The sequence below is a fragment of the Cololabis saira genome, chromosome 5 (genome assembly GCF_033807715.1).
Source record: "Cololabis saira isolate AMF1-May2022 chromosome 5, fColSai1.1, whole genome shotgun sequence".
NCBI classification, from domain to species: Eukaryota; Metazoa; Chordata; class Actinopteri; order Beloniformes; family Belonidae; genus Cololabis; species Cololabis saira.
The window spans coordinates 27880212-28024390 of record NC_084591.1 but is presented as its reverse complement, the minus strand read 5'-3'; the positions used below and the strand labels follow the sequence as shown (position 1 = coordinate 28024390).

Sequence of the window (144179 nt, the reverse complement as noted above, 5' to 3'; positions counted from 1 at the left end):
TCTTTCTAAATATCATTCTCCAAGAAGCTTTGTGGCATTTTGATCAATTCCAGTCTGGATTTTTATGATTGGATTTCATCCAGAGTCCTACTCCTACTTGATCTTTTCCATTGAGTCCACATTGGCTTGGACACTGACAAAAGGTGTGCTCTGACTCCCATATCTCTACCCTGGAGTTTACTGTGACTCTCATAGGAAGTTGTTTTGGGCTCTATGATTAACATTCATATTATCTATCCCTTACATTTAGCACAAATTGTCCTCTTGCAGCCACATCCCCGAGGTTGACCCTAAACTTCTGAATGTAGTCACAGGGACTGATTGAAGATGGTCTAATACCTCTTACTTTTATCATGCTTGTCTATTATTTTCTTTCTAATCTCCTCAGAAAATGTTGTCCTTTTTCCTTCTCTAGTACATGCTGAATTTGGTGAACACCATGATACCAAACAGCAGAGTGACTTTTCACTAAGAAAACTGACTGACTGTAAGACTGAAGACATTTGTGATGTTAATTACAGGAAACACTTGAAATTAATGTCACTATGGTCAGATTACTTTTTGAATCTTTTCCTGAGTGTAAAGTCATTAATGCAGGCTAGTTTCATTGTCCCTTTTTTATCTGTTGAACCACAATTCAAAAGGAATATCTGATTTCTATTTAATTTGTCAATTTCAACTTATTCCAGGGACCATTGTACATATTTCTTCCTTTAATGGAACTTTACCAATATTACACAGACATTAATCATTTATGCATGAATCATATAATACATATCATAGCTCACGTGGAAGCCGTTTTTTTTCTTTTTTTAATAATTGATTGCAAACACATACACTTAAAACTAGAAGAGCAAACCTTAAGTATGTTATTTATGAATGTCCCACATGTACACATATATTGTAAAATGAATGTAAAACACAGATGCATTAATTTAAACTAAATGTTATCTACACACTGTTTTGTTCCCCGTCTGAATGCAAGTATAGGGATATAATAATTGAGGCCCATGTAACAATAATCCTAACAGAACATAAGATTTGATTGCATTTTATTGTATTGCATTTCACTGTATAATTGCATTTATTGTAGTTTTTGTATTATATGACAGTAGTACACTTAGAAATTTACAGGTACATTTTGAGGTGAAGCTAATTTCAAATCTTTCATACACTCCATTAGTTTTTTGACTAATTAATGCCAGTGTGATAAATACTAGTTTTAATATCTGTCATTTTTCTGTGCTTTTTATTGAAATTCATAGTGAAAAGAGAAAAGAACAATTCCTATGCTATTTATTTTCAAATCTAACTAGTGGACATGAGACATGAAACAAGGCAGATGTGTAGGGGAGAGATTGAAAGACATATTGTACACAGACCTAAGTGTAGACGTCTTAAGGTACGCTCCATTTTTTAAAGTCCCTGTGTGAACAGCTTTGCCATCAGTGCAAACGTTGTGGGGGGAGTTGTCTCAGCTGTCAGTGTGCAAGAGGCAGAGTTCACCCTCAACAGGTCACCAGACCATCACCGGGCCACACCGAAATAGATGAGGTGAACATCCAGCATGCATACATGCACTCCTACAGACAATTTTAGAAGCACGTGTTTGGACTGTGGGAAAGTCAGAGTATCTGTAGAAAACGTATGGCCGTATCATGCAAACTCCACACAAAGAGGTTTCCGTCGGGATTTGAACCGATACTTTCTAGCAGTAAAGTAACCCTAACCACCCCAAGAGACAAAATGCATTATTTATTCATTTGTTCAGGTTACAGTTATAACAACCTGCAACGTCAAAGTTAAATGATGCAGATGTGCTGAAGCTCACAGAGGAGAAAAGTAATGGAGAGATGTTTCTATGCTTCATTACTTGGGATTTCTTTCCATTTGACTGAAACAATTTGGAATCTGTCAACATTATGAAATTACCAGCAGTGCAGCAGCTGGTGATGCTGAAATCTACTGTATAATAGCCTGAGTAATAATGTGATGAAATAAATGTACAGACAGCATGACGTAGAGAGAATAAAGCTTTAATTAATCATTCTAAAGCTGGCAGGGTCTATTAAAGAGGAGACTGACAACACAGTGTAGTAACATCTCTAATCCCGTTTGATTTGATATACTGGAAGATAAACATATACATTCTTAGCTCATTTTATATAATTGCATTGAACCAGCAAGCATCACATAAAGCATTTAAAAAATAAAAACCATGACCATTTTCTATTCTTACTTGCCATTAAAAATAAGTGCATCCAATAATTACACAATGATATAATGAAAGTAGAACATGAGCTTATAGGAGCATCTGCAAAAACGTACCTGCATCATGGAAAAATCTGTTCTCTAGACTCTAGAGGTATTCACCAGGAAAACTTGTGTTTTTCTGGTGTTTTGAACCTCAAAGGAAATGACTAAAGATGGATCAGATGTTTAAGAGGCAGTCCCACAGCATTACGCTTTGTTTGGGGAATGTTCAGTGTAGAAAAAACAGAGATCAACAAAACAAAAAATGGAAAAGACTTCTGACAGTGCACACTGCTGCAGCATGGGTATATAGATATTTGTTTTTGTAACACCATAATTTACAGTAAAGTGTTCATCTTGCATTCAGTTCCTGAGCTGCAACAATCAAATGAGGGGTGACAGGTATTCATTCAAATATTCGTTTTCACTGGCCAAAATGTAACAAACACTACTGATATAAAAAAAAACAAAAAAAACATCTCAATTGTTTAAAATGGACAGTGTAGAAGATAAATGCATCCAGTGCATTATTTACCTTGCAGTGTATATAAATTAACAACAAAATTCCTTCATGTAAAACACATTGCACAGTTCATATTGCCTTAACTGTTTGGAAAAAGGAAATAACCGCATAACTTAAGATTCCTTAAACAATAACATCATATAGTCCCTATTTGCCTTTGAAAAACCGAAATGAAAAGAAAAAACACAACAAAAGAGTGCCACCTATTGGTGTTGAAGCATACAGTATGTTAAAAGGCACAGAGTATTTACCAGCATTCGTTTTGTACAAGTCTATTCCAAGTTTATCTTCATCAAAAGTGTCTGTAAAAAGACCTATACAGCATCCAACACGCTACCTGAGCAAAAAAAAAAAAGAATGATCCAAGTCATTTACAGTAGCCAGCGATCAGTAAATATAAAACAACTGTGCAATACAAAAATATGCTGTCATGAGAAAGAATTCAAGACAAAGTTTACAAATAGTCCACAAAGTTCTGGTCTGTGATTATGTTCACTATTTCATTTTTTTTTTTTTGCATTCTTCCCGCCATTTTGAACATTCCAACATTTGTTGGACAAAAATAAATACAACAAACGGATTCAAATCCTGACTGCTGTAAGATTCTGAGCAATAATATGATTAATAGAAAAATAAATACAGTAAAATCTAAAAGCATTCATTCCCTTTACTCGTGTCTGCTGGGTTTGTTTCTTGTGAGACACTGAGAGAGATGGGAGAGCTGAATAAATCTACGCAACCCTTTTTTTGGGTAGGACATTCTCATAAATCGAGAGTGCAGCTGTGTTTTGGTAGATTAGATCCACGTTGTTCCCCGTTCTGGACCGGATGACGTCCAAAGCACACTGGTTTAAGAACACATACTGGTCCTGCAGTCACATCAAACACAACAGATCATTGAAATAACATGTAAACACTGCCATCACCGTCAGATCATACGTGTATGTTAATGTCTCATCGGCCTCTTACCTCTGTCTGCACCATGAGCGGCCGGTGCATTCGCAGATCGTAAACAATCCCATAAACATCCACGATGTTTTCCCTTTCGATCTGGAAGATCAGACGATCGATGGCTATGAAAGTGCCCGTGCGCCCAACCCCAGCACTGAATACAAGCAATGGAGAAAGAGAGAATAAAGTGAGATGGGTTTCTTATGTCATTTCTGAAAGTCATTTTGAGCTGAATTCCAAAACATTTGTGAGTTTCTACTGACCTGCAGTGGACCAGAGTAGGAGAGTTCCTGGAGTACTGGTTCATGTGCTCTCTGACTAAATGTCTGAAGCTGATGAGGAGCTCTGTGGTTTCTGGGACTCCATGGTCTGGCCATGCTGTGAAGTGAAAGTGACGAACTGAACGCACCTCTGCTGTTCTCACCTGTAGGAAGAAAGACATCATACCAAATGTGCTGTAAACACTGTATGAGCAGTCAAGAGAAGACAGACTACAGTTCGTTGGCTGAAAGTAAGTAAGGATTTATGGTTTATTGCTATATCATAATCACTCCCTAATATATAATCATATAAATCTGGAGAGAAAAGTTAAAACCTAAACTACCAGGACACCAGGTGCTGCCAGATGAGTTTAGTTTTGCTTAAATCCCTTCGACCCTCTGTATGGATGCAGATATAGATACATTACCCATGACAATACCCCTCCAGGAAATGTTTCACAGCATAAAGGTGATAACTCAGAACAACTTTAATATTTTCAAATGATTATTCATTGCCTGTAATTCAGTTCAATTCAATCTTATTTATATAGCATGTATTACAATACAAGTTGTCTCTAGGCGCTTTCCAGAGACCCAGAACATGACCCCCGAGCATTTATTACATAAACAATGCCAGGTAAAACTCCCCTAGTGGGAGAAAAACCTCCCCTTTAGGAGGGAACAAAACCTTGAGCAGGACGTGACCCTCCTGCCGAAGGCCAGCGTGGTAGAGCAGGAAAAGAGAGGAGAGGCACAGATATATTGTCATGGTGCATAAGAGCAAATATATTAGTATTAATGATCCGTTAGCTGTGACTGTAACCAGCAATGATTCTATGCTATGCTGTATTTTGAAACCTGACTGAAACACTTCAAATGAATAATTTCTATCGAAATTGTCATATAACTGGCTTGCAGCTAGAATTTTAGATATAAATGGAAGGTTAGAAAATTGGTTTATAATTTGCTTAAATGTCTGGGTCAAGAAAGGGGTTTTGTTGTGTAAAGGTTTAATTACTGCGGCTTTAAAAACCTGCGGCACATATCTTGTTCATCTGATCCAATATTATCATACCAATAAGAGAGAGAACATTTTTGAGGAGTTTTTACAGTGGTATGTATTACCAATGAACACCAAACCAGAGGAGTTTGTTAAGTTTGAACCTCAGAAAGCAACATATAACGCCTTTGAGTGTTTTTTTTCTTGGATATTGCACTAAAGCATGTGTCATATCCCACTGTAGAAAATGGAGCTCTTTCAAGGCATCATGCATATCAGAAAGTCTTAATTTACAGCATGACCTGACATGTGATGAGTTGTTGTAATTATCATGTAACTATTATCATGAACTGAATCTTTTCTTTTCGCCAAGTGATACCAAATTAGAATCACTTGGGTCCACTAACATTCATGCCTCAGTGTATACATCAGTTGAACTCTCTAGTCGATCTACATGAGTGGGTCTAAATCTGTTGTTTCTCAACAGATGTATAATTTTTCAGTGTTCAGCATTAGCAGCATAAAAAGTGCCGGACACAATGAAGGTGTTAAATAGGTCTCATAACTTAATCAATTTTGTGATTAGTCCAAGATTCATGGCAAAAACAAACAAAAAAAAAAGATTCAAGCAATTATGTGACTTCAAACTCGAAAGTAACATTAAAGGCTCAGGTGGTAGAGCAAGAAAACTGGTGTCTGTACATTGAAGCAGGATTAGTGGCTTAGTGAGGTAACTTCAGGTTCATCTCTGGGTGTCCAATGTCACAAAGCTTGTCCTCTTCTTACCAGGTCATATCACCATGGTAACTTATGCAGATTAAGCATCGATAAATGAGATCAACATATGTAAAAGCCCAGCCTCACAACAGATTCTCTTATAAACTGAAGGAGACTGGCACACTGGACAGTGAGAGAGGCTTCTCTCCCTGCAGCTTTGACCAGAGTCAGACTCCGTCTACACTGTCGGACTTCACAGAAAGACACCTGAGATATACTGCAGAGATCATTTATGTGGAGTTCTTATGCATTTCTTACAATCCCCAGAAGCATGCTACACATTGATCTAAAAAGACACGAAATCACTAATCATCTGCCTGAATGATTAAATTAAAGATGCTAATTTAATGGATTATTTTCAGTTTTGGCTGGAGCAGTTGTGTTGGTTTCAACCTGCAATAACATTTTCTTGTTTGGGCAGGTTGTTTGTGCTTTTCCTGTTCATTTTTTCAGCGTGTAACGTCATCAGCTCGTTTGTCATCACACCACAAACACAACACCCCAATACATTGATGGTGATCTCTGGAGATTTCAACTATATCTCCTCTTTGCTACGATATCATTTATTAATCGCTTGTAAGTTAATATATACTCCAGCAATATGATTTTTAGTTTGAGGCGTGATGACAAACATCAACCACTCTATATTAATGCGCACATGTCCCAGGGTGGAAAACTGGGAATATCAAGTTTTAAAAAAAAAAAAAGAAACAAATGGATAAATTAATGATTGAATGACCTTTAGCATATTTTTCTTTTCTGCAGTGACGGGTAACACCTTTGTACTTACATTTTTAATGTCAAAGTCCCTGATGGTCCAGTCATCAAGTGGTATTTCAGAGGTTGTTGTCACAGTAATTTCATCAAAGTGCTTCGTGCCAGGATCCCAGTACTGCTCGCATTTAACCTGAAAAAGGTACATGATTCACCTGTGACAAAATGCAGGTTTGGCTTTCTGAAAATTTTTATAACTGGCTACTATGGACTAAAATGGTTGTGCTCAATGCTTAATGTAATATTCAAATAAGGAAATCTTGGTGGAAAGTGGTGCTTTTTCATTATGGCGTGTTTTATTAAAAGTAGGTCAATATCAATTTCATTAAGTTTGCACAATGCATGGTTTCAAAATGAACTTGCATTCAAAATAATATTTCTTTATCTGAATATTATATTTAACATTCACAATTACTAAATCTGGAGACAATTAATACATAATTCATATGTAAACTAGATATATTCAAATGTATAATACAAATGTATTATATTTACATAAGTCTTCGTCTTTGAGTACAAAATACATTTTGAAAACCCCCACATTTTCAAATTGTGCGGCCCTCTCCATACAGTCCTTTTGCAGATGTGGCCCCCGGCCGAATCTAGTTGAATACCCCTGACCTACAGTATAGGACGAGTGTGTGTGTGTTGTTGCTGCTAGTCGTGCTGTTTGCGTCCATACTCACTCGTCCCTGTTCATTACAGCGTGTCAGCATGACCAGCGTCTGCACGTTCTTTTCCCAGATCATCCTCCAGAACTCGTTCACTGTTGTCGGCAGAGGGCCTTGAGCTGCGACAAACTCTTTCCTGGAGAGGTAACCCTGCCAAAGACAACATCCACCCATCCACAGAAAACATCATGGTGAGTTTCCATGAAGATCCTCAAATGCTGGATGTGCATAAAGGTGGAACAGTTGAAATGGGATGATGTTAAGCAAAGCGATGATTAGCTATGTTTACTGGTAGTGGAACAGTAAGTGAGCGCTGTGTTGAACAGGAGTCAGTACGCACCGGCATGTAGTTAGCATTGATGTAATCATCATATGGACTTCCATGGACAATAGAGAGTTTCACCCTTGAGGAGTCATCTAGGGGTCGAACAAGATCGTACATGAAACGGAAATGAATGAATTATGGAAAAAATGATCACACTGTGTTATATGTTGCACTAGGTATAAAAACTCGGGTTTAATGAACAGTGAGGGTTAATGTGAGAAGCAGCAGAGGTGGATTTCTAAAGATGACTCACAAGGAAGCACGTTGTTGTAGCGGTTTTTGGGCTTGTTCTCCACAGTCAGGGCATGGATTTTTGACTGACCTGTACCGACAAGCTTCAGATCCTTTAACAGAATAGAAAAATAAACCTTTTTCACTCTTTGTTGAGAAACAAAAGCAGCAACATATTGTTTTTTGTTTAATTTCCTTTTAAATTGAACTTTTATTGTTATAAGTGTTTACGAAGAGGTCTAAACAGTACGGTAAAATTGTACCATCCCTCATTTGTTTCAACATGATAAAGTGTTTCATGAAATGTCAGTGTGGAAGATGAGCACAAAAAAAGCTGGATGCAGCACAAGTTTTCCTGTGGAAAGCTGGTTAAACTGAAACATATACTGTACAGGTATTTGCTTCATTTATATAATGTTAAGTGCTATTTGAAAATGTGGATATAGAGAGAGTGACTTTCCTCACGTGAAACCTTCTCTAATAACTTTTGCATTGGATTAAGGTCAGAAGTTTGGACTTGGCCACTCTAAAGCATTCTTAAGACGGTCTTTGGCAGAACAACTCAAGCGCTTGGCCTCGAGTTGCCAATAAACATCCCACTTTCTCTTGGGATTCAGCTCAAGCACAGAAATCCTGTCACATACTTCTAGAATCCTCTAATAACATTCACAATACACTGTATACATGATGGCGAGACGACCTGGCCTAGACCAAATAATGCTACCACCATGTTTATAGGGGATTGTATTGCTGGATTTTAGCATTTCCATTTCTCTGGGCATGATGCTTCCTATTTACACCACAACTTTCCATTGTAATCACCTTGTTTTCTATTATGTGCCTTAATAAGATAATATGTACTGTACATTCAGTTCATATCATAGGTGTGTCGTGTTTAGGATGGTGCTACCATAAAAATGTTGCTGGGATTATCAAACAGGATTTATCATGCAGTGTTAAAAAATCTGCTGCAAAGTGTTGAATCTGTAAAATAAACATTGAGGAGATGATGGCGGGTTCCAACTTCAATCGTATTTTGGTGGGAGAAGTAATTGCTACAATTATGTTTTTTCTCAGTTTAGAGCAGGGGCAGAGCAGCAGAGAAAAAACGTTATCTCTGGTAGTGAGTGTTGACTGATAAATCTGACTGATAAACTACAATATAAATTCACTTTTGTAATCTTTCATAGTCTGCTTGCCTGCTGCTTCCATGCAGAGCTGCAGATGTAGCCTGCTAATCCTAAAACGGTGCTAACTCCCCCAGATGCTTTTGAAATGTACATTTGCATTACAGTAAAACACAGGGTTGTTGTAGTTATGTTTTTCAAATGTACGATAATCATGTACTGTATGTTTGGAAATGCTTCAAATCTGTTTTTAAAGAGCCATTTGGACTGGACTCAACATGACTCGATCAACAAACTTGGATTTTTCTGTAGTGACTTGGACTTGACTGACTTCTTTTACTTTTCCAATAAAAAAAAAACATAGCTGTACTCAATTGATTACATTTATTTTATCCACTTTTTATAACTTTGAGATCCCATGATGCTTCGGGCCTACAGGGTTCACAAATTATTTCTAACTCAAACAAGAGCTAATGAATATTAGGTTCATGTTTCACCTCAAATTCTTCAGCAAACCCACAGTTGGAGTCTGCTTTCTGCTTTCTGTAGTAAGCATCGTAGTCCTCCACCCTCACAGCCGCACTTCTGCTCAAATGTAAGACAAAGTTCAGTTTTACTCAAAAAACAGCTCAATATTTGAAAAATCAGCTAATAATTCATGATTTAAAGGACTTTTACTTACACTCTGGCTCTGAAAAAAAGAATTAAAGATGAAAAAGCAACAATTAGAGAGACAATTGTTGTACATCAAACAAGTGACTGGAATGATTTAATAAAACATTTAAAAAATGTACCTCATAGAATGAATTTGAATGTCTGATACTTCCTTCTTGTATATTCTGCAGGACAGTATGTAAACCGTGAGTTTTGAGTTAGCAGTTAAGCACTTTAACAGCTTTTCTATCAGTAATGACAGTGGCAAACCTTTTCCAGTAGATAATGAATCCCAAGAGGATGATGAACAGTATTGCAAAAATTCCCAATGGTACTCCAATAGCCATTGCAGAGCTGACTAAAAAGGTTCACAGAGATAATGACAGAAAGACATGTTAATATATATGGCCACTTTGGGAATGCTGACATTCCCAAAGTAAATAAGTAAATAAGACAGAAGGATAATGGAATAAAATCAGGTTTTCCTTCTAAAAATGGTACCTGGTTGTTGTGGAAGTATTATGATAGTATTATGAAATTCTGTCACTGTGACCAGTGTTGTGCTGGTATCCACAAGATTATTCTGGTTCAGCTCCATAGTGGTGAAAATTGCAAAGGCATATCTGCAGGATGAAACAAAAGCACCCGATTTAGCGATTTCACATTCATATGCCAAATCCACTACACTTGTGCTCTTACGGTAGGTTCATGATCTCTTTTACTGATCTTACTAAAGTGAGCACTGCTGCATCATTAGGTAAAACAGTCAAAAATACAGTTTCATTCCAAAATGTCAAAGAAATGTAAAGAAAAAAAAATCATTCACAAACACAGGAAGCCAATTACATGTTCACATTTGTCTTTTACCGTACAAAATGTGGTTGGCGTCGTTACCTGTAGGAAGAGGATGTAAGACGACCGTTGGTGTAGCCATTCCATGTGGATTCATCTCCTAATACAAATGTTAGCGTTTCCTCACTGCTGCGTGAGTTAAAAGAGTTGCTTTTCACTGTTGCCAGGTATGCTATGTTGGGCGAATGTACAAACTCATCATAGGTGTTCCCCAAGTACTTCCTCAAACTAGGACCGTCAGCTGGAGGGAAATACAATATTGCAGATGTTAAGAGAGTTTTAACAGGAAAGTGCATCCTCATTCATTATTTATATCAAACAGATAATGTAAATAATACTGACAAATGGTCAGCAGAGCACACATGGACTACAACAGCAGACAATACACTCCTTGATGTGAAGAAAATAAACTTACTGTCGTTAATGGTGGACTTGCTTCCAATCAGCACTCCAATATGTGTGATTGGTCCTCTGGAGTAGTCTAGATAACTCAAGTTAATCTGAATGGTGAACTGGTCGTGCTGGCGTCCAATCTCTTCTGAAAATGCTGAGAGGTTTTTTGGAGGCAGAGCATCTTCCAAAATTGAAAGAGAAATGAGAATTTAACATTGAACCACACAACTGGTGTCAGCTAAATGGTACAAGTGAATAAGATGAAACTCGTGTTTTCAATTAATGCAGGCTTTGATCGGCTTCGTACAGCAATGTTTTTGACCAAAATCTATAGTATATTCATGCATCTATAAAGTTTACAAGAGATAATAACATACATGTGATGCCTGTGCGGCAGCTTTTAGATACAGGAGTACTGGGCCGTCCACAGCTTTGAGTTGTCACTCTCAAATTATATTCAGTGTTGTATTTAAGGCCAGAAACATTGTGTTTACAGCACTGAGCACTCTCGTTCAACTCCGCCCCAGCTTCAGCGATTATCTGGAAGCCAGAGCTCTGGCCAGCGGGTTCAGTCCAGGACAGTATGAGTTCAGCGTCTGTTAAGTTTGGTCCATAACACTTGACATCTGTCACAGGGCTTGCATCTGCAGCAAAAAAGATTTCAAGGAAAAACAGAATTATATCACATTTGTGCATAGATAATTTTGTCATAATAGATATGATATCAAAATCAGAAAGTCTAAACAGCTGCAAATAAATGAAAACGTTCTAGACCAGGAACAATAACTATGAAAAGATAGTTGTAGATTTTTTATCTCAATTCAGGTGAAAAGCAGAATCCATAATACAACTGCAATGATGATAAATAACGTTAAATAAAGTTGCTGGGCTGACTTGTAGAGCAATTACACAAACAAAAGTGCAACTGACAGTCATTAAAATACACATAGGAACATGTTTTTCTCTGTGATGCTGAGGGATGGAAGGCTTTCATGCTGAGGTCTTGGTACACTTTTTTATCGTGAGAATGGATAAAAGCCTTTTTCATGTTGCATTTTCAGAGTAGCTCTTTCATGCAAGTAAAATGAGATTAAGCATGCTTATAGTTACTTTTCCTTAGTACGGATCAGCTTTAATCCATTTTAACATAAATCTTCTGGTTGATAATGTTTTATCTTGCATTTTTACAAGCGGTCAGAAAAAACAAAAACAAATGTATGTGAAAATATTTGTCAAAAACAGTGGGTGGGAAGCTGTTGTGATCGTACTTGTGCAGTTGTTAATCCATTTGGTGACACTCTGTGTTCCGTCAGAGGTCTCTGTGTTGACGCTGATGGCATAGGCGCTACCAGGTTTCAGGTTATTGATGACATGCACAGGGTCCTGAAGAGTGATGCTGTTGCTTTTATCTAAGCCTTGCCACGTCAAATTGTAACGATAGTTTTCCTTGTAATCCTGAGGTTTGGTCCACGTAACTTTGATGCTTGTCTCCTTTGTAGTGGAGTTGAGAGACCTCACGCTCAGTGGTCCTGATATTTTAGAAGATATTTGGAAGATTTAATGTTTAATCCAAGCGGTAAATGTGAGAGAGGAAAAATCATATGCTTGTGTAGGTACAGAAATAAAAGCCTTACTTGTGGTGACATTGTTCCCGCCAACACTGTTGCTCTCAAAGTTCATCGGTCCCACGGTTTTAAGAGTGATGGAGTAAGGAGTCCCAGAATCCAGGCGGGACAGAGTGACACTGGTGTTGGCAGAGGGGATGATGATGTCCTGTTGTTGACTAGCATTCTCCGACAGGGTGTAGTTCAATACGTAGTGAAACGATGCACCAGTCATTAGAGGAGCCTCTTCCCACTTAAGTCCAATGGAGCTATTTGTTGTTTTCGTGATCTCAATTGGTCCAGGAGGGTTAGGGACTGCAGGGACAGGTTATAGCACAATCACTACATTTTTCAAAAAATGATTCCTTCCCAAAGCTTTAGAATGTTCAAGCCTATTTTTTCTAAAAACACAAAAATATAGGAATACAAATGGCCACAGATCTTTCTGTAAAAAATATCCATGTTTACGAGAGAAATATGATGAAAATGAGTCATATAGAACTGTAACTTGTCAAAGTAACTTATATGAGAGCAATGACAACCAAAAAAAGCATATACTCACAAGTTGCAGTTGTAACAAATTCAGATGATGCATTGAACGGTCCGCTTTGTGTAGCCAGCAAGACGCTGTAAAGGGTTCCAGCTGACAGACTGTTGAACGTGAAGGAGGTGCTGCTACTATCCAGCTGTTTGGTGTACCCTTCGGATGTGCTGTTTAAGTGAAGGACATAGTTCTCTACATTTCCAGGAGGTTTATTCCATGACACCATGACTGAACTGTTGGAGAGCTCATTGGAGATGCTGGGCTGTTCCCTCTCGGGCTCTGTTAGCAGAGCAGAAAACATTTCATCAAGGCAACCCTCGATAACTTAAAAAACTAAAGAATCTAGAGGTAAGAGCCTTACTTGTGTACTGAGAGATGCAGCGTTGCTCCCCTTCTGCGTCTTTTGCCGCAAGGACAGTAACACAGAAGGTGTAATTGGTTCCAGGGATGAGCTTTGAGATCGTACTTTCCTCATCCAAGGTTGGGAATTTGGTGTCATTGTCACCTATCTGTACCAAATATTTATAATAATCCTTGTACCCAAATGGTTTTGTCCATTTAAGGCGAATAGTAGTTGTGTTTAAAGTAATGGCCTTCAACTCCGTAATATGATATGGACCTGGAAAAAAATCAAATTTACATAATGAAAAAACACACCAGTGAAAGCCCATAGTGCATATCTTAATAGCCTGTCAATCAATCAGTGTCTGACAGGATGTACAGCACATACGTGTGAAATAGGAAACTGGCACCGGTTCTGCTTGTGTGCCATCTGCTGTCAGTGTAGTGACGGTGAAGCTGACGTTGCGTCCAGATTCAAGCCCATGGACTGTTGTATTCATTTCCTTCACAATAGCCGGTGCGGCAGGGGTGGGGTCAATGACCTTCACCTCATAAGAGTAGCTTGGTTTGCTCTCTAGCTGCTCCCACACCAAGGTCACTGAACCCGTGCTAATATCCGTCTGGTGTAAGTTGTTTACAGAATACGGCCCTGTGAAATAAGAAAGGAGATACAGTGCAACAACAGAGGAGTGAGGTTAGGAATTCATACGATTCTGTCGACATCATTGGCATTATTGATTATGCTTATCAATCTAATTTTTTGTTGACTGCCTTTATCAATTACAGAGCGATCAAATCAGCGAAGCATGCCTACACAGGTTTTTAGTCTTAACACAACTGCTTTACGTTCTCACATTTCAAGACCAGCATTGCAGATAAGGAGTGACAATTCAAATCAGCTAAAATGAGGCTACAAACAAGTGAGTCTGTCAGTGCATCATTTCCTAAGTAATGTCTTATCTTGTGTCTTGCTGTTTCTTATGTACACCTTCAGCACCTACCAACTTTGATAATGAAATTGATGAGTTTTGGGGTATATATCGTCCCGATTCTTTGTGAAATTCGAACTGCTTCCGAGGTGGAACTAGTTTTTGAGGAGGAAGTTTTCAAATGTCCCAAGACTTGGGAAACAAAAAAGGTGTAGCATTTTGTTCAGTTTATAGATAATTAGGTAAAAATGTACGAGTGTAAGAGGAGGGAGATATGAGCTCTGCTCATTTTTCATCTATTGACAGGATTTGTAGTCTTTGAAGTTACAATAAGGTGGTAGTGACTACAAGTAAAAACCTTGCTAATATTACATTTTATACACTGTCTGAGCATTTACAACATCCAAATGACTTGATTTTGTCTGTAAAGACCCTATCCACACTATCATTTACTAGTGAGTGGATAGATGTTTTTGAGTCTTGTCAGACAGTAGTTTAACTTGACAGAGGCTGGTTGCCCCAAATGCTAACATTAATTTACTAATTTTGCCTGTAAATGTATACTCATTCAAAACTGCCTCATTTCGTGTTGTTTTGGTTCCTACTAGGGCTGTTCGATTTTGCCCAAAAATAAAATCTCGATTTTTTTCTCTCAAAATCCGATTTTCGATTACGATTATTTTGTGAATTGACAAAAGGCAAAGAAATGATTTCAAATATGCTGTTTTTTTATTGAACATTTGCCCCATTGGGCTTTAAGTGCAAACTTTGCTCTTATTAAACCAAAAATGAATGAATAAAGTGCAAAACTCTGTAAAATAAGTTGAAAAAAAGTTTTAAAAAATACAATAAAATATAAAGTTTTATCTCTGAAAAAAGAAAATCAGCAAATCAGCACTTGCAAACATACAGTAAGTTATATTTCCAATTAAATAAAACAAGACATTTTCTAATTAAACTAAACTGGGTCTTTGCATGCTAAATAATAATGCAACCCATGAAGGAGGTAGAGGTGTGTAATGTCAGTCATTACATTTGCTATTCACATTTGCAAGTTTTTTGCAAGGAACACGAGCCGGTCTACCGCATCTGGCTTGAGGGATGCCCGGTGGCATGTTACAACGCCCCCTCCTACACTAAAGAGCCTCTCCCATGGGGCACTTGTCGCAGGTATTGAGAGGTATTTCCATCTATCATTAATATGGTATCAATCATTAATATTTGTGCAGACAAGGTAAAAAAAAAAAAAAAAAAGTGAAAAATCTATTTTACGAGTTTCACGTTTTAACATCGTTCTAATTAAATAATCGCGATTATTACGATTTAAAATCGATTAATCGAACAGCCCTAGTTCCTACCATAAGCTTACACACCAAGACTACAGCTGGATGAGTCAGATTGAACCAAACTTCCCAATAACAACATACAGGATATCCAAGTTTGGCCAATTTTCATCTACAGTAACAAGCTTTGATATTAATGGATGCATGTGTGTACTTACTGGTATAATTTTCCGTCGTCACGGTTGTGCTCTCATACCCCCAAACACCAACAGTGACAACAGAGATTTGATAGGGGCTTCCAGACTCAAGATGTTTCAACAGAAACCAGGTGTCTTTAGTAACGTAAGATCCAGAAGAGTTTGACACACTGAAGTTGTACTGACTATGATTCATGCCGTCTGGAAGGGACCATGTAAAGTTGATGGAACTGACAGTCTGGTAGTCCACTGTTATGGGACCAGGGGGGGTGGGAACTAAAAACAAGGAGGGATACAGCAATCACTTAAGACATTACAGGCATTTGGAAAATAAATTATTGTCAAAATACAGCCCACAAAGAGTTAATCACAAGCTAGAATATCAATGCTACTCACGAGTGGCATTGCAAGTTTCACTCGTACTCTCAACTGGTCCACTTATGGTGACCAGCTTCACGCAGTAAAGTACTCCTGGAATCTTGTGAGAAAACTGCGTGTGTTCTGTGCCATTTTTCAGATCTGTGTTACTTTCCACCAAAAGGTTGCCCATGTACACCTGGACAGTGTATGAGGACACCGGGCCAACCGCCTTTGTCCAGGACACGTTCAGGGTAGTTGTGCCTCCTATGACTGTAAGGTCCAAAACGTTTTCAGGTACTAAAAGAAAGAAATTTTACATTTCACGTCAAATCCTCGGTTTCCATTTTCCAAAACTATCAATTAATTTGAGAAAAAGGGATGACTTCTGCAACATATTTTTTTCATTTTTTGAGGGGGTGACAGCGCATTATCCCAAGTGTGTGAAAACAGCTGAATAATATCTCATGTGCTAATGGAGAAGGTGTCAAAAACTTGTTTTAAGTCATGATGGGAGACCTCGTGTTCAAAGGTTGCATCTGTGGAGGCGAGTGTAAAAACTCTGGGAATTTTAACTTCCACGAGAATCTTATTGTGGACGGTGTAGTCTCTGTTTTATAGAGACTGAGACTGAGACTTTGAAGCTGTTATCATCCCCAGCTTTATGAAAGGGCAATATTCAATTCACTATTGATCATTTCAAAACCATCACAAGCAAGAAATGTACAAAAAATTCCTTTAAAACACGACATACATGTGTATTTCTCTATACGTTCTCTTTTGGATGAGACTCCTTCCACAACTGCAGACACATGAAACGTATACTGGGTTCCAGGAATCAGAAGGGGGATGATTAACGTTTCAGTCGTTGTGGTACGGTTCTGGGCCCCAGTGTTGTGGCGTTCTTCCACCAGATAGGAGTAGGTTGCCTTATAATCACTTTGTCTGTCCCATGTCAGCAAGATGGTTGTTGAGTTCACAACTACTGCGGTGAGGTTGGTCACTGCTTTGGGCTCTGTTACAAAAGACCAACGATTACAATACAGACCAGTATTTTCCATCAGAATGACAGTATTGAAACAGTAATCGTGTTTATAAACTTACGTGTGTAAGTGAAAATGTGGACCGTAGCGGATTTAAATTCTCCCGCAACTACTGTAGTGACACTGATATCGTATCTTGATCCTGGCTGCAGGTCAGATGCATTATAGCTGGTGATGTTGACTGTTTTGGTGTGAACGAGTCCTCCCGTGGAATTGTGCACTTCAACTAAGTATTCGTAATACTGCTTGACGTCCAGCGGGTCTGACCATGTCACTTCTATTGAAGTGGTTGAGCTTGAGCTGGCAACAACATTCAACACCGGGTTTGGCACTTAAAGAGAGAAAATTAAATAATAATTTAATAAATAAAGGATTAAACACAAATGTGCAATCACAGTCTAAGATGTTAGCTAGGAAAACTCACAGGTGTATGTTGAATCATGGAGAGGGGTGCTTCTTAAATTTTGGGGTCCGACCGTTTCTATAGTTATGTTGTAGAGGGTTCCAGACTTAAGGTCAGATAGATGCGTGCTATTAACTGTGGACTGATTAGTTAGTGTATCACCATCCCTGGACTCATATTTGATAGAGTAGCTGATGTTAGGGGCACCATCCATCATATGCGGCGTTGTCCAGTCCACCTGGAGCGAAGAATTGGTCCTGTGACTGAAGCTGATGGAGCCAGGGGATGTGGGAACTAAAACACACGACAACAGGTACAATAACACTTTATGTTGTTTATTTTGCAGTTAAAGGTTATACATTTTATAATATTTTATAATATTTATAATATTGCTTCTGAAATTTTGATAAGCAAACCTTTGATAGTCTTTAAACCATGCTTTTTTATCAAATACATTTGCATTTTTGAGTTATTCAATAAAATGGAAGCTAGAAAATAAATATTACGTTGAGTTTTTACTCAACAACACAAACAAAAACTTTAAAATATATAAATAGGTCTTAATGAAAGTTAATTTTTGTTCACAAGCAATACAATACATACATTAAGATGAAATAAAACTACCAGAAATTATTACTTTTAATGATATGTGATGAATTTAAGGGGCTGAAGACTAATTTCTTATATTTTACTTAATTTATTCCTCTGAATACTGCTTGCTATAGTGTTTTTAGGATCAAAAAGGTAATGAGAAGCATTTTGAACTTACCAGTGGCAAGCGAGGTACTAGAACTGTTTTCAAAGCCCCCTGCTACAGAAATCACTGTGATGACAAACAGCCTCCCGGCGTGTAAACCGGTGATGCTGGCCATGTTGACTGAAGATTTTTGGGATATCAGGTACATCGGGTCATCATTTGAGACGTTCAAGACGTAATGATCAACCATTCCCCGAGTCAAAGTCCAGGTGATGTTTAATTCGTCCGTTCCTCTTCCTGTAACTGTAATATTCTCAGGCTTTTCAGGTCCTGTTTGGTAAAAAAGGAAAAAAGTGATTTTTATTCATTATTTGACATGGCAGGGCAGCTTATAAATGCAAATTATTTTAATATAAATGTCCAATCAGCATGTTTCCTTTGAGAGAATGGATATCAGACTAAGTATAATGTCTCAGCGCTGGTTATTTGATCACATATTACCCGTCAAGTTTCATAAGTGACCAGACTGCTGTGTTACGTGAGCAGCTGTTTTATTGTGCAATTAGTTCAGAAACATAACAGTCCAAACTGAGATGGGACAAAAACATTAAAATATGCCACTGCCTATTCTGGGAATCAGCCCCAAACCCGCTGGGGCCTTAGGGATCTGGTCTCATTTTCAAGAATTCAAACATATTTAAAATATTCTAGACACAGCAACATCTGGCAGCAGATGTTATAATTCATCACCACTAGCCTGGTCTATTAAGTCATCGCTTCTGCCTTAAATATAATTTTAGACATTATGTTGGCAGTATTTGGTAATGTTTTGTTGAGTAAATGTACACATTTTATGTGTATAATGTAATTATATACATGTTTTTAACGGATATTGCTCTTAGCTGCTGCTTATCTTGGCTAGTGAAAGATTTTGAATACCAATAGTATTTTACCCCGGTTAAATAAAGGTACATGTCAAAGATTATTGCTGTTTGCCGGGATTGAGGTGGAAATGCAGATTCTTGCAGATGACAGCAAAATGATTTCCATAGAGAAGCAAAACCCTTAACGATTACAAAAATCCATATGCGCTCTCCAGAAAGCTGATTTCAATGATGACCTGGTGAGGTGTCCACAGGTTTTTGTTAGTCAAAGACTAAAGGGAGTCATCCACTACAGGTAAATTTACTGAAAGATGTTAAACCTGATTTTGTTTTAACAGTCTATCTGTCTGTGTGCAGTGCTTCTAAAGGGTTGTCTCAGAGTTTGGGTAATAAGCCTGAATTAATTAAAAGCGAGGCTTGGGAAATCCATGAGCGCCTGAGGTAAAATGATGAAGTTGGCAACAATTTGATAAAGTAAAAAGCAATGAAATAATAGAAAATGTAAAGAAAACCCTCCCCAAATAAATGTTCTTCCTGAATTTGATCACTTTAAATTCTTAAAGCACCAAAAAAAAAATGGAATACATTTTTAAAAAATCTCAAAGTATGGACCTACTTGTATAGGTGTTTATGAAATCCGCGGCCCCTTCTTTTGTTGCAACAGCTGTCACTGTGATGTTATACAGGACTCCAGGAACTAACTGTTCAATGGTGTGGTGGGTTGTGTTAGTGGTGATAGTGGTGTGGCTACTTTCTTCAGAATTCCACTGAATCTTGTACGAATCAGCTTTGCCTGCTTTTTTGGTCCATTTTAGCACCACAGATGATGTTGTGACAGAATCCACTGTGAGATTTCCAACCACTGCAGGTTCTGCAAAAACAGAAGCAAAGTGATGGCAAGACAAAAAAAAGGAGTCTGATTTTTATTTAGCATCTACAAGGATCACCCTGAAGAAGATGTATTCAATAATTATGTTCAGTTAAAGACATTTGAAGAAGAAAGTGTGGCTTACCTGTAGCATCATTGACTGTGCAGGGCTCTCCTTCTGTTTGGTTGTCTCCAGCTACGGCAGTAATCGTGATGGTGTAGGAAGTGCCGGGGATCAAGTTTGATAGTACAGAAGAGTTTTTGTTCGTAAATACAGATAAAGGTTGTGAACCTCCAGCTTCATCCCACACCACCTTGTACATGAACACTTGACCAGTAGGTGAAGCCCAGTTCAAGGAGATGGAAGTCGTGTTTGTGGACAGACTGGGAGAACCAATTTTACCTGGTCCTACAGAGTGCATAAGGAGAAGAGAGCAGAGCAGCAAAACATCAGAAACTAATAAACACTGAATTGCGTTGAGACAAAAAAGATGTTCACAAGTTAAGAGGAAAAGCCATAGTAAAGCACATCATTTATATCCACAGTGGTGTCAAACCAGAACCTCGATCAGAAACCACCAGGCCCTCGACACATGTAAACACTGTATTGCATATAACAGACAAAGAAAATTATAATTGAAAAAGTGATAGTGAAAAATTGCTCTCTCAGTGTGACGTTTTGGTGGTTTTGTCAGTTTTTGTATTTAGGTTCCTGTTTTACTTTGAAAACCTGTGTCCTTGTGTTTTAGTTTTGTCTTGACTTCCCTTGTTCCCATCTGATTGTTTGCACCTGTGTCTCGTCAAGTCCGGTGTGCATGTCTTGTCTTTCCCTTGATCCCTGCCGGTTCGTACTGTTTTCAACATCGTGTTTCATGTCATGGTTAGTTCTGTTTTTGTTTTTTGTTTTTCAAATTTGAGACTCTTTTTTTGTTTTGAATCCTGCTCAGCAACACTTTTTTATGAAATAAACCACGTTTTGTTTGTAACTCCTTCCGCCTCTGTCTACTGCAACTGGGTGCTGTACACACTCAGGTCCTGACACTCCTCCGGAGAGTGAGGTAGATGCATAACTAAAAACATAACAAGAACTGCATTGTGAAAACCAGAATTAGATATTTCTTTGTGTTTTGAAGAAGGAAGAAGTAGTGAGATAGTGATATCAAGTCTTCCACACAGTATTGCATGAAGATATTTGGCTCCCTCTAGTGTCATTTATTCAAAGGTCATTGAGACTTCAGTGACAGTAAAACTGTTGTTACTTCGGACTACATACAATCATTTCATTAACCAATAATCATTGTAAAATTAAGTTTCCTGGGTACTTACTTGTGTACTGAGACACAGAGACACTTGCTCCTTCAGTATAACCATCACCTGCTGCTGCAGTGATACTTATCACATACTGGACACCAGCAGTCAGGTCAGTGATGTTCTTAGATGTGTCAGACACATTTACAGACTCAGTCATGTGTCCACCTGTCCACTGAAGTCTATAGAAGGAGCTGTTTCCCTCTGGTTTAGTCCAGGTCACAAACACGGACCATGTCGTGAAATTATACACAGAAACATTTTTGACTACTTCAGGCTCTGTTAGTGGAGGACAAATACATGAAGATGAGGATGAAACCAACAATGACTCACACAAGCAGAAATATGTGAGAAAAATCAGTAGTAAAGAAATATAACACAGGAAAACAAACAAGCAGACATGAAGACAAGATGAATAATGAATATTCAGTAGGAAAATAAGCCAGCGGTCAGTAAAGATCCAGCACATCATCTTACTTGTGTAGTGACACGTGGTGTCAGCATCACTTGTTGTTACATTATCTCCAGCCACTGTAGTGACAGTAAAACAGTAGTGGCCTCCAGGAGTCAGCTCAGTCACATTGTGATTGGTCTCAGTGACATTGGTACTTTGGATATTTGCTCCATCTGTCCACTGTACTTTATAGAAAGAGCTGTTTCCCAAAGGTTCGGTCCAGTTCAGATGTACAGAGGAAGTTGTGGTTTCAGTGACTGAGAGATACCTGACTACATCTGGCTCTGTGAGAGGAAAGGTGCCAATGGATCAGAATTTGAAAACCCATTAAAGTTCTCTTGAGAATAAAGTCCTTATAAAAACCTGGTACTAGACTGGTTCCAGTCCCTGAGTCAACAATACCAAAGTAGCCTGATGAATAACTTCAGAACAGGTAGTTTATAAACACGGCCATGTTTGTCCTGGACATCTGTGTTCATGGACCATTATTGTTTATGACTGCAGCACATTTCCAGATGAACATTTTGAGGTCTTCAAACGGAGACGGAAGCTAAAATAATGGTATCAATTCATACAGACAGACAACTGCAAAGTACAGTGATTTACACAGTCTGTTTTAATCTGAAGTCAGAACACTGAACAAGTGAAAACACAGCGACCTAAAACTGGATGATCTATTGTTTCTGAATTTAGCCAAATATGTTTAAAAGAACATGGAGAGCAGGATATAAATCATTTGTGATGTCAACTGGTTTTGACCAAATATAGAGACTATACAAGCTCAAAAAAGGAAAAAACAGGAATGAGATATCTTAGTAAGATTATATTATGTCACTATCTTTCTTTGCTACTTCTACCATCAGATATCAGTCTGGTCTCTGGATTATCGTCATATATTTATAGCCAAACTGTACAGTTAACTTACTTGTGTACTGAGACACAGAGACACTCGCTCCTTCAGTATAACCATCACCTGCTGCTGCAGTGATACTTATCACATACTGGACACCAGCAGTCAGGTCAGTGATGTTCTTAGATGTGTCAGACACATTTACAGACTCAGTCATGTGTCCACCTGTCCACTGAAGTCTATAGAAGGAGCTGTTTCCCTCTGGTTTAGTCCAGGTCACAAACACGGACGATGCCGTGAAATTATACACAGAAACATTTCTGACTACTTCAGGCTCTGTTAGTGGAGGACAAATACATGAAGATGAGGATGAAACCAACGATGACTCACACAAGCAGGAAATAGGAGAATATGTGATAAAATCAGGAGTAAAGCAATATAACAGAGAAAAACAAACAAGCAGACATGAAGAGAAGATGAATAATGAATATTCAGTAGGAAAATAAGGCAGCGGTCAGTAAAATTCCAGCACATCATCTTACTTGTGTAGTGACACGTGGTGTCAGCATCACTTGTTGTTACATTATCTCCAACCACTGTAGTGACAGTAAAACAGTAGTGGCCTCCAGGAGTCAGCTCAGTCACATTGTGATTGGTCTCAGTGACATTGGTACTTTGGATATTTGCTCCATCTGTCCACTGTACTTTATAGAAAGAGCTGTTTCCCAAAGGTTCGGTCCAGTTCAGATGTACAGAGGAAGTTGTGGTTTCAGTGACTGAGAGATACCTGACTACATCTGGCTCTGTGAGAGGAAAGGTGTCAGATGGATCAGAATTTGAAAACCCATTAAAGTCTCCTTTAGAATAAAGTCCCTGTAAAAACCTGTGTGGCAGGGTGGAGTATTGGGCGTGGTCTGCGGGGGAGCAGCACACAGGTGGTACGGGCCTGGTTTGACTGATTGGGCACACCTGTGCCCAATCAATCTCTCCACCCTGCCTAGCTATTTAAGGAGTGGCTGCACACCAGCAAAGGGGTCTGCTCGAGGAATGACAGAGAGCGGCTGAGTGCGGATACATGTCTGGGTGATTAGAAATAAAGATTCAGAATTTCTTTACGAAACCCCGTGTCCTCTTTCCCTGCCGGTTGACCCCCAGTAGCACAAGCGTGCTACAACCTGTTACTAGACTGGTTCCAGTCCCTGAGTCAACAATACCAAAGTCGCCTGATGAATAACTTCAGAACAGGTAGTTAATATATAAACACGGCCATGTTTGTCCTGGACATCTGTATTCATGGACCATTATTGTTTATGACTGCAGCACATTTCCAGATAAACATTTTGAGGTCTTCAAACGGAGACAGAGGCTAAAATAATGGTATCAATTCATACGGACAGACAACTGCAAAGTACAGTGATTTACACAGTCTGTATTAATGTGAAGTCAGAACACTGAACAAGTGAAAACACAGTGACCTAAAACTGGATGATCTATTGCTTCTGAATTAAGGCAAATATGTTTAAAAGTACATGGACAGCAGGATGTGCATCAGTTGTGATGTCAACTGGTTTTTGCCCAAATATAGAGACTATACGAGTGCAATGAAGGAAAAAAAAAGGAATGAGATATCTTAGTAATATTATATTATGTCACTATCTTCTTTTACTACTTTACTTCTACCATCACATATCAGTCTGGTCTCTGGATACTCACCATATATTTATAACCAAACTGTACAGTTAACTTACTTGTGTACTGAGATACAGAAACACTCGCTCCTTCAGTATAACCATCACCTGCTGCTGCAGTGATACTTATCACATACTGGACACCAGCAGTCAGGTCAGTGATGTTTTTAGATGTGTTAGATACATTTACAGACTCAGGCATGTGTCCACCTGTCCACTGAAGTCTATAGAAGGAGCTGTTTCCCTCTGGTTTAGTCCAGGTCACAAACACGGACCATGTCGTGAAATTATACACAGAAACATTTCTGACTACTTCAGGCTCTGTTAGTGGAGGACAAATACATGAAGATGAGGATGAAACCAACGATGACTCACACAAGCAGGAAATAGGAGAATATGTGATAAAATCAGGAGTAAAGCAATATAACAGAGAAAAACAAACAAGCAGACATGAAGACAAGATGAATAATGAATATTCAGTAGGAAAATAAGCCAGCGGTCAGTAAAGATCCAGCCCATCATCTTACTTGTGTAGTGACACGTGGTGTCAGCATCACTTGTTGTTACATTATCTCCAACCACTGTAGTGACAGTAAAACAGTAGTGGCCTCCAGGAGTCAGCTCAGTCACATTGTGATTGGTCTCAGTGACATTGGTACTTTGGATATTTGCTCCATCTGTCCACTGTACTTTATAGAAAGAGCTGTTTCCCAAAGGTTCGGTCCAGTTCAGATGTACAGAGGAAGTTGTGGTTTCAGTGACTGAGAGATACCTGACTACATCTGGCTCTGTGAGAGGAAAGGTGTCAGATGGATCAGAATTTGAAAACCCATTAAAGTCTCCTTTAGAATAAAGTCCCTGTAAAAACCTGTGTGGCAGGGTGGAGTATTGGGCGTGATCTGCGGGGGAGCAGCACACAGGTGGTACGGGCCTGGTTTGACTGATTGGGCACACCTGTGCCCAATCAATCTCTCCACCCTGCCTAGCTATTTAAGGAGTGGCTGCACACCAGCAAAGGGGTCTGCTCGAGGAATGACAGAGAGCGGCTGAGTGCTGATACATGTCTGGGTGATTAGAAATAAAGATTCAGAATTTCTTTACGAAACCCCGTGTCCTCTTTCCCTGCCGGTTGACCCCCAGTAGCACAAGCGTGCTACAACCTGTTACTAGACTGGTTCCAGTCCCTGGGTCAACAATACCAAAGTCGCCTGATGAATAACTTCAGAACAGGTAGTTAATATATAAACACGGCCATGTTTGTCCTGGACATCTGTATTCATGGACCATTATTGTTTATGACTGCAGCACATTTCCAGATAAACATTTTGAGGTCTTCAAACGGAGACAGAGGCTAAAATAATGGTATCAATTCATACGGACAGACAACTGCAAAGTACAGTGATTTACACAGTCTGTATTAATGTGAAGTCAGAACACTGAACAAGTGAAAACACAGTGACCTAAAACTGGATGATCTATTGCTTCTGAATTAAAGGCAAATATGTTTAAAAGTACATGGACAGCAGAATGTGCATCAGTTGTGATGTCAACTGGTTTTTGCCCAAATATAGAGACTATACGAGTGCAATGAAGGAAAGAAAAAGGAATGAGATATCTTAGTAATATTATATTATGTCACTATCTTCTTTTACTACTTTACTTCTACCATCACATATCAGTCTGGTCTCTGGATACTCACCATATATTTATAACCAAACTGTACAGTTAACTTACTTGTGTACTGAGATACAGAGACACTCGCTCCTTCAGTATAAACATCACCTGCTGCTGCAGTGATACTTATCACATACTGGACACCAGCAGTCAGGTCAGTGATGTTTTTAGATGTGTCAGACACATTTACAGACTCAGTCATGTGTCCACCTGTCCACTGAAGTCTATAGAAGGAGCTGTTTCCCTCTGGTTTAGTCCAGGTCACAAACATGGACGATGTCGTTAAATTATACACAGAAACATTTCTGACTACTTCAGGCTCTGTTAGTGGAGGACAAATACATGAAGATGAGGATGAAACCAACGATGACTCACACAAGCAGAAATATGTGAGAAAAATCCATAGTGAAGAAATATAACACAGGAAAACAAACAAGCAGACATGAAGACAAGATGAATAATGAATATTCAGTAGGAAAATAAGCCAGCAGTCACTAAAAATCCAGCACATCATCTTACTTGTGTAGTGACACGTGGTGTCAGCATCACTTGTTGTTACATTATCTCCAGCCACTGTAGTGACAGTAAAACAGTAGTGGCCTCCAGGAGTCAGCTCAGTCACATTGTGATTGGTCTCAGTGACATTAGTACTTTGGATATTTGCTCCATCTGTCCACTGTACTTTATAGAAAGAGCTGTTTCCCAAAGGTTCGGTCCAGTTCAGATGTACAGAGGAAGTTGTGGTTTCAGTGACTGAGAGATACCTGACTACATCTGGCTCTGTGAGAGGAAAGGTGTCAGATGGATCAGAATTTGAAAACCATTAAAGTTGTCTTTAAATTAAAGTCCCTGTAAAAACCTGTGTGGCAGGGTGGAGTAATGTGCGTGGTCTGCGGGGGAGCAGCACACAGGTGGCACGGGCCTGGTTTGGCTGATTGGGCACACCTGTGCCCAATCAATCTCTCCACCCTGCCTGGCCATTTAAGGAGTGGCTGCACACCAGCAAAGCGGTCTGCTCGAGGAATGACAGAGAGCGGCTGACTGCTGATACACGTCTGGGTGATTAGAAATAAAGATTCAGAATTTCTTCACGAAACCCTGTGTCCACTTTCCCTGTCGGTTGACCCCCAGTAGCATGAGATAGCTACAGTGGCGCGCAACGTGGGGCCCGACAGGATGACAGAGGAACGCAGGGATCGGACCCTCGAGGCGGTGGCGCAGGTGCTGGCGGACATGGCAGCCCTGATCCAGAGCCAGGCAGACCGCAGGCAGGGTGGGCTCGCCCGCCTATTCTGTTCGCGGAGGACCGGCCGTTCACCTTTACCTATCCGGACGAGAGGAGAATGGTGCTGGACCGTCCGGGGTGGTCCTCGGAGGACTTCACCATCACCTCCCCGGGCGTGAGGCGAGACGACCTGGACGTGCCAGCTCTCGAGGCGGTCCTGGACGCGCCTGCTCCTGGTGCGGAGGCGGTCCTGGACGCACCGGCTCCTGAGGTGGACGCACCAGCTCTCGAGGCGGTCCTGGACGCGCCGGTTCCTGAGGCGGTCCTGGACAATGCCGGTTCCTGAGGCGGTCCTGGACGCGCCGGTTCCTGAGACGGTCCTGGACGCGCCGGTTCGGTTCCGGAGGCGGCCCTGGAGCTTGAGCAGTGCTGCGTCGGGGAGGGGGTGGTCCTGGGCGCACCTCGGCCAGAGCCGCGGATTCCGTCTGCCCCAAGGCCACCCTCGGCCCAGTCCCGAGAACGGCCCTCTCGCCGATCGGCCCAACCCAGAGGGCGACCCCCCGAACAGTCTCGCCGGTGGATCTGGTCCAGAGGGCGGTCTCCAGAGCTGTCTCGCCGGTCGGCTCGACCTGGAGGACCCTGGAACCTGGGAGACCCGGTGGCCTCAGGCCAGGGGGCTCAGACGGTGGTCCCTGGCTTCCTCTCCCGCTCCGAGGGGGGGGGGGGGGGGGTTGGCTAGGCCGTATGGTCCCCAGCCTGAGTCGGGCGATGGGGGTTTGTGGAGGGGTGGAGGATTGGGCGTGGTCTGCGGGGGAGCAGCACACAGGTAGCACGGGCCTGGTTTGGCTGATTGGGCACACCTGTGCCCAATCAATCTCTCCACCCTGCCTGGCTATTTAAGGAGTGGCTGCACACCAGCAAAGGGGTCTGCTCAAGGAATGACAGAGAGCGGCTGAGTGCTGATAAACGTTTGGGTGATTAGAAATAAAGATTCAGAATTTCTTTACGAAACCCCGTGTCCTCTTTTCCTGCTGGTTGACCCCCAGTAGCACAAGCGTGCTACAACCTGTTACTAGACTGGTTCCAGTCCCTGAGTCAACAATACCAAAGTAGCCTGATGAATAACTTCAGAACAGGTAGTTCATATATAAACATGGCCATGTTTGTCCAGGACATCTGTATTCATGGACCATTATTGTTTATGACTGTAGTACATGGCCAGATGAACATTTCGAGATCTTCAAACGGCGACAGAAGCTAAAATAATGCTATCAATTCATACGGACAGACAACTGCAAAGTACAGTGATTTACACAGTCTGTATTAATCTGAAGTCAGAACACTGAACAAGTGAAAACACAGTGACCTAAAACTGGATGATCTACTGTTTCTGAATTTAGGCAAATATGTTTAAAGGTACATGGACAGCAGGTTATACATCGGTTGTGATGTCCAGTGGTTTTTGCCCAAATATAGACACCATGCGAGTGCAAAAAAAGGAAAAAAATTGAATTATAAATCTTAGTTTTACATTATGTCGATATCTTCCTTTACTACTTCTACCATCACACATCAGCCTGGTTTCTGGATTATCATCATATATTTATAATCAAACTGTACAGTTAACTTACTTGTGTACTGAGACACAGAGACACTCGTTCCTTCAGTATAACCATCACCTGCTGCTGCAGTGATACTTATCACATACTGGACACCAGCAGTCAGGTCAGTGATGTTCTTAGATGTGTCAGACACATTTACAGACTCAGTCATGTGTCCACCTGTCCACTGAAGTCTATAGAAGGAGCTGTTTCCCTCTGGTTTAGTCCAGGTCACAAACACGGACGATGCCGTGAAATTATACACAGAAACATTTCTGACTACTTCAGGCTCTGTTAGTGGAGGACAAATACATGGAGATGAGGATGAAACCAACGATGACCCACACAAGCAGGAAATAAGAGAAAATGTGAGAAAAATTAGTGGTAAAGTAATATAACACAGAAAAGCCAAAAAGCAGATATGAAAGGACAAGATGAATAATGAATATTCAGCAGGAAAATAAGCCAGCGGTCACTAAAATTCCAGCACATCATCTTACTTGTGTAGTGACACGTGGTGTCAGCATCACTTGTTGTTACATTATCTCCAGCTACTGTAGTGACAGTAAAACAGTAGTGGCCTCCAGGAGTCAGCTCAGTCACATTGTGATTGGTCTCAGTGACATTGGTACTTAGGATATTTGCTCCATCTGTCCATTGTACTTTATAGAAAGAGCCGTTTCCCAAAGGTTCAGTCCAGTTCAGATGTACAGAGGAAGTTGTGGTTTCAGTGACTGAGAGATACCTGACTACATCTGGCTCTGTGAGAGGAAAGGTGTCAGATGGATCAGAATTTGAAAACCCATTAAAGTCGCCTTTAGAATAAAGTCCTTGTAAAAACCTGGTACTAGACTGGTTCCAGTCCCTGAGTTAACAATACCAAAGTCGCCTGATGAATAACTTCAGAACAGGTAGTTTATATATAAACACGGCCATGTTTGTCCTGGACATCCGTGTTCATGGACCATTATTGTTTATGACTGCAGTACATGGCCAGATAAACATTTTGAGGTCTTCAAACGGAGACGGAAGCTAAAATAATGGTATCAATTCATACGGACAGACAACTGCAAAGTACAGTGGTTTACAGAATCTGTATTAATGTGAAGTCAGAACGCTGAACAAGTGAAAACACAGTGACCTAAAACTGCATGATCTATTGTTTCTGAATTTAGCCAAATATGTTTAAGAGAACATGGAGAGCAGGATATAAATCATTTGTGATGTCAACTGGTTTTGACCAAATATAGAGACTATACAAGCTCAAAAAAGGAAAAAACAGGAATGAGATATCTTAGTAAGATTATATTATGTCACTATCTTTCTTTGCTACTTCTACCATCACACATCAGCCTGGTTTCTGGATTATCATCATATATTTATAATCAAACTGTACAGTTAACTTACTTGTGTACTGAGACACAGAGACACTCGCTCCTTCAGTATAACCATCACCTGCTGCTGCAGTGATACTTATCACATACTGGACACCAGCAGTCAGGTCAGTGATGTTCTTAGATGTGTCAGACACATTTACAGACTCAGTCATGTGTCCACCTGTCCACTGAAGTCTATAGAAGGAGCTGTTTCCCTCTGGTTTAGTCCAGGTCACAAACACGGACCATGTCGTGAAATTATACACAGAAACATTTCTGACTACTTCAGGCTCTGTTAGTGGAGGACAAATACATGGAGATGAGGATGAAACCAACGATGACCCACACAAGCAGGAAATAAGAGAAAATGTGAGAAAAATTGTTAATAAAGAATGTAACAAAATGAAGAAGAAAGAAGTGGAGATGACAAAAAAGAAATGACAAATATCTGCACCGGACTGAAGTAGAGGATACAACATGCTCAATGAGGAAAGATCCAGCACATCATCTTACTTGTGTAGTGACACGTGGTGTCAGCATCACTTGTTGTTACATTATCTCCAGCTACTGTAGTGACAGTAAAACAGTAGTGGCCTCCAGGAGTCAGCTCAGTCACATTGTGATTGGTCTCAGTGACATTGGTACTTTGGATATTTGCTCCATCTGTCCACTGTACTTTATAGAAAGAGCTGTTTCCCAAAGGTTCGGTCCAGTTCAGATGTACAGAGGAAGTTGTGGTTTCAGTGACTGAGAGATACCTGACTACATCTGGCTCTGTGAGAGGAAAGGTGTCAGGTGGATCAGAATTTGAAAACCCATTAAAGTTATCCTTTAGAATAAAGTCCCTGTAAAAACCTGTGTGGCAGGGTGGAGTATTGGGCGTGGTCTGCGGGGGAGCAGCACACAGGTGGTGAGGGCCTGGTTTGGCTGATTGGGCACACCTGTGCCCAATCAATCTCTCCACCCTGCCTAGCTATTTAAGGAGTGGCTGCACACCAGCAAAGGGGTCTGCTCGAGGAATGACAGAGAGCGGCTGAGTGCTGATACATGTCTGGGTGATTAGAAATAAAGATTCAGAATTTCTTTACAAAACCCCGTGTCCTCTTTCCCTGTCGGTTGACCCCCAGTAGCACAAGCGTGCTACAACCTGTTACTAGACTGGTTCCAGTCCCTGAGTCAACAATACCAAAGTCGCCTGATGAATAACTTCAGAACAGGTAGTTTATATATAAACACGGCCATGTTTGTCTTGGACATCTGTATTCATGGACCATTATTGTTTATGACTGCAGTACATGGCCAGATGAACATTTTGAGGTCTTCAAACGGAGACAGAAGCTAAAATAATGCTATCAATTCATACGGACAGACAACTGCAAAGTACAGTGATTTACACACGTCTGTATTAATGTGAAGTCAGAACACTGAACAAGTGAAAACACAGTGACCTAAAACTGGATGATCTATAGCTTCTGAATTAAAGGAAAATATGTTTAAAAGTACATGGACAGCAGAATGTGCATCAGTTGTGATGTCAACTGGTTTTTGCCCAAATATAGAGACTATACGAGTGCAATGAAGGAAAAAAAAGGAATGAGATATCTTAGTAATATTATATTAAGTCACTATCTTCTTTTACTACTTTACTTCTACCATCACGTATCAGCCTGGTCTCTGGATATTCACCATATATTTATAACCAAACTGTACAGTTAACTTACTTGTGTACTGAGACACAGAGACACTCGCTCCTTCAGTATAACCATCACCTGATGCTGCAGTGATACTTATCACATACTGGACACCAGCAGTCAGGTCAGTGATGTTCTTAGATGTGTCAGACACATTTACAGACTCAGTCATGTGTCCACCTGTCCACTGAAGTCTATAGAAGGAGCTGTTTCCCTCTGGTTTAGTCCAGGTCACAAACACGGACCATGTCGTGAAATTATACACAGAAACATTTCTGACTACTTCAGGCTCTGTTAGTGGAGGACAAATACATGAAGATGAGGATGAAACCAACGATGACTCACACAAGCAGGACATAAGAGAATGTGTGAGAAAATCAGGAGTAAAGTAATATCACACAGAAAAAGCAACAAGAAGATATGAAAGGACAAGATGAATACAAATAATTAGTAGGAAAAATAAGCCAGCCGTCAATAAAGATCCAGCACATCATCTTACGTGTGTAGTGACACGTGGTGTCAGCATCACTTGTTGTTACATTATCTCCAGCCACTGTAGTGACAGTAAAACAGTAGTGGCCTCCAGGAGTCAGCTCAGTCACATTGTGATTGGTCTCAGTGACATTGGTACTTTGGATATTTGCTCCATCTCTCCACTGTACTTTATAGAAAGAGCTGTTTCCCAAAGGTTCGGTCCAGTTCAGATGTACAGAGGAAGTTGTGGTTTCAGTGACTGAGAGATACCTGACTACATCTGGCTCTGTGAGAGGAAAGATGTCAGATGGATCAGAATTTGAAAACCCATTAAAGTTCTCCTTTAGAATAAAGTCTCTGTAAAAACCTGTGTGGCAGGGTGGAGTATTGGGCGTGGTCTGCGGGGGAGCAGCACACAGGTGGCACGGGCCTGGTTTGGCTGATTGGGCACACCTGTGCCCAATCAATCTCTCCACCCTGCCTAGCTATTTAAGGAGTGGCTGCACACCAGCAAAGGGGTCTGCTCGAGGAATGACAGAGAGCGGCTGAGTGCTGATACATGTCTGGGTGATTAGAAATAAAGATTCAGAATTTCTTTACGAAACCCCATGTCCTCTTTCCCTGCCGGTTGACCCCCAGTAGCACAAGCGTGCTACAACCTGTTACTAGACTGGTTCCAGTCCCTGAGTCAACAATACCAAAGTCGCCTGATGAATAACTTCAGAACAGGTAGTTTATATATAAACACGGCCATGTTTGTCCTGGACATCTGTGTTCATGGACCATTATTGTTTATGACTGCAGCACATTTCCAGATAAACATTTTGAGGTCTTCAAACGGAGACAGAAGCTAAAATAATGGTATCAATTCATACGGACAGACAACTGCAAAGTACAGTGATTTACAGAATCTGTATTAATCTGAAGTCAGAACACTGAACAAGTGAAAACACAGTGTCCTAAAACTGGATGATCTACTGTTTCTGAATTTAGCCAAATATGTTTAAAAGTACATGGACAGCAGGATGTGCATCAGTTGTGATGTCAACTGGTTTTTGCCCAAATATAGAGACTATACGAGTGCAATGAAAGAAAAAAAAGGAATGAGATATCTTAGTAATATTATATTATGTCACTATCTTCTTTTACTACTGTACTTCTACCATCAAATATCAGTCTGGTCTCTGGATATTCACCATATATTTATAGCCAAACTGTACAGTTAACTTACTTGTGTACTGAGACACAGAGACACTCGCTCCTTCAGTATAACCATCACCTGCTGCTGCAGTGATACTTATCACATACTGGACACCAGCAGTCAGGTCAGTGATGTTCTTAGATGTGTCAGACACATTTACAGACTCAGTCATGTGTCCACCTGTCCACTGAAGTCTATAGAAGGAGCTGTTTCCCTCTGGTTTAGTCCAGGTCACAAACACGGACCATGTCGTGAAATTATACACAGAAACATTTCTGACTACTTCAGGCTCTGTTAGTGGAGGACAAATACATGAAGATGAGGATGAAACCAACGATGACTCACACAAGCAGGAAATAGGAGAATATGTGATAAAATCAGGAGTAAAGCAATATAACAGAGAAAAACAAACAAGCAGACATGTAGACAAGATGAATAATGAATATTCAGTAGGAAATAAGGCAGCGGTCAGTAAAGATCCAGCACATCATCTTACTTGTGTAGTGACACGTGGTGTCATTATCACTTGTCGTTACATTATCTCCAGCCACTGTAGTGACAGTAAAACAGTAGTGGCCTCCAGGAGTCAGCTCAGTCACATTGTGATTGGTCTCAGTGACATTGGTACTTTGGATATTTGCTCCATCTGTCCACTGTACTTTATAGATGAAGTTGTTTTCCGAAGCTTCATTCCAGGTCAGATGTATAGAAGTTGTTGTGATGTTAGTAAAAATGAGATTTGTGGGTTTGTTGGGCTCTATGAGTAGAGGACAATCACCAGAAAATAAGGACAAAACAGGACAGGAGAAAAAAATTTAGTGAAACTTTTAGTAGGCAGTAAATGCATCAGCTTAAAGGGTTAAAACACAGAAATCCAGATGTTTTTCCAGTCATTAAGCATATCATATTGGGCAACTATTTCACCACAAGTATAAAATAGCAAAGAAAGCAATTTGCACAGCCTGTCAGGTAAAAATAACTCATGGAGGAATAACAATGGAATGTTTGTGACAACAAATTTAATACAGCAGTTAAAACAGCACCGTCCTACTGAACGTGGTTAACGTTATGACTCTAGCAAAGGCAAAAAGGCCTAAAATCACAGGCAGTAAAGCACACATCCTGCAGCTGCTCATCTGTCATTTTTGATCAAGTTATTGAATTGGTGAAAAAAAAAATCAGATATTTAAGAAAATTGGGGATTGGAATGGTCAAAATAAAGAAGCATAATTGGTGCATTTTGAAAGTAAAACGATAGCTCACTACAGGAGTCAGTTCAGTGATTGTTTTACTACTGTTTAATCTTCACTGCAAATAAGAGTCGCTGTCCTCTGGGTCAGTCCTTTCAGAGACACTAAGGTTGTTGTAAAACGGGTGACAGTGAGATTCTCCACTACATCATGGTCTCTGAGTGACGGTGAAGCAAAGATCGAGTAAAATCAAGTAAACAAAACCACAGAGGAAAACTGCATTTCCCTCACCCTCTACCATCCTCACACATCAAGACTGAAACAGGTACTTACTCGTGTACTGAGACAAAGTGGCCGTTGTTCCTTCAGTCAGATTATCTTCTGCTACAGCAGAAACAATTATTTTATACTGGACACCAGCAGACAGGTCAGTAATGTTTTTACTTTCTTGGTCCACTGTTGCATTCCTGTTGTTTCCATCCGTCCACAGTACTTTGTAGGAGGAGCTTTTTCCAGGAGGTTTGTCCCACCTCACAAGAATGGAGGATGTTGTGACAACAGAGGCCTTAAGATTGGTGACCGCCTCTGGATCTACAAATCAGAGAGATGACACAGAGATAACAATTCATATTCTACAATTACGTCATAACATGATGTACTTGTGAAGTTTTTTCAAAATTTCTCTCGGCATTACACTCAATAAAATCCTTGTCACTAGGGCTGGGGATCGATTCAAATGTCAAGAATTTATTCAATTCTGATTCAGAAGATTCAGAATCGATTATCCTGATTTGATTCGATCGGATTTGATCCAATATCGACTTGGGTTAGTGTTATTAAAAATGTTTTTTGAGCTGTTGCATGAATTATATGACTGTGTAGTTATGCAACATATTAATACTAGTATTATATTGAGATTCAACAGCAAATATTGGCAGCTTATGAAGGCTGTAAGGACCGGTTGCCCTCCCAGAATGCTGATATAATTGCTTTCAGAAACATTGTGTGGGGCAGAATTATCAAACAGATCCAGGGCAGCAAACAGAGGTAGGGTCCTATGAAATCACTTTTAGTTTTTCCCACATTCTGTTTTTATTTTTTTCCATTTTCTGTGTTTTTCGGTTTTTAATTCTTGAGAATTTGGTTTTTAGCATTTTATGCAAATTTAACCCAAAGACAGTATATAAAGTAATTAAATATAGACAATTTATGCCATTATAACTGAAAAAGTTATTCTCATGTCCAACAAAACATTCCTTTTTTGGGCATAAACAACAAAATTCCAAAAGTTATTTGTATGAAATGAATAACTAAGAAATAAATAACTCAAATAGGCCTTTAAATATGACAAGTTATCACATACTGTACCTGGTTAATAAATGGGCGTAACAAAGTAAACAGACTTACCGGTTGTGATGTTGTTGGAGCAGTTAGAGCACTGAAAGAAAATCTGATAGACGGTTCCAGGAGTCAGAGATGTTAGAGAGCCAATTCCAGTGATGTTATTGGTGATTAAGCTGCAGTTTGATGATGCAGTTTGAGGTTTCAAAGTGACATTTGTTGTCGTTTTACTTAATCCTTCTTTGATTTCTTCATTGTATGTGTCTAAAAGATGAACAAGGAAAAACAGCGGACAAAAGATGCACAAATTAATGAAATAATAGATAATCATTCCTTTAAAGTTACTTTATGTAACTGACCTGTTGACAGCCTCATTGTTAGAGCCAATATGGATGTTTTTGGTTTCTTTTGGTTGGAAGACTAGTTAATTTTTGGTGTTACTTATATACCAAGCCACAAGGGGGCAGCAATCACCTTAGTAATGGGTCACGTCACACAATTAAAGGGGACCTATTATGGCATGTAATATCTATTTTAAACAGGCCTTGAATGTCTTAAAAACAAGCTTTTGGTTGTTTTTTCTAAATAAATTAGAAATTCAGCCTCTGACGAATGTCTTTATCATCCCATTCCCTAACCTCATTATCTATGCGGGATTCTGAGTGGGAGGGGAGGCTATGATAATGAGGCTCTGTGCTGATTGGCTGCCTGAATGACATGTAGCAGGGGAGGGCACAAAGCCTCGCTTTGGGCAGAAGAGCAGCCGCCTGCGTACATTATTAAACCGTGTCCTAACTGCATGCGATGCAAGCGAGCGTCAGCGACAAAATCAATTCCATTGCTTTATTTTCTATTGGACTGTCCTAACTGGACGCAGGGACGCGGCGCGCCGTTTTTAGCTGAACATTTGTCGGATGCCCTGCTTCTATTTTCTTCCTGTCGCTCGCGTTGAAACCCGGTTGAAAGCGCTGTAGGAAACGGTGATGGATGAGGAACGGCTGATCCAGTTAGTTGAAATGAGAAGTTATCTCTATGATACTTCCTCATTTCACTACAGAAACCTCAATAAAGTGGCAGCTGCTGGAGGGAGATGGACAGAGAGCGTCCGATGTCACGCAGTGCTACGCGATAGTCGGACGCTCGCATGCAGTTAGGACATGGAGTTTAGTTGTGGGCGTGGTTTGCATTTTGGTAACGTAACAACGGGAGCAGAAGCTGAACGGCTCGTAGAAGTCACATCACACTGGATGGCTCATCCGGGCGGCTGTACAGACACTGCAGAATTTGGTTGCTTTCCTCCTTCTCTGAGTTGGCAGGCTGAGGGGAGACCACTTTATATATGTTAAAGCAAGAGAAAACGTGTTTTTCATAATAGGTCCCCTTTAAGTATTAAATAGACACAGGTGTGTGGGCTCAGTGTGTTTGGGAACACAGGGAGAATAACGTTTCTTACCGCACGTTAAACCGCACTTTAATTAAATGTTATATAAACCACGGGAAAACAACATGCCACAACAAACAACAATAACGAGAGAGAGAGAGAGAGAGAAGACCGGTGAAGCAGACAACAAACAAAACTAAGGTGCGTGTAAAGAAAGTTATCAATCGGTCCATTCACCACCGTGGCTAATTAGTCACAACAGTCATAATGAACAAATAATTCCATATTGGTAAAGTGTGAAAACTAATTTCATCTCACTTCTAATTGTTTATTTTTATTTATCTCATTTCATTTTCATTTCCATTTATTTAAAATTCTCTGAAAAACAAAGTGAGAATAAAGAAGATGTTTACTTACTGTTGCAGTCTGCTCTGATGCCCTGCAGAGACCAAGACAGAAAAAAGCAGTAAATCGATTTGAACCAGCAGATGGCAGTATGTGGTTTTTAAAAAGAAGGACCAACTCCAAACCAAAGTTTCACTGAGAGCTGGTGCAGCGGCGGGCCGCCGCCCATCTCACTTTAGATTTTTACCTGTTTCAACACAAAAACTTTTCTCGATTTGTCATGAAGTCACTATTTTGCACTGAATGCCTACCAATTAGGCTAAATTCTCACATGACACTGGCCGAGTGACCAAAGATTTTACACTTGAAAGAAAGAAACAAACAAACACATGGCTTTAGGTTGATTGGTGATTTTAAGTTGCCAGTGTGGGTGCGTGTCCCCCCCTTCTGCCCAATAAGAGCTGGAAGATGCTCGAGCAGATCCTGCATCGGACTAAGCATTTATGGAAAATGGATGGATGAGTGGAAGTTTCTTTGAGCTATTGTATCAGCACAGTTATTGATAACAAGTCTTTAATATTAAACTTTTCAGATTGAGGCCCAACTGAATCAAAGCTACTTGTGAAATAAAATTTACACTATTCTATTTTGAAATATTAGTACATTTTTGAAAACAAACACACCACTTCACATAGCTTTCAAAGGGGGAAACATATCTGAGCACGCTTCCCTTTTGCATTATTCAGATGAATACACAAGTATGTGTATTATGTTTCATGGAAAACAGTCCTATTGTAAGTGAAAAATGACGCATGTGTGCCAGTAACTACAAACACGGAAGCACACGCTGCCATATGTAATCTTCCTGTGGCCCCATGGGTAAAACAGGGAGTCTGCAGTTATGGCTAGCCTTCTGCTTCCTTGTAGCACTTAATGTGTAATTTATCAAACTATAGAATAAGAAATTCTGATCAGAGTGAACTGCTGAAACTCACACACCCTCATGACCACCTCAGCTCTATGTGGCTCTGTTTTGGTATCAGGACAAATAAACCACATTTCTTATTCCACATTACTTATTGTCTAAAATGCAAACAGCCCTTTCAGACTATTTGCATCTGAGCTAAACATTAAACGCACTTCATCATCGCTAAAACTCGCATCTCTCTTTCCCTCACAAAGCTTGCAGAAAGGGTGATTATTAACTTCCAACAAGTTAATGTAATGTGTCAAAGTTATGGTCAGCTTTTATCGCAACTGGAATAAGTGTTCATGTTTTTAACATTTTATCATAAAATAAAGATTGGAAAGATTTCAGTAGACTGGAACAAGAGAATGGTTGGCCTTTTTCCCAAAAAATAAGCAGGTATCATCCTAAAAAGAGCTCTTCTCTTCTTAATAAACTGCTCATGTGCCATGCAAGGTTTCTGGAGCATTGTATTGTCTATTTTCAACTTTTTAGCAACGCTGAACTCAAACAAAATAGATTTTTAAAAATAGCTTTGATAAAGGAAATGATAAGCCAAATATATAAATTAGATATCTAAATTTGCTACTAGACCAGGGAACCAAGACAGAAGAAATCTTTTTTGTATTACATCTTAACTCTTCCACCGACCCGCAGGATCAGATCTGTCTCATCCCATAACGTCCCCTTTTTGTGGTGCCTGTATTCTGACACAGTAGAGCTAAAAAATATTATTTTTTTTCCATATGAGGAACAGCCTGCATGAGGAAGTACATGTGTGTGACTATGCTGCCGTCTGTGTATGGTATCTCACAAGGCTGATACCCTGAGATGAAGGGTGTTAATGGCTGCAAGAGAAGTGCAAATGTATCAATGTGCTTTTCTTTGTCAACACAGATCATCTCTGTGAAAGAGAACTTCTCACAGCGGTGGTGACTCAAAGCAGAGGTTTAGGAAAAACAGCTCATATTAATTTTATAGGTGTGGCTGCATTTACTGTAACCTGCTCCTTGCTTCTATTTTAGCCTTTAGATTTACAATGTCGTCGTTCGGCAACACGTAAGAGAAGCTTCCTGAAGCTCAAATATGCAATTTATTGAAAACAGCCACGAAAGAATTTGATACTCTGCGTTCAGTGAACTCACAAGTGGATCAAACACTATGTCCAGCTTAGTTTTAAAAAGAAAAAAAAAAAAAAGGTGTTTAAAATGGATAAAAGAGGTAAAGGTTCAGCATTACAGCCAAGTTAACCTTTTTTCATAATTCTGAGTTACACTTATAACTTTTTAGACTTATTTGACTTTCTGCAAACCCCTATATATATATATATATATATATATATATCTGACCACAAAATAAAGTAAATGGATAAAGATATTGAGTTAATGAACTCAGTTCATTAACTCTTTTAAAAATGTACTTTTTACATGTATTTAGTTACTCATATTCAAATGTACTGGCAAACAAGACTGGTGATAACTTTTTTTCATACTTATAATAATTAAATATATTAAATTATGATCAAACATCTTAGTTTTGCGAATAAATATGTGTGTTAGACATCCAAAGTCAGGTTCACAAGATGTATAATTGCAAACTTGCCAATGAGTCCAACCGTCTCAGAAGATGAACAGAAAATATTCGAAGAAGCAGCAACACTGAATTCTCTAAAAGGTTTGTACGGGAGAGATTGAGCCAAAGTTCTTACAAATGTATTTATTAATATATGAGATAGATGCAATATCTCTTCTTTGGCAAAGTCGTGGCACAGTATCTCCGTCCGTGTGGAAAGGAGTGTAGCCCAGTGTGAAATACTGTGGCCGTCGTTGTTATCGGTTTGCTGAGCTAACCTGGGCGGTGAGAAATTTTGTTGATTTTCGGACTCATCTGGGACAAAGTCAGTGATGTCAGATCATTCTTAACTCCGACATCTAAAATACATTAAATGCACCAACATTAAAACCACAGGCGCAACAAAACTGAAATTTAATGGGTTTTTTTGTTCCTTTTTGTGTTGTTTTTTGCTTAAACAAAATTGAGTCCTAAGTCAAAAAGCCAAGTTTGCTTTGAAAGATCAAAGCATTGTTGATAAATGATATCTGCTCCTCTTCCTGCAAATCTCCTGCCAGTTTTACCGTCAACATGAAGCAACATCAAAAAGAAACAGACATTTGTGCACATATTGATGCAAACTTTAGCCAGTAAAATGTGTAAACCTTAAATTCAATAACACAGAAATGGATATATTATGGTGCTTTGGACTGTTCTGGTAAAGTCAGGTACAGACATGGGTAAATGCAACTTTGATGGACAAAAATACCCAGCATTCCCTTCTTTTCCCTTTGCTCCAAAAGAGCAATAATCTTATTACACTTAAATTAAAAAAGTTTGGTCACATCACTGCATTTACAACTATATGTTGAGAGTTTGATGGTTCCATTTTTTTAATGAACTAAATCCGTTTGTACTGGGAAGCTGGAATTTCTGTACTCCACGCCTGGTCCCAGAGGAGCTCCGCTCGTCCTCATCTCAGCTCCGGCAGAAGTAGTTTCAGATGTCGTTTCGATAGTAACAATAGAAATGAGCATGTTTATGGATATCTAATAAAAGTAAATGTAAAGTAATGTTAATGAGCTTTAGAGGTTAGCCACAAGCTAAGTCATCCAAACTAAAATGGCTAAATGTGACTGACAAAAGGCGGGCGTGTTCATTTCACCTATTAACAACACGAGGCTGGGAGGCGGGGCAGCTATGGAGTTAATGCAATTTACATAAAAACTGTTTTATTTTAGCTTATATTTCACTGATTTTTGGACTGTATGGACTGAGACGGGGGTGAATTAATAATACTTTGGGGGTCAGTTACATGACTAATGTTAAGAAAATGAATGAAACTGGTATCAGGTTTAAGCAAGCACACAGAAAAAGAGAAAATTATTGGTTGATGTGTTCAATATTTTTTAGGAAATATCAATTGAAATGCTGAGGAGACATCATTGCAGTTGGCTTTTTAGAGCTTTTCATCCTGTCAGATGTTTTTTTTTTTTCATTTTGTTTTGTTTTATCTTCATCACAGACAAATTAGACAACGGGCACTTTTAGAACTGACTCTCATCTCTTCAGCAAGCATGAATCAGAAATTCTTAATCTTCTAATCTAAATGATCCCATGAAAACAGGTACAGTAATGTACAATAGAAGAGCAAGCAATGAGCCAACCTACTAAACTGAATTTTAATCTAACGTCCACCTCATTATTCTCCAAAGGAAAAATATATTGCTGCTGCACATATCAACGAAAAGAAAAATTAACATTACATTATATTACAAATAGTTATGCAATGTCATTGTAAATCATTGTATTATAGTCGGCAGAAACGTCCCATATCTGCCTCCACATGTAGACAACTGTTTAATCAGTGATGAATCACGTCGTCAGTATAAACTGTGCTTTTGTGTAAAAAGCAGTTTGTGCTGTAAATTGCGTTTTAAATGTAGTGACATAATTAATAAATTTGGATATAAATACTTTCAGCTTCACAAGAATATATCAAAGGTCACATACCAGTGTGTACAAGCTGCATCCCAACACCATGAAAATCCATGTTTTCAGACAAACAGTCGTGTTAAAGTGATATCTGGGATGGGACTTCTCTAAACTATGACTCCCAGAAGTTTTGTTTCTCTTGGCCCTCTGCCTGAGAATCATTTATTTTTCCTCTCTAAATAAACAAAACAACCACACTTTGGTACTGAGTCAGGCAGCAGGAATAACCCTCAGTCCCCTTTGGGAAAATACTTCCCTAGAAATGATTAAAGTCAAAGGAAGGGCTTCGTTTCTCTTATGAACACGCTGTGACTCTCGTCCATCCATCTCAGGCGCCACATGATCATTTCAGGCAAGCTCAGTCCATTATGCTTCTTTTCATTTTGCCTTTTTGACACGAATATTCTGCTTACAGCTTCTTACGCTGCTGTTATTAAGTTATTTTGATGCTTTTGCTGCGAGACACAAGATATTTCTTACAGACTGTGTCCACTACTTGCATAGGGGAACACGCTCTCCTGGGACTCAGCCACTCTCAGTCTGTACACTATCTGCACCCCTTGTCAGGGCCAGTCTGAAGGAGGAGACGGAAATGGCTGTACAGAGCACTATGTAAACATTACATCACCCCTAAAGGCAGCCTGCCACTCTGATTCCTTCAGATTCCTAACAGTCAGCCTCCTGATAACACCCAAGTTCCTTCCTGAATAATAACACTCCGACCCAAAAACAATCAAGAAATCACCTTAAAAGCTGTTTGTTCAGGGATCGGGCATTTAACATTAAGTCCTCAAATCTGATAACGCAGAACAAAAGCATAATGAAATATGCACAATACTTTGTTTCTGCTCCTTGAATTTCACAAAGTCAAAAAAATATGGCTGAGGTCTCGCCGGTGCCTTCGTGGCTTGCTGAGTGGAGAAAGGGGACACTGTATATTCTGCAAAATGATGTTATCTGGCTCTACATGAGGTGCTGGCTTCTGTGTATCTGTGTGTGCGTTGATGACTGTCACTAAATATACAGGGGGCCTAAAGCAGAAATATAGCAGTCATCTCTCCTTCGTGGATTTTCATCTTCCTTCTCAGTTGGACCGTTTCATCTTTTGTTAGTTTACTCGCAGAAATCCTTTGTCCTGTTTAAGTATGTGTTGACGTCTCCTGTCCTCAACAGATGTTTGTTCTTTATTGCCGCTGGTATTTTGCAGCCCTGTTACCAACCTTTCAGTGGGTTACTTTATCGAGAAACGAAAACACGACTGGGAAAAGAAAAAAAAAGAACAGGGTTTAAAATTAACCAGGTCTAACTAAAATGTATCGATATCTTTTAAGGCCGTTTCTGACAATCAGTTCAATCAAGTCCGACATTACCAGTTTTAAGTACCTACCGGTGTTTGCAGGACCACAATACAGGTGGGAAGCAAATGTGTATGTATATTGCACATTATTTAGCATATTTCATTAAACCATATTCTGTAGGAAACGTGATAATGAATCTATTTCGACTTAAAATTGCTCTAACTCTCTAGCCGTTCAGCCCAGTTTTCACTTAAACTGCCTGATTATTGCTTGTTCAAGCAGAATGATGACTAAGTTTAACTGACAGCTTATCAGCTCCTGTCAGCTTCGCTGCGACTACAGCAGCAAGACAACGTCAACGTTTATTATGTTTTTGGTTCCCTGAGTTGTTCTTCATTAGGTCATGTTTAGCATAGATCCACTTACACTTCATGTGATTACATGTCTAATTATACTGCATTGTTTAAAACACTTGAAGGCCTGCACAAAATTGACATTTTTTTGAGACAAATATTAATAAAACAAAATCTATATGTTTGACTGCATGTCATGAAACTATATTTGAACTAGAGATCCTAACTGCTAGCTGTAATCCTCAGAAACTTGTCTGAAAATGCAATCATCAATACATAAACTATATGTTACAGGGCCAGTCTTTTTATGGGGTTTTCTTCCTCAAGTGGCAGCTGGTGTTCTATCTAAAGTTCATTGCCTCTGTACTTACTCATTGTGTCTGTTCCAAGATAACTTCCTGGCACTTCCTGTGCCCACCCAGAGACCGCTGATAACACATTTGGACGACATTAAGGATGTTTTATTTAAGCACTATGTGCTACTTCATAACTCCACCTCATTAAGGTCAAACAAAGGAAGACAAGACCCATGAAACAATAGTTTATAATTCAACAATGTCGCACTTTAAACGGCTAACAACTGAACATGCCTGCTGTTGTGAAAACTACTTGACGGACTGTTACACTCGCTTCTTGCTGTTGTGTGGCAACAGTTAAAGATCTTTTGTTTTTTACTTGACTCCCATACAGCGCTAATAGACTAAGACAGAGACTGAGGTCTGCTTTTAATTTTTATTCAGTAAAAGTACTCATATCATAAAGTACTTTGTCATGAGAAAACTTCTGCCTTCTGCCAAGAGAAAGTGTGAATTATTGGAAAAAAATGTATTTAATGGATTAAAGGTTTCAATGGATTCAAGGGCTCAGTGCAGGAAAATATTCAGGGATTATATTAGAGATCCTCCTGCTTTTTTTTAGTTGAATTAAAGCTTTTATCACAATCACATTGCAATAAAAGCTCCAAGTTAGAGGGCAATAGCCGTGAAGGCAAGAGAGTTGAAGTGGGAGAAATTGCAGCGAATGTGTAATTTAAATATTCAACGACTATCACCTCGTAAGTTACAAGCGGTGGAATGTAGGTGTGTTATACCTGAGATTTGACTTTTCATGCAGGTAAAATCCCGGTGGTGGAAAAGAAAAAACAGTTGTATAAAAGTACATTGCTCCGACAGGTAACTTGTAGATAACAGCCTCAGTTGTCACTCACTTTGATAACATGTGACCGGAGCAATGAAAACATCATTCAAGGACCTTCAGTGGGAATAACAGTGCCATCAATATATCCTATCATAGTGAAAAAATCCTCAAAGACAATTCCTTTACTAACTGAGGCCAGAGCAGATTAAAACGGTTGGTGCGAATCATATCAATTTCTCAATTATGTAGGCTACTCAAAGTCCTTTGAAATTCTTTGACGGCTCTTACGGGTTAGAGGCCAGGAAATATGCAGCTGCTCGGCTCCTACTGCTTGAGATCCAGCTCTGCACGCCAGTTACTCTCTTACAGGGTATGTTTATCACCCCCGTCATTATGAAAATAACTCTCATTAGCAAATACATTTAAAGTTAAATAAATAAATAGCAACCGAAAATAATTAATGTGAAGTAAGAGCATAGGATGGGGGATATTTGTGAGACATGGACGATTAAGATTGTGTATATAGGTCATGTCAGTGATTTTCAACCACTGTGCCGTGATACAATAGTTTGCCATATGAGATTGTCAGGTGTCCCGTGGGAAATTATCCAGTTTCACTTAATTTGTGCAAAAAAAAAAAAAAAACAATGTCCCTGCAAATGACTTTCCCTTGTTAAGGGCGTGTTTCTGCAGTTAAGTGACTACCAGAGTAAATAAATACTCCATATCAGTGGTTGGTAGACGGTAGCTCCCTCATGACCTTATTAATTTAAGAGAATAGTGATGCATGTAAGACTTGGCAGTGACAAATTGTGCATTTTTTGGTGGTGATGTTCCACCATATTTGTATTTATTTTACATTGATCCATTATCTATACCTACTTCATCCAATACAGGGTCACAGGGGTCTGCTGGAGCCTATTCCAGCTTATCAGCGGTGAGAGGCAGGAGTTCACCCTGGGCAGGTAGCCTATCAGTCAATGTACGCAGGAAACCCACGCAACCAGGACAAGAACATGTAAACTCCACACAGCAAGATTCCTGCTGGGTCTCGGGTCAAACTAGGACCTTTTGGTTGTGAGGCAACGGCGTTAACCACTAAGTCGCCGTGCTGCCCGGGTGTAAGGATGTAAGGATTTCTTTTATTTCTAAATTTAAAAAAAAAAGGCCTAACAAAAAGTGCAGCATCTTCATTCAATGTAACGGGATTTCATAGTCCAAACAATGAAAATCAAAATGCACATTGTAAGATCTATTCTCTGTTGAAATTAACCTGCTTCAGCTTGATGAAGGGGAGGAGGCAGAGAGGAACTCCAAGACTGAAGCAACAGAATCTGATTATAAGTAACCCCAGTTTCTGAAACAGGCTTGAGTAAACCGTTTTCCTCTTGGTAGAGTAACAGATCGGTGCGTCATCAGATGATTACAAAGAATCTCGATTTCATTTTTGTTGACTACTCAGGAACAGTGAAAGGAGACATTTGTAGCTTCAAGGACACCGCAGAGGTGATGTAAGCAGTAAACGATGGGTAGTTGTTATGTAGAGATTTGTGGTAATCACTTCTTTTCAGAACATCACCTGGAAATTCAATAACATTATCAATATTCATATTACATACAACCTAAAAATAAATCAAATTATTGAGACTTAGTCACTTTATAGTGACTATTCACATTGGCCGTCACAATTCAGATTCTGATAAATGACAAATTAAGATGCTTTAAGTTTTTATTAGTTTCATTTTAATGACAGCTATGAAAACAGGTAGCTAAGTCTACCTCTCATACAGATATTAGAGGTACACTTAGCCACACGGTTGGTTGTAAACTGCTATTTTTGAAGCTTCGAGTTCAGCATTTGGCTATCGCTGTCCTGATCTTCTTTGGACTTAAAAAATTACCGTATTTGGACAAAAGAGTGACGTTGGAGAGGTGAAAGACAGAATCTGATTGGACAAAAATAGTCTTTTTGAAGACTTAATATATACTTACTCAGAATTTATAACTCTAATGGATGACAACTGTAATACGGCAAGATTTAATTTAAGATATGTATTTTAAAACATATGACCACCAACACGCAGATGAGACACTTCTTTTTTAATAAACCATAACGGAGGAAGCACTATTTAGCGCCAGCAGCAACAGTCACAGTTATTACTTAAATTGCACTATGAGGCCATAATATGACCAGTGTTGTTAGCAGCAAAACAAGTAACACCGAATTCATATTTGTCTGTCCGGTCAATTGAATCACATCAACTCCACAACTGATCGTATCACTCTCCACACTCCAAAGGTGCATCAGGCATATTTATGTCCTTGCAAATTTGACAGAATTAAAGCCAAACAGACTTCCTGTGAAATTCCGTATGAGCATTGTTCTGACAAACACTATAGGAACGTGAATCATAAAGCAAAGCAGCGCCTAAAAATATCCACTGCCAAAAATTTCCAGAGCATGATCGCATGAGCTATGTGTGTACTTTTTTCTACAGGTATCAACTTCCCACAGTCCCGCTGCTGCTATCAAGCGCCACATCAGAGGCAATGGAAATGAGTAACACGGTATTTACTGTCTCTGACGCTGTGCTCTGCAGACTGCTCAGCTGCTGGCTGCAGATACCCATCAGAGTGCAATATACTTGCCATTAGAACTTCCTCCAGATGGTGGCCTGCAGCAAGCAAATGTTGTGATTAAATGCATGTATCTCCCTACACCCATAGATTCTGGCCACAGAGGGTTGTGCTGCTAAACTGATCACTTAAGCGTGACTAGTGTGAAAATTATGAGAACCTGATCAGAGGGGTGTGGAGTGTGAAAGGGCAGAACTTCTAATATAAGTGAATACTTCCCTGTTAATATACTGGACAGTCTAATTACTGTATTTGCATGAAAAGAGGAAGAACAGCTATTAATGATTTTTTATTTGAAGCTAGATTATGAAGCAAATGATACTGATACAGTTCCTGTCACCCTAGGTGACCTTCTCCTTGACTGTAGTCACGGCATAATCTTTGTTGCCTCTCTCATACATAAATGGTAAAAGCCATTTATATTTGCCTGAAACGCATTGCATAATTAGTCTTTTGTAAAACCATAATTTTCCGTAATAATATTAGACACAGTTCCACTGTAGACCAATGACAACTGCAGATTAGTATAAATGTTAGCCATTACTACTACTACTATCATTTAGCAGAGGCTTTTATCCAAACGCGCCTTACATCTGAAAGAACAACACAAGCAAAAAATCACATAGAAGGGTACAGCTGGATACTGTAAGTGCTGTCACACTGCTGTGAGTCCAGTTGGACACAGGTGCTGTCATGCCGGTGCTAGAATTTTTTATTTTTTTGTTCCGTCCCCCGCCAACACAATAGTCCCTTTATACAAGAAAGCTACGACTAAAAAGACATAATCATGCGATCATCTTGTCATAGGTGCATGCAGCTTACTCAGTGCTGAGTCATGCAAAGAGCTGGACAAATCTAACTAATTCTCATAAGCAAAGAAGTTAACTAGATGCAGAAGTGCTCCTTAAAGAGCTGAGTCTTTAGCTTGCTCTTAACAGACTCTGCAGATCAGACAGAGTTTCACTGGCATTACAGAAGTAAGGTGTCAGTGCGACGCCCAGCTGCTCAGGCGCTTCCCTTAGTTGGTTGACATTTCTTGTGGGAAGCCGTGTTAAGTCTCGGAGCCACAGGTCTGATCCCAGAGGCAAAATTGGCCACAAGGGCAGGTAAAATCTCTCCAGGTGGTGCTATACCGTCACTAAACGCAATTTAGTGGTGTCGAAAAAAATTTAAAGTAACAGCCTCACTTCGATGAAAAGCACTTACCTAGTCATTTGTCAAATAACTACAGCTGAGGACTTTAACTGTTTCTTTCCTTGGTCTGGACTTACTGGCTCTAAAATATATTAACATTGTCTAAAAATGAAGTTGCCGTATAAAATCAGAATCATGTTTATTTGGCCAGGTCAGGTCAGACGAGACATGGAATTTGACTTGGTTATTTTCGCTCACAGTAACTAGGTAATATACAAATGACAGCTCTTATTAACATATATACCATTTTTAAAAAGTGAAAGGTGCAGCTGAATGAGGTTGCATTGTCACAGCATATGATTGTGTTATTATTATTATTGTTATTATTATTATTATTGCACGGTGATTGATTAGTCTGAGACTATGAGTGATGAGAGAGAAACTAAAGATATAAAGAATGAAAACTGTTTCATTTTGAATAATAGTGAGAATTTCTCAGGATCCTTTTGATGGTTCTCAAGTGTCATTGAAAATTGGATTTATCCTTCAAAACAGAGTTCAGTCTGGGCCCTACCGATCAACTGCCATGTCTGTACTTTGGACTTTTACTCCTCAAAAAAAAAAAAGATACTGCAGTTCATCACCTGGTTGTTGGCTCAACCTGATGTAGTTACCTCATAATAAGGGAGCGCTACAAATCCTGTATGAGGAACCACACGTCTGAATCTGGAGAAAGAGAGACTTAAAGACCACTAGGCATATAAAATAGGAGAAAAATAATAATTTCTTTATCACCACTAGAGCCTTGTCCGGCCACTGATAAAATGATAGCTATGTCCTGACAATGAGGCCATTCAGGCTGCGAAAGAAGCCTCTGTCTCATTTACATGAACTGGGGAACTGTGACTCTTTGTAATTCATCTTGTACTTTACATGTTGAGCTTCCAGTCGCATTCCTGGTTAAAGGCAGCACGTCTGAGGACGTTCATTTGAAACTGAACTGTCTTGACCGTACGCGAAGGGGGCGGAAAGTGGGCGGAGCTTCTGACAAAGGAGGACTTGAATTGACACGGTATGGCTTGTGCTTTCTAACTCAAAAAGTAAGAAGGATGCATTTAGACAGAGAAATGTATAGTCGACATTATTGAGTGATTGTTCGTCATCACACGTCATCCACATTTCGAGTTGAAGCAGAGCACACAGATTAAACATAAGTGCCAGTCTTTGTAAATGTCAGGAAACATCACGTTTCTTCATAAAGTTGCCCGCTGACAACAACACCACAATTATTTCATTTCTACCCGCTGAACGGAGGGAGGGAACGAGAGGCAAACTGACACTCTGGATGAGGACAGTGAAAAGCTCCATACCATGATAAACTCATGCAAAGCGTTGAACTTTTCCTGCTCAGGTAATTAATAGCTCACTGTTAAACTGTGCCATCACACGCACTTGTCTTGTCTGGACTGGGCTGTCAACCAGTCTGCTTTATATTATCAGAGTACAGATGCAAATGGCATAAACAACATGCCAAAAATCATCTTCAATTCATTTAGAATGGGGGGGTTTGAAATTCAGAATAAGTGAGACAGAGAACCTGACGAGAAAGACTCTCTTTAAGGGTGATTTGTTATTTTGAGAGTGGAAATACTTCATGGAAAATATCAGAACGCAAAACAACTTTCTTTTGGGGAACCTGCAGTGAAAATTTCCCCTTTTCAACTGAACATTCTGTTGTACCTTTAGAGAAGCAGGGACCAAATTTGCATTTCATTCAATCTGATTTTTAGGAACTAAATTCAACATCTCATGCATCCTCGGTCAAGCCCATAAATACCACGGCCCAAATGTATTTGAACAAAATCACTTTGTTTCCCTTTCTATGACCAAAAATCCTCCCGTGAGCGTCTCACCAACCCTCTAAGCCATCGTGTTGAAACGAGATGTCTAGATGTCAAATGCAGCGAGAGATAAATCATAGGAGAGCTGATCTGTCCCAGAAAGGGAGGAGTGAGGAAAAGTAAAAAGTGACAGCAGAAAGAAATCTCAAAGTAAGAAAAAAGGCGAATAAGAAATGAGACACGTAAGAACAACGATTGTTTCTCACTAGACCGCATCACAAAGAACATGCAGATTAACTCCCTAAACCCGAAAGCTGAAGTGAAGAGCCGATTTTCAGGTAGTCAAAAGTTGAAAACATGGCCTCTAATCTCTGATTTCATCAAGTAAACAGGTGGTTTAAGCTCAACATGTTTTGAACAAGAAGGTCCTGATGGTCTTGACTCTCATTTTTGGGTGAAGTTGCATCTGAGGGCTCAACAAACCAAATCAGGTTTTTTTTTTTTTTTAACAAGAATTCTGAAAAGAAAAAATATCATGAAAATCTTGTTTCACATTAAGGGATGTCAGTATAGAAGCCTGAAGCCTTTTTCACTCTCTTTACAGCTGTGAAACCAGCTGCGTTGGCGTCCGACTCACATTTGCATGTGTAGCTACCGTGTGTCCTGTGTGCCTCCGTGCTCAGCATGTATGACCTTCATAGAAATTAATGGCTCAGCACACCTTCATTTCCCTATCAAAGCGACTCCGTTATGAAATCCAGTCACATTTGTTTTGTCACCATAAGACAATTAACATCCAAGTTTAAGAAATCACTTAACAAATCTTCCTAACTAAGATAAAGGCCTCTACAGCGTTTGCCTCTATCATGTTAAAGATGTCCACAAGTTAAAAACAGCATCTTCAGAGAGATGATCATGTTTAATCAAGAATCTACTGCTCAGTTTATAAGTAATGGAAGTAAGAGACAAATTAAATTATTGAATAACTGTGTTGTTGTTATTGTTGTTTTTGTTGTGAATTAATAATTGTTTCCAGGATTTAGCTGGAAATAATATGATATCAGATTAGCAACTCTACAGTGTACTCATTCAAATAAGGTCCAGAACAACCAAATAAAGGATTAGGCTGATTTGATTGATGCCCAGAAATTAAAATATGAACCCTGTCCTCATAACTTAATGGAAACACGGGTCAGTGGTGAGGCGTTTCTTAGTTACATGTTTCCACATTGAAGTTCTGCTTAAAGTGTAGCAAATAATATCATTTCACCAAGACAGTGATGACAGTTGGCAGGAGAAGTTACATGAGCTTTGGGGTTCAAAGTCACACCTTTAACATAGGTGTGACAAACATCTTCACACTTTCAGCGTAGCGGTTAGTGGTGCTCTCACACCACCTCTGCCCTAAAATGCTGCCTAAATTTGGCTGTAAATTGACTGGTTCGTTCATTTATATCAGTTTCCACCCCCCAGTGGTAAATCTATCTCAGTCAGATCTTATTTGATGTCTTCGTGTCAAGTCAGTTCCACATCCGTCCGTGTTTCCTAACAGTCAGAGGTTCCATACACGCAGGTGTTAAATGTGGATCAAAGGAGAGCGCAGGTACAGTTTGGTACCGTGCCATTGAAAGGCTTGTCTAACCTCACCTGTAAATGAGACTCGTTTCTAAAAGTGGGAAATGTATTTGCATATGGAAAAGTCTCATATTATTATTATTTTTGACTCGTTTTTGTAACTTTTAATTGTACTTTTCAATGAAGTTAGATCATATGACTCAACTTTTAAAGTATGCATTATGCTTTTAAATTAAAGTTGATTCTTTGTTGCACTTGCTTTAATAAACTAACCATTAATTCACTTGTTTGTCTCTTGAGTGCAATTGGATCAATCGCATGCCCCTTTCCAAATAACGTCAGCCGAGCATAAGTTGGAGTTGGTTCAAGCTGAAAACTTTTTAAGAACCAGCTTGTTTCTCCACAGGCCAACATAATGGCTCACACTACAATAAACACACAATAAACTTTCAAAATGTAGTCTGCAGAGTGTTATTTCTTTTTTCTAAGGCCGCCCCATCACCTGATGCTAGTAACTCTTGGTTTCATACCAACAAAGAGTCGTCCACCCTCTAGGAGAGGTTTTCCCGGGTGTTCTTTGGCCGTCCAAACACAAAAAGATTTGGTTAGAGGTTATCCGAACCAGCACCAGAGCTGCCTCGGTTGAAAGGGGGTATGAGCTGCACCTCATTCCATTCCTGACCCCGTTTTTGTTGGCTGCACACTTCCCAACATGCCTTTCTCCACCTCTCTCACCCTTTTCTCCATCTCTCACCAGATAGACCAGTGGGGCGAGGACAGGTGGGTTTGCTGCTGGATGCCTCAGTCTCTTCCTTATGTAACTTCTTCTCAGACTGAACACACTCAATTCTGAAAGTCTGGTCAGTTTTTGCAAATTTTGAAGTGATGATAGTTCAAAAGTCTAAGTTAGTATAAAGCCTCTCATTTGACTCACTTATTTTAACTATTACCAAAACTGTGTTCCTGTAAATATGTCAAAGCATTTTTTCCCCCTCAAAACAGTCAACCACTGTTAAATCTCTCAAGTTGAAAGGTGAGTGTAAAACACCTGAGGTGTTAAATGTGAATCTATTTAAACACTCGCTTCTTTATTAGGTATAGCAGGTGTACCTAATAAAGAAGCGAGTGTTTCCTACCAGACTGTTTCTCACAGCATCTACCTGCGCGGTGCGCAACAGGTGCAGTATCACCAAAGTGAGGAAAAAACATACAAACAAACAAAACAAAACAAAACAAAAATCACGTTTAAAACAAACAGAAAACAAACAAGTGTGCGGCAAATATAAACGGGTGAGAGGTTTCTTACTTCGAGGAGAGCGCTGCAGAGCAGGACGGTCCAGAGAGAGCAGCTGGAGCGCAGCAGCGGCGTCATGATGCCGCTCGCCCGAGCACAACAAAGACGCGTCTTTTCTACCCGTTGAAGGCTCTCATGTCCGGACTTCCCTCTCCGCTTGAAACACAGCCTAACCAACTCAACTTCTCGCCCCGTAAAGCCGTCGCTGCACCAAGCGGAGTTAAAAGTGAGAGTGGGGAAACTTTTAGTTCGCGCTTGCTGGGAGGAGCGGCGGCCGCGCGTCACTCCGGGAAGTTGAGTGGAGCTGCCACTCCTCTCATCATCATCATCAGCCCTGCTGCTTCAGTATCACCCACAGGGACACAACACTCTAGGGTCGCCACCCGTCCCGTAAAATACGGAATTGTCCTTTATTTGAGAAAATAATGTTGCGTCCCTTATTGAACTAATAGGGACGCGATTTGTACCGTATTTTCATTAACTTTTACACCATATTCTAGTTGAATTATTGAAATAAGTTAACTTTTACACCATATTCTAGTTGAATTATTGAAATAAATTAACTTTTACACCATATTCTAGTTGAATTATTGAAATAAATTAACCTTTACACCATATTCTAGTTGAATTATTGAAATAAATTAACCTTTACACCATATTCTAGTTGAATTATTGAAATAAATTAACTTTTACACCATAGTCTAGTTGAATTATTGAAATAAATTAACTTTTACACCATATTATAGTTGAATTATTGAAATAAATTAACTTTTACACCATATTCTAGTTGAATTATTGAAATAAATTAACTTTTACACCATATTCTTCACCTGTAGGCTATATTACATCTGGGCTGATGTGGACATACAGAGCATAGGAGGCTATTTCAGCTGCTATATGGTTGGCTGTCTGTACAGTCATGCAAGTTCAATGCTATTAAAGCACTTTAAACTTTAAATCAAAGCATTTTGTTTTTTCATATAAAATAAACACATTTTTATTCAGTTTAGAAGTTTTGGGGCTTTTTTTTTTTTGCTCCTGCGCTGCTGAAATCGGGGCGTCCCTTATTTCTATTTCTGAAAGGTGGCAACCCTAGTATCACCCACAGGGACACAACACTCTGTTCTGGGGATTTCGACGAAAAAAAGGGCCTGAACCAGCTCCAATCTTTAAAAGAAAACGAGTCATCCCACATACTCGCCATAACTTGGGTAGGAAGGAATGCAACCTGTGGTCCCTTTAGCCTACTAAAGAAAAACAAATGGTTTGGGGCAATTGTCCTGCTGACACCGCGAACATCGAGTGATGCTGCAGGCTGCTTTCACATGAGCACAAAGTGCGTGACGAAGAAATGATGGGCTCTTTAGCGCGCAAGAGAGCTACTGACAGTAATGAATGGATGTCACGGGGCTCCTCATGTGATACCAACAGAGACTTCTGCACTGAACAGAGGCATGTTTAATATCCTGGAGATCCCAAACCAGTTTCATGTTGATTCTGCCATACTTGATCAATCCACCTATAACTTTTTCAAACTATTGATTGAAAAAGGGTTGTGGCATGATCTCACAAACTCATTTATAGGCTGATAAATGAGTTTGTGAGATCATGCCACAACCCTTTTTATTTATTTATTTTTTGTACTTGCAATCTACAAAAGGCTTGCTTGAAATGTTGATTTGGTTGCATTAAAAAGAGCCATGGACTAAACTGATATTCAGTTTTCAGTTATATAAATTACTCTCAAGTGAAGGTTCAGGCAAATATTTTGTAAAAAACGGATTACTACATTGTCCTAGTTGAAGCTACATTACTATACATGTCACATGCTTGGAGTTTAAAAGAGACATGATATACTTTCACAGGAGTTATTCATGAAGTTTATATTATTATATTTAGATCAAAATACCACACAGATACAGTACAAAGGCTCCCTATTCAACCATCTTTTCACACTTTTCCTCATAAAAGCTTCTGTCATGGGGTGCCGTGGCGTGACTGATAATAGTACATATTTATTCCAAAATAGTGTTTTAAAATGAAACTATCTTGATTCAATTCTTTGTCAGAAAAACTTTTCCATCCACATTACACCACTTTAAATGCGTATAAGGTGAAAACTGGCTGTAATTTCCTCTGCAGATTATAATAATGTCCACCCTATGCACTGTTATTATATATGGGTTAGCAGTTAAGGTATGTTAGGGAAGGTTATATATAGCACAGAACAACAAATCAGAAAGCAAATTTGTACAAGTTTTTTGTTGTTTCCGACTGTTTATGGTTTTACCCATCCACATTAGACAGCAACAGTTGAGTTTTCAAACTAAAATGGGGTGAGTAGCTGTTAAAAATGTTTCTTTTTTTTTACAGTCATATGTAAGTGTAGCAAAAGCTTTACATTTCTAAATGAACATGGGAGACTGCACTCCATCCATTCCTCTGGAGGGTGTGCCTTTTTTAAATGTGTCTTACAGCTTTGTGCTACCATTTACAAGGCACAGCATATGCAGCATGATGTGAAGTGGAAATAAAGACGTGGAGACAGGATAATTCCTACCCTGACAGGGATCAGTGTGTTGTAGCAGAACCCTGCAAATCACATATGACATATGAATTAAATATGTCAAAACAAGGTGCCCCCAAAAGTCTGACAGGGTTTCGTGATCTCAGAATTCTTGGCTGGGTTGTCGTTTCAGTCACCAAAATGTATGCTCTCAGAAAAAAATGATATTCTTTTCATAATATCTCCTCTTTAATGTAAACATTTCATGTAGGTTGGAGGTATTTTCTGACTACGAAACAGAAATCTAACTCATAATAAAGCTGCATTGGCTACAGTTTGCGCATCATTACCAGCAGCAGTTCCTAACCACAGGTGATTTCTTAAAGTAGAATTACCACCAAACCCTGAGCTAGACAGAGCATAGTAATTCTCCTCCTCTGATTGCCGGTTAAGGCCAGCTGTTACTCCACTCCCATGAACTAAGCCAAGAGGAACCATGAACCCTGAGACGCCGGTCAGTTTCACTGAGAAATAACTGGCTTTTGCATTGAAACAATAAGAAAATTATGAACTGATTACTTCTTAAATTATTATGCTGTAGGCCTATATGTAATGTAAAAAGCAGTGATTCACTCTTTGAAATTAGACAAGCACAGTTTATAATTGTGTAGCTGTTAGAGATGTCTAATCAGCAACATTAAATGAAACAACTAATACAGAAAGTAAAAAGTGGATTCTAACAAAACAATTATAGACTTGTCCTACAAATACTTCACACTATACAAATACTACACTACAAATACTTTACTGTACACTTTATTTTCCGAACCTGTCCAAATTGCTTTTTAAAATAACTACAATAATCTATTGTAGAAGGGTGTAGATTTATGGGAAGCCAAAATTCAAATTTGTGTGTTTAACATCAAAAAGAAGAGATAACATTATAATGGATTAATGTCCAAAACATGAGCAATCTCCACTTGAAAAGAAAATTACCATGCAACAACACAGCTATAATGCATTTCTCTACTCGCTTTGGCAAAATAGCCACATCGAGAAAATAAAGTCTAGGTTTCTTTATGTTGCTTTTCTCATTGTTTATATGTCACAATCAAGATCTGAAGTTGCAGGGGGCACCACTGTGACTAGCTGTGAATTACACCTTAAGTCAAAGTAGTAGTACTCTTTGTAGTAGGAAAACAAAACGTCTGTAACCAAGTCATACTGAGCTGCATCGTGTAAAATACAATTTCAGTTGTCTCCTTTAAGAGACACCCCAAAATGGTTGACGTAAAAAAAAACAGAGCATGAAGAAGTCGGATGTCAGACTGGAAAATGCTCCGAAGCCTTTTATATTGAGTCTTCATGTTTGAACTGTTTCCCTTTTATCAATTACTGCTCAATATCTTAAAGGAATTTGTAATACAGTTGCTGGACCTTTGCTCTGTTCATCAGAGAGTGAAGATAAAACAGAACATGGCATGATCGGGGCAGTTTATTGTGTATGGCTTGTTTATGCCATATTTTATCATCTTTGTGACAAAGCGTTGTAGGGGAAACAAACAAGTCTTTTGGATCATCAGCCCCTGAACAAATAAACTGCCCAACTTACATATTTTGCAAGATAATACAATAAACAGTCTTTGCCAATATTTCACTTGTACTGGGTTAGAATAACACAACCACATTTCGGTTTGGAGGCTGCATAAATTGTAAATGTAAACAGAAGTTAAATATTTAAATGATTCATATTTAACTGAAAACAAAAAGGATCAACAGCAGGGATTGGAACTTTTGCTCATTTTAACATTTCTTTAGTCAAAAGACATTCCCTTGCAATGAAGACGTAAAAAGCTTTGTTAATGATAAAACACTTGAGTTTTGGCATCTAGGCCTGATAGTGTCATCACTAGAATTGTAACAACACACAGAGGGAAGAAGAAGAAAAACAGCTGTTACAGGATGTATTTAAAGCGCAGAGGCCGATTCTTTCAGAAGTATGGAGAGGGGTTAAAATAGTCCCCAAATGTAAACTTGTGAGGACTAACAAATCTCAACAGACATGGGAATGATTGTCATCCTTGGCCTCTCATGCAACACTGTCCAAAAAAGAGGCAAAAAAGGCAAAAAATGTCTCTGAACCCCTCCGCCCTCCACCAGTAGAAGACCTTGCTTATTTCAGCAAGACACTGCCAAAAGATATAGCATCTATTGCAACAGCTTCAAGTCGATAAACTAGCCTGCTTCTAGTTCAGACATGGCAAGCATTGAATGATGCATTGAAGCATCATTCTTTAATAGAAATATAATGTGACTGTATGTCTTTGTGTTTGTTTTTTTATTATAATTGTGAAACATTCTATTTAAAAAAAAAAGATTACTTGAAATGTTAACCTTTTCAATGTCACATCAGCATTTTTGTGTCAAGCATTGTCTTTTCTATACCCGCTTTATCCTCTGCAGGGTCACGGGGGTCTGCTGGAGCCTATCCCAGCTAATTTCAGATGAGAGGCACCCACACAAGCACGGGGAGAACATGCAAACTCCACACAGAAACACCCTGCCGGGCCAGGGAATCGAACAGGGAACCTTCTTGCTGTGAGGCAACTGTGCTAACCACCAAGCCACCGTGCCGCCCTTGTCTTAGTTCTTTATACAATATTGAGGGAAGTCAGTGTTACAGTAATCTTGCCTGTTGAGTTCCTTCCTGTGAAGCAACACAAAACATTTATTTACTGTCAACCAGCTTTGATGATTTTGGTCTAGAGAAATGCTTGTTGGTTGTCTCTAAACATCTGCTTTGGTGTGTAACTGCAGACCAAAGCTATGTCTATAGCTATTTACCTTAAGACAGAGAACATGCTCACATCAGATATGAAAATTAATTGATCCAATGCCGCTGCAATCAGAAGTCATAGGGCAGTGACTTAAGTCATTGTCCAGCAAACACTGGCTATGTTGATCATTACAACAATATTTTAACAAAATTTGGGCACAAAAAGTAAGGACATTTGTGTTTTGTAGATTATTTCTTTGTTGTAACAATTCTTCCTGGTTATAACTCTTATACCGAAAGCTTGTTCATTTCCCTTTTAAATGGTGCCACATTTGTGAGGAACATGCATTTGTACGATACGCAGAAGAGCTGAGGATGTGAGTTCTGCCCTCTCATCAGGCCAAACAATCCAAGATTGAGAGCAGGAAGAAAAGTTGCAGTCTTAAGAGGTTTCTCTGCAGGCCCTCACCAGCTGCCACACTCCTCACACCCCCTAATAACTGTCTTAAATGTGGTTTATATAATATCAGGTCTCACCTATCTAAAGCTCTGTTAGTAAATGACTTGACTGGTGATCATATAGATTTATTCTGTCTCACAGAAAATTGACTGGAGCAAGATCATGATGTCAACAATGAGTCAATGTCTCCTGGCTATTTGAATTTTCACATTCCACAGGCTGAAGAGATGTGTCACAACAATCCATTAGTTGTGCTTATTAATCACCCATAAACTCAGCTAACCCTCACTTTCTCTAAGTGAAAAATCCTCCAAACTATAACTCTAATTTTTAACCCAAGTAGTTTTTAAAGCCTGTCCTGAACAAAGTAATTTGTCAACACAAAATTAGAAGGCACAAAAAACATCAAGTCCAACCAAAAAGTTAATATTTCAAAGTAAAAAGTAAACTTACCATAAAACACAGTTGGTAGGAATATAAGTTAGACTTTATTCTTCTGTTTAACAGTTGGTGATGCCATCCTCCAACTTCTCCAACCTCTAAATATGCAGTTGATTGCCTGATAATGTCATACAACAGTCCAGAGAGTACTTAAAGGAGCTTGAGGCAGGATTTAGGAAAAAAATGTGTATACGTTTTAAGTTTTCTAGTAATAATGTCAGATGAAGCGTTCCAAACTAAAAAGAATGAGCCCTCTAGCGTATCTCTCCGTTGCCTTGAACAGGCTGTGTGCTGCAAAATGTGCTGCAATTCGGCCGCCGATTTTCCCGCGCTGTCCTGCGGATGTGACGTCACATGACGCTACATGCGCGTTCTCCCCGTTCTCCCGTGCCGGTGTTGTGCCAAAAAGTGATTGCCTGCCAGAATCTGATTTCTTCTGATTTCTGGCCGCGGGAGCGCGCACAGCAGCCCGTTGAGCGATAGCGCTAAAACATCAGATTTTCAGATTATGAAGCTCAAGAATGAGATCAAATCATATTTAGGTAGAAACAACCTTTCATTAATTGTATTTGGCCTTCAATCAATCTTTTGCAGGTAAAAAGACCCATTTTCAGGGGAGAAATCAGATTCTGGCAGGCAATCACTTTTTGGCACGACACCTGCTTCGCTGTTGGCTGCAGTACCCCCGACGGCCGTTGTGGCGAAGGGTGGCGCTATAGAGTCTCATTTCTTAAAAGGAGCCTCATGCTCCTTTAATGAAATGCTTTGATGACACTATACCTCCGTGGAGTTATTTTTGTGTCTTTTCACACAGAAAAAAGAACAGCAAAAGGTTTTATTGTTAATACAAGTCAACAAAGTTGACAAACTTAAAAAGAGTCAATGCCCTATCATCCAAAAAACCTGCACTTCATAATCTGATTATGAAAGCACACTGGAAGTTAAAGATTTCTGACGGATGCATGATATGAGTTGCTAGATATTCTTCAGTCAGCCACAAACATTTTACGTCATACTTTTATATCATACTTTAAAGCTGGGCTGAAAACTAAAAACCTCCTTACTTAAGACTCTTCTACCACAGCTCCCATGCCATGCATTTTGTCCTCATGTGTCAATTAAGTCCATATTACATCATCTTAGTCAGCGTATTAGGTCAGCTTTTGCCTCTGCATATTGTATTTACAGATTTATGAATTAATTGTGGATGGATAGACTGACATGTTTTCATATTGACCTTGTATAAAATGTTGTACCGTGTTGTTCTGTAGAAAGGGTGAGTGGGTGTAGAAAGGGAGTCTAACCCCTATTTTGAAATCACTGGTACCCAGTAATTTATTATATTAGAACCATGCTTTGATAATAGGATTGCATGCATGTGGATTACTTGGTTGTTTTCACTGGTAGGGTCATTTTGTGGTTGGTGGATGATACGTTGGTGAATTTTTAGAGGATACTTGGAGAGCAACAATTACCTCCAGCACTGTTTTGCGCAGCCTTTGTTACTTGCAAGCACCATTTTCAAGTCAATAGACATCCTTTGGAAGGATGTTGCACAAAATATGAAAATATAACAGCAATTACAAATACTTGAAAATAGCCGAACTGCTTGTCTGATTGTAAATTGCACAGAGGTGATAACACCTCTTGATACTTGTTTGCAACAGAAGTGCTGTGTTAAGTGGGGGATTTTCTGACCTTTAAATAGTACACTGGAGACCGACGCTTTGTGACAGATAGTTTCATAATGGCTGTTAAAAGAGGCCTGCTAATGGTGGCTAATGGACATAGAGCTGATATGAACTGGTCACCATGACCCGCCATTCCCAAAAACATGTTATGTAATCCTCAGGGGATTTTTGCAACTTTAGCTTTTTTTTCCTTTTTTTTTTCATTACTGCTGGCCTGACTTTCTATTTGTGCCTCTGATCCATTTACAGTATCAAGTACGTGTAGTTCTCTCTCTCTCTCTCTCTCTCTCTCTTGTGAGAACAACCTATTTGATTTGTGATGCCATCATCGTTCTCTATAGTATTCACTGATACAATATCACTCCTTGAAATGCACGAGATCATTATTTATTTTCATGACTATTATCCAAAGATATACAACCATGTGTGCAAAACAACAAACATCTCATTAGGGAGTAACACTGCTTTATAAATCATGAAGAAAGCTTTCATGCAGCCTTAAAGCCATTGCAAGGTTCTTAAAATCAATAGTAGTTACCTAGATATAAAAAATCAGTCACAACTTTAATAACCCCAAATAGAAAAAAAAATAGTGAATCAAAAAGAGGTTCCAAACATTTCAGATTTTTTGATAGCTGTTTATTTCTTGACAGTTGGGTGATTTAATTCATATTTTGAATCTTTTCCACAAGAACATCATAGTATATCGACAAACCCTTATTAAACTTACAATCAGTGTTTATTTGACTGCCTTCAACTGCCTTCTCTGTAACTACTAAGATCCTGTTTTATTTTGAAACCCGTGTCTTCAGTTACGTTTTGACTTCCCTGGTTCCCATCTACCCTGATCATGTGCACCTGTGTCTCATCAACCCTTCTGTGTATGTTGTCTTTCCCTGGTACTTGCTGGTCCTTACTGTTCCTTCCTTCCATGTTTCAGGTCAGATTTTTGTACTATTGCCACATTTATGCTCATGCAGGTTTTTTTTTTACTCCTGCTCAGCAGCGCTTTTGGTTTTTGTAAAATAAATCACTGTTTTTGGAACTCCTGCCTCCTGTCTCCTGCATCTGGGTCCTATCCCCCACCTTCATGACAGAGATGAGACCAAAGCAAATCAAACCTGAACTTAACATGCAAGGAAACAAAAACTTTAAAAGTAAAACTATATTAACTATACTATACTGTATAAAACAATAGAAGAATCATTAGGTCATGTGACCCGTTTTACCTTCTTTTATATGTGTGGGGCGCAGCCATGTTGCTTTGGAAGTAAACAGAAAATATGCCCATGTTATGTCAGTCAAAGTTAGCTGTGCTCCCAGTTCCAGCTAAAATGCTGTCAGACATTTAACATGCAAAATCAAAAATGACAGTTGGGTTTCTGGGTTTATACAAATTACTGGTTGCTCTGCTAAGAGTGGTAGCATGACGATTATGGATGAGGAAGTTATAACAGCTAGCCATTGGCTGAGCTGATTGTCAATTAATTATATTAGAAATACATGTGATGATTTATATAAATTCTCTTGGCATGGTACGAAAGAATTCACCCCCCTCAGATTTGTCATGGGTGTGAAATCAAAGGATTGGGACCAAAATGTTTTTTTGAGCCAGACTGTAAATATGTGTATTTCTGCTTTATGGTTGGACTCTTTTGCAGCCAGCAGCCAGGAACTGCAACAAATCTTAGTTCGGCATGAGACTCAACCCAAAGGTTGCATGGTTGGTACTTGAGAACAAGAAGTCTGGCAAAACAAAAAAAAAAAAGAGTCCAATATCAAAGAGCAGCAGTCAACCAAAACATAACAGCCCAGTCAGCATGTCCACGTGGGACCCATCTGGATTAAAAGTGGACTATTTGGGTACAATTTTGCATGTCATATTTTAACTATTGATTTCATTTGATTTTCATCTATTCTTTTTTGTTTAAATTTTAAAAAGTGTGCTTTTTATTTATTTTTTACGTCTTTAGATTGATTGCTCTCATTTCTTTTCTTTTTTTGTTTAAATTTTAAATCATGCATGCATCTTTTAATTTCTGTAAAGCCACTTGAATCACCTTGTTGTTGAATTGTGATATACAAATACACTTGCCTTGCCTTGCCTTGCCTACACAAAGGGCTTGGACTTGAAAAGGACCAGTGGCATGAGTCCCATATGGTTTCAGTATTATATGTTCAAAATGGGACCGAGTGGGCTTGGTCTTGGGCTTCATATAAAGCCATATCAGGCCCCACTTAAAAACTGGGTATATTCAATTTACGGTAGTTTTCATATGGGCAACCACAGGCAGGGTCAGCAAACCCAGTTGAGACCCATAATTCCAACCACTTATAACATACATAGGGCTCACATGCAAATGCAGCGTTGGTGACAAACACAAAGAATAAAGTTAACCTAAAATCAAATCTTCAGGACAATGACATTATTTTATTATAGTTTATGAAGACAAGATGAAGTTGACATTTATTTTCAATTTGTTCATTCTTTTTGTCGGACAAGAAATTTTTAGGTGTTTTAAAACATTAATTTCATGGCTTTTGTATCCATGTGCACACAACAAAAAAATGAAAATTATTTAAATGGATGTATCGTCATATCTCACTTATGTTACAGCAAACATCTTAAGAGTTTCGGGCAAGATGGATTTAAAAAAGCACTCGCTGCTCGCCACAAAGTTTTCATTCACCCCTTTAAATGAGTAAATTAACTCATTTCTCAGGTCTAATGTTCAATATATTTCTAGTGGTATCTTACTGGTTACATGCACCCATCTCAGTACCTCGTAGGAGCACTGCAGGTTAGGCTTTCTGTGGTAGATATCTCACTACTAAGATACCAGTGTGGTGTGGTATCTCTATTATGCAGAGATTGTGGAAAGGTTGTAAAGACGAATGAAAAAATGAGGAAAGACTTTGATTATTTGTTGCTTTGACCTAAAGGACAAAAACAGCAGGCAATCCAGAGTCTGAACGAACATACATGTCCAGTAATTTGGAACAGCTATCAAGCCAAAAAGTTACATTACTGTTGTTACTTTGAATAGATGTAAATATTTGTCACAGTTCTCGTGTCTGTATTTTACACTCCCACAACCCCACATTGCCAAGTGCCAACACAGGCACAATAGTGGTGTCATAAACTCCCATAATGCAAACTCAATGCAAATTAGTGATGCTGCTGATGTTCTCCCACTTCTCATGACATATCCGAGTATTCATAGCTAGCCACAAATAAAAACAAATACACGGACGGTGGATTTTGTTAGATTTCCAGGAAGAGTCACTTTCAGGTGACACTCATTTTAAAGCCAAATTCAGGATTTAGATCAGGTCTAGAAACACTGTATTGAATTGTTTAGACAGACTCATACCTGTTAATGCCTAATTTAGCAGTTTGTATTGTCAAACACTTGTAATTACTGTATTTTATTGATCCCAGGACTGGGAAATTAATTAAAGTGAAAACAAAAGAAAAAAAAACATATATTTTGCTCTGGTTGCATAAGATGGTGTCCATGTGATTGGTCTGATTATCAGAGTAACTGGGAAGTGCTTCAAAGGAACAAGACAATCAGGCACAACGTGACTCAGTGCAGGTTCACACATTTGCCTGAAAAAGGTGATCCTTTGAATGTTTGCATTACTTAAAAGAAGATTTTAGCAGGAAACAAGTTCCAGGACAAATAATGAAGACAATGGAGGAACTTCCTAATTGGGTCAAAGTGGTGGTACACACTGGCTGTCGACCAAAAACCCACACTGGAGATATTAATCAGAGATGACAGAAGCATCTGTTTGAATTGTTGCAGTAATTCATGGTTACTGTATGTGATTTATAAGGTCTGTATGCTGAAAAAGCCACCTCTCATTCTCTCTCGCTCACGCTCTTTCTTGTTTTTTGTTTCGTTTACAGTTTGGAATAACAGCCTAGATGTCTTCATACACTTCGAGTGGACCCCACCTTTTCCTCAGCTCTCTGAAGGATAAAATGTTTATTCTGTGATATGAATTATCACTTCCTCTGTAAAGGGCCTTAAACTTTCCAGAAAAAAAAAAACCCTGTTTCAAGTTTTCTCATAAATTCTGCCCGTAGCTCAGATTCTGTTCCTCTTTGAGAAACACCCAAGGAAATGTTTGTTGAAAATGCTTTGTGTTGCTGCGTAATAACAAATGAAAGGTACAGATGATGGAGAAAGGGGAGTGTTCACCAGCTGATTGGATACAGCCGGGTCACTGGTCAGTGGAATGTGTAGTGAAACATACTGTACAAGATTGTACTTCCTCATAAGCTTTAGCTTTTTGTCACTAAATCATTTTACCTTAAAACTAAAAGGGAGTATTTGCATTTTTTTGGGCCTGACTTGAACACATCTCATAGACCAGAATGATCCAATCTGATGAACATGCCTGGATTTGTACCCATTAAATACTTGTATATGTATATATATACTGTATATATGTATAGGCTACCTCGGAAACGTATTTCACACTCTAAGCTTAACTGCTTAGTCTTGTTGCTCTTTAGTCTTGTTGCTCTTCTTTTCTAATATACATGAATTCATATACATGTATATACATGTACTGTATGTTATTTTCTTTCTTTGGGAGGAACATAACTGCTGCTAATCCAATACGTTTCTTCACAGCATTGCAACTTTCCACCTCTGGATGGCTTGAAGTAAGCATGGAGAAAAGGAGGTGCTGCACTCTGATTGTATTTTGTTCAATAGGTCATCACTCAGTCAGACAGGTCCCACACTGTGAAGTTTATGTGGAGTTATGAGGGAGTTTCCATGGTGCTGCGAGCAAAAGCCTCTTGATGGCTGAAATACCAGGCAATATTTATTTTGCAGTCCCTGTGTGCAGACAATCAAACATCGCATCTCAGACTGAGAATATTTTACAAAACATGGGATACAGAACTATGAAGTTAACAAGTTAACAAACTGTTTAACGCCAAAAGACACGTGTACTTAAATTGATGGAACTAATTTGACACAACTGTTGTAAATATTGAAAATAGCTTATCCTACATTTTTTATATAAATGATGATTTCAAAGAAAGAAAGGAAGAGATAAAATAAAGCGAGGAACTGTCCTTCAGTGAGGATTTGAACAGATTCAAAGGAAACTGTCAAAGGAGGTGAGGGAAATATTTCACCGTTATCAAAGGTACAGGAAACACACAAAAAATGTTTTATCTTTTAAAAAAATACAGCTGTTCTTTTAAGATCTACTTTTTACAGTAATGTTTAAACTTCAGCATTTCTTTTCATAATTTCCTGTTACATGATTTTCTCTTAATTTTTATTTACACCACCCTAAAATCATATTAAAAATATGTCCCCGATATTTACTGCATGTCTATGAGTTGCTACGGCTATGTATTTATCTGCGGGATCTGACTTTATTCTCTTCAGCTTTGTAAATATCAGACTTTTTTAATAAAATGAGCTATGATGAAAAACATTTGTTAACATGTGTTTACTCTAGCATGGGGTTTGGGGTTGTGCAGCAGAGTTTGTGTTTGTCTGCAGCGGTTGTGGTCGAACATTTAAAAGAAAAAAAAAAGAAAAAGGTATCGTGCTTGACCCGTAAAATCTCTTCTGGCATATTTCTTCACTTTTATCTGCATTCCCTGTCTCAGTTTTCTTCCTTCTCATTTTAAATGAACTCTCTAACTCAACAAACTTCCTCCAATTCAGCAGAAATACAGAGGAAGGGATCAAAGCTTGACTCTTTCCCTGTAAACAGTAATGTCTATCATATTCAAAGCATGAAGCTGCAGTCCATATCTGCATCTGCGTGACTTTCATTTGTTTGTTTACGTTGTCTAAGTGGTCATAATTGCTGCTTTGACCCATACACATGCGCTAACATCTCTAACTGCAAGGGCTCATTGTTTACATTTGAACATGGAAAATAATCTCAGGGATTTCTAATCTACCATTTAAAAGCTGCACTGCAGGCAATGTCTGCGATCCTGCTACTTTAAGATAAGTGGTTCATTTGAAAATGTCCAATGCAGTATTTTTCCGCAGCAATTCTAACAACTCCAGCAAAGATGTGTCAAAATATTTTTAATAATGGAAAAGGAACTGAAAAGAGATGTTTGTGATGCTTTATTGTTATTTCGGCTATGAGGTCAAACCACAAAAATTGTTCTTCCTCATTCAACGTTATTTACCTGTGATGGTGACATTTTAACTAAAAATTCAAAAGCCAAAGTTACTGAATAACTTTGAATCAGTGACCTGATACAGTAAACGATCAATTACAGTTGAGTTTTGAAACCTAGATTGATGGTAAAGTTATTTTCCACTTGCACCAGGACATAACTAGAATAGTGCTGCTCATGGTGGAAAAAAATAATCCAGTGATTTCAATTTTGATACAAGGAAATTAAAAACTACGCTTTTTGAATTGATGTGAACGAGAGACTGATATTTTGTCCAACTGGATATTCTGCCCCATATGTAGCAACGGAGAATGATTTTTCTGATTGGTCAGTCAGGGACCAATGAGAAGGCTGACAGAGGGTCTTTTTTTTTAGTTTTTCAACAAAGTCTTTAATATAATTGTTTGTGTTTCTTTTTTGTTGTTGTTGTGATTTCTCCAGTGCATTGAACACCACTAAGCCTGCATTACTAAGTGAGAAACTCCAGAAGACACAGGTGGATGCCTCCACAATCACCTGGATTACTGACTACCTGACAAACAGAGCACAGTTTGGGAGACTGAATAGTTGTGAGCGTGAACAAGGTGGCCAGCAGCACAGGAGCACCACAGGAGTCTGTACTCTCACCACTCCTATTTGCACTGTAAACATCACATATCCAGTAAAAGTTGGAGTTCTGCCATAAAAATACTTGAGTCTCCAGTTGTGGGGTGTATCAGTGGTGCACACAAGACTGAATACAGGGAACTGTTGGACCATTTTGTAGCATGGTGTGGGAACAGTCGTCTCATCTTGAATGGAAACGAGACCAAGCATGATTATGGATTTTAGGAGAGCCAGGGTTGGGTCAAATCATTTTTCCATCATTGGAGAAAAAGTGGTGGAGTATAAATAGTCCTCCATAGTGTTCCCCTGGACAGCAGACTGGACTGGAGCTCCAACATTGATGAGTTTTATAAGAAAGGACAGAACAGACTTTATTTTTTTAATGAAGCTGAGGTCCTCCGACATTTGTGGCAAGATGTTGAGAATCTTCTCTGTTGTGGAGAGTGCAATCATCCATTGGGGAGCAGCATCAGAGCCAGTGACTTAAGGAAACTGAACAAACTGATAAAAAAAAGGGTGGCTCTGTTCTGGAGCCCCTGGAGCTGATTGTGTGAAGGAGGATAATCTATAAATTGAAGAAGATTATGGACAACCCTGAACATCCTCTTCACAACACAGTGATTCAGCAATGGAGAGTCTCCAGTCAGAGGCTTCTTCATAGACGCTTCAACACAGAACGCAACAGGAGATCCTTCCTGCCTACAGCTCTAACCCTTAACAATGACTCTTTGAAGAAACTTAAATAACTACTGCAAAAATTAATTACTCTCCAGGGATAAATGAAGTATTTTCAAATGTGAATTTAAGACATTCTGTCTGTAAGTTATGAACAGTCAATAATAAAGGTCAGCCCTGGTGCGGTCCAGTGAGTTACTCCGGAAAATGTAGCTCACGCTCTCAAGCTCTCAGTCCAATTGTACAAGGCCTAAAATGCTAACAACGTCATGGGCTCAGTGTAATAAATTGCTTTTTGAGATTTTAAATGCTTGGTCAAGCATTTAAATTCTCTAAGTGCTCACTATTATCTGTTTATTGAGCTAAATCTTGCAGAATTGTGTAAAATACTGAGAAGAGGCAGAACAAGACACGGGGACCCAGCAACTATGAGGAAGGCTGGTGATGGGAAGATGTTCCTGCTCACTGCCCTGCCATCAAAAGATATTCCAGGAAAAGAGGAAAAACATCAGAGAACGGCGGTTCCCACTGATGACAATGGAACCAGCCGAGAGGGCACTGGTGGAGGTGTGGGAGGCAGAGAGTCGAGCAGGTACTGAAGTACCACCTGCCTGTTCTCATTCATTGATGCGCAGTCATTTACACATTTATCTTGCTTTAATCATATTTTGCTTAATCAATTTAGTGCCAAGAGTGAGTGAAAGCTGTTTACACTGCCATTAGGTATCAAGAAGTGAGGCATCCAAAGCTCCAGCTGTGTGATTAGTAGAAAGTGTTTCAGTGACTGAGTCACAGCCCACAAGATCTGAACATTGTTACTAATGAATCATCTCATGATGAGTTAAATACTGCTCAAAAGCTGAAAATGTGTTTTTCATGAACCACAAATAGTTTTTTTCAATTAACTATATTATTTTATAACTTATAGTTCAATGTGTAGAATCTCGTGACATTTGATGGCAAAAATGACATTATCGCAAAGCACTGAAGCCACAGCTATTGTGAAAACTGTTTCTTCTGGGAGCAGTTCTTATTTTTACACGTGTCTTTAGGTGATCATGTGATTCATTAGCAAAACAATTGCTGGAAAGATTTAGATTTGTGCTTTTCTGGTGTTTTTCTGTTTTCCCGGTTAATGTTTCCACCTGTAGAAATGATAGAGCCATAATGTGTAACTGGTTCACAATTTGCCCTGAGATGGAGTTAGTTTGTTAGATGCTGGCTGTCTGGTGAAATTCAATATTTTTCTAACTCAGTTTGCTGTCCAGTAAAAATCCATCTCGTTGCAATTTTAACATTTCTTAGATTGTAGTTTGAAAGCATTCTTGGACTGTGTAAATGTTTCACACTTATTCACACTGAACATGCAGTATTAAAGACAAGGAATAGAATTGGTCCTTTTCTTTTGATGCCTGGTTTTATTTGATTTTTTCAGCCTATTATTGTTTCATTTGCTATCCTCATAAATTGTGTGACCTCACAGACCTCTGTGCAGGACGGGATAACTTCCCTCCAATGCAAATGTGCAGTGAGATTAGCCTGCCTGCCCATGTGAGACTGTGTTTGATGGCTCCAGACCGGCCGGAGGCTGCTACCTTCATCTTGATGTTACGTGATGAGTCACAGTCAAATCTGAGAATTGAGTCAGTTTGGTAATCAACAGGAAGGCCTTCAGTCCAGTTAACTTGTTTTCCCAACATAAGATATCAATTGGCCCAAAGTTTCAGAGGTGCATCAGTTTTACAGACACAGGTACTGTATATATATTTGAGAAGATGCCAGCAGTAATTCACTAAGACCACTAGATGCCTCTATTTGTTGCCACAGGAATGCAGCTCTGTTGTCTGTTAGTCACACACTGAAATGGTTTGTCAAAACTACAATAACTATATTATTACATTTGGATAAACTATTGTAAAATTGAACTACACAGATTTTTAAATTGATAATAATAATTTGCAAAAAGGTATTGAAATAAATGTGAACATTTCAGTGAATTTATCGTGAAATACAGCGGAAGAATGAGGAAGTCGTGTAACAGTTTGACAGAGGACCTGACAGTTCAGGGTCACTGCAGATCAGTGTCTTTACTGTATCGTTAATTAGTCTAGAGGATATTTTCATGGACGGAGGAGGGGGAAAGGAATGTGGATGAGAAAATGAGAGCAGAAAAGTTCGTCCTGCAGCTGAGAGTCAAGGATGTGTGGGACACAGGAGGAGAGGGCTCTGAATAGGTCATAGTGTTAAGTTGCATAATGCTTTTTTTTTATTAGAAAAAGACGTAACTACTTGGCAATAAGTAATGATCAAATTAAAGCAAACATGCAATTCTGAAAGCATTTAGCAGTTGCATGCAGTTGAATTCAGGTTTTTCCCCTCTCATCAAAAACATTAAAAAATGCTGCTTATTTCATAGAAATAATGAAAAGATGGACAGTTTGAGTTTTAATTTGCTTTTTTTCTGAGAATCAGAGGAGAATACCTTTACTTATTGCTACTGCCCTTGCATTAAGTACACAATGTGAGGATATATAACACCATAACTGCTATTATAATTAATGTAATGGCACTGCACATATAGTCAGGATAGAGGAGGCCTGGAATTGTGACATTAAAAAAAATTGGCAAAAGAAAGTTTATTTGTAGTTCTAAAGGTATTCCGGGTGTTTTTTATTTTATATTCTCCATGTCATTATTCCTCTTTGGTACAGCATCCAAATAGCAGATTATGCAAATTAGGTGATGATGTCATGGAGCATTGTGGAATCAATATGTAGAAGATGATCGTGCACTTCAGCAACCGATAAAAAGGGAAAAAGCTGTAAAAAAAAGAAATAAAGAAAATTTAACTGTTTCATTGCTGAATAAAATATAGATTTTGTCATATTTATTTATAGCTAGATCTTCTTATTTCATCTTACAATTAACAAAATTGTCTCACCTCAAGGGTCCCAAACACATGTGTATTCACCCTCTGACTGTAACAAATTCCTTCACTATTATGTGAATAAGATTCGTGACCTGAGGACAAACATCCGTCCATCTGATTTTATCCAGCCCATACCTGGTCAACCTATTTGCCGGTTACTATAGAAGATCAGGATGGAAAAGATCAAACATTCTTCCTCTTGTCTTGATGTAGTTCCAAAATCATTATTTGTGTTTGATCATATTGGCCCCTACCTAGTCAAGATAATAAATCTCTCTGCAGTCTGGCTCATTTCCCAGTCCTTTTAAGCAGGCAATTGTGACTCCAATGTTAAAAAAAAAAAAAAACAATTTTCATCAAAACTTTAGGCACATTTCTTAACTTCAAAACGGTTTAGGTCCAAAATTTTAGAAATAGTAGTGATCAGGCAGCTCACCTCTTATTTGGAGGAAAATAAATGATTTGATGCTTTTTAGTGTGGCTTCCGAAAAACTCCTTCAACAAGTTTTGTCCAAGGCGACAATGGTTTAGATAAAGTTCACAGCACCTTTGCACCATACCATACCTTCCCCATATTGGTGTATTGCATTGTGTTTATGGTGCACGACGTGCTTCTCACTCCTCCATTACCCCTAGATTTGCATGAAGCCTATTTATCGCAAATAAAAACCTGTAATTGACAAAGCCTATCATCTGAAAAAACTGCTAAATATCACAAAAGCCCTTTTATACTTCCACAAGGTGGTTTTTCAGAAGTGTTGATCATCCAAATTATTGCAAAAGTGCAATGGAAACCCTTTTTGCGCATTTGCACGTCTCTGGGAGCACTGGATGTGACTTAAGCAGTCATTCTAAAGTTATCAAAATCCGCCTCATTGATGGGATGCAGTTGTGCTACAACACTACTTAATCATAACGCATGATTGCGTTATATATATATATATATATATATATATATATATATATATATATATATATATATATATATATATATATATATATATATATATATATATATATATATATATATTTGCATTTGAATAATCATTTAAATAATCATCTGCTGCCTTCATCCTCTATTGAGTACTTTCGCAACAGCGGTAGCGACAGTTTATTAATCATTATTGGTCCAAAAACTTTCTGTTTTTGTCCATCTTCTTCTAAGTTGAGATCTTCTTTTTCTCTGAATCTCGCAGGAGATATGAAGATTAACGAAGATACAGAGAGGATAGTTATGCTTTATGCAGGGAAAAACATTGTTCAATGGAAACAACGGCCCCCGGAATATCGCTTTTGTTTTGCAAAAAAGTTTAATGGAAATCCGCATTAACCACAAGAGGGCTCCAACCGACACTATTCAGTCCTTACGATTGGGTATCTAAGTAAGGCTTGACAGATAGAACAAAAAAGTCCAGTGAACCCATATTCTTCTAACCCTTCTGTAAAACTGAAAAAAATCTGTTTTGTACATAGAAAATAAATTTACATGAATAATTTACAATACGTGTAGCTATAATACTCAATAGTGCTTGAACTTTTACAAAATTGGTGTGTCTTCAGAGCCACAATAGTCTCAAAACCATGCTCCTTTTGGTTAGCAATAGGCAGTTATGGAACGCTGTTTCATTCAAAATCAAATAAATAACTTCTTAAATTCTTAAATATTCAATTAAATAAATATATATTACAATGATATAAATCAAAATAAATGTTAAATTAATAAATATTCAATAAAATAAATGAATATAGCAAATATAGCAAATAAATATACCATGAAAATAAGTGTCATGAAATAAATAAATATACCAATATGAAATAATTTGTCATGAAATAAATAAGTTATCTTTAAAGAATAAAGATTTTTTTATTTTGTTTTGTATTTATTACATTGCCATATTTATTTATTTAATTGAATATTTAATAATTTAAGTATTTATTTATTTTATTTTGAATGAAATAGCGTTCCATACTCAGTATGTGTTTAAATATCAAAAAATGAACAATATTTTCCTCCTCCAGAAAATGTTTTCTATAAGAAAGCATTAATCTGAACACTGTTTCACATTTGAGAAAGAGAAAGAATAATCAGAGTAATTTTCACTTTTACTTTGTTTCTATTTCTTTCCCATTTTATATGTTCTTTTTATCTCATCAACGATGTAATGTGTGCTGAATGTGGTTTAGGATTGTTTAGTTGAAAAATACATCAAACTCTCTGGAAGGGATGTCATCTTGCAACATGTGTGTCTCTAATATCTTGATGTACTTTTTCACATTATTGTCATTAGAGAGAGAGATTTACAATTGTTTTTTGTTTTTTGTTGTATAATTGCTTTTCCCACAGGTTTTACAACCCTGTACCATCTACCAACCCCCGTACCGACTTTTGGACTTGTTGCGCATAACAGTGTGCATTTTTGCAAAAATAGCCCGTTCTCTTCCCTCCCTCTCTTCTCAAAATGAACTGGAATACTGATTTGTCTGACTACAACACAAGTCTCAACCGTGTAACGAGGTTTCTGAGCTCAGAGCCGTCAAAGCTGCGTCTAAACAAGGTTAACATGTATTCTGTGTAAGCATAGTAACATTTTATATGGAATTTGGTAACTGTATTTGTAATGCTTGACAAAGGTTTCCAAATGCCACTTACCAATGCTTTTAAATCTGCTAACAATCAATGTTTTTGATGGAGTGCCATCTGAGAGATCGAAGACCACAGGTGTCCAGTTTAGGCTGGTATTCTTGTCCTTTACTCAGTGAAATTCCTCCAGATTTCTTGAACTGATTATGATTTCATGCATTGTAGAAGGAGGAATATGTAAAATGGTTCAATCTTTCTTTGAAGAAATTAAAAAAAATACTTCCTTGATTATCTCACACACACAGTTGCGAAAAATGGAAATTCTCTGTGCATCTTTACTCCTCAATGACACATCTTTTCGTCAATAGGCTACTGATTTTATACAAAATAATTATAATCTATCACCTGTTTGAAATCATGCCATTAGATTTTTTCTTTCATCCTGTGTCTACCTCTAAATCTTCCGTTTTGGGAATGTGTGACAGTTCTTAAATGGAGAAACTGAGGTGTATTACCAAATTAATTCAACAAGAAAAAGCATGGATGAGTTAATATTATTAATATTGGCAGAAGTAAGTATGATAATGACTTAAGAATAAATATAATATTTGTGTTTGTAATTTTTGTATCATCCCAACTTTTTGGGATTTGAAGTTGTACTATAGAAATGAATCTGATTTGATCAGTTATTACTAATTTAAATTTCGTAAGATCTTGGACAAATAAGTTAAATAGAGTGACCTCTAAACTTTGTGTTAAATATTGGATGTAAACAGCACAACATACCAAGAAGCATAGACACTAAGTGAAAAGACATTACATGTATATTGCTTTAACGTTTATTCATTTTAGTGAAGTCCAAAAACAGTTAGATACAAATATATAATAGATAAATTACCACTACACTACACACTGGATGAAATGAAATTTGACCTTTTAATGAAAATACAATGGACAGCTCTGAAGGTGCTGGAGTCATCCTGAACATAGATGTTCAGCAGACAGGAGCAGAGCTCTGACAGGCGGTGAGAAGCAGAGCGGGACTTTGTATTTCAGCTCAATTAAACCCTGCACAGGACTAGAAATATGACCTGGTCCTATGGTCTTCTTGTCTTTTTTAAAGCCAGCTATTCTTTCTGGAGCCCTGCACCTGGGCCAATGGTTATCTGACACTCCTTACTTATCTAACATTGCTTTTGTTTTAACAGCTTGTGTTCCTTTTATTTTACAAGGAAATAACAAGATGCAATCATATAGAATAGTAATTACAGTAATTGCAGTATGTATATATGTATTTAATTTAAAGTGCAAATTGTGGATACTTTAATTGTTCTACAGCTATGGGGTGAAGTGTAGAGTAACTAACAGGTTGCATTTGGCCAAAAAAAGAAAGCATAGAAACAGGGGGAATGTTAGCATCTTCCATTCCACAATTTGTGTTGATCATATAGTTTCTGCTGGTGTGCTCGGAGATCTGAGAGTAAAAGGGCTACCATATGGCAAGACAGGAAGGAGGTAGAGGGAAAAAGAGAGAGGGAAAGAGAGACAGAGAGATACACCAGAACGGACAGACACAAACATGAGATCTTAAAAGAAAAAAAAAAGCAAGGTGGAAGAAGATTGGGAAAAAAGAATAGCAGTGAGCAACTAAAATGAGGGAGACTGGTTAAGGAGAACGAACCTGGATGATGAGTGGGGGGCGGGCTGATTGTGATGAGGGAGCGAGGTGGGTGGCAGGACTTACAGCTTGAGGGGAGAGGAGGTGACAGTCGGGGGTGTTCACTGCTCAGCGATGTGTTATGATCCAGCTCACCCCACTGTGGACACACACAATCAGGTTTTCGTCACATAGGAACCCCAGATTTGTTTTTATTATTATTATTATTATTATTATTATTATTATTATTATTATTATTATTATTATTATTATTATTATTATTATTATTATTATTATTATTATTATTATTATTATTATTATTATCTACCTGAATGAAGAAGATTAGACTAGAAATACACACTTACACACATATGTGTGTGTGTATTTAAGTTATAAAAACAGCAGAGTATATATATATATATATATATATATATATATATATATATGCAATAAGACGATAAATGACAACTACAGTGACCTTAGTCACTCTCACCCAATAGATAATTTTTGTGTATTTATGTAAGTTTAACATATTTGGGCAGTGACTGAGTGAAAATCTTCAGTTAGCATGATTCATTCATGGTTTGGGCATGTTTACAGGGTTTCCCCCAGTGATAATGAATATGTATAATATCACCTTGATTATCTTAAAAAATGTAATTGTTTACCTTTCTTTAAAGGTGAGTGTACAACCAGATTTATGTCCTCGCTACATTCATCACTAAACACACACACACACACACACACACACACACACACACACACACACACACACACACATGCACACACGGTTTCTCTCTCACACTCTCCAGCTCTCTCACTCTCGCTCCCTCATTCTGGCTCTGTTGCCAAGGCTACCGCACAGCCTCTTGCTGCATATACCTAGACGAAGCTGCCGCCTGTGGATCTCTCTTTCCTCCAGGATACAAAGAAAACCCATCTATCTCTCCTTCACACATGGACATACACGTCTACATCTGTCCACTCTAGCTCTCCATACAAACCTTGCTTCTGGTCAAACACGTTCCCCCCTTCACCCAGACAGAGGAGCAGTGAAAGGGGATCGCCGTGGTTGTTGGTGTTTGGCTCCTGCTCTTTGGCTCAGAGGGAGCAGAGTTGCAGATTGGGATGCGAAGACCATTTCAGCCAGGTAAGAGGACCTGTCCTAACCGGGCTCAACGCTATGGCTGTTCCAGCCTCAACCCCCCTCTCCTTCTCCTGTCTCTCCCTTCTTTCCCCCCCGTGTGTGTCTGTGCGACATGAGGTGAATACCAATTCCTCAGCAAAGCCCCCTCGGCTCATATGTTTTTTTCCCCCTCCCCTGGTTAGCAACGTTCATGTTTTTAGTCTCAGATTAATGACTGATCATTTGCCAACAGGTTGTTTCTTTGATACAGCTGTTATACCTGTGCATTTTCCTTCCCTAATATACTACTCAAAGCTTCATTTCCTCTGGGTTGTATCATGTCTCTGTGACAATGTGGGAGTCACCAGAGAGAGACACGCAACAGTCCACCTCCCTGGATGATTCATTACTAATCCATCCAGCTCTGCACTGTGTGGTTGCTCTGGCTCACCATAGACATGTACGTGATATGAATGGTGTTTTGTCTTAATATGAATGACTGCCAGCGAATGCCATTCCTGCACTGGTGCTTTGATGCAGCGCAATCATGTAACACAACCCTTTTGTCACTGGGAATCCGGATTTATCTTCAGCAACCTGTAAATCAATTTACTATGCAGCACTTTTCAGTCATTAATAGCTTCTGATGCATTGTGGATTTATTTGTATGATAATGTGATTTATCTTTTGGAGTTGCTGTGAGTCTATGTGAGCAGTAGATCTCATCAATTAATTGTCTCTGTGATATACAAGAGAAAGCTGCAAGCCTGCTTGGTCTTTCGTTTCAGGATCATCGTGAGCTTTTCTGCATCGATGTCAAGATTTTAATCTCCATTTGTTTGTGCATGAGGTGGAAAAAAAAAAGGTGGATGAGACGGGTCCTGGCCTTCGTGACTTTATCTCATATTACCATCCCGTCATCACTTTCAGTGAGAGCTTCCTCTCATCTCATCTCTCTGCCACATGAGCACTGCAGCACCAAGCTCAATATTCTCTCTTTATTTCCTTTTGTTGTGACCTGGAACATCTAAATGATCTCACAATCCACCAGAGATAATTTGGAAATGGTGATTAGATGGCTGAAGAGGCTGAACATTAAAAAAATAAAAATAAATAAAAATAGATAGAGCAAAGAAGATTTGGATATAATATTTTCCAGACATCATTCCAGAGAATCAGGAATATCCATTAAAGCAAAAGCCAGCTGTCACGACATTAATTCCCCTTGTTCCTGATTGCAGGAAAGGGCTTTAAACAACTGGCAAGCAGTCGGTCAATCCTGGTCCTGCAGTCCTTCCGGGACAGAAGCCAAGGGCTTATTGTATAACTCATTTTACACCCAGCTGGACAGTAGGTTCTTGAATGGATGCAGATCAATGGAAACACTATGCCCATACTATTTGAAGCATGAGCGGGTGATGTTTGTAAGGACCCAAGGACAGAAGACCTTCAGAAAGAGGGGTGAGGCTGAATCAGCTTTCAGGTTTGACTTATTTGCTATGAACACATTTGGCCGAAGCCTTTTTGCTGAATGCACTTTTGAAGCTGTGATTTTTATTTTTTGTATATATTTTTTTCAATTAAACTAAATCCTTATATAATAATATTCAGCAAAACTTTCTCATTATCTGGTCTTTACTTTATGAGTAATGAATAATCATTGTGAGTTCCTTTACTTGTGATACTTTGCTGAAGTGACTTCACTTTGTGGGTACTGATAATCATCATCATCATCATCATCATCATCATCATCATCATCATCATCACTTTTCAAAAGAATAACATTGAATATTCAAATTTTAGATGATATCCCCACATTTTCACAAATACCAGATAGGTTGAGTTAAGCACAAAAAAGAGTGAAATAAGAATAAAACCATGCATGAATCAGTTTAAGAGCACTTCATGCGTTCTTCCAACCTTAGCGTTTATATTTTGTTGGTGCTCAAATGTGTCAGAGCTACAATGAAATATAAACAGTGTGTTGTACACAGCATCACAATCCCCGCCTTTTCTGTATTACTGAATATAAATTGCTATCTTTAATCCTACAATTAAAAAGGTATTTAGAGTTACTCTAATACTCTAAATCTCTAAAGATGATTTGACAGGGCATGATGAGAAACCAAGTAAGAGATTATCCCTGAGTTGTCTGCAGGTGGATGACACTAAAGATGTCACTGTTTCTAAGAGCTTCACTGCCGCTCTGGTTAAACGTATTAGACAATTTTCCAAGAAAGACCTCAGCAGCTAAGGCAAGAGTCTGGAAAAACAGAGCTGTTTACCTTAAAGAATAATAACAGAGAGAGGGAGATTTTTTATTTAGTTTTTATTTAGACAAACGTGGATGTTGTCACAGCTCTCCCAGTGCAGATGTATGTTTGAGTTTTTTGTTTTTTCATGCGCTGTGCCTGCCTTTTTGTGTTTGTGCGTATGCGTTGTGTGTGTGCACTGCTAAATGTTGGTTGCCACAGTTACCAAAACGCCGACCTCACTGCGTCATTGCTTCAGACAAACTTCAGACGAAAAAAGAGTTGCTTTTCCTCCCGTTCAGCCCTCCATCCACTCATCTACCTGTTCACCTATTGTTTAAAAATGGAAACACACTAAACTTTATCTTATGAAACCAGATCTACGCCTGTGTGTGTTTATACGTGTGTGTGTGTGTGTGTGTCTGTGTGTGTGTGTGTATACACTTATACATACTGTACATTGCATGTATGCACATTGCCATGGCTACGAGGTGGGCTAACTGGCGTCATCACTTCAAAACCACCTTCACAGCGAGCAAAGAGCGGAGGGAAAGCAGCTCCCCTCCGTTCAGCACCTGCACTCTGTCTCTCTGACACAGACACACACCAGTGGATCTTCTGCTGCCGGTGTGGTCTCATATTCCGCTGAGCTCACCCCCGGTTCCTTCAACAGGGTCCAGGAGCACAAAAGGCAAAGGAGAGCAGAGTAGGGAAAACTCGACTTCATGCATGCCGAGCTATCTGAGATATCTGCATGTGTTTCTGAGGGAATCGGCGTAGTGTGGCTTGAATCATCCCTGAGTTGGGGAAGGAGAGAGAGGCAGAGTAAGAAAAAAATACTGACAGTTTACAGTGTCATCTCACATCACCATCCTCCACTCATGAAAGCACAGCTGGGAGCTGACAAGAGTGCTACTCAGATCCATCTAGGAAGGAAACTGGATGACTAACCCTCCGTCTGACCAGTTAAATTGGTCACAGCGTGTCTCTACTGTAAATGTAGCATTAGGGGGAAAGATTGAGATCGTTAGAACAGTATCCATGACAATGATTGCTGTTCAAATTTGCTTTTGAATTTAAAGTTATGAGATGTAACACTTTGCTCCTGTCCTGTGTCTTTCAGAACTGACTCTGCCACACAATGGCTGCTAAAAACTGGTTGCTGCAAGATACAGGATTCAAATTGATCATGTGATCTGACTTCCTCGCCAGTTTGCTGCCATCTCTCATAGGTAAGTCACTCGTCCGGTTGTGTGGTTCTTTATGTATCCCACCGAGCCAATAGGGAGATTGTTGTTGTCCCCTGTAGGGGGGTCGTCGCTGATGAAAACTTATTCCAAACTCACACATGACAAATTTAGCCACCATCAACACATTCAGACAATAAGTGATGTGTGTGCAAACAGTGTACCAACTCTCTCATAAGCCCCCGCTCTCACACATCCGCACAAATAATGTGGTGGTAATCATCCAAATGTACAAAACACCTTTATTAATGGTTGAAGGACAAAAGTGGAGGGCAAAAAAGCACTTTGAATACGCCGCAGACTGATAACGAGGTGTGTGTGTGTGTGTGTGTGTGTGTGTGTGTGTGTGTGTGTGTGTGTGTGTGTGTGTGTGTGTGTGTGTGTGTGTGTGTGTGTGTGTGTGTGTGTGTGTGTGTGTGTGTGTGTGTGTGTGTGTGTTGATGAAGGTTGATGATAATGCTCAGGACGGATGAGAGGGATGAGAGCCACTCTGTTGCCAAGGTGACGGTCAGGACTGTAAACACACTACCCCTGACTCATCTCTCGACAATAGAGCATCTCGCTCTCACACACACACACACACACACACACACACACACACACACACACACACACACACACACACACACACACACACACACACACACACACACACACACACACACACACACACACACACACACACACACACACACACACACACACACACACACACACAAAAGAGACCAATCAAAAGGAGACAAGAAGATTCGGAGATGAGAGCCACTCCAAGCTATTTAGCTGTACTTCTAAATGGGTCTGTGGATTAAATGCAATCCTCTTTGTCATACACACGCTCATTTACAAACAGACAATCAAACACATTCAAACAATATTACAAATGTATGTAACTGAACTGAAAGAAAAACTTTTTATCCCGGTAGAAATTGCATACATTTTGATGGCCATGTGAGCAGTAAAAGCCTTGAATTAAAGATCACAAAAAAGAGTAAATAAACCCCAGAACAAACACCAGCCAGCAAGATGCTTTTTGTGTCTATGACAGGTCAAGGAAAGATGCAAAGCAGAGACCAGTTTTAATTTTTGGACTTTTTTGGAGGTCACATTCTTGAGTGTTCTCTTGTTATTTAGGAAGTTAAGCAAGTGTTGTATGTGCAGCTTTCTCAAAAATAAGACTCCTGTTATATCAAACGTATTAATAACATAAAGAGAAATCAAATATACTTCACTCAAAATAACCTCTTTTACAGGGGGACCATGACCCGCCGACTGAGTAGCTCCACTCGTTCGCACACTGAAGACTCCATCTTTCTGAAGCCCGATGAGGATCCTGTCTGGCTAGATGAGCCCACAAAAGCTGAGAAAATAGGCGATAGAGCCTCTAAGAAGGACGGGCTCCTCGACTGTAATGATGGATCCACAGGGGGTCAAAGCACAAAGGCCGAGGAGGTTTTTATATATAAGGTGTACACGCTCGTGGTTGAGATCCACTGCTGGGCTGCACTGTTTATCATCTCCCAAGTCACGGTATGTGAATCAGCGCAAAAAAAAAAATCTGAATACTGAAAATGATGCATGAAAAAAATCCCCTGTCTTTATTTTTTACCCATCATTTTCTGTTCACACACTCATAACATTCTCATATTCTCCTGATATCGGAGACCACTTCATTCCCTCCGTCCATCTCTGTTTTAATTGACTTCATGTTTGATTCATACAAGGGAAAAAAAAATGCACAGGTGCAACATTATAATGAGTGAAATAAATAAAAGAGGAACCTTCTGAATGCTGCCATGATTATGACAAGAGACTGTGTGTGGTCAATTTACATATTTTCTATGCCTGTATAAAAGACCATTTCCCTTTCTTCATTTGCTTTTCACAAGCCAGCAGCCGCCTGATTATCAGTGCATGAATGACTGAAGTATAGTGACACTCTGCCCTCGCTCTTTCTCTCCCCCTAGGGGTACTGGGTGTTTTTTGTGGTGGAAGGAAATGGACCACTCTCTTCCATCTACAAAGCCCTGCAGGTCATTGACTTCTATCTTGCTTTCATCTTGCCGTGCCAGCCGATTTTTGGAATGGATGTAAGTATTAGTCCTGGATTTGACGCACAGACAGAATATAGATGTGAAACTTCCAACTCATGTCTCTAACACTTTGTGTTTCTCTGCTTTGGTCAGTCCATGGTGTTGATGAGGGAGGTGGCAAACACTAAACAGCACAGCTGGATAGTCCATGGAACTGCGGGCATTGGTGTGGCCATCTGTGTCGTCATGGTAAAATATTGGACAATTTCACATCCGAAACTACTTTAAAAAAAAAAAAAAAAAAAACATTTTTCCAGTAATCTGGAAATCTAGTAATAAAATTTTTTCATTAAAATGACGCTCTTTTAAGTTTTTGTTTACAGCTCTGAAGTCCAAATCAAGACAGAGCTAAGCTTTAAGTAGCTGAAGTGATGACATCTTGCAACTAGCTGCATCCATCAAAAAAGCAGGCAAATCAGTGTTGGATTTATTGTTTTATGTAATTCTACCTGATAAGGTAAATAAAAATTCACCCCCCATATAGTTGTCATAGATGTTACATCTCTTGACTTTTGAACCAGACTGTAAATAAGTGGATTTCTGCAGCAAAGTTTGCCATTTTAACACATTTTAACAGGTTCAATGAAGATTTACTCACTTTGGGAGCCAGCCCTCAGTGGTCAGTCGAGGAACTGCTGCTGCACCTACTTCCTGGATGGCACTAAACTAGCAAAGGCAGTGTAGCCCCTTGGGGTCGGCCTTGCCCCCTTTAGATGCAGTTTTAGTTCAAAAAGAAAGATTCTCCTGAAACATGTTGGATTGGTTGACTAAGGTGGCCAAAAAAAGCTAAACATGGAGGTTTTGAGTTGCAGTCAATTTAACATGACTTTAATGGAGCTTGATCAATATAAATGTGGATCAAAACTCCATAATATGGGAGCTTTATGACAGACATTCAGAAAAGAGTATCTGAAAACGTCAATAAACGTATGAAATATTGAGAAAAGCGGAAGAAAGGAGGAAAAATGGGACAAAATTCCTGTGGGAGACTCAAATAATTATACAGGAAATTGCTACTTCAAGTTCTTGCTTTTAAAAGTTGCATCTAGAGGCTAGTGAATTATGGTTGCACTTTGTACAGAACACATTTTTAACATTCCTTTCTTTGTAGCTTAATTTATGTAACATAAATACTAGTACTGTAAAGAAAATATACATTACTGTTCGCCTGAGGCTGGAGGTTCTTAGTATCAAGACTCACTACAACCATATTATCTATATTTGCATTAAAAAGTAAATATGATTTAAAGAGGGGGTATCAACTTTTGCGTGTAACCATACCGTAAAGGGATCACAACAGTCAGTAAAACAAGTTTTGTAAATTGGTCAGGTCCTAGGATTAAATGCACAATTATGGAAGGAAATGATGCCATTCCCTCTTTTCTGTGGATCATCTCTCCTCAGGTCATTCACATGGTGTGTAAGTGGCGCTACGGCACTGGATTGTGGTCATCAGGAACAGTGTCACGAGACGTTCCCGACCGTCGTCAGTCTGTGAGCCGCCAGCCCTCGTTCACCCTGTCCGAGTGGACGGACGCTCAAGAGGATCTGCTGGACCTGGACCCTGTGCCTCAGACCCCTGTATTTGACATGAGCACGGACTCTAGGATGGAGGGAGATGCCGCAACCCTCACCGTCACACCGGTGGGGCTTCAGGAAAGGTTGGAGAACAGCATTTTGGATGTATAATTTCACATATCCAATGCACACACTGTTCATCTGTTTATGCTACCTCTGACTGAATTACACAGGAGAGGCTCCAACGTTTCTCTGACCTTGGACATGTGCACACCAGGCTGCACGGAGCCCTACGGCTACGGGGCCCAGCTCTCTCCCAGAGACCAGTCGGCCCAGGAGTACCTTCGACAGGGCACACACATCCTGACCCCTGCCATGCTGCACATAAGAGCCATGGATGACCAGAGCCTGCAGGCTGAGTTTTATGTGAGTGCATCAGCAACAGCCCGGCAACCTACACTCAACATTAACAGAGACTCACCGGAAAAGACGTACGCTGACACTAATGCACATACATAGACGCGGGCACTCGTGCACAAGCCCACACACGCACAAACACTAGTCAGAGCTGTGCACACACCCGTAAGCTTTTCCACCGCCTGTCAGTGGGCGAAGAATGGTAGGATACAAGTATTTTTGCATATAAAAACCCACTGAGGATTCTAGTGTCTGCTAGGCATAAAGAATGAGTGCTCATGATCATAAAAACATTACCAGAAGCCTTCAAGTCATGTGTAATTAGACAGCAACAGTTTGGCGTGAAGGGCATTGGGGATACATGTCTTTCAATATTATTTTGTTTGTTTGTTACAAGCGAGTGCATGGATTTCTTTCTGCAAAGACTGGCTTTTACTTGATTTTCTAAGCCCCAATTGTGTTTTGTTCGCTTGCAGGAAACTCCCATGAACTTTGTGGACCCTAAGGAGTACAATTACCCAGGGCTGGTGAGAAAGAACCGTTACAAAACCATTTTACCCAGTGAGTACATCCGCAGCACATGTGAAAGCAATCAAAAAACATCAGATCTTAGAATAATTACGCTGCTGCACTTTAACAAGTTCACATCCTCATGAAGTGTATTTCTCCGACGTGTCTGTGGAATGTCTTTTGTGTGGCTTTTATGCTCACAATGAGATATGGCACCGACAGTGTAACAAATCTCTCATGTAATTGAACGTTCTGGTCCTCTTACTCATGAGTTCACACCGTCCACCTGCAGATACACACAGCAGAGTCATCTTGAAGTCACAGGATGAAGATGATTTTCTCTCCACCTACATGAATGCTAATTATCTCAAAGTAAGTGAAAATGTGTCTAAGTACTGATAAACTGTTGGTCCAGCAGCAATCTGTGATGTAGGCACTTTTGATTTAGCTATACTCTGTGGCTCAGTCTTTACTATTCACAGTTAGATAACTGTCAAAGCTCAGCATATTTGTTTTGGTGCGCGTGTCCGTCTGTGCAGGGTTATGGGGGTGAGGAGCAAGCATACATTGCCACCCAGGGTCCCACAGTCAACACCGTGGGGGACTTCTGGAGGATGGTGTGGCAGGAGAGGAGCCCAATCATAGTGATGATCACCAACTTGGAGGAGAAAAACGAGGTTATTGTGGAGACATGATAAACAGTGATGATGACCGTGATGTGATGGGTGAATGGTCAGATTATTAGACATCCTACTAGAAGTTGTTAACGGCAAATGTAAAAATCTTTTTTTTGTTTGTTCATTGCGTAGAAATGCGTGGAGTACTGGCCTGAGGACGCAGTGACCCACGAGGGCATAGAGATCACCGTTGCCTCGGTAACTCAAGAGGATGACTACAGCCTTAGGGTGTTTACTCTGAAGGTAACCAGTAAAAAGACTGTTAATATGTCACAGTGATAGAGATGAATACAAACAAAGCTCAAAAATCTTTTTTTTTTATTTACTATCAGTAGAAGTTTTAATTCATAATCCACCACACCGACTGCTCTATAAATTCTGCATCAACTCCAATAAGAACAGCGTCAAGGCTACAGTAGTAGTACACTTTTCCTGCAGTGCATGAATACTTAGACTATATATTGTTTAACACAGCTCTGCATGGGTGTGGCCAGGAGGGAAATATTAATGTACAGACAGAGCATGCTTTGTTGCATTACCTTTAAATCAGCCCTTGGAAACCTAAAGCCATGCATGAACTGGCTATCATCTGCATCAAAAACATAAGAAAAATCTCTGTTGAAAAAGTTGTTAAGGAACTCCAAGAGCGCCAGAGCAGCCATCCATGCTCAGAAAATCTAACAGTGTAAGAAATGAAACAACTTAAAACAACTAAATCAGCATTTCATTACACATTTGGTTGCCTTTTCCTCCATTTCAGCCTCACGTCATCTGGTTTAAAGGGCTCCTAGAATATCTGTAAGCAGGATTTTACATTGTGATTCTTCTATATTTTTGTCAGAAAAGGCGTTCTATTCTTTAGAGAATTATCATTATGAGCTAAAATGTAAAACCCTATTAATTTAATTAAAAGAGGAATTATTATGTTGTTTTATTCTGTTGTGGTCATACTTCCATTTTTGTTTTTATGATGGTTTTTACTGAATTTGAGGTCATCACTGAGTTAATGCATTCTGGATCTGATTAATTATCCCCATTCATTAAATAAATGGGCTCTGAGTTAAAAGCTTGCTGTTTGTTTATCTCTGGTTATGTTGCGTATCTGTAGCATTAATAATTACTGGTAGACTGACACTCAGGGATTAGTGGCCAGTGATAGAGTTGATTGTGCACAGTGCTGTCAAGGAAAGAATAGACTATAAAATCTTTTTTTTTTTCATAATGCTGCTTTTTGCACGTCTTGCTATGCGTTCTTTGTTGTCATGGCAACTGACACCAATGTAGCTGTGTGGTTAAACGTGCAGCCCAGCTGGCTGACAGAAGTGTGTTTTGAACGTGGATCTGTTCACTTGTATCTTGCCATGCTTTCCTGTATGCGTCTGTGTGTGCGTGACAGAGTGGGGGAGAGGAGCGGAGCCTGCGGCAGTACTGGTACACCTCCTGGCCCGATCAGAAGACCCCAGACAAGGCCCCACCCCTGCTGGAGCTGGTACAGGAAGTAGAGCGAGCCAGAGAGGAAGCACCGCCCTTCTGTGGCCCTATAATCGTCCACTGCAGGTACATTGCTAAAGCAGCCCCTTTGTCATACGGGAACAAACAAAGATCTCGTTTTAGATATTAAGCTCAAGGAGATCTTTCTAGCAGAAGTGAAATCACTTCAAATCAGTACACTAAGTCATTCTCTCTCATTCGATCTGTTGTTATATATATATATATATATATATATTGATATATTTTTTTCTGTAGTGCTGGAATTGGTCGAACCGGTTGCTTCATTGCCACCTCCATCCTGTGCAAGCAGCTGAGGACTGAGGGTGTGGTTGACATCCTGAGAACCACCTGCCAGCTCCGTCTGGACAGGTGAGATATGCTCACTCACCCATGTCTATCTTTAGTTCTCACGTAAAATCCCTGCTGACGTCACTTGATTTGACTAAGCTCCAACTCGTAATATTTCTGTGGGGGAAATGATTAACCGTGTAACCATAAAATATTGGTGTTTACAGAGAGCCGCACCATGTTTTTCTAAAGTAGAATATCTTATTTTAGAGTCCAAACAATCTGATCATTTTATAAAAACCAAAAAAACAAATGCACCACTGCTTTTATTATACTAAGGCCTGATATCTCCAGTGAAATGTTCTAGTGCTCATAATTAGGAAAATTAGGTGTAAGCACACACAACAACGGATTTAATTGTGGTTCATGAATATCATGCCAGAGAGTGAATGTGCACAATAACATTTTACACTGGCACCAGCAGACAATTAAAAGTAGTCATTATTGGCATTACTGGTTGAATTTGAAAGTGACAAGTCAGAATATCATTCAGTTGTGTTGCGTGGGCTGTTTCAGAGGATATGATGAACCTTTTATTCCATGCTGGTGCTGTCTGAATATGACATGTTTTGCTTTAGTCCAGCAATCCAGTCCAGTGTCACTGATGCGCCTCACTAACAGCCCTTCTGATAAACCTCCTCTCTTTTCCAACCTCCAAGTTCAGTTGAAGAATCGAGACGTCCTTTAAAATATTCTGCTAATATTGTTGTGAGGTTCGCAGGCAGGAGGAGGGAGGAGATGAGGAGGGACAGATTAGAGAAATTAGATGAGTAATAAAAATGACTGAGGCAGAACGAATTGTGAGAAAAGCACTATAGTACCTTTTATATATATATATATATATATATATATATATATATATATATATATATATATATATATATATATATATATATATATATATATATATATATATATATATATAGTCCAGTGTGTGCTATAGGAGATAAGAAAGTAAGCATTTCCCTTGCATTAGGAGAATTAATATAGCTCCTACCTTAGCTGGCATTTAGATATTTCACGGTTTTCCCTCTCAGATAGGAACTTCCACCAACAAAGAAACTATTTGACCCTACCGTTTTGGGCCAGCCATCATTACATTTCATACTGTGTACAGATATTCATGAATCCCAGGAGGCCGAGTCCACTTCAGGGTTCTGAGACCTTCCCTCATACCAGTTCAAGTTTTGTGTTTTGTTGAATCTTGCACCACCACCAGGCCAAATTTGTAATTGGCACACTGGTATCACTGGCACAAGGAACCATATTAAGCAATAAAAAAAAAAGATAGTTAGTTTGAAATATATCCTTACAGCACAAGGTTGAATAATATCCCAACCATATGCCCTTCTTAAAATGTATAAATACAAACATTTATTTCTGTGTTCATGTATGATGTCTATCTCTTTATCTTGTGTGTGTTTATCAGGGGTGGGATGATCCAGACCTGTGAGCAGTACCAGTTTGTGCATCATGTCCTCAGCCTGTATGAGAAGCAGCTGTCTCACACTGCCGAGGAGTAGATGGAGCGCTACAGCCACACCCAGACCGAGACACGCCACTGTACAACATACCGCCTCAGGTGGTATGCACCTCTGTACCTAGCATCATCTCAATCTCACCCTTTAAGAACTTCAGACCACTCAATCTCTTCATCCACGGCAAACTTGTTCAGATGGGACTGAGGTGTTGACATGAAATCTGAACTTACTGTACATCTTTGAGCAGAATAAACATAGGAAGGTGGGACTTGAGGAGGGCCTCTAAAAAATGTTTTAAATAAAAACATCAGACGCTGTAGTCCAGTCATCCAAGCCTGCACTCATAGCACCGCTTCATTTGAACTGCTGAGATCGCCACGGTGTTCGTGAGTTTCAGTCGTCGAGACCTCGTTTACTGTCGGTCTGAAAAAGCTCCCTCACACGATGATTGTACAGTTACCAAAAGGTTAAACAAGAACTGGAGCATACGCAGATTGCTTGTAGTGGCGTTTGCATTGAGGAAATGTAAGTTCAGTCTAAAAACAACCATAGTGTTGATAATAAGGGCCCTTTAGAGTATAAGTGCCAGCATAATTTAAATCTACAGAGATAATCCAATGCCAGCCTAATATGTAAACCTGTATTGATATAAAAAGTCACATGAAGTAGAAATGAAATGACATTGAGCCTTTTTTTTCACTGACTCTTATTTAATGTAAAAAAAAGATTATAATAATAATTTAAAAAAATGACTTAAAAAAAACTTTATAGAAGGCCTGAGTCACCTCATCTTCAGGTTGCATGGTGCTAAGTGTTTATAATGGCATGTGCAATGTTATGGAACGTAGGAATGTAATAGTTAAGTTTTCAATTGACTTTTTAGGATTTCTGTGCAATCTACAGTTTAACTGTGCTGCTCGTGCAGTCTTCGTGGCCCATGGTGTTTGCAGATAATATCTGCATTATAAGGATTAAAAATAATTAAAGAAATAGTTTATTTTTACTGCGTTTAAGTGCATACAGTGAGTGTCTGAATTGCAGAACCAACTCAAAAACTCCCAAATAAGACAACCATGTCACTTGGTGTGGGATGCTGAAGTCTGAAAGTATGCTATGAGCAGTTCAGATTTGCAGGATGCTGTGACATCACAGACCTCAATCAGGGTAAAATGATTCAGCTTCCCGGTCTGTATCTCAGCCTAAGTCCTTATCATTCTGCACGTGCGTTATTGTGCCTCTAAAGTGGGGAGTGCAAAGTTGTGACACCAGTTTCAAAAGAGGTACACCCCGGAATTTGAGATGCAAGCTCCACCCTCTAAAAGCCAGCTGTTGTGAACAGAGCCGTAAAGACATGGTAGAAAAGGATGCTTTTGTACTATAACCAAGGGGTAATTTGACTATAACATGTTACAGACATTTCACTTACACTAAAGAAAACTGTGTCAGCTCTTTAAAAAAGGCCAGAATATTTCTCCTTTTAGGCTACATAGATGCTAACTCGGAGGTGTCACAGAGCCAGCAACACTGAGAGGGCTTTTGCCAGAAATAGAATCTATCATTGTACACAATCAACATCTCCAATGTCATACACAAAAGGGTGTTGAGCTGAAAAGGGATTTAAAAAAACAATCCCAGATGAACTAATCAGATGAGGAATTTCAGCTATAATTCTTATAAATGTTAGAATTCTTTCATAAAGTTTGTCACCCTTATGCCCCATTATGCCTCTACATTTAACAGTAGCTTGAACACATCTGTGAAGTTTAAAGCCCATGATTGTTGTATAGACAGGCAAAGCCGAATCTGTATGAAGCACAATAGACCTACTAAGGTTGTCTCTCTGATGTTCAGCTGTAAAAAATCCTTTTTCTGTATCGTGTTTTGATTGTGTTGAGTTCAGTGGATTGCATGTGCCGTATGGGACTCCAAAGGTCCACAATCAAAGCGACATGATTGGTTGTCCTGCTTTCTTTTTTTTTTTTTCTTGTGTAAAAGGGTTTAAGCCTATTATTATATTGCTTGCTCTCAGCCAATGCTTTTGATACAGTTTGCTTTTGTGAAACCAACCAGAGATATTTTTAGAACATTTTGATACAATCCTTTCGAGTAGATGCCTTGTGTATATTTCCGTTTACACCATGATGGAATGTAGCTCATACTGTGGATCAAACCATTGGTTTACATTGCAAGACTCAATGGAATAAAATGTGACAACGACCTAAGTTACCTTACAGTACAGAAAATTAATAGATTATGTTCAGTCTTCAGTATTATTACTTTCACCCTTTAGGCTTTGCTTTAATATGCTTTGCTTTATGTGTATGTTTTTATTGTTTCTTTGGAGAATTTTACCTCATACTGACTTTTTACGCAGTCCCTATACCCATGTGTGACTCCAGGCCACTGTCAGTTGACAACACAATTGAGAAATAGTTGTTGTATGTAAGGCAGCTAAAACAGTGGAGATACTTTTCTATGTAACAAAATCAAATGACTTCTCTGGCCATGAGCATTATCAAAGGATGGATTTGACGATGTGAGTTTGGACCAATTAGTAAAATAACAACTGAAAATGAAAAGGAAAACTGCCAATTTACTTTGTACAGAAACACAGGACTAAGATTTGGCAAGAATTGCTACAAAGAAAAGCTGTTTTCCAGCTTCTGACATGATCCTCTGATAATGTCCTGTGTTCTTGACCAAACAGCTTTTATTTTGAGTGCTGTCCTGGTCCTGTTCCGATTGGGGAAGACAAAACAGGGAGACAGTAAGAAATACAACAACCAGCAATCAGTATTCCTCTCCTCTGCTACAGTATTGCTTTAAGTTGTGAGTTTTGTTTTTGCATCCAAATAAAAGTAGATTTTCATGAATCTATGTTGCTGTTGATCTCGTCTAAATAAGGTGTGCGTGTGTGTGAGAGGGGGGCCACTAGGCGGCAGTATTTGCACACTTCACCAATTGCTGAACCAGCTCGCGACTGTTTTCTCAATGACACCTATTGACAGCAGAGCTGCAGCACAAAGCCCTTCGATCTAACAAAGGAATTGATTATACCCAATTCAACAACGCAACATCCACGTCTTAATTGATTCAGTGGTTTATGACGATATGATAGTGATACATATATTGCAATTTCTGTATCATATCTGAGTTTTTGAAATATAACTTTTTATTTTCATTTTCACTCTGAGGTTATGTATTTAAATAGTACAAGAGTGTGATGTAAAGCGACGCAGCTGATATCTGGCTGATGGGCATCTTCAGGTATTTTGAATAACATTTGTATGCTCCTTATGGCTGTTCATAAAGTGATTCATGTTCTCTCAGAACTTAATTATAAGAAATGTAATCCCACTCACAGAGAAGGACACTCAGAAAAAAAATGTGTGCCTATTCTGCCCTATTAGATCTCGGTGCTACAATAACATGTTCTGTGTTTACCTGTGGTGATCCACAGGGTTCTGTGCTGATTTTTCTCAGTCGTTGTATGTCTAGGTACTATTATTACCCAACGAGGCATTCATAATTATAGTGATACAGAAGATAGTCAGCTAAAACGATTTAGGAAGCCAAATGAACTCAATACGTCACTCTGCACACAAAAGAGCACTTTGCTCTCGAGGTTACTTGAAGTTCCAAGAGTTTCCCAAAGTGTATGATAAGAGGCAAAGTCTTAAGTTTATCAGTGGAAAGCACCTCCTAGTTTGTGTTTGGGATGGAAATACCGTCTTCACCTTTAAGATGAGGCTTAAAACTTTATTTTTTGATGAAGCTTATAATGAGGGCTGGCTCAGGTAACCCTGTGAAAACAGCATCATGATATACTGGGGGTATGTTTTCCTGAAATTGTGTGCTGTAATACACACATTCTTCTGGTGAAGTGTATATTAGGCTAAATTATACAGTATTTGTTCAATGACGTATAAAATATCAGTTTATTATAAAACTTGGGGGGGGGGGGTTTAGTAATCAGTAAGTAATCAACATTTGAAATGGATCAAAGACACACATGTTGTGCAAGCATATCCATTCTTGTCTTATGGCAATTTTGATTAAATGTTTTAATCCACTTCAAGTGTTGAGTCCTGTTATCACATTTATCTCAATTAACCCTGATTAGTATTACTGTATGGAAATAATTAGCATTGCTCAGAAAATTGGATCTGCAAGGACTCCTGAGACAGGAATATTTATTTTTCTTTGTTAAATGCTTTCTATCATTTTCTATTCTAAAGGAAATGATAAAAGGAAACACTGAAATAGAATAGAATAGAATAGAATAGAATAGAATAGAATAGAATAGAATAGGCAAGTATGAACATGACAGACAGGGAACCCAGATTTAAATAGTTGCAAACAGTAATAGACAAATGCCTCTTATTAACATGTATACAATTTAAAAGTGAAAGGTGCAGCAGTAGGGGGTAGTCATGGTTATTGAAAGGTGGATTGTTACAGTATAAGATTGTGGTTATTATTATTATTATTATTATTATTATTATTATTATTATTATTATTATTATTATTATTATTATTATTATTATTATTATTGCACAGTGATGATTTCTCTGAGACTCTATGAGTGATGAGAGTTCATCAGAGTAACAGCTTGGGGGAAGAAACTGTCTCTGTGTCTGGAGGTTTTGGAGTAGAATTTTATTAATATTTGCAGGTTTCAAATATCCAATTTCTTTTTATTGCCGCTCAGCTAGAAAAACCTTCCCAAGCAAAGATAATTACTTGAACGGATCCATGCGTCCTTCCACGAGCGCGTCTCCTTTAACAAAGAAAAAAAAAAGTCCTTTTAATCCACGGAGCACAACGCTGACGTCACCTTCCCCGAAGGGCCGCCGCTGATTGGCTGGAGTTGACGTAAACCTTTCTTTGCACTCCTCTCCCTCTTGAACCATGACCTCATCGCTGTAGTTCATGAAAGTGCTAAAGTACGTACACCTCCTGTACCCAACACCGCCCCCCTTCCCTGCTCTCAACGTACACACCGCCCGCTTTAAGGCTGATTTATGGTTCCGCGTTACACCGACGCAGTCGATTTAACGCGGGGGCTGGTTTATGGTTCCGCGTTACACCAACGCAGAGCCTACGGTGGAGGTTCTGCGTCGATTTAACGCGGACCATAGTTTATGCTTAGCCCTCGCCTATCTCAGCCGGAGGTGAGGCGGTGTGAAGCCGGGCGGCGAGCTCTCATGCCCCGGCTGTCCCCGTTGCTGTCACCGGTCCTGTGTGTGTGTGTGTGTGTGTGTGTGTGTGCAGGGGCGAAAATCCCGGGGGGGACAGGGGGGACAAGTCCCCCCCATTAGTAAAGCTGTCCCCCCCTAGAATAATTTGAGACAGAATTAATAATTTTGGAACAATGCAGTAGTATTTAGTAGTGATGCACCAAAATGAAAATTTGTGGCCGAAACCGAAATCGAAAATAATAATAAACAGTAAAATCTCATTACACTTAAAACAAGACTCATCACTGGAAAAAAACAACAATTTTCACCTTTTTCAAGTACATTTTCACTTGAAATAAGTAGAAAAATCTGCCAGTGGAACAAGATTTATCTTCTCATTACAAGCAAAAAAATCTTGTTCCACCGGCAGATTTTTCTACTTATTTTAAGTGAAAATCTACTTGAAACAGGTGAAAATTGTTGTTTTTTCCAGTGATGAGTCTTGTTTTAAGTGTAATAAGATTTTTTTAAACTAAAAATGAGACATTTTAACTAGAAATAAGACAAATATTCTTGTTAAGATATTGGGTTTTTGAAGTGTATTATGTGAGATGTGCTGTATTATTGCCACCTTCCACCTAATACCATTGTTTTGTATTGCTCTAAGAAAGGTCTTCTGCCTGTTTGCGAGATAGAGATGAAAATGTCAAAATGCTGTATTAAAGGAAGGCTAAAACTTTTATTCCTTGTCCCCCACTGGATTTATTCTCTAAAATTTTACTGTTTATTGTCCCCCCCAACTATGAAACGGGATTTTCGCCCCTGTGTGTGTGTGTGTGTGTCAGCTGCTGACAGCACTCCCCCCCCATGACGTCCGCCTGCGCGCTCCCCTCCCAGCGTCAGGCGCGCGCCTGTCCTATAATGGGGAATTAAACCCGTCCAGACCGAACTTATCCATCCTTTTATCCCGTCGACCCGCCTTATTGTACCTGTTTGTTTAAAAGGTAGGTGAACATTACTGTGTTTTCCTCCGGTTTGTGCAGTGCGGTGCGGCTTGTTGTCATCGCAGCGCCTCCTAATCAATGGAGCGGTCCATTCTTCGCATGCGGACATATCCGCGCGTCATAACAACACAGTGCAGGTTTCGCACCGGCACAGCAGCAGCCGCCGAGCCTCGCTGATAATAATAATAATAACCGTGTAGCGTTCGCAGTGAAGTCCCTCGCACTCAGCTCTGCACAGAGGAGGAATATTTTCCGAAATATTCACTATTTCCACAAATGTAGGTCGGTTTATTACAGTGCGCTAGGACCGCTCACCCCCTCCTCACTGCTTTTAACGCTATCACGCAGTACAATGTCTCATCTGTCCCTTTGGCCGCAGTCAGTGTTATTTAATTTAATTTAATTTAATTTTATTTTATTTTCACACGCATTAAAAGAAGTGTATGTTCAGTGGCTCATCCTTATAACCTCCGTATGTTCCTGGTTATCTGGGGGTAATCCCAGTTTGCAGCTGCAGCACTGGCAGACTATCGATCAGAGGACACCAGAGGGCTTTATATCTGAACTTGTTGTTTACAGTATCATGGTGCTGATCTCCTCCACCAGAGCCAACCAGGAATGGATTTATTATTTTCTTCAGAATGAGAGATAACTGAAGCCGACCCGTTCATCTTGCACTTACACTTGTTCGAGTTTGAAACAGTTTTCATCTGATTATTGTATAGCATTAAATGGGGTTGGTTATACCAGAAACAAAATCAGCTTTTAAACCTGAAGAATCAAATGTCTCACACAAAACTGTCTTTCAGAAAATTATGAATGAAGGACTATTTTAATAATGTCTTCACTTGTTTATTATGTTAGAATAACCAAACATGTAATGATTTTCTTTTTCTCTCTACCGGATAACATTTGTTTGGGTTTTGATGATCCTAGCAACTTGAGTCTTGGGGAACACAACCCATACACCATTTTTTCATATTCAGGCAGTATTATTAATTATTATCCCAACAAATCAAGAGAATCGTTTTAAATTTTCATTAAAAACTCTACAGTGAACGTTCTTTTTTGTTGTTGCGTGACATTTTTAAAGCTGGCAATTGTTTAGAAATACTTCTACATGTGTCGTCATACCCAAACAAGCAGGCAGGTGAGTCTTGATAGCCTGGACACGCAGGGGCACGGCTCTTTGTTGTGGTTTGTTCTTAAGGTTTAAATAATACATGTGTTCAAAGGAGACACATTTTGTGAACATGCAGAAATGTTTAGTTCATGAGAATGTGTGGCTCACAGTGAAGAGCATGAGTTGCTTGCATGATATAATTGTTTACAGTCTAAACAAACAACCCATGTCTCTCATTGTGTGACACTGAAAGAGTGTACTTTTATTTTTTTATCAGCCTAGTCAAGGCTGCGGACACAGGTGACGTTATGCAGGGGGTTAATGAATTACCTGGATGCTATTACATCACTGCTTGCCCTCCAGTTGCTCTCTTTGTGTTTGCCTCCCCCCGTCATGTCTGATATGGATTAAACTATGAGTTCAGATCGTGCTATGTTTGAAAGGCTCGTGAATATTCCTTCATTGATTTGTCATGTTGCAAAGACGAAGCTACTTCCTCACTTTTATGATTTTCATGTATGCGAAAGAAGAGTTGTTTTTTTAGTCTGTTTTTTGTTTGTCAGCCATAAAGAACGTTGCTGTAAAGTTGGTTGATGATTTATGAGATTGAACTGAACTTTTACAAGAAAGGGAAAATGTAGGAAGTTTGATGTTTCAATGTTGCTTTATGATTATTAACCATTTTGCTCCCGTAATATTTCAGCATGCCATGCAGTATCTATAAATCTGAATAAATGATTTATAAATCATTTCAGCATTGACACTGCAGGGTTTAAATGCTTCACAGTCGTATATTATAACATTCAATTAGTCAAACAGACCTGAACCCGTTATGCTGCAACGTTCTAACTTCTCAATACATAATTGAAACTCAGCTCTAATTGTCCTTTAAGAAGTCCAGTACAATATCATTTACTTTCAAGTGCTGCTTGGAATACCCAGTATTTTATTTTGATAAACCATGAAGTTTGTTGCTGCTGAGGGGCGTACAAGTTCAGCGTGTTCAAAAACAAACACACAGAAAATACAATAGTGAAAAACACAGAAAAGAAAACATGTTTTCACAAATAAATGCACCAACGGTTCTTTGGACATATTTTGGCTAAATATAGGACAAGCTTACTCAGAGCCAGATGCTTTGTTGTTTCTTTTGTTGTTTGTGTGACTATTTGAAATATAACCACAAAGCTCTGTATGATGACCACAAAGTATGATCTGAATGACATCCCAAACCAAAAATGCAAAACAAAAACTGTCATGACAGATCAGGACTTGATTGAAGAGTTTTATGTGAATACAGTGGAGTCATGATAAGTTGACATATTTTTGTGTTTAATGTGTTAAAAACAACAATAAAAAGACATCACGTTCAAGATGGGATGGTTAACACTCTTGAACAGTCTCAAGAGCAAAAACTCATAATTTTCAGTGTTTTTCTCAGCTGTGGTAACCCTACAGAGTCAATCCACCTCTTCTGAAGTAACTGATTCTTTCAAAATATGCATTGCTTCTTTCAATAGGGCTTCTTTCAAGTTATGTTTATGGTTCTTGTTTCTAATTACAGTTAACTGATAGAGAAAGTACTATAGAAGTCAAATATATGTAGGAAAATACACATTTAAAAAAATGTCAGTTTCAGTTTTTGGCGAAAAAACTAAAATCTAAAATTAGATAGTGCTCTTCCATTTTCAGTCATTCATCTAGAGTAGGTTGAACTGCTGTCCAGAGATTCCCAGCCTGGTGCCTGTATGTGTTCAGACAGTGAGAACTTGTCTGCACTTGAACAATCATTTTGGAAAAGCATTGACAAGATGAATTATGCAAATATATGCAAAACAGGTCAAAGATGGAATGCATTAGGCAAAATAGATACAGCAAAAAATGTTTTCATCACAATTGAATTATTCAAAAGGACATGCAGTGATTATAGGGTTACATGATATCTCCTGTTGTTGTATAACTAAGGTTGAGACATCTATTTTAGGTCCGAGACCCACTCACACTTTTTCCTTTTTGTCTTTTCTTACATCCCCATCCTGCATTAGCACCAGTAGCATCCCATCACCCTCCCCACCTCCCCCAGTCATCCCAGTCAGGCTGTTTCTATGGCAACAACAGAATCTGCTCCAGGCCTGTACACAGCGTCTATCTCTGTGTTTTCGCTCGTCCTTGCTTGTTTTCCTCTGTTAGCAAGAGCCTCACAGCAAGCTACTGGCTGCTGATTATTTTAGTCTGAATATCTTATTTATTTATTGTTTTTATTGTTGTTTACTACTTTCTCATATTTGATTAGATGGAGGGAAAAATACTCTTTGCGTAAACTGTGTTGCGTGTTATGCTGAATAAGCATGTTGAGGTTTGTGCTCCCACTCTACTTTATAGACTAACTACTGTCCCACTCTATAGTCTAATATTTTGTGGCTATTTTCTCTGTACTATTCACCGCACTTTCCCTTTTACCACATCTCTTCATTTCCCTTCTTTTTTCCCCTCAAACAGCTGTAGGATGATTGCCTAGAAAGATGCAGAGCTCCGGTCCCTAACTGCCACACATGTAGACCTGCAGACCCCTCCCCTCCCCATGCCTGTTCACTGCACAAGATGAAGAAAGAATGATAGGAAAGGAAGGAGGGATTCAGAGAGGAACAAGTGTAAGACTGGGTGGGAGGGAGACCAGTCACCACTCGACATATGCAGCGTCAGATGCTGTGCTCAGCAGCAGGGACACAGAATATAGGGGAAAAAGATTCCCGACCCTGGAAACTGCGCTGTTAGCTGCTCGACTACAGGGTGCCCTGCCATATAAGGTACGGTATAACAGGTGATGGTGCAGGTCGTTGCGTGGCAGGGGCTGTGTCTGGCAAGTGCTAGCTCTGCAGAAAAGCTTTCTGTTGAATGAGCGTTTGGCTGCACCTCATGCTAAAAGTGGACTTTGTCAGTATATGCTATGTGCTTTGTTGCTGCAGCAGAAATTATTACCACAACAGATTAGCAGAGATTTAGTGAATTAGAATTATTTGTTTTTTAGGGGGGGGTTTCTTTGTTTTTATTTTAAAGATGGTAAACAGACTATATCATTGTTGCTTTGTCTGTTTTATCTCCAGCTTTCATGGGCAGGGTTTTTTGTTGGTTTCGTATATTTTATAGCTTTTCAGATTCAGTAACAGTTTGAATGTGTTTACAGTGCAGTGTGATGTCCATCTAGATTTTGCAAATGTTCTTGTCCAGCTTCACCTGCATCAAGCATGTTGTGTGGCAGTACCATCGTATGCACATGCATGTTCAGGCTTGGCCAGTAGCATTTCCGAGACGTAAGCTTCAGTGACGGAAAATAATGATCTTGTGTACCTATAGGAGCGATGCAAGGCCCCTGTTGTAATGAATGTCACTGCAACACAATTTGGTACATCTAATGTTGTGGTTTATCTACTCCACATCAGTGCCATATATTTGGGGCAGTTGTCAACGAGTTTGTCCATTAAGATGTTTTTGTATTTGTTTATATCTCCCCTAGTCTCCACTATTTCTCTTTCAGCCGGTACTATTTTCTTCTCTGTATCTCTGTTTTCACTGCTTCATCTCCACAAAATCTCCTCCCTCACCTTGAGCTGGCTGAGTTGCTAGGCTAGAGAGATCCTCACTAAACAACATCTTTCACTACCGCCCATCGGTGCTTCTCTCTCTCTTCTCTAGTGTCTGAGCACAAGTGCAAAGTGCAAGGAGCAGAGCTACCTGGATGTTCACAATCTGAAGGGAGTTTTCTCACATGTCTTCTTTTGTGTCAGGTTTTGTTTCTTTGTCTCCCCCCCACAATTACTCACTGTTGGTGTTAAATATTTTCCTGTTTCTGCTTCACCTCGAGCACTGCTGTTTTTTCCTCTTATTGTAATGGAAGAACGCGGTCTTGGTATCACACTGTTTCCTGTTACTGTGATGGAATCGTTCCTGTATTAAATTATACCGACATTTTTGTGTTTCTTTTTTTTTTTTTTACTTTCTCAATCCGTTTCAACACGTCTTTTCCTCGCACTCTCCCTTTTGTGGTAAATGAGATGGAGCCCATTCATTTTTCATGGCACCATGCACCTGTAGATAAATAAAACAATGGGTCAACATTTCAGTTCTGACCCTCTCACTTGTTGCGTGACACCTGGCTGACTAAAGAACTGATCCTCATGATATTAGCCGTCTTTATACATTTAAGACAAATACACAGAAAAGCCTGAACAAATGAGGCTTCTCTGTGGATTGTTTTAAATGGTAATGCAGTGTTTTGTAGGGGTCACGGGTTTAGTCTAGTGTGTTTTAAACTGTTTCCCACACACATGCGGTCACCGGTGTCTCAGCCTTGATAAATGATGGCATGTCTCTATGTGTGGGTCTCTTGTTAATGTGGAAGGGCTGTGGTGAATGGGAGCAGGGAGGATATCACAGTGATTAGAAGTGACAGATATGAGGAGGCAGACAGTCTCTGCAACAAACACACACATATACAAACATACATACATTAGATGTCACTCTGACGCTTTGCCTGTGTCTAGGACCTGCACTCTGAATTCCCCCAGCTTAATTTATCTCACGCCCTCAGTTTCCTGTTTCAAGAGACCTACCATCAACAGCCACAAAATTTCACACATGCTTACACACACACACACACACACACACACACACACACACACACACACACACACACACACACACACACACACACACACACACACACACACACACGTTTCATTGTTGTGGATGTCTAATTTAAGTCCGTAACTTTTTTATTTTCTGGATTGTGATATTCTTTTAGATCTCAGGACTGATAATAAATCCCAGGGATCATCCAGTTGGTTTTAAAGTCTTAAAATAGCTCTTATATTTGTGTTTAGCTTTGTGGTTATTTTGATACACGAGGTGCTCAAAGTCTACTAATAAAAGATGATACAAAAGCACAAAAATACTTCATGTACTCCAAAAGGGTTTGGAAATGTATGCGTAATGGATTTGTCATTGTGACTTTGCAGCAGTTGACAGATTATTATTTATTCCTTGTTGCTGTCTTGGGTTTCATGTCTGGCCAGTAAAGGCATAGACATAACTTATTACAGTAAATGCTGTGATTACTTAAATTTGTGTTACTCATTTATTTTTCCTTTTATTTTCTGTTTTTCTAGGCGGCATGGATCTCATAGCACCTGCTCCAGTGGGCGCCCTCCTCCATTGACATCTCCTTCTCCCCATCTCTTCCTCCGTTCTCTCTCTCATTTCTCCTGCTTCCTTCATTCTCCAACCCCCCTACAAGCCCCCCCAGTTACCGATCAGACCTCCCTACATCATGGCAGGGGAGAAGGCACCCAACAAGCGAAGCGTCATGGACATCAAGCGCCTGGCAAGCCTCATCCAGAGAGGAACAGGTCGCTTGCTGGTGATTGACAGCAGGACGTTTTCAGAGTATAACGCCTCCCACGTGCAAGGTGCGGTCAACGTTTGCTGCTCCAAGCTGGTGAAGAGGCGACTTCAGCAGGACAAGGTGTCTGTCACTGAACTGCTGCAACCCAATGGCAAGGTGAAGGTGAGTTGAAGCCTCCTTACACCAGCTGGTAGTTGTGATCAAGGATGTGATACCAGTAACGACGGACATTTTCCTCAACATACTAAACTGTCTGTGTGTAAGTTTACTAGGGGTGGGTATTGGGAAGGACCTCACGATACGATACGCATCACGATACTTGAGCCACGATACGATACACATTGCGATATCCCGATTATGCGATATCCCGATTATTATATTCTACATAGTTCACCGAAAAATTTAAAAATGCATTACACATCTTAAAATCCAAGTTGTATATATGTACATCAGATGATAGTGATGGATCTTAAAATCCGAGTTGCACGTTCATCAGATTATAGTGACAATTCATGGGACAAACTGAGTCAAAACAATGTTTTATTATAACTATACAAGCTAAAGTTACAACATATTTGTATATGTTTTTCATATTATTTACATCATATGAAATTAACATTAAATTTAGTATGAGGTTGCTTTAATTATGTGGCAAATGATAATAAACACAAGAAAGATGGGTAATAAAACCAAGGACAGGCACAGTGATCAGTCAGTATAGATATAAATCCATAAATAAATAAACCTCTGTCCATTATTTTTCATTTTTTAAGGACAGGCAATTGTGTTATATAAAAAATAAATTATAAAATGAAATAAAACGTGAAATAAAACCTGAGCTTAGTGCAGGTCCCTCCCAGGGTTGGTAAAGAGTGGCAATGCCCAGGACTGTCACTTAGGTAGGAGCACTGGGTGATATAATGGGTAAAAAATCAGGGATAAAAAAAAAAAAAAAAATTAAAACATTTTAAAAAAAAATCGATATTCAAATTTTGAATATCGATATTGAATCAGCTGGAAAAGTATCGCGATATATTGCCATATCGATATTTTTGCCCACCCCTAAAGTTTACATCTTTTTCATGAGATTTAGATGCTGCCTTGTTGAATTTTGACACAGATCTAGAGTTGCATCCTCCCTTTACCCTGCTGTGTATTTATTTATATTGTATTGTACGAGAGTGTTGATATTCTATTATAATTGATAATAAGGTGATTTATTACATGTTTTTTCCCTCTTTTTTCCAAGAGGGTATTAATGGCTCAGCAGTTAAGGATTGCTTGTTCTTATTTTTAATGTTTTGTGAGTGTGGGTTACCTTCTCCAGACCAACGAGGCGTGATTTAAAAAGCTCATTATTAAACTGCAATAGTTTTTAGCAGACAGGTTTTTGGGAATGCTTAAAGAAAATTAGAGATGATTCTTTGGGAAGTAAAACTATGAAGTTATATTTTGTTGCACTGGGACTAATCAGCATAAACGTGTGATTGAGCAGCATCAAAAGACTTAAATACAGGAGGGGCTGCTGTGATGAGATGTATCGCTTAGGAAATGTTTGTATCAATGGAAGTGGACGTGAAAGAAATGTGTTCTTGAAGCTTAAAGGTCAGTGGTCAAAATGACGGTATAATCTTTATCATGTCTTTCTTTTTATGCTTTTTTCATAGAGTAGGTACCTTCAACCAGAGGTTTCTGATTGATATTGATATCTCTCAGTTGGGACGTTTCTCTGTGGGTTTTTCAGGTCATCACTTGCAGCCTAGCTAATATACCACACTGATGCAGGTCTGGCCGTCTCTGTGCAAGCCCAGACCTGCATCACATCTGTTGGGTCTATATTTGGTGGGCGAGCAGGCACACTGAAGGTTTGTTGCTTATCAGTGACCCTGAAAATGGATCCTCCCGTTTTCCATGACTTCTCCTCTGAATATGACGGCCCTTTTTTTTTCCCGTCTTCTTCTTCTTTTTTTTCCATGGTCTATCCACCCATGGCACGCTGGCTCTTTATTTTTAGTCTCTGTGTGAAACTGAAGGAACTATGAGTGGGGAAACCTTACAACCTTGGGTGTACTGGTGGGCGTGTGTGTGGGGGCGGGTGTGTGTGTGTGTGTGTGGGGGGCGGTGGGGGTGTGTGTGTGTGTGTGTGTGTGCGTGTGTGTGTGTGTGTGTGTGTGTGTGTGTGTGTGTGTGTGTGTGTGTGTGTGTGTGTGTGTGTGTGTGTGTGTGTGTGTGTGTGTGTGTGTGTGTGTGTGTGTGCATGCTTCTCCTTTCAGTCTTACTTGATAGATAAACAGCAAAGCCATGGAAGACGTGGAAAAATGTGTTCCTCTTCCTGTTTTCTAATATTATTTCCAGGTATTTAACTCTGTCACACCCAGTGCAATAAAAAACTATTACGATAGAGCAACAAAACAACTTTTAGCTCAGAGGGTTCCCCTATAGTCACGCTCGAGTTGCTTTTACAAGGCCCAACTCTTGTTTAGTCTCTTGCAGTTTTCACCCTCGTTTTCTCTCAGTCAGTTCTTTGGTCGCCTCTGCTGTGATGTCCACTACAGATCTACACCTGTATGTTGTCGATGTAAAACACGGTGCCTTAAAGCGACACTACGTAACTTTTCCACCTTAATATCATATTTCCAGAGTCATTGTGATGGTACATCAACTTCCAACAGGTTTAATGACACCTCTTTCATGGTCTGAGGGGTCTGTATCGCCTTCACTGGCACTATGTAACTTTGAGGAGCATGGTAGGAACCCTGCCACACTAAAAAACTACAAATTTTACGGCTTTGACTGCTTTACGGCACATACGTCACTTCCCCCTCCTTCCCGATTCGCAGTCGAGACGAAAATGGGCGGGGCGTGGAGCTCAGAGCTCCGCAGAAGCTGGTAACCTGTTGCTGCAGCAGCAGCAGCAGCAGCTCCACACATAACAGACGTGGGGAAAAGATCCTAATGGTTTAACTTTTCAACGGTTTCCTGCTCGGAGGCAGAACCACGCAGGCCAAGTATCTGATATAACGGAGTAAAAGAGTGAAAGAGTCGTCGGCTCGCTTTGGATCGCGGCTGTAACGACCATACACACAGTAAAGCCTGAATTATGGTTCTGCGTTAAATCGACGCACACCTACGGCGTAGGGTACGTGGCGACGCACAACGTACGGTGCGTGTTGCCGCGTCGATTTAACGCAGAACCATAAATCAGCCTTAAACCACAAACACTCACACAGACCGGGTCGGATGAAAACACGGGTTTCATTCCCCACTTCGCCAGCTAAACGCAGTTTCTGGCCAGCTCTCTGCGGTGCAATTAACCCCAATCTTCAGATAAAACTAGTTTGTTGAGGAAAAAATATTAACTCTTATTTGTAGCTGCAGAGGAAAAAAATAATCTCACGAGGAAAACAAAAATAATCACGCCTGGGAGCCTCTTCAACATAATATAGCGGTCAAAAATAAAGAAAAGAGATGTAAGAGGGATACAAAACATGTACTGTATGTTGTATTATACAAATTTATTGAAACATATGGCTCTTCAGTAATGATTTCATATGGATCCAGACCGTTAATAATCATTATTTTCTCCATATACCGCTCCCTGGCTTCCTTGTTTAAGATATCCCGGTAAATTCCAGTTCCTTTCCAGCAGTTTAACATCTTTTTTTTTGCGTTCCGTCTGTTCACTTGGTGAAACAGAAAAGCATCCAGTCTCCTCTCATCAAAACAAATGCAGCGACGGGACAGGATCTTTCCGGCAGTACGCGCTGGTGCTCATGGGAAACGTAGTGTTCTTTCTGGTAAAACACTACCGCTTTTGTCCAAAAGATGCCGCCAAACTCAGAAAAGCTGAAAGTTACGTTGTGCTGCTTTAAAGTGATTGGGATTGGAGTTGATACTTACTTTGGATGGGTTTTGCAGATAGAGGTGACAGGAGACTATAAAAGCCAGGCGACACTACCTAAAAATAATCAGATATAGCAGGAAAAACAACAGGTATTTAAATCTTTCCCTATGTGTAACAAGTAGTGGCAGTTGATACAATACTGTAGCTGTTTTTGTTGATTAACCTTCTGGCCAAGAGGAGCTGAATAAAATGACGTGCCAACTGTCTTAATGCATGAATGAAATATGTGAACTGCCAACATTTAATTCCATAGAGAGATACATGACCTTGAGTTGCAGCTCGGCTGATTCTTTATTTCTGCCTGACACAAGTGGAACACGTGAGCCACTAAAAACATGCCCTTCCCACAGAGTGGACAATAATTAGACATTATTGCTGTAGATAGAGTAGATGTATTGTTTGTCCCTCCTATTGGATTACTCTTTAATGCTCAAAGGTAACTTTTTACATGGACAAGGTAAAAGAGAGAAATATGGATTATTGTTACATTGTTGTTGGTGTTTGTTGCGACGTCCAGGGATTCAGGGTTTTATACAGTTAAGTGCACATAATTTGTTTTTCATCTAGAGTTTACAATAATGAACAGAGCAAAGATCTTTTAAGAACGTCTCTATTTTAGTGTATTCTGACAGTTTATGTTAGGTTTTACTTCCACCCTGAAGGCCGGATGAAAGATCGCGGGGTACAGATGGTCTGACTCATCTCCACCAGTAGCTTCTGCTCCGAGGATAGTAGGGTTTCAATTTGTCATGATACATGAGCTCCTCTTGGAGTCTTTGGATTTAAGTGAGAGGATAAAAGATGGAAAACAACAAGAAAAGCTTGTGGTGTTAAACTGTGCAGCTGCTGAGCTATGACGTTTGGATTTGGATTTAGCTGCAGTTTGAGTTTCATCACTGTCTTACCAGCTTGAGTTAATTTCTTTGCTGGGTCTATTAGGTTCAACTTTGTGTGAGGCCCTGTGCTTGGCAGATGTCACACTGTGGCACCCCGTGGAGCCATGCTTCCTCCTTTCTCTCACTTTTGGTCTCATGACAGCTCTGCCTGTCTGTCTCTGTCCATCTGTCTGTCTGTCTCCTGCACTCTGCAGCCTCCCGACACCAACCACTCCTTCATTGTTTATTTCCTCTCCCCGTCTAGAGTTGCCCCATGGCTGGTTTGTTATTATCCATTCTCCACCCCCAGTAAAGAGGATAAGGCTTATGATTAATGCTAAGGCTGGATAAAGCTGGAACTAGCCGGGTGAGACAGGCGGGCCTGAGAGAGCCCGACTCTTTTGTTATTGGCTAAGCATGACATCATCCCTGTTTGTTTGACCACTGGCAGGCTGCGGGTTGGGCACGTGTAGACTAGCTCTGTGGTGTTAGAGCCAGCTCCTAGCTAACCCCTCACACATACAGACACACAGACACCGTCCTCTCTACCCCCCACATAGCTTTGAGCATCGCCAGTAGCCAACTCAGCCGGCCAAGACAGAAAAGGACACCATTGTGGCTCTTTGTTGGGGAAGTGAATGCAGGAAGCGGGAGAGCGGCATTGAGGGTATTCATGGATGGGCTGTTGCCTCCGCCTCCTGCCCGGCTGCCTGCCGCTTCACATCCCATTGAAAACTAATAGCCTGCATCCCCCAAGGCGCTACACTCACCCTGTTTCATAGAAGCTTTCTATCCTTAACTGAGCTGAATGAACCTCTCCGAGCAGCGCAGTAGCAAGCAAAATGGTGTCCTCTTTCTTCTTCTTTTCACATCTCATCCCTCCATAACCGTTTTAATAATGCTCTCTGTTTATGTAGGTCAGAGAGAGCCAGATACTGTAGGTTATGTGGTGGAGGACCTCTGCCGGGAGAGGGACGGCACAAGCTTAGTCGGGACGGGCCTTCCTCGTACCTTCTCCGCCAGGCTGGAAGGCAGGCGACTGGTTCTTTTGGCTTAAGCCCGGATAATCCCTGCTGCTGTGACGAGGACAGGCGGCCAGGCGGGCGTGACAGATGGACCAGAGGTTTTCATGAGCAACAACCAGCTGAGGGACACTCCTGCATGTAGCCACTGGATTTTTATTCATTCATTTGATCATTTATCTATTTATTTTTTGTGGCAGAGGCCTGAAGTTCACCTGTTATATTTCTATTTCTTTCCTTTCTTCTTTCTTTTTTCTTTCCAATGCAAATTTGGACTGGCACAATGGCCCATATACGTCAAACAGATTTTAGCTAGATGTGGCTTATCTGTATTCAGAATATCTTTTTCATTAGCATCCTTGTAATGTTATGATATTATAATATTAAAAACAAAGTATATGAAACTTTACAGTTTTCAAATAAAGAGAGGATCCATGTCAAAATCAGAAGGCAAATGCTGGAATGACTAAAGCAAAAAATTCGAAAACAGCAATTTTTCTTAGTAGTTTAAGGTTTCACACATCTGTTTTATTATGTAACTACAGGTTCAATCAGATCTATTAGGTGAAGCCATACAAACATGTTAAACCTTTTCTACAACGCCAGTAAAAAAGTACCAGAGTAAGTACTCTCTGGTACGTCTACATGTGTTGTAACACCAACATATCAGACATGATCATGAACAGAAGTCCAGTTGTTGTTGCATGGCATAATGGACACCTTGCCCACAGCCGGCCAGGCGAGGGGTCTGTGATCTTGACTGTGATCTTAATGGCCAGACTGGCACAGGGCCCTGCTGCACAGAGAGAGGCGGCACTTGGCCAACTAAAGCATTTATTTGTATAATCAAGATGACACGCCATATGTTGTATTTATCCACCTGTCAGAGACGAAGGAAGGGAACTGAAATCAGACGCGATTACAAGTCCTGGGGTAAATCAAGTCATATTTGTATAAATTGCCAAAAACAAAATATATATTATAATAATAATGATAATAATAATACATTAAAAACAGATTTCTTGTAAAAGTGAGATGCAGACAGTTGTGTTATACACCAGCGTTTCCAGTAACTACAGAGTTTCAAAATGAAGAACAATGCGTGAGCCTTTCACGGTCCAATGTCAGAAGCAGAACTAAGAACTTCGTGGATGACTCACAGTGTGGATTTTTTTTTTATTTCCCATATCATACAAAGGGCAATCACTACGAATTTACTGCATGCCTTGTCATATTTTCCACATCCCAACTTCAAACAAATAACACTTTAGCTGATGATGTTTTTTTCCACAGACACAGGATGTGTTGCACATGTGTTTTTTTTTTCTTTGACACTGACGCACACACATTTTGTTTATAGATTCAGACAAACATAGCACCACCTTCATGTCAATTATGTTTGTTTTTTTTAAAGGACGTGTATTTAATTTTTGTGGAAGAATTGTGGTAATTCTTTGAAGATGGTTCATGGGGGTGAAGTGTGGGGTTATTTACACAAGATTTAAAGATGGATTAACTGGTATTGTTTGGAAAGGTAAAATATATTTACCTCTCCAAAGGTAAAATATGTTCTGCTCCTGAAAATGCCACCTTTGCAGTACAGGGTGTGTTTGTGTTTGAGAGGCCCGTGACTTTTAGTGGAGTGAAGGTGTGACCACATGAGGTGATCACATCTCTGGAATGACCCACGACGACCTCAGACTGCACATGTACAGAGACTTCAGGGACTTTCACCGCCCTGCCACATATCCACATCCTTGTCTGAAACAAACACATGCACACACTCTATTATGTGTGCATGTGAAATGTGCTTTCTCTAACTTTCCAGCAGTTGTATTAAAATTCCCCCGCTCATAAACTCAGCATAACTCTTCAGTACAACGCTAGTTCTTGATCATTGACCCATATTTGACCGTATATTACTTTATAACTTTTATTGTGAGCACGGTTGGTCCTCATTAGGACACAAGTCCAACAAGTCAATGAAGCGCAGATCACACCTACCGGAGCAAACATGGAAGTGGCAGCTGTCCGTGCCAGTCAGTGACATCATCCATCCCCGCGGCGGTGTTTTCACAGAGCTGTGTATGTCGAAGTCTGTTTGGCAGAATCATAAAGTTGCAGACTGCAAGGACGGGGAGACTCCTCATCGGGTGCTGTTAGTTCTCTGTTGAGAACTTTAGTTTTAAGATGTGTATGTTCTGGGAGTAACCTGATTCAAATCGAGTTTTGCATCATCCTGAAATTGCGAGAGTAGTGAGTTTGCCTCTACAAAGACCAGAATAATAAGTGAAAGGGTGATGAATATTTAATTTACGGCAATCAGTGAATCATTGCAACGGGTCAAGGCCTTACTCACACACAGCTTTATCCTCCTAAAAAGTATTTAATATGAATATACGGCGTGTCTTGAACTCTGCATAGCTCAGAATTGAATGTTAACTGCAGAGGGCTCGTGCCGCTGTCGTGCTGTTTCTGCGGACCACACTGAGACGGACCAGGCTGCGCTTCAGGAATGTTGAGCCATTTTTAGACTGTTTATGCTGATGTTGTGTCACACACAAGTTCACGCACGAACACAGATTCTCCCCCGCTCAGCACTGACCTTGTCACTGGTCAATGCAACTAAAGCCAAAGGAAATTTATATTTGTAAACTTCTCACCTGACAATTATAAGCAGATTATTTTACTCTTTTCCGGAGAATAATTGTTACCATACCAAATGATTGAGTTTAAAAATAAAACACTGGAAGTCAATAATTTAGGTTGAATACACAGTAAAGGATTTAAAGACCCACGTTGAGTCCTCCTCAGTGATTGTAGAGTCGTGGCCCAGATTGAAGCTTGTCGCAGCTGATTAATTGTGGAAGTAATCCTCAAGGGCGTGTTGTCAAGATTATTTGACTTGATTTAAAGTCAGAGCCTCCCTGATCTCAAATCTTAAATATCAGTTTAAACCAAACACATGTTTGGTTTTTACTATTCTCACCTCCAACTGAATATTCCACTTGCCAATGAGAGGAAGCAGACCAGGTAGCGCCCCGCATGTCACAAACATGGCAGTGAAACACAAGCCAAAGCAAGTGGAGTACAGGAAAAGAAGGCCATTATGTGGAATTGAGGGGAAAACCATGAATGGATTTATCACATGCCTTGCAACACGTCACCTATCAACTGTACATGAAGAACTGGACAAACCACTAATGATGTCACCAAAGGTTTTCTGAGGAATAGTTGGAGTGAGGAGTCATACAAGCTGGCTGGACCACGCCCACCTTATGTCAGTCGCAGTTGGCTGTATTAGCTTGGTTAGCCTGGCTTATGTTAACCTGTGATGCTAATTAATATTACTTTGCAGCCATGCTGATCAAATCTGTCCAGCCACTCTCATTTCAAGCGTTGCCACCTAGACAACATTAGAAAACAGTGCTGCCAGAGCTGAAACGAGGACGAGGTAGCTCCGTTAGGATCCCTGTGTCTCGGCCTGGAGCTGGTGCGGGGTGATTTACGGTCCAGCCCCCAGCGATCAGTCAAGGAACTGCAAATTTTCTTACTTACACCCTGGAGTCAAACCAGACGTTGAGATGTTGTCCCTTTTGAGGAAAATACCAAAGTAATGTGGGGTTTACAGCCTGGCTGAATCATCATTGTGTTTGGTGATTTATAATATCAAATATCGGCTTATGACTGAGGTTTGGTCAAGATTTTTTTTCTCTTTTTCTCTTTTTTTTTTTATATAGTGTGTAGCCCGCCTTACATTTCCTCTAAGAAGGCACCAGGTTACAGCGACTTCTTTGTCACTCAGGTTGGTTGAAAGAGATATTTATACAAATATAATCCAACTGAAAATGAATTACAATATGTCTCACATATATCTTGATTATAGGTGTTTTAAGCTTCTCTTAGATGCGGCGTTGCTGTATGAAGTACAAAATGTATCGATGGGGGGGCATCGCTTTAAATGAATCTGGATTTTTCTCTGTGCAGTCTTCACTTTGCTTCTACCTGTGTTTTTCAACGTAACCCGTCAAATGTGGACCTCTCTTCTGTGCAGTCAGTACAACGCTTTGTGTGTGTCACTGTGCAAATATGTTATAGTAATAGTATTTTTCAAGCACTAAATGTAGCTAAAGTTATCTGCACTTCTTCATCCTCGTGCATTGTGTTATTATATCCTCACACCTTGTGTTGGAGCAGACGTAAGTGTGTGTGTGCATAGCAAACTGCAACCTGATAACCAGAAATATCAAACAATGAAGACGTTATTGGCCTCATAAAGCAGACACCTGGTCCTACAGTAAATGATTCACCTGTTTAAGTGACAGTTGGTGTTCATGAAAAACTGTTTCTGAGTAGCCGTTTACCACATTTTGCAGTATGCGTTCATTAATTCAGGGAAACGTGATCTTTCTTTTATCAATCTCTTACTCTTTGTCTGGCAGTATTTTTGAACGCCTTAAATGTCTAGTTTTGGGAATAAGGTGCACTGTGTGTGTGTGTGGCCGAGCTGCTATGTGTGTTGTGATGTTTGGCAGGTAACTATAATTTGGTTCCTGGTTGCCTGATCAGGTCACTGCAGTCACGATGAAAACCAGCCACTTCTGGTCACCAGCTGGGAAACTGGTGTATACCTACTCCCAACCCATGTTTCCATCATCCAGCCATTATCTTTTGTTGCTGAGCTACAAGCCGCGTATGTGTGCACGTGCATGTGAGTGAGTGAACTTTTCTTCCTAAGGAGCGTTGACACTTAGGCCAAGCCTCCACTTGCAGTCTTGTCTCAGATCTTGTAATTTACCCTCATATTGCACATTTTATGCCACTGGGTCAGTAAGAAGCATGCAAATACCCCTGGCCATCTCTGTCCTGACACCCCCCCCCCATCCATCTATTATCTATACCTACTTACTCCTATTCAGGGTCACGGGGATCTGCTGGAGGCTGCCCCAGCTGTCGTTGAGTGAGAGACAGGGACACCATGGGCAGGTCTCCAGTCCATTGCTGGGCCACATATAGACATACATGTTTTTTGGAAGTCGGAGTACCTGGAGCGACAACTTGCAGACTTGACACAGAAGGACTCGAACCAGGAACCTTCTTGCTGTGAGACAGAAGTGCTAACTGCCATACCACTGTGCTGGCCACATTTTACTTTAAAATATATTTCACATTACTCTCTCTCCTTTTGTTCCATGTACAGTAAAATGGATATGTTCAAGTTAGTCCCACTGGATCGTCTTGTTCTTGTTTCCCTTCTGATGTCTCTCCCTCTTTATTGCACTCTTCTTCTGCAGAATACAGCAGGAAAATTATTCCCCCCCACCCCCCCTGGGACCGCTCCATGTTTATGCCCTGCCGTGATTTTAGTCTCCATTTCCTTTTTAGAGAAAACCTGGCAATTGCAAAAGTCTTTATTTTTATCTGCCTGCAAGCGTTTTTCTGAGCCTCCTGTCCTTCAGTGTTTTAACATCAGATTCTCCTTCGTTTTTCTCTGTAATCCTCTTCCCAACATTTCTCATTTGCCCCGTCTTTCTTGTTGTTTCCTGCTTCCTTCCCTGCCAGTGGCATCCCTTGTTTACAGTGGCTGCAGAGTTCATGCGTCAGAGTCTGGGCCAGCAGTGTAGTAGCAGAGATGCTGTAGCACTGCAGAGGGAAGAGGGAAGAAGGATCTGTATCGCTGCTGCAGTCTTGACAGCCAACCCTGGTTCTGGGTTGTTCAGCTCCAGCACCGTACCCATATCCGTTTACTTTACACGCAGAGGCTGAAACTGCACATCATGCTGTCATTCAGCGAGGAATCGACAAAATGATTCATAAACAACATTTAGAGCATATATAGGAGAAGTTGGGAGAGAAGTCCTTTTATCCGCTCAGTAGAAAAACAGAATATTCCATGTTCTTCCATAATTGGACTTTAAATTAAATTCAGATGGTTTAGATCACAATCGCAAAAATATGTAACCCCCCCCCCCTCCTGGTAAATGTGTAGGCTGATGGGTACGGCGACTGAGATCCTGTTTGTTTACATTTTAAATAACATATTGAATTGTGATTTATAGAACGTGATTCTTCAGCAGTTCGCCATATCGAACAGATCAATAACTAATACTGCAGATATCTCCTCATGATTTCACTCTGGAAATCAGATTGTGCAAATGATAAACAAGACCATGGAGCAGGTGTGTATGTACACTTAAAGTCTCTTAATCGTCAAGCATTGACTTCAGACTCTTAAAATAGGCCTGATCCCATTAGGATTATTAGCAAAATGAGCAGCGGTTAGTAAAGGTAAGGCAGAGAAGGTCGGGGAAAAACAAAAGACCGTGTTTGTGGGGAAAAATAACAACTGTGTGCTTATGAATGGGTAAAGAATAAACTAAGAAGGTTTCCATCGCATATTGTATCATAGAAATAAAAGATAATGTTATTATTTGGAGGGGCCTTTTTGTGTTTAATATATAGCTGATGAAATGTAGTGTGGAATAAATGACTGAAATAGCAATCAACCAGCCGGAGTCAAATCAAGGGCTTTTTATTTTCACACTCAGCATTTTTGACATGATCAATAATCAACACTTCAGATGATCATTGTTTGAGTTGCATTTCCGTCGGATACAGATTCAGGTTTTATTCTAACTTGCAGCCAGAGTTGGCAGGTTGACCTTGTCCCGTCTCATTCACCTGTCTGGCTGTGGTCCAGCCCTCTCTCATGCAGCTGCTCTGTACGCAGAGGCAGAACTACATGTCCGCCGTGCAGAAGCATATACATGTACATGTACCTCCAGCCGTACCCAGTAGTGTGTCTTTTACCGCACAAAGCTTGAAGAAGCATCACAAGTATTTGGAAAATGAAAAGCCTGAAAGCTACAAGCTGTTAAGCAGCACATTTTACACAAGTTTATTTATTGAGACACTATAAGATTTTGGAAATGTCATCTTCATTTTTGTCTCCTTCCACCTTCTTTGTCTTCCCTGCATTTCTGTGTTTTTCCTCTCCTTTCTTCTTAATTTTGCCTTTCATCTTTTTCCATCTCACCTCCATCATCCCCTGCCCAGCTACTCCGCTCCCCCCGCCCTCTCCATCCTCTCCCTCTCCGCTTTGCCCTCCCTCTCCCCATCTGCTGTCCAGTGGCGGTTCAGTGATGCAGTGATTCATAGCTGCAGTGTGTGCTGCCTCATGGTCACGTGAACAAAGCCTGCCTGACAACATGGGGGGGGACAGCACACCCTGGCTGGATTGCGTGCAGCCACGCGCACGTGCTCGCACTCTTCCACACAAGCACGCGCACGCATCAAGCAGAGACAGTTTGGTACATCCGCGCATGTTCGCAATCCTCTCATTTTTATTACAGTCTGTCATGGTTTCCACTGTGCAGCCACCTTTTATGACTTTACTGATATTGCCCATCATAACAACCGCCAACCGTCTCAGCAGTATCTGAGAGGTGCAGGTCTCCGTCCTCGTGCATTATTGATAATGCAGTGCTTTATCTTCACAAGTTACTTAAGCCAGCACTCGCACCATCCAACGGTGCTTTGTGAGTTGATTGGTTTCTTTTCTTCCCTCTTTGCTTCTTATTGGTGATTATGAGGGCAGCAGAGTTGTCAGATGTCTGGGAACCTGTCCCACGGTCAGACATTGATGAACTTAATTGTCAATGTCTGTCAAAACTGCGTCATGAGGGTTATCTTCTATCAATGCTCACTCAGAGGTTCCCGAGTGTCAGCAGTTCAAGGTAAATACTCAGAGTGTTGCCTTTGTTTCCTGCATTCATAAAATGCTCTAATAACCTCCATTACACACCAATCAGGTCATATAGGCCGACTTTGCCTTCCCTGTTATATTTTCCACTGCGGTTGCTGCATAATGATCTCTTCTTTCTTCCTCGTTGTTTATCGTTTTGCGCAGGTGGAGTTGGGCAGGAAGCAGGAAGTGGTGGTTTACGACCAGAGCTCTAAAGAAGCGGGGCATCTGTCCAAAGACGGCTTTGTGCACATTCTCATGGGAAAGTTGGAGGGTACCTTCCACAAAGTCTCCCTCCTCACTGGTAATGCTTAATTGTTTACGTGTTTGAATGTGTCTCTACGTCTGGGTGTTCATATGTTGAGCATTTGCGGCATGGTGGGGTGAACAAAAGATGCTTTTCCCACTACAGAATTAGGTTTTTGCCAGGTTCCATCCTTAAATGTGAGTCTTTATCATCTCTTACATGAGCAGACACGCATGTCATAGCACTGTGTTGCCAGCAGATGTCACTGATGCGCGCAGCAAATCTTTTTCACTGTCACATCATTTTGGAGATTAGAGAGAGGGGGGGTAGGAAGGAAAAGCATGCTCCATTGATACAAAGTCTCTCTGATGTTTTAGCTTCCCTGGACTCGATTTCTTGCCCAGCATCACTTCAGTAATTTGAAGCTTAACTTCCAATCCTCTGGTCTTATTTACCGCAGTTATTATCCTGTCACACTGTCCACTAAGCACTCTAAGACTTATAATTGAGTTCCGGCAGTTCTGTTAATAGGCTTGTTGAGTTTATATCACCTCAGTTTGTGGGGTCTGCAGCTTTTTAAGGGACTACATTACACACACACATGCATCCACCCACAGAGATTTAAAAATCTGTCCCAAATGTGTCAGCGCAGAAGGGAGAGCATAATCTGCCTCAGTCAGGATTGGAATTGAAATGAGCAGAGGCATGCTGCTTGGCTAAATCTCTCCTCATTTCTCCGCATCTCTGCATCCCTATTCTCCTCATCCTCTCAGTTTGCTCCTTCCACAGCGAGATTAGTCCTTTTTCATGAGTCATTCGTGCATGATGAGGATTGCCTTAAAGATCCCCAGCATCAAATATGTTAGATTAACTGAGCGCATACCGAGATTGGGCACATTCTTATACAGGATAACCTTTAAATACACGCTATTTTCTCCAAAGGCCTTCTCAGATTTTATGATCGGACATATTTTTATTAATATAGGTGTCTCTCTCTGCTGGTCCCTTATCTTCCCTGCTACACGTCTCCACACCTCACTCTTGCTGGGTTTTTTTCTTCAGGAGAACAAAAAAAAAAGGAGTCACACCTCTTCCATTTCTGTCTCCGCTTCTCTGCTGTTTCCACGACAACAGGGGCAGAGAATATTTCCCTAAAAGTGCTCAGCCAATAGCGTGGGCGGCTGTTCAGACGATTGTGTTATTAGGGTCAGTGGAGCTAGCATGATTTTGATCTCTTTTCTACGTGGGAGTGGGTGAGCAAACGGAAGGTGCTGCAAGCTCACCTGCACCTTTGTTACATGGATGCATGAATAAGTGCTGCAGGATATGCAGTGTGTCTGAGCAGATGACGGTAAGGGAACAATAGATGGTGGCTGCCAGGTTTAAGAAAAGGGTTTTAAACATTTTATTTATTAGAACATGAAAGATTGTTTAGACTTTTGAATTCATCAGTGTTCATTACATGCCCCCCCCCCCCTACAAAAAAAATCTATGCCATGTAAGTACTGACAATCTCTTCTTTCTTTTCTTGAGCTGTGATTCAGTGCACACTATGATAAAGAAGATATGTTGACTTATTTTTACAATTTTATATTAACTACTTAGTTGCTTTTTGGTGATTTCACTCAGTTAGGAGCTTTTTTTTAGCTCAAAAAGACTCTTCAAACAGATCCCGTGACTAAACAAAGGTCTGTCGTTGGATTTTAGATGCAGAGAATAATTTTCAACTCTTTGCATCATTTGTCGTTGTCATAAATATGATGTGAGCAAAGTGAGTGCAGAGACAGATTGCAGATGTTGTTGTTCATGCTGTGCTTTCTTGGAGGCTCTTGAAACACCAGCTACCAGTATTGTGTGGACAGTATTTTGAAAATCACTTTTACTGATGAAAGTAAGTGTCGTACATGTAAGAATGGGTCCAACACAGATTAGATTTCATGTTTAAATAACATTACTATCGAATTCTGAAATGATAAGTGCAACCGTTGTAAGCAATAATCCCCTGCTCTCATTTTTCTCTGTCAGTCATCGTGTTCTACTCTTTTCTCCCTCATCCCCCTTCTCTTCCACCTCCCCTTTGCTGAACCTCTGATTTATGATACTAATTCCTCCGATGACTTCATATCTGACTGACATATTTTCAGCCTCCCATGTGCACACCATACGAGCTCTCTATTTACACTTAAACACAACTGCAAATGAACTAAAAGGATGATCTTGGCGAGTAAAGGGAGCAGGATTAGATGGAGAAATAAAAGAATACTTAATTGAGGTTAGTATGACTATTAGTATGAGTTTTTTTGTTTAATCATTCGGTGCTGTATCTGCCCAAGCTGCAGATGACAGCACATTCATGCAGACCCACATTTCTAAGGAGAGTTGTATTGTTTTGATTTTAAAACTAATTTATATTGATATGCACTCACGGTAAACCAGCACAATTAATACCAGAAAGCCGGAGAGATGGCCGATAAACAGCATGAATGACATGTTACACAATTAAAGTGCATATACTTGGATCATATTGATCCGGTAACAATCAGTGACTCCTTGGGTTTCTCTCGCTTCCCCAAATAATCCATCACAGTGGTTCATTTTCACACCACTTCCTACAGTACATGTGGATTATTTCATGTGACCACGTCCCAGTTCGGGTAATTGTGTTCTCTTGGATCAGACAAGTAATCTGGTTTTGACTAACTCTGTGTGTAATTACTTTGAAATGTGTGTTTGCCCGGGATGTGGATGTGGTTGTTGTGGCAGTTGGAAGAAGTAGCGGTAGCTTTTTGCATTTGCTTGCGAGTTCATGCGCATGTAAAGGTCAAGTTTATGCTTCAGTACTTCATCGATTGTGTGAAAGTCTCAGTGAGAAACGCATCTCTCCCAGGACGGCCGTATTTTTACCAACAGTAGTGATCTCACCCGCTTGGACCTCGGGCTGATGTGCCTCGCTGGTTTCAGAGTTTGGATTTTTATTTTTGTGTGTGTGTGTGTGTGTGTGTGTGTGTGTGTGTGTGTGTGTGTGTGTGTGTGTGTGTGTGTGTGTGTGTGTGTGTGTGTGTGTGTGTGTGTGTGTGTGTGTGTGTGTGTGTGTGTGTGTGTGTGTGTGTGTGTGTGTGTGTGTGTGACAGAAGAGAACACTACTTGGTCGGAGCCAGCTGCCTCCCCGTTGGGCTTAAAGTTTGCATGTTTCCCACCAATCTGCAAGCACGCAGCCAAAGCAAAGACTTCACTGAACACTGCCTGCTAGTGTGGAACAAGGGAGCCTGCTGGCCAACGACGGCTGCATCACAGACGTCTGCTTTAACCCTGCCGGGATGAAGCATTGTGCCTTCACAGCTCACGTTCTAGTTTTTGCAAGTGAAGCTTCGAAGACAGAAAGAAAAAATGATCAAACACAGAGATGAAACAAAGTATGAGAAAATGCACTCGTGCTCTGCAGATATAGAAAGTTGACTGATGCTTCAAAAAAGGGTGGAGGAAGGAATACAAATAATAAATGTTAACAATGACAAGGAGAAGTGGAGATTATGGAATAAAAATGGAAAAAAAGAAGACATATGCAGGTCATGGAAGTGGAAATGAGGAAGCACTGTGTGAGCTAAGTGTGTGTAGAACTTGCAGATGTGTTAAATTGCCCCTTATCTATCACAGCACCTTCTGCCAGTGTTTTTCATGAGATTACTGACGTATCACATCGCGGGGTGAAAGATAGAAAGGAGAGTGAGAAGGGACACAGAAGGAAAATAGAGGTCAGAGGAGTGAAAGCATAAGATGGAGCTGCCTCCTGAGATGTGATGGTACCTCCCGTACCTCAGTTGACAACCCAGGTATTGAGATAACACTTTTATTCAGCATGCAGGTTTGCAGATTCCGGCCCTTAAATGTTTCTGCTTTCCTTCATTTTAAGTCATCACAGATGAAGCATCTTCAGGTTTAATGTGGACAAGATTCATTAAACAACATGGTGATGCCATCATGGCTCAACTTTCATCATTTTCTATTAACTGCTTGCTTAACTGCACATTCACTAATGATTAAAAAAGACAATTCAGTAGTCGGGTGTCGTCTCCACAAGACTGTAGACTGATCAGTAGGTCTGTGTTGCACACCTGACCTGAGCTGGTTTGATGAGTTTACTCCTCTTTCACATTCCTTTAATTTATACTGATCAACCAAGTCAGATTCTACATGTATTTGCTCGCACGCTAAAAGGTGACAAGAGGAAATACTCGCCAACACCTTTTCTTTTTTTTTCTCTCTCAATTTACCCCAGGGGTTTACAGAATTATGAAAGTGTTTATACAGAAAAAAAATGTTCCCAAAACATTTTTCTTTCTCTGGAATAAGTTTAAGTTGCATTTCTTTGCAGAAGAATGGTGCACGGTGATAATTAACATTCAGATCATTTTTCTAGTGTTTGTATCTTTGGACAGAGTTCAGTCTGCCAAATCAGATGAGATGTCTCAATGACATAATGATGAGCATTGATAGGAGATGAAAAGTGCCTCGCCCTCATTTTCTTTGGCTGACACACACACACACACACACACACACACACACACACACACACACACACACACATACATACACAAACTAGCTGCTGTGCACGTCTGGTCTTCGATTTGATGAGGTTAAGGTGTGACCACACAGAGAGGGTCAAAGGGTCAACACATTTAAGTCTCTGTGTTGCTCTGGTTTACAGCAGGGATGAGTGTGTGTGTGTGTGTGTGTGTGTGTGTGTGTGTGTGTGGGGGGGGGGGGGGGGTGTGCTTGTGTGTACGCGCACATCAGAAAGAAGTTGAAGAAGTGAGGTAATCCTGTGAAGTCCAATCTTACAATGCAACCGTTCAGAGACCCTCCAGTGAGCTCCATAAGGAGTGTGTGTGTGTGTGTGTGTGTGTGTGTGTGTGTGTGTGTGTGTGTGTGTGTGTACCTTTTAGTGTCCATGTGCTTTTTTTTTTTGCATAAATACAGAATGTGCATATGAAGCAGTGTGTGCACAAGGATGACGCAATGATTGAGAATGCATGTGTGAAGAAAAAACACAAAAGAAAGACACAAGAGCAGTTGAGGAGATGAGGTAATTACATCTTGAATAAGCTTGTGTGTGTATTTGAGTGTGAGTGTGCAAGCGTTTAAGTGCGTTCAGAGTATGTGTGTGGCCAGAAATCTTTCTTAATGAGACGTCTGTCCCGCGGTGTTTTCATTAGCTTCCACGGACCTGAAAGCCTTTCTTGTAAGGAGAAGTGCTCTTCTGAGGCGCAGCGGCACGTTTGCTCGTCCTCTGTTAGCAGCCAGGGGGGAAACGCCAACCAGGACCTCCGCCGAGCTAAACGCGCATACACCTATACGTGTTGTAAAGTGTAATCAAAGGGCTTCCACAGAAGTGTCTGATGGCCTTAAGGTACTGCAGCTTCTCCTGATCCTCCCACCAGTGCAGGCAGAAACATGAACCACTTGAGATACCTATGTGATGAAAACAAGAACAACGTGATCAATCAAGCCGTTGAAGTCGTGCTGTAATGACGTTAGCTCACTGCTCCGTTCAGGCTTACTGCCAGTCTCTTTTCCTTTATCTTTTGTCTTTACAACTCTTTTCTCCTAACCTTCTAACCTGGCCTTTCTGCACCTCCTTTCCCCGTTCTCCTCCTCCCCCCCATCTGAACCCTCTTCATTACACTGTGGGGAGCTCCAGCAGATCAATGATTTCATTGAGAAGGAGCCAGTGTTGCCATTAGGAGGTGAGCTCACCGTCCCCGGGGAGGTCTGACGAGTTATTCTCAATGACCTCGCTTTCCTCGCCGTCTCTGCCTCCATCTAACCTTCAGGCCCTTTACTTTCTCCCCTCCGCTCTTCCTCTCTTTACCAAACCCCCTCTTCCTCTTCCTCCCTCTTTTCTCCTCTGTTTCATGGTGCTGAGAACAGAGCTCTATTTTTAGGCCCAGACTCCTGCGGTCATCACATCTGGCGCCAGTGGCCTCGATGCTCTCACCCTGGCCCGTAGATACACAAATGCACACACACTCTCTGGCCCCACCCCAGCCGGCACCAAGGGACCACAAAGGTCAAGGAATATGTGCTACAAAATATCAATGACATCATCTCCCGCTCAGAAAAGTGTTGCATAGTTTAACGAGGGTTTGCGCTGAACTGTGATTTGTATTGAGCTCCTTTTTTAGGTTCACACCTTGGTTTTTTTTGTTTTTTTTTAAGCTTGCACACATACTTCAACAAACCAGCAGATCTGTTATACCTGCTCTAACACACATTTACAAACACATATGGTAAGCGGGCCCAGGGGAGGTCTGCTCCGAGTTGAGTTTTATGTAACAATGATCTGTTTCTGCCAGCGTTCGCACCCCCTCCTCCGTCCGTCTCATTGGCTTCACATGATAAGCTTGATGTCATTTTCCCCTGCTTTCCCTGTAAACCAGAGAACAAAAACAGGCCTGCTTGTGTATTTCAGTGCACATTCGTGTGTGCGTGTGTGTGTGTGCATGCATGCTGTGTTTCTGTGAGCTATTGCCAAATATTTCCACCATGACGTGATCTCACTGCTCTGCTTGCCTCCTGCTCTTCTTCTCTTTTCTCCTCCATCACTCAGAGTTCCTTGCTGGCTAAGACGGGTCTTGTGGACACACACACACACACACACACACACACTGCACATTGCACACAAGTAAAACAAAATCACCCCAGGCCCTCTACTGAATACTGGGTCATACTTATGCATGCAGAGATGAAGACTTGCATTTTCTCCCACATGCATGCAGAGAAGAGTTCAAGACATGTGAATAAAGATGAGGGCTCATGACGTCAGTGCACGTGCACACGCACATCAATGAGACCCACGCAGGATAATGAGGCTTAGAAGTAAAATGGCATCTTTTTCCATTCTTTTATAATTACTGTGGTTCGGGTGAAGTGATTTCTGAGCTGGACAGGAACCAGTACCCTCCATTTCACAAAGACTGAAGCGAGTCTAGAAAATGAATGAAATTACAACTAGAAGTGGCACAACCTAAAAAAGCAACAACAAAAATATAATATGTTAAAGAAGGTCTGAATTAACTCTGATACAGTTGCATTTTCCCGCATCTAGGAAGATGTAGTGAATACTGTAATTGTGTTAAATTGTAGTTTAATTTAGTTTGTAATGTGAAATTGATCGATTCAAAACATCTGGCTCTTGAAATCTTTCTGGAGGCTTTTTGAAGATCCCGACCAATCGCTGTAATTCAGTCCCCCAGCAATGGTTAAATATAGTTTAATGAAACTGTTACCTGGGTCCATGCATCCCGTCAACGGGAGCTGAAGCTGAACAGCTAAGTTAACTCAGGCCCAGTTTATCCCCTTTAACACCTCATAACTCAGGCTTCCTCATACATCCGGGCCAAGCGCTCTGCACTTTGGTCACTGTGCCATAAGTTTACTGCCTCTGACACAAGTGTGGAGGGGAAATGTCGCAAACGGCAGAAGAAAAAGCAGAGGAGAACGTTACAATTAAGCGGGTTTATCTCACCCGGACCCAGCCTGCCTCGACTGAATTCCAGTCGTGCTCAGGCTGCCCGCTGCCGCTCCTGTCATACTCTTATCCACTGGAACAATGGTGGATTCCTGTTTATCGCTATGCTGTCTTTGATGCACTTTATCTCTGGTATGCTGCAGCAAGGCTTCCTTATTATTTGGTTGCCATGATTTTTTTTTTTTTTCTTGAACTACTTTTTTTGTCTAAAATCAGATTTCCTCTCCACCTTTTTGTCATGTGGATTAAGTTGTTTTTCTTAGCAGCCTTTTTTGATTTTTAAACAGTGTGACCAGATCAACGTAAATATGCAGTTTTCTGATTGCTTTCCAGAAAAGATGAGGTCGATTTTCTTCAAGTCTGTAGCACTTTAGAGCCCCAGTGATTTAACACTTTATGTGGTTTGTACACAAACGTGTGTGTGTGTGTTTTAAGTATACAGAAACTCCTGGATTAAACCTGTAGGACTACAGCAGTTCCCTTATAAAGCCTGGGTATTTTCCATTGCAACAGCATCGGGCTAATTTTGGAGTTCCAGGGAAGTCTGAGGCTTCACATTTGAGGAATGCAGCAATTTATTATCTTTCCTCGTCATTCTCGGTATCTCCCCCATCTTCACACAGACGTAAACAGATTAAGAGGCACTCGTACACAAACAGGTACACATTCATAGATAAAGGCGGGTCGGCACAAACAGACCACTTCCCCCTTCTGTTGTGTAACTATTTCCTGTTTCTGATAAAGCGACATCAGGGTTCCCTAGGGTTGAGAGGGACACACCTAGGGACCATTGATAGATAAATAGATACATTTATAATAAAACGCTTTTTATTTTATTTGTTTGCTTTCTTTTGTCGAAAGGGGAAGCTCAGAAGCTTCACAAACGGCTCTAGAAATAGTTTAACAGCATGATGTATTTGTTGGCAGCGTGAACACACAAGCAGCTTGCCCAGTTCCTTCTGTTGCATCGCGTCATTCCCTCTCCATTGTTCTTCTGTGGCTGATGGAGTGATGTCACCGCCGCGTTGTGGATGTGACACATAGGCATGCATACATGTAATCTCTATGGCATGCAATGTCAGGAAAATCAGCTTTTGCCTCGGGTGCTGCAGCAGTCATCACAATGTCTTTTATGCTGAAATACAGTCCCTGAGGTGTAATACCTTACATCTGTCAATGCATGAAAGGACCAGTCTCACGGTGCTCAAACTGTCTCTTGATATGTAATTGTCCTCCAAAGTGTGCTTGTTCTCAAAAATGCTATTTCTTTCCTCAAGCACAGCTATGCTTTTGAGATTAGAAGACTAACAATATTATACTTATAATACCAGTAATGGCACACGCCGGGTCCAGTCTGGCGCAGTCTTAGCCTGCTGTAAGACAGGCAGACTTCCGAGCTAGGAGAGGACCAGATGGTGTGGCTTCCAGCTCCGATTGGAGGGCAGTGTGCGTTTCAGTCTGCCTGCTGCGCTGAAGGGAGCTAATTAACACTATGCTGATCTGAGACCTGCCTATCAACAGCCACCAGCAGCAGCACAAGGTCATTAGAGATGGGAAAGAGGCGAAGCGCATTTTCTGACTGTTAATACTTTCAAGTTGCCCCGAGGAGACGTTGTCCGTCTCGGCTCAGGATATTAATATATTAACATTTAATTTAAAAACCCATGCACTCTGTTAAGCTGTTTTTGTGTGAGCAATCTCACCTCAGGGGGAAGTCGGTTTGGACATATTTGCTGTTTCCACGTGCATCTTCATCTTTTCGTAGTGAGATATGAAACCCACCTTAACTGCACGCAGACATCTGAACGCCTTTTGAGTATTTAAACTGTTTTGTGAAGGCCTGTCTATTCCTAAAAGCCTACAACTTGGTGTACAATATACCTCATTCTAACTCTAACTATCCAAGTATCCTTATATAAATGATATATAAAGTGTAAATGATTTGTTGGCTGCAGCAGCCGCAGGCGCTGAGCATTTAGGGGGTTGAGCTGTTTGGAGGGCAGGGGGTCTGCAGCCTGACTGATGTGAGCAAGCCTCCCTCTGGAGTTTGTGGATAGAGATGACTCTCCTTCATGTATAAACACACACAGCCAAGCAGTCAGTCAGCGCCCTGCTAATCTGAACACTATGTGTGAACACCTTGATATTTACGTATAAAAAAGCCCATAAACTTACTTTAGTTAACACCTTTAATTTACCATAACATTTTCAGCTAGTGGCCAGCTCTTTAACATTAGGATACCTTATCAAAGCTCCTTTTGGACGTCTGAAAAAGCAGGTTTATTGAAGAACGGGTCTCATTTGAAGGTTAACTGGAAGAGACCTCGACTCATAAACATGCACACTAGATTTAATATCTTAGTGTCGAGACTCAAAATGTGTTTAAAATATTGCTGTAAAATGATTCCAGATAGCGGTGTTGTTAAAGCTTTATTTAAGGAAGGTTATAATCTGTAACTTGCAAGGTTTCCTGATTGGGATTTTATTTTTTTCCAAAGATAAAAGAACACGTGCAAACAAGCGTATTAAATTAAAGTTTACAGTGTTTGTGTTTATGTAATATTATTACTAATACATGCCTGTGGTTGCACAAGTATTATTGTTTGATTTTAGCCCCACAGCTCCATTAAAATCCATATCATTTCAGATATGTCCCCATTGATTCTAGCACCCCCACCTATCTAATCTTACCCTCCTCCTCACCCCTCCGGCAACTCCCCACCCGCCCTTGATTGCCCCATCTATCCTCCCCGAGTGACTACCTCACCCCCCAGGCATGGCAGCTGTGTTCTCCTGTATGCATTACATCACTCCGAGAGCAGCCTTGTTACAGATCCCCTGACAACCAGCGCCATCAACACACACACACAGACACTAATAAGCATGCACATACAAAAATACACACACACGCTTGTGCACAGGCACTTGTGCAAGTATGTATTTGGAGTAAATAACTGTCCACCCTGTCCCTAACCTCTTGAGCAATGTCCTCTCTGTCTTCCTCTCACCTTTGGACCATTCATTCTCCTCACACATGGATGCACACACATGCATGCACACACACACACACACACACACGCACACACACGCACATTAAATGCTAAACACACACACTAACCTGCACACTATCCAAAGAATGACGTCTCTCTTTCCTGTGATATCTTGACAGATGATCCCCAGTGTAGGATGACACTCCTGTCGCTGCCTGTCTCAGTGGGAGGGGACGGGGTGACGGACTTTAACAAATACACTGAATGAAAGCAAAAAATATTTATATCATTGAGTAAGTGCAGGGTTACACTGACCGAGTTTAATCTTTAGACATCTACTGTTTAGGCTTTCAGTAGTCAGGAAAATAATGTAGCTCAGTGTTATCATAAATGTGCAATAACATTGTTGTCCATGTAACGTTATACATAGTACTAAACCATTATTTGTGTATTAAATAATTTCTGTGGTGAAAAAAGTGCAGCTGCAGAGTTGCATTTCACGAGGAAAGTATTGTTTTTCTGACAATAAGGAGGCTTTTAATCTGATTTATTGGGTCACGTCAGTCAATCATTATCACGTTTGGAAAGTCATTAAAATAAAGTTGCTTGAAAATATCTATTATTTACGACGGAGTATTAGGGCCAAACTAAAAAAAAAAAAAAATGGAAATTATGAGAATAAAGTCATAATAATATGAGAATAAAGTCGTAAAATTACGAGAATAAAGACACAATATTACCAGAATAAAGTCGTAATATTTTGAGAATAAAGTCGTAATATTTTGAAAATTAAATTAAATTACGACTTTATTCTCGTAATGTTACGACTTTATTCTCGTAATGTTACGACTTTATTCTCGTAATATTACAGCATTATTCTCGTAATATTATGACTTTATTCTCATAATATTACGACATTATTCTCATAATATTACGACTTTATTCTATTACGACTTTATTCTCGCAACATTATGACTTTATTCTCGTAATTTCCTATATTTTTTTTTGTCTTAGCTTGGCCTTAATACTCCGTCGTAATTATTGCATCTTTTTAAGAGAAATAATTACAAATGGACAAAAGTTAAAAAATTAAAACCTTTTGTCAGTTGACTTCATCCATAATAATAAAGAATAATGGCGTGTTTAAACCCAGGAAATAAAAATAAGACTTTACATCAGCAACCCACCATCATCAAGCAACCTGCTGTCTCAAGTATGTTGAATTTATTATGAGGGATGGGTGGCATTTGGATTTTATCAGTGACTGTGTATCTATATACTAATACGGCTTAAATGTGAAATGCAACCTCAGCCCCTAACTGCTCCCTTACAACACCGTCACCCTGATATGAGTGCATGTAACTACTGTGGAAAGAAGCTGGGAGTCCCGTTGACTGACAGAGGGGGCTGTAGCAGGAGCTTATGGTTTTTCTCATAGTTTTTACCGGTAATTATAATTATTGCATCGGGACAGTCATATAATAAAGAGCACTACTTAAGCATTGCACAATACTGTTTATACTAAATTTTAAGTGTGCACTGCAGGCGTGACTTTAGTAACTGCTTTGATAAAATGCATGGAGTTTTACAATATTGTGTTTGTCAGCATTTCATCTGGTCCAACAAGGAGCAACATTTTGTGCATTTTTCCACAACAATGTTACATTTGGTCACACTTTAGCTGGGGAGAAGGATGTAAACACACTCTAAAGTCACATGTCATCATCTGGTGCTGCCGCTTTGACATTGTAACCTGGCAGTTACCATAAACTCACGTTACTTATATGCAGATGGCTGTTATACCTAAATCTTATCGGTGCTTCAATACCAGTCAGCCCAGAATCAACTCCACTTTAGTACCTATTCCTGGCACCTATTCCCATGCATGATACTTGTATATCTTCATAAATGCATGACTAAGTGCTGCCCTATACAAAGTCTTACTGTTTTAATCAACCAAAGAGCCAAATCTCTTGCAGGTTCAGGTTAGGATGAGCAGATGGTTAATTCCCGTCTCCAGATGTCCTTTGGCTTTTACTGGGCTTCTTGCTTTTTACACTGCGTCTCTCCTATGGCTCTTCTGCTCATCTCTTCTGCTCCCCCTGTCTGTTTTAGCTCTTCTCTAGGTATGTTGTGTGTGTAAACTGTGCGTTGTCCCAGTGACAAGCCCTGCACCATAAAAGCAAGCTTTAAATCTGACAGGAAATCTTAGAGGAGGGGTGCCAGGAGTGACCGTCCCGCCTATTTCTGTCACAGCAGGGCACACGTGTGGTCAATAAAAAAGGCCTGGCTGTCATTTGTAGCATCTTGTATGTAATCCTCTAATTAACACACCTACTATTCTGGGCCTTGTTACCCTGCTGAGGACTAGAGGAGAAGGAGATGGATAAAAAGAGAGCGATGGTATGATGTGTGCTTCATGAACTCAAAAGAGTGAGCATTGAATACAGCGGCTACTTTGTTTTGTTGCAGTTGGCTTCCACTGCCGTGGATTTGCAGGCGTTTCTAAGATGCTTTATAGCCTTGATGCACACGTGGGGTACATATTTAAACCATGGTGATTGAAATATAGTGCCCCCTGTTGATCGCTGTGGGCAGCCCTTTCTGCTGCTACCAGCGTGTCTTACAACAGCAGGTTTGGTGGTTTGTGTGTCTGAACCTCGACGCCGCTCAAAACCAATGTCTAAATTTCTTCACAAAGCTTTTCATGAGAAAACTGACCTATTTCCTCTTGCTCACTACCCGTCTGTTGAGCAAAGGGTGACGTAAGGCTGTGTCTCACCCGTGCGTGTTCATCCAGGGGTCCGAGATGATGCGATGAGGTCAGTCAGCATGCAGCTGGCCCCCTTGATAGACATCTTCTGTAAGCTTATTTGCCTTTTTTGGCAAATAATGACAGTGACTTAATGTGCCTGAGGTCCATCTGACCTTTTAAATGTAATCGGTGTACTGTGAACAGCCAGTCTGCGGTTGAGGGAGGACATTTGATCGGTCGACTCATACTAGGCCCTATTTACCAAACCAAATTTACTAACCTTAAGAGAGGAAGCAATAATATTCAAGTTATACTTGTATTATAATTAGTCTTTGCCATTTGATTAAGTGGCATAGTGTCCATAGTAAAGTACAAGTCTATGGACTCATAAATTGACAAACTTGATTGTCTCGTCTTCCAAACATCTCTAATATTCGTCTCCATATTTGCCTCCTTCTGTTCCATGTTTTAATTCCTCTCCTCTCCTCTCCATCCTCTTGGATGAGCACACACTGTTTACAGGCATGTCAGACATGAACTAGCAGAGGAGACGTTCGTCGGGTCAAACACATTTTCTCACCTTCAGAGGCTCAGTAGCTGTCAGAGCGCGTACCGTCTTAATTCCCCCCTGCAGTAAGAGGAGTATGCTCTGAAGTTAAAGAAGATTTTAGACAAAAAACCTGTTATGAGTATTAAGCAGCTGCTTATAAATATTCATTTCTCTTTAGCTACATTTAAGATGCATGCAGTCCATATTTCCAGTACTAATTTTATCTTGCACACCAGCCTCTCCTATCAAGCCGGACTTTGTCCTCTCTTCTCTCTTAGCAACAATCCAGACACTATAAGGAATCATAGCTGAATATGCATTTGCTAATAGTTTGATAGCTCCGATTTAGCCTCTGTTCTGCCCCGATAGAGGCTTGCTCTGCAGCTAGGCCCCTGAGGTGGCCGCATATTTGTTGGGTGAGTAAGGAATGTGGTTACGTGCCTTAGACATTAGCTATGACGGAGCGCTGGCTCCAAAAAAGAGGGAGGTAGCGGAGGAGGAGGAGGAGGAGGAACGGAGGGCGGCTAGAGTCTGAGCTCACGGCAAGTGAGCTCATTCAATCCCAGAGCTTGAGGAGAGAGTGCAGCTCCGTCATCCAGTTTGCAGGGAGTCAAAGGAGTAGGGAGGGAGAGGGAGGAGTGTAAACCAGTGACTGAGCGAATGAGGGACGGGGAGAGTGGAGCAGCACAACAATAGTGGGCTGCTCTTCTGGCTGTGGACTCACAGAGACGGAGAGCGTGCTCAGAGCAACACACTGACACCCTGTGAGCCAGCTGCAGGCAGATCACAGCTGGAGTTCACAGGCAGACGCTACAAGCTGATCAGTTTTTTGCTTTCTTACCTGCCGTCTCTGAGGCGAACAATCCTCACAAAAGTATTGACGCCGGAGCATTACAGGACTTTCTGCAGTTACTGCATTGGATCTTGGTATTATGTTGACCTGAAGAGTGTCCTCAGACACATTTTGGACTATTTTTTGTTGTTGTCTCAGGTCTTTTCTGCCCCTGTCACTCCTCGATCTCTGGAGCGGTGAATTCTGAGTTTTGTGGACTTTGGATTTTTACACTCGGCCAGAGGGCTCACCTACGTCACCCCCTCTGGGGACAACATTTCCAGTTGTTTGTTTTGATATTTTTGCTCAGCAAAGGGGTTGCTCCATTTGCAAAGGCAGGAGCTCCAGAACATTTCTGTCCTGTGTGTCTACACGTGTGACACAGAGCTCGTACTGGGGGATGCCTCTGAATGTGGTGATAGCCCCAGCAGAGGACTGCTTTTGGCCGGACCTGCACGACACAGACATGAGGCTGAAGATTAGGGTCCGCCGGATGAAGGAGGGGAGAGAGCTCCGAGGTGTGTATTCATCTGGAGAAGAAAGCATGTGTGTATGTTTAATAAGACAGGAACACTCCTCTGTGGTGAGCAAGTTGCAGAAGATGAGGGCTTGTGTGGAAGACGTGCATGCAGAAGATGCTAAAAATGTGGATTATAATTAGATAAATGATAGGAATGATGAGATGTTGGAGAGTAAAATGTGCTTTGGTTGGGTACGAGGCTGCTCATAATGGTATGTGCACTGCAGATCAGTACAAAGACGCTGCTGACTTTTGAGTCCATGCTTGCCGCAAACGAATGATAGATGTGAAGTGAATTTTAAGAATCTGTACCAGGTCAATAGCAAGATTTACCGCTGCAGCGGACTAAAAGAATACATCACAGGAGCCCGGCCAAACCTGCTGATTGTTCTCCAACCCTTCTGCTTAGGCACTCGGTGTGTTTAGAGACACAGAATAGGAAGAAGGGGGGATTAGGAGGATGACATCATGAAGATGAGAAGCAATGAAGAGGAAAGCAAGGAGAGGAAAAATGGCTCGGGGAGAAAAGAATGAGAGCTGTGACCCGCAGTATGACATAGTGCTCATGCTCTCTCAGCCTGTGGTCATTGAGATGTAAAACTATTACAAAGGTCCTTTCTTAGTCTTCTGCTCTGCAGTTGGCTTCTTACACTCGCTCCTGCTTACTCTCCCTCTGCACAACGGCGTCTCGCTGAGATTATGTTATCAATATGTGTGCAGGTTGCACTGCAGGTGTTTAACACAACACCTTTTCACACAGAGCGGTGAGGCAATGCAGAGCAGTGGTACAGAGGGAAAAAATCCAACTGCACGAAATGTCTGTTCTTCTCTTTCAGAAAGATTTTCTTCATCAAGTTTACATGCAAGTGTTGACAAAATAAGCACATAGGGGCATCTCAAATATCCGTCTGCACTCGCCACTCTCCACGCCGTTGGTGCACATGTGAACGCTCACTTTATCTTTGGACAGGATTTGCTTTTTGAAGTGGATTTGCCACTTCAATAGAAGAAATAACACATTCGTCATCATCAGATGGGAATAGCTTGCGTGTCACAGGCACGTTAACACGTCGCTGTGGAAATAGACTTGTGAATGCAGGCTAAATTATACGAAGCTTTATGGCCTCGGGTTGCAGTAACACAGTACTGCTGAAAAAGCAGCTGATCAAAGTGACATATTCCCGCTATCTACCCAGTAAGATAGGGGGATAATAAACAGTTAAACTGTCAAGTCAATATGAGACCTGTTAATCATATGGTAATTCCAGACTGCCATAAAGATGACACCATGCATGAAAAGCAATGACCTCATCCTACTGGCTCATCAGTGTTTTGTCCATCTACACATTTCTGGCAGATGTTGCCCAATCTACCCACTAAAACGCACACACACGCACACACACACACACACACACAGACACACACACACACACACACACACACACACACACACACACACACACACACGCACACGCTCTCATTGCTTCTTGGGCCTGCAGCACAGCCTTTGTATAGCTGAGAGGGACATGTGTGCAATGATGTCATGTTGGGTGGGTGAGGGGGCTCTCATTGAGATGCTAATGTACCCTCCTAGTGAAGGGGACAGCTGGAGGGGCACAGAGGGATGGCGTCATGTCTCCCCTCATATGAACCACAGAAAAAAAAGCAACAGAGAAAGGGGTGCAGGGTAGCCATTCAGGCAAATCAATGTCATCAGGCCAATTCACAGTGTGTGTGTTTGTGCATTTCCCCCCCTTCTCCATTAACAGACGAGTTAAACAGGCAACTGGACATGTGTGTTGAAGCGCACACACACACACAGGAGGTGGAGGGTCAGCTCATATTGACAAGGCAGGTGTTTCGTGCATCGTTGTCTCCGGGAGCCCGTCTCTTTTCTTCTTGAAGTGTTTCTGCAGTAGCACGGTTTAACACGGCGAACTTCTGCTGAATAGACGACGACCTGCACCTTCAAACTGAGATGCGAGTATTAGATGAGCTGTAGGAAATGAGCGATCAAATATCTCACTACCAGTGAACAAAAAAGGCCCCAGTCCTCTGCTCTGACGGGGAAAGAGAGGAAAATGAGCAGTTGCATAAATGCTGAAGTGGGCAGGGAAGAATGGAAAAAGGAAGTCACCACTGGCTAGTATTGCTGATGGCGACACAGTGCCCTCTTTTCCTAGTTGTGTGCTTTCCTTTCGCCTGAACATTTTTTTACTTTTTTTTCTTCATACTGTCTATTCAGAACCGAGTTAGTCACATCCTGTCCAATTACATTGTCATTACTTCACTACAAGACTGAATAAGACTTTTCATTTTCGCTCAAGTTCCTTTCTTTGTTCTACAGAGAACGGCTTAAGTTTCTAATTACACTGGGCTTTATTCATTTTTTTTTATCTTTTATTTTTGCCCAATGTTGCTCAAATTTGCAACTTGTTAGGTTTACCTCTTGATTATAAGTGTTAGAGGCATGTGGACTTTGCTCATTCTCCTATTTTCTGAGCTTCTGATGTCATCCTCGTGGCGAGCCGGGACGCTGAGTGTCATGGGGTATTTTCAGTGACTTCACCGTGAGTGTACACTGTGCTCAGATTAGAATAGACAGAAGTGTCATGATTTTCTTGTGGAGAATATGAGGCTACATCTCTGGGCTTTTTGGGGCTGTAGCGAATTCACACGCTCTTTTGTGTGCATATCTTATAGAGTCTTAACAATACTCAAGTTGAGCCAGCTGTCATCACCATCACTGCCCTTCCTCGTTGCCACAAAAACCTCAAATAAAGTGTGCTCAGGTGTTGAGATGGCAACAACATGCCATTTCCCCTGTGACAAATGTCCATTAGCGCCTGCCGTGTTGAGGTTTGACTGAAAGGAAGGTGTTTGTAATCATGTTGACGTAATCTAATAGCTTTTTTTGGGAGAAAAAAAGCGGGCGAGCAGCGTCAGTCCCGCTCTCTTATCTCTGACTTCAATCTTCCTCTGTTCCAGTAATCCTTACTCACTTCCTCTGTTACACACTCTTTAAACGTTTATTTAACATAGTTGACGCCAACTGCTGTAATCATGGCTGTAATTATCATGGCACCCATAAGATCCAAAGGTGAATGCATAAATGTTTTTTTATTAATATTTTCACTTTCCTTCTTCTTCACAAACACACTTTCTCTTCAGTCCTTCTAACAACTCTCTAACAAGGTCTTCACACAAAAAGGGAAGTGTTTGCTGAGTGACGTGAGGCTTTTCCTGTTGAGTTAACCGTCTCCAGGAACATAGCTCTTCCAGTGTATGTATACTGTACTGTATGTAGCACCATTTTTTTTCTTTTGAATCCTTTTGTGTGTGTGTGTGTATGTGTGTGTGTGTATGTGTGTGTTCTCCTACACCAGCTGCTGCAGAACAGGAAAACCAGGAAGAAACCCTTTAAAGAAACCCTTCCTCCTTGTGTTTAATCAATTAGTGACGCCATAACGCTGCATAGTTCCACGTGAGTGTCCCTCTAGCGATCTCGTACAGTGCAGCCCAAAGCCGGGCGTGAATTACTTGTTTAGTCAACAGAGCCCGACAAGGTTAGTTCATGAAGCCCCTCGGCCTTTGCATTGACTTTCCCCACTTAAAATGTATAAGTTATCGTATCGTTGCTTCTATATCTAACCTTCTCCCCACTCCACCCCCCATGTGCAGCACTGATGTCATCGCTCCGCCGGTTGCCATTAATAGCTGGAAACAGACAGGCCTTCTTCACTTTGCTCTTAAAGGGACAGTACATCCAGAATAGCTCTGAGTGATGCACGCTGCACTATGGGTTTCACTCCTCAGACGCTGTGCTGATCTGTAGGAGTTGCACATGTATAATGTGCATGAACACTTTGACCACTGCTTCGTTCAGCTTTTTAATATTTACCCCAGGTTTCGTATTTGTTGAGCATGCACCGTTGACACTGTTCCGTGTGTGCGTTTGTGTGTTGACCCATCATCTCTCGCTTACTCTAACTGCATGATGCAGTTGTGTGTGTTTAGATGTGCACGCGCCGTGTCCCGGATTGAGGCAGGGCAGGGCAGGGCTGAACTTAGATTAGGTTGTAATCTCCTTTCCTTGAAAGACTGGCCTCACTTTTCAACACTCCCAAGCTAAGTCATTTCCCACTCCTCAACACAGATACCTCACCCTCCTCAATTCCCCTCCGGCTCCCCCACCCTGTAGTTATCCTGCCACAGTGGTGCAAAGTAATGTGTGTTGCACTGGGCGGAGAGACAATTAAAGACAAGAGAGGGAACGTTGAGCATATGTTGCCTGCAAGATTATGATCTTTCTTTCGACTTGTGTGTGTGTGTGTGTGTGCGTGTGTGTGTGTGTGTGTGTGGGTGTGTGTGTGTGTGTGCGTGTGCGTGCAGCGCGGTTGTCAGGGGGATGTTACTGGGCCTCTGTCCTGGCCCTGCACCTGTGGCCTCTCTCATTCCCTCAGCCTGACGCAATGCACTGCTACAGGACATGAGCTCATGCAGGAAACAGAGCCACACACTCACTCACTCTCTCTCACACACAGACACACATATACACATATGCCAAAAGTGGAGCCGCCTGCCTCTTAAAGGGCCAGAAATGCATTCCTGACCGCCCAGCAGTTAATCTAACTCGCACACAGGAGCACACAGAAAGCCTCTCTTTTTTTTGTTTTGTTTTGCTTCTGTTTCACTAAGTGGGACCCAGACGTTTTAGCCCACATTCAACCTCTGAACGTCTATCAAGCATCTGTCTGCCATGCTAATGGGGGCACAGTGTTCTCGACGAGTTCATGGGAGCTTTTTTGCACCGTTTCCGATGAGTTGTTTGACTGTTCAGTGGAAAACCATTAGTGCGCCTAACCATTTCTTCACCTCTTCCCTGTCCCCGCAGGAGGTTTTGCAGCTTTCTCCTCCTGTTTCCCCGGCCTGTGTGAGGGGAAGCCTGCCACTGCTTTACCAATGAGCTTGTCCCAGCCCTGTTTACCTGTGGCTAATGTAGGGCCAACTCGCATCCTGCCGCACCTCTATCTGGGTTCACAGAAAGATGTCCTGAACAAGGTATTATTTTGTTCTGCACCTTTTCCCTCCATATTACCCACCATTAATCAAAGATGACGGACTTTTCACTGTTAGCTGGCATCAGTGTAGATTTTTAACCAACCTTTTAATCCTGTCTGCAGGATCTGATGGCCCAGAATGGTATCACCTATGTGCTGAATGCCAGCAACACCTGCCCCAAGCCTGATTTTATCAGCGAGAGCCATTTCATGCGCATCCCAGTAAACGACAACTACTGTGAGAAATTGCTTCCCTGGCTGGACAAAACTAATGAATTCATAGGTAAGAGACAGCTATATACAGTACATTTGGACACGTCATTACGTGTTCAGATTTTCTTTGGTATCAAGTCAGTTTGCACTTGAAGAAAGGCTGATCCAAAGACTTCTGAGGGATCTAAGGTGTTGTGTGTATTTGAGGACGATTGTGTGGATTCATGCTTTTGTTTTTTTTTTCATTTCTTTCACAACAGACAAAGCTAAGGTGTCAAACTGCAGAGTCATTGTGCACTGTCTGGCTGGAATCTCGCGTTCAGCAACCATCGCCATTGCATACATCATGAAGACAATGGGGCTGTCATCAGATGATGCCTACAGGTAAGCTTGCTCCTTCCACCCACTTCCAGCTGAGCTAAGGTGTCAGGCCCGGTATAAAGAAAAATGCTAGATGACCTCCCTTCCCGAGTTGTGTGAAATGAACTTGTTAGATTGGTTGCTAGGTAACAGTTTGTACAAAAAGGCTTCAGTTTGCCCTTTGAATCAGAATCAGAATCAGAATCATCTTTATTGGCCAGGTTCGAACATTGTCCAACAAGGAATTTGACTCCGGTAGTTTTGCTCTCTATGGTAAAGGTAACAATAAACAAATGAACAATAGACAAATAGACAATAGACAAATGTGGAATTTCTATGTACAAAATTATAAACATTAAAAATAAACATTTTAAGGTGCAGCAGTTTGAGGTAGTGAGAATAAGAAAAATATGACCTATTTACAATTCCTACAGACAAGATTATGCAAAAATACAAGATAAAAAATTAAAAATTGTACAAAAGAAATAAGAAAAGTGAGAGGTGCAGTGTGTTTGGTTACTCTGAGACTTTGTTATTTGTGAGAGTTCATCAGAGCAACCGCTTGCGGGAAGAAACTGTCTCTGTGAAGGATCACAGTTGCACAGTTGTATGTGTTATATTTCTGTGAGACAGTTAATAGAGCACACCTGAGTAACTCCGACCTTCAAAAAGTCATTTTGTATCTCTTATGATAAGCAAAACCCTGACACCACTACAGTGCCTGCTTTTGAAAGGCTTTCTAGTGACTTTTGTGACCTTTTTTGTTTTTCTTTTTCCCAGGTTTGTAAAGGACAGAAGACCGTCCATATCCCCAAACTTTAACTTCCTGGGTCAGCTGTTGGAGTTTGAGAAGGGCCTGCAGTTGCTCAAAGCTTTGACCTCCGACGACAAGATCTCTGATAACACTAAGCAAAACTCAGAGCTCAATGGGGTCACTACAAGTTTCGAGATGAATGGTCACCACAGCAACAGCGACTCATCTGTAGCAGAGCCACACAGCCCGCCAGAACCCAAGCTGCCGTCCCCCACTTCCCTCCAGCAGGGCTTCAACGGGCTGCATCTGTCTGCAGAGAGGATCATGGACACAAACAGGCTCAAGCGCTCCTTCTCCCTGGACATTAAGTCCGTCTACTCGCCCAGCAGTCCGCGCTGCCCCACTCTGACACATTCTGAAGACGTCCCCAAGCTCTGCAAGCTTGACAGCCCAGGAACAGGAACCTCCAATGGTGTCTGCTCCAAGTCGCCCGTCCTAGACAGCCCCAGCTCTTGTGACTCTCCATTCCCCTCGCCAGGCAGTGGGGGCAGCATAGGAGGCTTGGGGTTCGGGGGAAGTGAAGGGGCACATCGGTCTGGTACCCCCTCATCCAGATCCAGAAGAAAACCCAAGCACAGTTGCAACAGTTCCCCAGTCCACTCCCAACCGAACCGACCTCCACAGTCCCTCAGCTTGACACTGGACCACAAGAGCCCGAGCCTGGACGAGAACATACAGGGCACCCTCCTCCTCTCATTACCCTCCCTGCCCACGGTGGGGTCCGGGACCATGTGGACCAAACACAGAGACACCGTGCAGGCCACCACCCCTGTCACTCCGGTCACCCCCACCACGGATGCTCCCTGGCACTTCGGGGCGGAGGAAGTTGGTGAGAGAAAGATGGAGCTCGGAGGAGATGAAAAGCGAGAGGAGACGGTTAGGTTCGGGAGCAACTCGGCGTACTTGGCGTTCGGATGCAGCGAAGGTGTGAGGTTACGAGACAAATCCCAGAGGGAGAAGCCCTCGGCGCCGCAGACGCAGCGAGACCACAGGGAGTCGACGTCGTCATCGGCGGCGAACAAGTCCGCCGGCCTGACCGGCAGCGCGCCCGTGTCGGAGAAGCAGTTCAAGCGGCGCAGCTGTCAGATGGAGTTCGAGGAAGGCATCTCCGAGACGAGGTCCAGAGAAGAACTGGGGAAGCTGGGGAAGCAGTCAAGCTTCTCAGGGAGCATGGAGATCATCGAGGTGTCCTGACAGATAATCCACATGATCAGAGTTTCTCTTTGCGGACAAAAGTGGACCTGGTCGGGGGGAGTGTAAAAAAAAAAAAAAGACCTCTGAAGTTGAGCGAAGGAGGGTGTTTTGTGCTTTCCTCACAGACAGTGTTAAGACTCCAAATGAGAGAAGGACAAATAAAAAGCTGAGAGTTGATGTAAAAGGCTAGAAAGCGAACTAGTATTCACACATGGACAGACAGAGACTCAGATGTGGTGCTGACCATATCCATCCTGAACTCCAACACAAATATGAAGAAAGGCCTCGGGAGAAGGAGGATACAAGTGGTGTGTCTGTTGGTACTGAAACTCTTTATTATTAGCTCTCTCTAAGTTAAAAAGAAATGACCCTGGGCTAATGTCACGTTGCATCCTTAATATATACAGTAGAGTTCCCTTATTTTGACAGAGTTCAGACACAAACTGCTTGCCTCTAATCCCATTTAGTGTGCTTCAGTGGGTGTATAGCTTGTGATTTGAACCAAGCCCCATGTTTTCTTCCCAAAGCTTTCACGCCTGTGTCAGAAAGCCTCATAACTGTGCACGGTAACGTCCACCCGCCCCCACCCTCCTTCCCAGTGGCTCTGCCTGCCAAAGACACTGCAAAACAACAAAAACAACAACAACAACAGTAGTGTTCTGGGTAACGGCACCACCTTCTCACAACACCACAGCACAATACAGAGCGATCCTAAGGACTTAAAGGCGGTACTATATTCAGACGGTGACGGATCCTCAGCGTTTTGTCGATGAAGAGACTTTGAGTCAAAGACTGACGGGCAGTGTCCCCCTTCCACCCCTCACAAAAAAAAAGCACATTGTGTCCTTCCTGACTTTGGCTCCCTCGTTTCCAGTGTTAATGGCGTGATGGAACCGAAGTTTTGGGGTGCTTCCTTCCAAGCCCGCTCCCACTGAACCCAGTCATCAGCCATAGTCACCAGTGAGCATGCACCCGAAAGGCTGACTACAGACAGACAAATACTATGTATACGATATGAATATATATAGCGATTTTAATGGACTTCTGTTGAGTTATAGTTTTAATTTATTGTATTGGTTCATTCTGGTAATGAGAAATAATATAATGTTTTGTGGATTTATTTCTTTTTTTTTTCTTTTGTCAAATTATTATTATTATTATTATTATTATTATTATTATTATTATTATTATTATTTGCTGTATGGTATTTATGAACACACACTCATACAAATACACACTCAATGAATTCAAGCAAGCAATATGTGCTGTCCCTTATTTGGAGAGAGAGATGTATGACATTGAAATGCACTTTTCTGCTTTCTGGTTTAACAATTACCATTTAAACCCGTGCAACGCGATACTCTTGCAAGTCTCTGTTTCATATTTGGAAGATGGCATAAACGTCCCAGTAACGGTATGAGTGAGAACAGGATCTCTGATTTTGCACAATGTAGGGTGAATATGTGGATTTATCACGTATAAAGCTCAAGCCTCAACTGAAAAGACACTTATGTTTGATTGTGTGCAGAAGAAGACGGAGTCGCCACCCACTTTCAAATCACACGCACGCAGTGACATATGACAACACACGCTCAATCAAACATATACATTTTTTCAGAAGTTTAAGACTTGGCGTCCTCTCCGAGCCAGCACCAGTTTGTCAGTCATGATCACAGCACATCCTACCAAAGCTGAAACTAACACACAAACACACATCACACACACACACACACATTATACTGTATGCACTTCCACTTGTATTCACACGTCAAGCATTGGCCCTACACTCGCCCTTTTGTTCATTCTCAGGGGATCTTTCAGTGAGCCAAGCCCAACACAGGGTACACAGCTGCTGGTACATCAGCACAATGCATTTCCATAAAGCTCCCTCGCTCGCTCTCGCTCTCTCTCTCTCTCTCTCTCTCTCTCTCTCTCTCTCTCTCTCTCTCTCTCTCTCTCTCTCTCTCTCTTTGTCTTTTATTTTGGAATTTCCAAAGTTTTAATTGAAACAACGTAACACAATGGGAAGAAAAATCAGGATCTTGACATTCTGAGTTGAAAGGAATGAAAACTTTGCTCTCCTGGTGCGAGATGGTAATTTATTTATGATGTAAAATGTGTTTCTTTTTCCTTTGACCCATGATTAGCTTTACACTCTCTGGCGATCTCTGACCTTTTTGCTGCAGCTACAAGATGTTTGGATAGATTCCCGTGTTCCCCTGAGGTCCAAGCAACCTCTTCTCTTCTCATCCTCCTCCCTATATTTTTAAGAAACATTGTAAAGATTATTTGTGCTTTGTAACAAGGATGATGCAGGCTGTCCCATTATTGACATTGTATTATTATTATTATTATTATTATTATTATTATTATTATTATTATTATTATTATTATTATTACAAACTAGCAACAGATACAAGAACACTGAATTTAAAGTTTTTAAGATGAAATCCTGATACCTTAGGCTGCTTGATGCAAAAATACCTCAGGTTCTATTGAAAGGCTTTTCCTTCCCCTGTACATGTTTTGTGAAAATGAGACAAATACAGACATGATAAAATACTCCTGTCTCTGCTTCTTCATCTGGTGTGTGTGCACGGGGTGTGAACAGGGCCAGGGGGACAGCGAGATACCCAGGACTCCTGGAGAGGTCACGGCTTGATTGATTGTAGGTTTGACAAATGCAGACGGCTTCACTGATTGTACCAGTTTATTCTTTAAACCCGTTGGGTCATGCGGCCCTAAGTGGTTCTGTATGGTGCTGCGAGGCTTGTTATTTAGTGAGTGCAGATGGTATGAACAAGGCTAATAAGAAAAGAAGGTGCTGTTCCTGCGTGTAGTATTTCCTGTTTTGTCACATCAGCTTGATTCATTTTGGTCATATAAATCCATTTTTATAAGAAAAGTTCTAACACATGACAGAGGACGCGGCTGTAAAGCTTTTAGCCCTTTGTAACATTTCTGTTCCTTCTCACAACACTGAAAGGGTTCAAGATATCAAGAGATGAAATAATTCTCTCCTTTTGTCTCAAACATCTGAACGTGTGCCAAAGTCACTTTTTTTTGTGCAAATTCTCCAAACGGTCTCTGTGTAGGACACAGTCGACTTTTTCTGATTTGGGGGTTCAAGGGGAAAAAAACAGCTGCCTTAAAAGGTGATATCAAAATGATAGGCATTAGAAGTAGCCAATAGTTTAAAATCTACATTTGAAATTAAACTACAAAGCTTCATCTAGCTGTTTGTTTATTCTGCAAAGTGTAAATTAAAACAAAATAATGTATTTGTAAATGATTTTAACCCTCTACTGAATTTAAAGTAAAATATTAAAGGAAAGTAAAAAATCAATATATGATAGTATCATCTTCACCACTCCATAAAAGAAACTCTGCAAATAGTTGAACAATTTAAAAATAGCAGATCAATAATCAACAGATCAATGACCACAGTTTGTTGTTGTGTCAGCAAATCTAAATCAAATCTCTATCAGGCAAAGAATCAAACATTTGCAAACAAATCTTATCAATCAAATCAATCTATACTGTATATATATCAATATCAATATAAATATACATATATATATATATATATATATATATATATATATATATATATATATATATATATATATATATATATATATATATATATGTATATATATATATATATAAGAGGAGAAACTGTACACTTTTCTCAATACGCAGCTCAAGAGTGGTGCTTCTCTGGGCACCGCTGATACTGTAACAAATACACACAGCAGCTTTGTTGAGAAGTTTTCACCGAGGAACCAGAGGAACCACTTTCTGCATTACAACAGCCGGTTCTATAATAAATAACTGTAGATGATAAACTGGTTGCATGCAGTACAAATCTGTTGTAAGATGAAGTGAATTTTTGATTAGCTAATAACTGTATTCTGTTTTTGTTGACATATTACTGGCACTGTTTTATCGTTTTTATTCTAAACATGGAAGACAAAGCCGGGATATTGGATATTAGCTTTGCTTTCTGTGAGAGGTTGAACTTCTTCTTTTTATATATAAATAAGCAAAATGCATCAAAAATTGGTGCTGGAACATCTTTACTATGATGACTGGCTGCAGTTCAGCTCAGACCCCCCTGTAGCTTCATATCTGCATGAGAGCAGGGAGAGCGCTGGATCCACATACAAAACCACAACACTTACTGGATGCTTGTGTCGTACTGGGAAAAAAAAAACACACAACATCTCAAACTAAACTGTTAAATAAACCATTTATATTGGACCCAAAGAAACACCTGGAGGAACATCTTGTAATAATTATATATACATATATATATATATATATATATATATGTATATATATATATATATATATATATATATATATATATATATATATATATATATATATATATATATATATTTATACTATACATTTAGAATCATAAATAGCAGAGTATGTGATGCTTCCTTAGAGGTTCTACAAACATTGCAGAGACCCTGAGTTTCTCACCAACCACAGCACATATTGTCATGAAATGATTTTGAGAATATGAAGAAATCCCTGTGTGCATGGGACAAGGTTTCATAATTAAATGTCTGGGATTTTTGGGCAATTGGGCAACATTGTATGGAAAAACAGGGACGGTTCTATGATGGAAAACATTGACGGTCCTCTGGAAACCACAGAGAACACAGTTTGCAACGCCAGCCACAGGTACAGGTTAAAGCTCTACCATGCAAAGAGAAAGCCATGTGTTAATATGATTTAGAAATGCGGGTGTCTTCTTATAAGCAAAGTTCAGTTGAAATGGACTGGGGCAAAGTGGGAAACTGTCATGTGGGTTGGATTCTCTGAAATTTGAACTTATTTTTGGAAACCACGGACACCATATCCTGCAGGCTAGAGAAGAGAGGGACCATCCAGCTTGTAATCAGCTTGTAAAAGTGCCACTGGAACAGTCAGCTTGCACATTGAGAACAAGAAACAACAATTTGGGGAAATAATGTAAACTTAAATCCTAATGGATTTATGTTTCATTGTGAGCAACGTCTTCTCTGATGAGAAGGACCGTTGAGCAGCTTGAATCTCAAGTCAGACAAGAATAGGACATTTCTTTCCCCAAAACTCCAGTTCAGTCTCCTCCTTTCCTCCTCAAGATTACTGTTGCCAAGGGAACAGTGATAAACCATACCTTGCCTTTGATTAAGAAGAGTTGTTGCCACAAAATTCAAAATGACCTTTTTGTGTTTTACACAGTGTCACAAATGTTTTAGACTTGGAGTTGTACTTTATAAAGTCTTTAACACAGTAGGACAAGCAGAAGTGCCCTGAGTATACCATAATGTATCATTTTATTACAACCTATAAGCTGTGCACTGATACAGAAAAAGTGCAAGCTTCAAGGACAGGAAGAGCCTGAATGGCGTGGTTAAAGTGTGCTCCGAGATCATTCGTGTTCGGCAGAGAGACCTGGCGTCGCTCTGGGGGAGTCAGGTGATGAGAAAAGCTAAACAGGTGATAAGTTTGTATCAGAGGCACATTTTATCTTCTAATTTTACTCTAATGTCTTAAAGTCGACGTTATCAGATCCCCGTAACTAAAACTAATCAGTATTCCAAGACATTCCTCCAAACTGCGATCAGATTACTTATCTGGGATTTTAAGTGACTTGATTTAGTAATTTTTGAGCTTCTAT

At 40.3% G+C, this 144179-nt stretch overlaps 3 protein-coding genes across 5 annotated transcripts; 2 read left to right on the top strand and 1 right to left on the bottom strand.

Annotated features, from left to right (window-relative positions):
• Nucleotides 1-2020: 2020 nt before the first annotated feature.
• Nucleotides 2021-53723, bottom strand: LOC133444872 (receptor-type tyrosine-protein phosphatase beta-like). The gene is made up of 45 exons (XM_061722769.1): nt 53536-53723; nt 37814-37835; nt 36082-36279; nt 35008-35265; nt 33981-34241; nt 33515-33775; nt 31840-32202; nt 30632-30892; nt 30150-30410; nt 29243-29503; nt 28773-29033; nt 26436-26696; nt 24770-25030; nt 24380-24563; nt 23020-23437; nt 22630-22939; nt 21269-21988; nt 20088-20351; nt 19691-19945; nt 18263-18520; nt 17515-17787; nt 17152-17421; nt 16802-17062; nt 16087-16347; nt 15712-15966; nt 13670-13930; nt 13301-13558; nt 12958-13218; nt 12426-12710; nt 12060-12320; nt 11169-11435; nt 10814-10972; nt 10441-10639; nt 10048-10169; nt 9817-9904; nt 9687-9731; nt 9575-9583; nt 9390-9477; nt 7788-7878; nt 7550-7626; nt 7225-7359; nt 6555-6671; nt 3991-4151; nt 3746-3881; nt 2021-3645 (listed from the first exon to the last, which is right to left on the bottom strand). Exons 1-45 carry the CDS (start codon nt 53599-53601, stop codon nt 3508-3510), a joined length of 9882 nt encoding a protein of 3293 aa, XP_061578753.1. The 5' UTR covers nt 53602-53723; the 3' UTR covers nt 2021-3507.
• Nucleotides 53724-76875: 23152 nt separating this feature from the next.
• LOC133444026 (tyrosine-protein phosphatase non-receptor type 5-like) lies at nt 76876-92056 on the top strand. Its single transcript, XM_061721450.1, has 14 exons — nt 76876-77176; nt 80528-80636; nt 81902-82178; nt 82616-82738; nt 82835-82930; nt 84146-84402; nt 84493-84685; nt 85153-85237; nt 85479-85558; nt 85726-85863; nt 85996-86106; nt 87260-87420; nt 87610-87723; nt 89132-92056. Exons 3-14 carry the CDS (start codon nt 81909-81911, stop codon nt 89223-89225), a joined length of 1722 nt encoding a protein of 573 aa, XP_061577434.1. The 5' UTR covers nt 76876-77176; nt 80528-80636; nt 81902-81908; the 3' UTR covers nt 89226-92056.
• Nucleotides 92057-95231: 3175 nt separating this feature from the next.
• Nucleotides 95232-141061, top strand: dusp8a (dual specificity phosphatase 8a). Of its 3 annotated transcripts, none has more exons than XM_061721448.1 (7): nt 95232-95367; nt 101656-102053; nt 115602-115740; nt 135753-135919; nt 136042-136201; nt 136392-136515; nt 137272-141061. In XM_061721448.1, the coding sequence occupies exons 2-7, from the start codon at nt 101817-101819 to the stop codon at nt 138497-138499; spliced, it is 2055 nt and encodes a 684-aa protein (XP_061577432.1). In that variant the 5' UTR covers nt 95232-95367; nt 101656-101816; the 3' UTR covers nt 138500-141061. The 3 variants fall into 3 exon arrangements, with proteins under 3 accessions (XP_061577432.1, XP_061577431.1, XP_061577433.1); XM_061721447.1 differs by lacking the exon at nt 95232-95367 and adding an exon at nt 99186-99297; XM_061721449.1 differs by lacking the exons at nt 95232-95367; nt 101656-102053; nt 115602-115740 and adding an exon at nt 130091-130856.
• Nucleotides 141062-144179: the final 3118 nt, after the last annotated feature.

What these genes read in the sequence shown, in the direction of transcription:
- LOC133444872 (XM_061722769.1), bottom strand. Translation starts at nt 53,601, where the DNA reads ATGACGCCGCTGCTGCGCTCCAGCTGCTCTCTCTGGACCGTCCTGCTC. An exon ending in CACTTTGTCTCAGTACACGA is followed by an intron (nt 34,242 to 35,007) that starts GTAAGTACCTGT and finishes CTCTACTCATAG; the next exon opens with AGCCCAACAAACCCACAAAT. An exon ending in CTGCATCTCTCAGTACACAA is followed by an intron (nt 13,219 to 13,300) that starts GTAAGGCTCTTA and finishes CTCTGCTAACAG; the next exon opens with AGCCCGAGAGGGAACAGCCC.
- LOC133444026 (XM_061721450.1), top strand. Translation starts at nt 81,909, where the DNA reads ATGACCCGCCGACTGAGTAGCTCCACTCGTTCGCACACTGAAGACTCC. An exon ending in TTACAAAACCATTTTACCCA is followed by an intron (nt 85,238 to 85,478) that starts GTGAGTACATCC and finishes GTCCACCTGCAG; the next exon opens with ATACACACAGCAGAGTCATC. An exon ending in CCTATAATCGTCCACTGCAG is followed by an intron (nt 87,421 to 87,609) that starts GTACATTGCTAA and finishes TTTTTTCTGTAG; the next exon opens with TGCTGGAATTGGTCGAACCG.
- dusp8a (XM_061721448.1), top strand. Translation starts at nt 101,817, where the DNA reads ATGGCAGGGGAGAAGGCACCCAACAAGCGAAGCGTCATGGACATCAAG. An exon ending in CAAAGTCTCCCTCCTCACTG is followed by an intron (nt 115,741 to 135,752) that starts GTAATGCTTAAT and finishes CTGTCCCCGCAG; the next exon opens with GAGGTTTTGCAGCTTTCTCC. An exon ending in TCATCAGATGATGCCTACAG is followed by an intron (nt 136,516 to 137,271) that starts GTAAGCTTGCTC and finishes TCTTTTTCCCAG; the next exon opens with GTTTGTAAAGGACAGAAGAC.